Below are 144,179 nucleotides of genomic sequence, written 5' to 3'. Positions count from 1 at the left end.
CTTGATATTTAGTTAACGTGCTATGTGGTCTACATAGGAGACTATTTACTTTAGCCCAGATTGAGATGTTACCTATTAGGGCAACAATTGGTAGATATATGTCTCTCATTCGAAAGCCAAACTTTTCTTTTCAGACTTGGAGGTAGAATTTGTTTGAAATGAACTGTCATAGAATAGAATAGAATACTTTATTGGCCAAGTGTGATTGGACACACAAGGAATTTGTCTTGGTGTAAATACTCTCAGTATACATAAAGGAAAAGATACATTCATCAAGAGTCAAGAATCATAAGGTACAACACTTAATGATAGTCACAGGGTACAATAAGCAATCAAATCATCCTAGGAAACAGTCAATATAAATTGTAAGGATATAAGCGACAAAGTTATAGTCATACAATCACAAGTGGGAGGGGATGGGTGATAAGGAGTGATGGGAAGATTAATAGTAATAGTAGTGCAGATTTTGTAAATAGTTGGACAGTGTTGAGGAAATTATTTGTTTAGCAGAGTGATGGCTTTCGGGGGGGAAAACTGTTCTTGTGTCTAGTTGTTCTGGTGTGCAGTGCTCTATAGCATCGTTTTGAGGGAAGGAGTTGAAATAGTTTATGTCCAGGATGTGAGGGTTCTGTAAATATTTTCACAGCCCTCTTTTTGACTTGTGCAGTATACAGGTCCTCAATAGACGGGAGGTTGGTAGTAATTGTTTTTTCTGCAGTCCTAATTATCCTCTGAAGTCTGTATCTGACCTGTTGGGTTGCAGAACCAAACCAGACAGTTATAGAGGTGCAGATGATAGACTCAATAATTCCTGTGTAGAACTGTATCAGCAGCTCCTTGGGCAGTTTGAGCTTTCTGAGTTGGAGCAGAAAGAACATTCTTTGTTGTGCTTTTTTGATGATGTTTTTGATGTTGGGTGTCCATTTTAGGTCATGTGATATAGTAGAACCTAGAAATGTGAAGGTCTCTACTGTTGATACGGTGTTGTCTAGTATTGTAAGAGGTGGTAGTATGGGAGGGTTTCTCCTAAAGTCTACCACCATTTCTACGGTTTTGAGTGTGTTCATTTCCTGATTGTTCCAGTTACACCACAAGCCAAGTTATATAACCTGTCTGTATGTGGATTAGTCGTCTCAAATGAGACCAATCACTGTTGTGTCATTAGCAAACGTCAGTATTTTAACAGATGAATTGTTTCAGATGCAGTCATTGGTATATAGGGAGAAGAGAAGTGGAGAAACCACACAGCCTTGGGGTGCACCTGTGCTAATTGTACAGGTATCAGATGTGATTCTGCTTAGCTTCACCTACTGCTTTCTGTCTGTTAGGAAGCTTATGATCAACATAAAGTCATATAAAATATCATACCGTATCATCTGCCTGTTGAACACTGAATTGTGATCACACATTTTATTTCCAATTATTAACAGTTCTAATTGCCATTGCATCCAGAAGGCCATTCCCCTTTTCCTGGGTGGTCACTCTTCAGAAACCTCAAAGCTTTTTGACAAATTTTTATCAGTAGTTACAAACCAACTGTTCCTCCCTAATTTTATTTATTTATCCCACCTTTATTATTATAGATCTCAAGATGGTGAACATACCTAATTCTCCTCCTATTTTCCCCACAGCCACAACTTGTGAGGTGGATTGGGCTAAAAGAGAGTTACTGGCCCAAAGTCACCTAGCTGGCTTTCATGCCTAAGGTAGGACTGGAACTCACAAGTTTCCTGGTTTCTGTCCTAGTGCTTTAACCACAATACCACTGACTCTATAAATCACTCATTGTGACAAACATGCCTAATACTTTTTCCTCATCCTATTTTCCACACAACCACAAACTCTCCTAGTTTCTCGCTTGGTGCTTTAACTAGATCAGACTGAATTCCCCAGTTTGCAAATTGGTAACCATTGACTGTTTTAGATTGTTTTTTTGTTTTGTTTTTAAATTCCTTTTTATAATTAACTGTATTGCTAGTCTTTTTCTTGTTTTCAGTCTTAGATGGTAAATAAATTTTGATTGAGTTCTACAACTGTAATAAACATATCTATTTTTTAAAAAAAATAACAGATGAAGGACCTAGTCCTCCTGAACAATTCACTGCAGTCAAGCTGTCAGATACAAGGTAACTTTTCTCTTGGACTTTGAATTACTATAAGATTATCAAATTTAGATTGTACTATCTCTCCCCAGATGGCTTTTTGTAATCATAGTTTAGAAATAATATTTCCCTTTAAGAAATTGATATGTATCAATTTTATGTATGTACACAAGAATTACAGAATCGCTGCATGTATGCATTGAAAAAACACATGAAGGAGATCCTAAAGGTTAGGTTCACCGCTGACACATTTCGATTGTGCAGTTTCCGCACAGATGTAGGATGTATACATAGGGGTCACCCACATGAAAGGAAAAAAAGACTCTATGAACTAGAGCCCCTTCAGACTCTGCAATAGGTGGTTTGATATGTCTTCAGGGAAAGGTTAGACTACATAGCCTCTCTTCTAGCCACATTCCCATATGCTTTTGTACTATCTGGAGAAAACAGCAACACCTTTCCTCATACAGCTTGCATAAAAGAAACATACTTGTATTATTGTCTTATTTTGTATATTCTGTTTCTGCTAGAAATAGGAAAAATGGATTTAATAACTTAGAAAGGTCAATCTAAAAGCAAATCAGGTTGACCATTCTAAGTTCTTAAACCCAGTTCGGATTTGAGAAAACCCAGATTGAAATCCCTACTTAATCATAGTATCTATCTGCTGTCATTCCTTCCTAGCGGAAACTATTTCACTAAGTATTTTTCATGTTGACACAGTGAAAAGAAACAAATGCCACTCATTTAAACTCCCAAAGAAAATCAGGATATAGTCAATATTGTTAACAGTAACAGCAATAATTATATAATGCTACATTAATTGAATTCACCCATTGTGCTAGTCATGGCTTATTTTAATGCCTAGTTTAACAAACTATATGCCTAGTTCACTAAACTATACATTACTTAACTTTTTAAGCCATTACTTACAAACCACAATAAAAGATTTACACATCATGTTAGACCAAAGTCAAGCACATAGCATTGTGGTTAAATGTGGTATATGAACTGCACCATTTCTACTTCTCTGAAGTCCACTCTGAATTTTATAAGTACTTCCATATCCAGAAAAGCCTTTTTTTTTTTTTTCAAAATGTATATTGTGGCTATGAACAAGTTCAATTTCTCTCAATATGACAACTGAGATCCTAAGAACAAATTTTAAACTCCAGACATTCTACTTTTGAATCATATTGTTAGTACAAGTTTTCGATATGATTTTGTATTTTATGTTTTTTTTCTTTCTGGCCTATGACCATCCTACATAACAATATATCACTATACAATATTCTATTATCTTCAGGATACAGAAGTTATAAGTTCAGTATGGCTAACATAGCCCTGTTCTTACTGCCCTTAGTATGCTATCTTTCATCCTTTTAAATGTAAAACCTAATTTTTTGGGAATGTATGAAATTATGAAGAAAGGCAACATGTGAAAAGAAATGTCGTGTTTTTGATTTCTGGCCCTTCAATTGAAGAGATGATCCTTTATAACACAAGTTCATTGGTGACATTTGGATAGTGGGTTCATGCTCTTGGTTGCATAGTGAATGCCTTAGCCAGACATTTAGATGTTCTCTGGGTTTCTTTCTGAACTGCAAGTGTACTCTTAACACTCATCCATCCTTCTACAGCTATTCACAATTTTATTTAAAGAAATGTGTTTATTGTCTTCTCATTGGATCAGGTAGCATTCTAGAACATAATTTGAAAAAATATTAATTCCAGTATTAATCTGATTAATCCCCCAAATAATCTATCTTTCTTTCTTTCTTTCTTTCTTTCTTTCTTTCTTTCTTTCTTTCTTTCTTTCTTTCTTTCTTTCTTTCTTTCTTTCTTTCTTTCTTTCTCTCTCTCTCTCTCTCTCTCTCTCTCTCTTTCAGAATTGCATTGAAATCAGGGTATGGAAAATACCTCGGCATTAATTCAGATGGGCTTGTTATTGGACGTTCTGATGCAATAGGTGCAAGGGAGCAGTGGGAGCCCGTGTTTCAAGAGGCAAGTATTCAAAGTATCACATGTGTCAAATAAAGTCACAGTGATTTGCTCTGAGCCAGACTCTAGTTGTGTAGGTCTTGGAGTTGACTGAGGCATAGTCTAGCAGAGTTATCTGTGAAGGGCTTAAGCCTATGAGTACAGAGGAAGTGAATAAATCCTCAGAATTATAGGCACAGCCACATGGTTATAAAATTCATAGCCTTCCTGTTTCATCAAGGTTCTGGATCTGGGCAAGAATGAATGTGTCCTCCACACCCACCCTCCAGGAAAGTGAAGATCTGCTGATTTTTAAAGAGGCAATGGTCTACCATCTCAAGAAACTCAGAAAATCCAAGTCTGCAGGACAATTTTTGTCCTCAATTTTCCTTTTTTATGGAAAATTGTAGAGAATGTAGTTGGTTTGCAGCTTTAGAAAGCTTTGGAAGAAATGGGTTGTCTAGGTCAGGAATTCTGGGAGTTGAAGTCCATAGGCCATAGATTCTCAGCCCTGAGATATTGGCTGATTACCACCTAGTGCTTCAGGACATAAGGTCAGGCTATTTGCTGGACCCTGTTTATCCCAACCAATGAAATGTACCTGGGCGAGTGTACTCTACATACATTCTAAGCAACAAAGTCCTGGTAATACTCTGTTGCATTCTCTGTTGCAACAGTTTCTCTTTCCAATAGCAATAATTCCTGAGATCTGGACGACCCCAATTTCTGTTGGCTTTCTGTAAGACCTTGAACTCCTGGTTCTTCCCTCAAGATTAGGCAAGAATGTTAGATGGACCGATTTTGTAATACAGTGGTTGGGAAGATGAATATGATTATGAGCTCAGTTTTATTTTCTCTTTTGTGATTTCACACTTCTGGCTGGTTATTTTTTCTTGATTTTAATCCTACTTTAGCTATGCAGATTTGCATTTTGAGTTGGGTGGCTATACAAAAACATGCGAACAATAAATAATTTGGGCAATTCATAGCCTCTTTAGTTACATCAGATCAAATAGCACACGATTAGAAGATTGCCAGAGTGCTGTTCAGGCAGGGAAGATTATAATGGGCTTGATTGTCAGGACAAACCTCTGTCTTCAAGCTAGATATCATGATTTTGTTCTTCAGCAGCCCAGTTACAACATATTTTCCTTTTCCCCAACTCTAGAGAAGAGATATCTGCACAAATTGGCAAAGAAATACTTATATACAAATGATCTTTATTGTAAGTGAATAATGGAAGTTTCCTACCTATCTCTTGACTATTTAGGGATTTGATTGTCTCTATTGAAGAAGTGTGGATTCACCTTGGACTAAATGGATGAGATATCCTGTAATAAGACAACTACTTACGTTACTGAGACCAAAATGACGCTATTGGAACATTTACTGTAACACATTTTTTGAAGGGGCTGTTTCATACTGACACCTGGAGAAGCACGTTATTGAAAATAATTGTTAACTTGTTGAATTTAGGACTTCAATTTAAATTTGTAATAATGTTCTAAAATGCTGTGTTGTAGCACTAATAAAGTGAGGAGAAATGGTTATCCAAAATCCATGAACATGCATATATGTTCAGGATCAAAAATAACATTAATGGGTTTGGGAAAATATTCCTGAAGAAGTAATCATCTTTAAATCTTGTATGTGAACCTTAAGCAAATAATCTACTAATTCAACTTTTTGTTTTTCCGTTGCAGGGAAAAATGGCTCTGTTAGCAGCCAACAGCTGTTTTATTAGTTGTAATGAAGAAGGTGATATAATAGCCAAAAGTAAAACAGCAGACAATGATGAAATGATAAAGGTAACTCTTGTGATTTGTAAATATAGGTACTTCTATAAGCAGTGTTTGAATAACACGAATGCAGAAACCTAAAACTTACCACTTAATTCACAAAGATTTGAATTTTCTTCTTCAGAGGGTGATGGTTACAAAAACTGGTTGATACACATGTACCCTTTCTGGTGTTTTGCCTATAACATGTACCATTTCTGATCATTTATTCTTCAGAAAGCCAGACAAGGAAAACTTCCTTTGTCATCTGGTTCAGGTTGCCCATTTTAACTGGCTTGAACTTCAGTACTTTCTTGAGAGAAAAATGTGATCCTCAGCAATTTTAGATGAAATAGCTTTAGCTAAATGCTTTTTCCTTAATTTAAAGTACAGGTTTATATAGCAGAATTGATAGAATCCGATGCCTTAATGGAATCTCGAAATATTTTAAATATTCAGAAAATATTCAGGCAGTTGCATGGCAAAAGGCACTGTCTGTCCCACCAACAGTGATTAGACTTAATGCTGGAAGAACAGTTGTACAATCATGCATTTAAACTAAATCCTTGTTATCTATATTCCTTGAATCAGTCTTATACAACTTAGTATATCTGTTGCTGAGAGCAATAGGAACCCAATACTCTATCAAGTGGAAAGAAAGCTGCTCTTTTTCTGAGGAATTTATTATGAGATGTTATCAAAGTAGATTCTTCACAGACTGATGCATACTTAGAATTAGTGAACCTGAATAGGAAAACTTGAAGGAAAAATACCAGAAAGGAAGATAAATTTGAAGTTGGACTTTTCAAAAATTGAAATTTTCTCTCCTCATTTAGATCAGAACATGTACAGAAAGAGAAGCCAAACAAAAAGAGGACATTTCTGAAGAAGATAAAGGAAATGTAAAGCAATGTGAGATCAACTATGTGTATGTAACATACATTTCTTCACTCTCCGTAAAAGATAAAAGCAAGTTGTAATTTCACTGATTACACTGAAATACTTCTTATCTGTAATAACATATATTTTTCCTGTGGTGAAAACTTTTCAAGAGATCTGGCCTGAAATTTCTGAATAAATTTTATGCTTTAGCTGCTGCTAGGACCCCAAACTGAACATAGTTTTTAAAGATTTGCTTTTGAAGAACAACTTGTTTTCATAGAATAAGATAAAAAATTTTGCAGCTAAATGCAAAATAGTTATTTTTACCAACTTGTCTTAAGGTTTATCATTGGGGATCAATCCATTAATGGGTGGACTGTTTAAAGCTATTTTACTGTTCAGATGTCTTAAATATGTTTGTTCTACACATATGTGCAGCATTCCTCCCACATCCCTTTTATTAAATCATGAAACTGACCTTCTCTGGCGTATGCTGCTAATGCTCCTAAGTAAGAACTGCAATATATGCTGTAAGACATATTTCCACACTGTTCTGGTTTGGATTTAGTTCTGCCCTTGTACAGGTAGTCCTCGACTTATGATCACAATTGAGCCCAAAATTTATGTTGCTAAGTGAAAGATTTGTTAAGTGAGGTTTTCCCCGTTTAGAGAATTTTCTTGCCACAATTGTTAAGTGAATCATTGCAATTGTTAAGTTAGTAACACGGTTGCTAAGTGAATTTGGTTTCCCCATTGACTTGGCTTATCAGAAAGTCACAAAAGCTAATTACATGAGCCCAGGACCCTGCAATGGTCATAAATATGAACCAGTGGCCAAGCATCTGAATTTTGATCATGTGATCATGGGGATACTGCAGTGGTTGTGAAAAAAATGATCGTGTCACTTTTTTCAGTGCCGTTGTAACTTTGGTCATTAAATGAACTGTTGTAAATCAAGGATTACCTGTATTGTATAATCCATGTAGTCAAGAGGACAAACAAGTCAGTTGACTCTTTACTTGACCCCAGAGTTGACTCCAGTTTCCATTTTTTTCTATGCTAAGTGATACTTTATAGTCTATAGCTCTTGGAAAAGTTAATCTTTACAACACCCTTTATTAAAATATTTCTGTACAATGAGAATTCAACCAATTATTCTGATTTTTTTTCATGCTTTTCAGTGATCTATATTTTGCTTTCCATCTTTCAATAGTCAACGATTAAGAATCACCAGTAGAAAGGAAAAAATACATATCATTCAAATCAAAGGCATTAATCACCTATGTTTTATTTTCTAGGAAGAAGTTTCAGAGTTTTCAAGATAACAAACTCAAAGTAAGCCAAGAAGATAGTAAAATTCTGAAAAAAGCTAGGAAAGAAGGCACTTTCCATGAAGCACTGCTGGACAGGTACTCTTATTTTGTTTATTATTTTTTTCCATATACAACTCAAGGTGCCAAACATACCAATATTCTTTCTACTTCATATTTTGCCCACCTGTGTAGTGAGTTCAACTGAGAGAGAATGACTGGCCCTAAGTCGTCCAGTCACCTTTCATGCCTAAAGTGGAACTAGAACTCATAGTCTACTGGTTTCTAAGCTGGTGTCAAATTATTTAAACCAAACTGATTAACAGTCTCAAAGCAACCATTTTCTTAACTACAGGATAGAGGGTTTCATGCAGCTTTTCCTAAACTAAGTACATATTTGCGCAGCACAAATTTTATATGAAAATATTCTATATACAAATAAAATATTAAATATAATTTTATTTCTGCTTACTTTATATTTATTTATTAAATTTATATCACTATCTTAAATATAATCTCACAATAAAAAATATAAAAAACAATAAAACAATCATGGCTCCTACAAACAAAGCAGCACAAGCCTCTCCCTTTGTGTTTCATATGAAAATTGGAATCAATACTTAGGAAGCATTTAAGATTATTCATTTTCAGTGGCGGGGAGCTTGATATTATGATGAAATTAAAAAGAGAAAGAAAAGCATTGTTCAAAAAGCATTCAGATAGCCCACTCTTATTTTTTCTCTTGGTGCATGCTAAGTTTACTTAAACATTATTTTTAAGCTTAAAAATAAAAATTTATAAAATTGACAGTAGTTACGGACCTTCTATGAAAAAACTAAACAGATGGTAGTTAAACCTTGTTTGGGTGGGAGGAGGAGATCTATTTGTTTTTCCTGTGTATGAGGGTTTCATATTTTATATGAGAGTATAAGGTTAGGATAGGCACCTACATTTTTATAGTCATTTATATAATGAGCTTTTTGCTCTCTCTTTTCCAACATCTCCTTCCAACACTGGCGATTTTGGCTGTTATTTGTATATTGTTTATTCTTGGTGTTCTAAAACTGTGATTCAGAAACCCAGAGTCGTATATGCAGCAGTATCAATTGAATAAATAAATAAGGGGCATCATTCATTTCCAGTCACCCACAAACCCAAACAGAAATTATTTAAAGGACTTCATTGTCCTTTAACAATTTACATAAAATTTCATATCAATTATACCCTTATAACAAACTTTTACATCAATTATATTAAGTTTGCTGCATTTTACGACCTCTCTTGCCACAGTTATTAAGTGAATCACTGCAGTTAAGTGAAGTTGTTAAGTGAATCAGGCTTCCCCACGGATGGATCTCACATGATCTTGGGAAACTGCAACCATCATAAATAAGAGTCAGTTGCCAAGCATCTCAGTTTTGATCACGTGACCATGGAAATGCTGCAACAGACCTAAGTGTGAAAAAGGATCATAAGTCACTTTTAACTTCAAATGGTCACTGAATGAACTATTATAAGTTGAGAACTACCTGTAGTAAAGCAATTTGAAGATTCATTGTGGGAGTTCATATGGGTGGTTTTCTTCTTTCTTCATTAATTTTCAAACAAAAGCATTGACTAACAGGTGTTTCTCTAAAAACAATATATACTATTGTATTTACATTTTCATCTGAAAAATCTAAATAGCTTGCTATGTCAATTTTTAAATTTTTTGATCACAATGTTTCACAAAATACATACTTTTGAGTATAAAGCAGGCTGGTATTTTTGGAAGGATGTCAAGCTCAAACTACTGTCAAAAATCCCACAACAGCCCAGTTTACCTATGAGATGGGACATGTTGCTAGATTTCACACTTGATATATTTCAGAATGGTACATTTTGCACAGTCCTCCTTATATCAGTGATAATGTTGATTTAGTAGAAATTGTTCCCATTGATTCAGCTTAAATCATAACTGCATTATGTCAACCATTTTAATCCATCCTTTTCTTCTTTTTTTAGGAGAGCAAAACTGAAAGCTGATAGATATTGCAAATGATCAGAATTGTGGTGCACTTTTTTTCTTTCCTTATTAACAGCTTTGTGTATGTGTGTGAATTTTTTAAAATAAAACAGATTTGTCAAAGTAAATCTCAATTATTCTAAGATCTTGTTATTTCTTTAGGAAGTCAGTCCTTGTGTTAATATATTTAATATTTTCATATTTATAATTAGCATTACATTATAATGGCTGCAAGATTATCAAAAAATAAGCATAAATATGCACAAAGTTTGCAGATCTTATACATAGTACAACATATGGCTCTGTATGGCTTAAAAAAGAGCCAAAGGGGACAGATAAAATTAAGCCCCATGCCATTAATGTCATTGACACCTTTTATCAGCCAAATAAAATTGTTCTAAAGTCTCCTCCAAATATTATAGGAAAGTAATATTCCCATTTTTATATTAGGTGCAAAAACAGGGTTCTACTACAAAAGAAGAATATGCTGTTGATATTGAACATATGCAGGATGACCCATGAAAGTTGCTCCAATAAGATTGAATTCACAGGTACTCCTTGACTTATAACAGTTCATTTAGTGACCATTGGAAGTAAAAAAAGCACAAAAGTGACTTCTGATCACTTTTCACACTTAACTGTTGTAGCATCCCCACAGTCACATGATAAAACTTTGGATGTTTGGGAGTTAAGTTGGTTCATATTTATGACCATTGCAGTGTCCTGGGGCTATGTGATCACCTATTACGACCTTCTGACAAGCAAAGCCAATGGGGAAGGAAATCACTTATAACCGTGTTATTAACTGCAGTGATACACTTAACTGGGGCAAGAAAAACTGAGCAAAATTCATGTAATTGTCATACGTCAAGGACTACAGCTAATTTAGATATAAGCTATGTAAGCTGACATATATCAAAACTAAAGATTTTGGATTAGGCTTTTTAAAAGGCAAATGGCATTTCAGCAAGAGGATTATACGGCATTCCAAGAACTGGATTGTACTTTGACCATTACCAGAACAGCAGTGATTGAATCAACTCCAGTTTCCAGAATTCTACAAGGGCTGGTCTATTAAGGTATTTAAATTTATATTGCAAATGTTTGATTGCAGTATTTTAGTATTGTTAACCATTGAATCTCAAAACAGTGACAAGTATTAAATAAATAAATAAACATAATATAAAGCAATAGCAAGACTAATATTAATAAATCAAATGTATTATTTCATTCTCTATAGGCTCTCCAAGGGGGCTCAGTGGCTGAGCAGTTAAAGACTCTGAACTGTCAGCTGGAAAAAAACTTGCCCCAGCTCCTGCCCACCTAGCCAAAATGGGACAACTCGCTGCAGACAACCCGTGGGTTAATTAACCATGGGACAATTCAGATTCATTTTAATTATTTAAAATAATTTAAAAATATTATAATTTTTGTCATTCACATTTCATTTTGTCCCTTTTGCACCCTTTCTTTAATCATTTCTTCAATATTAGTGTAACTCTTGACCCATGGTGAGTTGTCCCATGGCGAGTTGGCCTAGACCCCCAACTAGCAATTCCAAAGCATGCAAATACTAGTAGATAAATAGGTACCAATTTAGTGGGGAGGTAACTAACTGTTCCATGAACTTTGGCGTATACTTATGCTAGCCACTTGATTATGGAAGTGTCTTCGGACAATGCTGTCTCCCCAGCTAAGAAACAGATTAGCACCATCCCTAGAGTTGGACAGGGGAAACTTTTACCTTTACCTGGCTCCAAAAGTTTACAAAAAAGTAAAAAAATGTTAGTGAAGTTGATTCCTACCAAAAAGCTTTTCCGTAGTGCAGACATTTCCCAAAGGAAGCAACATCAGCAAGTTTGGTCCCCTTGCTTCACAAAAGTTTTTTTTTTTTTTCAAGAAATGCAGTCTAATTTGGATAAATACAGCCTTTTTGTGTAAGCTATGATGACACTGTGTACATCATGATAATGTCATAATCTCAGGACATGCAATTCTGTCCTGAGAAGAAATACTTCTCTCTTCTCCAGAGCTGCTACTCTGATAACTACATACAGCTTTTTATGTTTGTGCCTTTGATTCATTGTTGACTCTTGTGATTTGTAAGTCCCTGCAGTTTCTTGGCAAAATTTCAGTAACTGTTTGTTATTGACTGCTTCCTATGACTGAAAAAGAGTGACTAACCCAAGGTCACCCAGCCAGCTTTGTGCCTAAAGAGAGAGGGCTCCTGATTTATAGCCTGGTGCCTTTAACTACCACACTAATCTGTGACACACAAATAAGCACATATTTTAGTCCAGTGTTCACTGTCTTTATATTATATTTCTGCTATGTAAAAAACTTACTTATGTGGAAATACATTAGGGGAGTTTTATCACTAGTATTAGTACATGTGATCTGTATTGCATAAAATTCCTATCAAATTTTGCATTATTTTACCAGAAACATTCCGTTCAAACAAATCCTGACATTTTTGTATTTATGCTTTCAAGCTTTACTGTCTTATATTTTCCTACATTTTTAGATTCCTCCCCTTTAGAATTCTAATGTTTCAAAAGATCATACAAAATATGTACAAAATGGTGAAGCTTGTACACTGTGGTACACCTTTCCCAGTAATCCACTGAATACAGAGGTGATTATGGCAGAGTAAAGATAGATTACACCACTGGTAGTCAACCTGGTCCCTACCGCCCACTAGTGGGCGTTCCACCTTTCATGGTGGGCAGTAAGGGTTTTGTCTCCTACTTTATAAATCACCATTACTGTGGAACCGGTGGGCAGTTAGAAAATTTTACTACTAACAGAGATACAAAAGTGGGTGGTAGATATAAAAAGGTTGGCTACCCCTGGACTACACTGTTGTTGATCAGTAAAGTAACATACAAGGAAATTATCTTTCCAAACATGCTAGAGCAGGGGTCGCCAACCTTTTGGACCTCAGGGACCACCAAACTCATAATTTTAGATCCCAGAGACCACTAATCAGTTCTGTAAGCATGGCCTAATTTGTGGGTGTGGCTTGGTGGTCATGTGATTGGCTGGGCATGGCTTGTATGTAAATATATTTATATAAATATTGAATTTTTCATTTAAAAAAAGAGCAACTTTTACCCAAAATCAAGCAAAGCAGGCAGGCAGATTGAATTGCTCACAGAATCACAGATTCATTCAGAGATCTATCTATCTGCCATTGTCACAGCTCAGTCTGTCACATAAAATTTGCTTGCAAGCAAACTCATAAAATTTGCTAGCAAGCAAACTCACAAAATTAACTCACAACACACCATGCATGTAAATATTGAATTTTTTATTTAAAAAAAGAGCAACTTTTATCCAAAATCAGGCAAAGCAGGCAGATTGAGTTGCTCACAGAATCATCCAGTGATCTATCTATCTGCCATCGGCTAGCTCAGTCTCTCAAATTTGCTTGCCATGAGTCTGCACTGAATTTGCTTGCAAGCAAACCTTCAGTCCTAAGGGAGGTTCGGCTGTGCTAAGTCGAATATCTAAAGACTAGCTAGAAAGCAAGACATCCAACCATTTCCTGCTTCCTAGCTAATCTAAATCTCCCTGCACAGCAGAACAGATGATGGTCAGAAAAAGGAAAAATAGCAATTTAGCAGGCAAGTTTACCAGGTAAGGAGTGAGTAGGCAGGGAGGGTTCCCGCAGGCCATGTGGGCTAAGCAGCCTTGTGTTTCTATGCAGCCTGGATTAATTGCTTTGTGGGGTTTCTCTGGGGGTGAGATTTCTCTGCAGCCCACCAAAATTTTCTCACGGCCCACCAGTGGGCCATAGCCCACCGTTTGGGGACGGCTGCCTTAAACACCATCAAACATCCACATCTGCCTAGGTTCTTGGGAAGGACTCGATAGATGGACAAAAATGTCAGTTTAAACATCTGGCTGATTCAGCAAAGAATCATCATAACATCCTGTTTGATCTTATCTCTTTTTAGTCAATGAATACCACCTACATATAGGAGTTGGCTAATGTAGAAAAGGCCATTCACACCCTCCTTTGGTAATCTAAAGGAGTGCCTTCACAGAAAATCCAATTTCTTGTCACTGGATTTTTCACTACATAATACTTATGGAAGAAAGGACAGGTGGAGCAAGGTGGTTTTTATTTTTTAATATATTGTTTTGGTGACCTAGTTTGTCTGTTGGACAAACAATAGTCTTGAATGTACTATATTGGACAGCTTTTTTAACAAATTATGTTTATAATTAAATATGGGAAAGTAACATTAAGGATATTCATTTTTTTCATTTCTGATGTTTTCAGATATACTGATTATGCAAAGTATTTAAGTTCAAAGAAACATAAGTAATATTTGTTTCTTTAACCAAGGGCCATAACAAAATTAAGATATGTATTAAAGAACTGTTTTAATGATACTAGTGCATAGGATAAAATGAAAGAGATCCAAAAGTGCAGCTGATAAATTTTCATGTATCCATGGCCCAAGAATTAGAAAAAGAGAAATGCTAAACAAAGACTTTTTCAATTAGACTGCTAAAATACAATTATTGGCAATTACAAAAAAACTAGTTTAAACCAGCAGTTGCCAAGCAAAAATTGTACTGGGAACATCTTATTTTTCAAGCCGTAAAAAAATTGAAATCAGGAAAGGCAATGAGGAAAAAAAATTCTGGGAATCAGGCCAAGATTGTACCTTAGTATTTTTACATGGCCCACTTAAGAAATTGGACAAGCTGACAGACATGAGAAATAATAATCACCAATGATTATTAATATTAATAATCAATCCATATGAATAATCATCAGTTTTCAATGAGGAAAAATCATCAAATGATTCAAACAGAGGAAACAGTACATCATATACAGGTAGCCTTCAACTTATTACCTTAATACCTACATAGGCTAATAAATTAAGGTAATAAGCCTTAACTTATTACCAATTTATTTGATCCTGGGATTACGGTCATTGCGATGGTTTGGAAAGTTCCCCACTTGATCACTTGCTTAATGGCCACAATACCAGTTTTCCCCTTTATAGTCCTTAAATAGAGGAAGGCGCGTCGGGGTGGAGGAAGCCTTGGATAGCCTAGTGCAAGACTGCACTGCAGCATTTCTCCAGCTCATAACTGACCTGCATCAGGCCTCCTTCCACCCACTGAGGCATCTCTTGCGTTGTTTCGTCTCCCGCTGGGTCCCACACCCTTAGGCTCTTTACTCATCACACCTCACTACACTCACCTCTTTCCAAAAGAGTGGCCAGTTGATGTGTTGTACATTGTCTTCTAGCAGAAGCCACCTCCTGGACATGGGTGACATACAGTGGTGTATTAACCATTAAGCAGACTAAGCACGTGCTTAGGGCACCAGGCCCAAAGGGGACACCACAAAGTTGGGAATATGGTTTTGTTTGTACAATATGTACAAAGGAGGGGGGCACCAAGATTTGTCAGTGTTAGGGGACCAGTAAGCCTTAATCCACCACTGGCGACATTTGAACCATCCCTCAGGAGAGAGAGAGAGAGAGACATTGTGAGAATGGTAGCTGCTTTCTGAATGGTGGGAGGTGGTCTCTTTAAAAGGCAGCTTAATTCTCCTTCCAGAAGACAATCTTTTCAGAAAGAGAAGCAGCAGATGCAGCTTTTTACAGAGGTCACTTCATGCCATCTGGAGGCAAGTGTCATGTGGGTACTGGCCGCAATTCTTGGATGAAGACAACTGTAGCCAGTCCTAAAATGGCACCCACTCTGGGATAATATGGAACGGCCCCTGTATGGACAGGGTGCATGGTGTATGGGCTGTTTCTCTTTCTGAAAGGCGATTTTCAGAAGAGGGAAGTGGAACAAGGCATGATGGAGTGAAGAAGGCCCAAGATGTGGGACTCAGCAGCTTGAGCAACTGACCCAAGACCTTTGGACTCAGCTGGGTGAGAAGTAGGCCGGGGCAGAATGAGAGAAGATATGTGCGTGGGAGCAGTCACAGTGTTGCTGAAATAGATCATAAGTGTGTGTGGATTGCCAAAGACCCAAATTGTAATTACATGACCACAGGGTTGCTTCAGCAGCCACACCTTTGGTCACAGACTGCAAGTGCTTCCATTCAGCATAGAAATAATTTTGAACTGTTACTGAAGAAATGATGGTAAATCAAGGACAACCAGTATTCAGCTCATGCAAGATCACACCAACTGATTATAAATAGCAAGATAACATGGTTGCCAGAATGAATCACTGAAGCACCTGCAAAAATTATCATGTGCCAGTAGCAAAAAATAAGTGGGAATACATTTTGAAAATGAGCAAGTTAAAAGTCTATGGATATTCTCAATCATCCAGATCATGGTTGTCCCAGAGGTGCTTTTTCAAGAGGCAACTGGGCTTTCTTGGTTTTTTTTTTTTTTTGTTTGTTTTTTGAAGACATTTCACTTCTCATCCAAGAAGCTTCTTCAGCTCCCCACCATCCAGCCAGAGCTGAAGAAGCTTCTTGGGTGAGAAGTGAAACATCTTCAAAGAAAAACCAGAAAGTCGAGTAGCCACTTAAAAAAGCATCTTTGGGATGAGCAAGTTAAAATATTGTGGGATTTCAAAATGCAAATCTTGATTCATAACACACCAAATTTAGTTATGGTTCACAAAAAGAAAAGTGTAGATAATTAAAAAGAAAAAAGAAAAGTGTGGATAATTGCTCCTGGTAGCAATACCAGGAGACAATAGAATATAATAAAAAGAATTGGAGATCACAAAGTGTCAAGATCTGAAAATTGAAACTGAAAGATTATGGGCTAAACTGGCCATAATCTGTTGGACAGCATTTAGAAAATTTCCATCTGTCAATTATAAAAGCCCACACTACTTGGATTCACACATATACCATGCTGATACATTACAACAGCCTATGTTCCTGGAAAGAATTTGGTGCATATGAAGACCAAGACTAGCTAAAGAACTGACCACTATGATTTCATATTTTTGTATATATAGTAATAATAATAAATTGAAATTCCACCTGATTCCCAGCAATCCTTTAATATCCTTTATTTTAGAAGTCTTTTTTTAAAAAAAGAAGTGATTGTGTTTAAACAATTTTTTTATTCAAAATTGATTTTCATTCTAGCTCATCATGGGTAAAACTTTGTTTCTGGAATACCCTCATCAAACCAAACTGGACAGCTGCATTATGTGCCTGGATTTATTCAATTATTGTAATGTAAAATAATTTAATGGGGGAGAATGCTACTCAGAGAAATACCATCATTTCATCCCTGCAAAGTATTTCACTTAGGAAAGTGTAATCAAAATGCAGTACAGGAAGGGGAATCATTGCCTTTACTAACACAACTGGTGGAAAGGTTAATGGAACAGAAGTTGATTACAACATGAATATGAATCAGCAATAATAGGCTGAAAAGTAAAACAAAACCTGCATGTTTAGGCTGCATTAATAGAACTATAGCTTTCAATTCATAGGAAGTTGTTGCACTTTATATTGCTTTGATCAAAAAACACAGTTCACCTATTAATGCTTTGGAAAATAGGTTAACCAACCTATCAGAACACACATCATGGAATTAATTATAAGTAAAGACTCTTGTCTGCACAGTTGCCCTAAAATTCTTGAACCACATGCCATCAGGTCTGCAGTTCCTCTTGTGCTACAAAATACAGCAGCATTTGGAACCTATTCCATTTTGGTACACTTTACCAAGCAATTTCATTAAAATCAGACTTCCTCAGCATGATGTCCTTCTGATACATTGGTGAATCCAGGAATGCCTTTAATAATTTTGCACTGATATTAATAAAAGCTAAATGGCAACTATCAAGTAGGCATCATTATTTGGTCTAGCCTAGAACCTATAACTATTTTCATGAAAGTTACATTTAATTCTTGCCAAATTCTAAGAGGAATTACTAAAGAGTTAATATAGACCCAGCAAGATTTTTGATAAAGAATATTCTGCAACCTCTTAGAATTAATTCAGTATCTATCCAGCTGCTGCTCCCCAAATTTCTCCCCCCCAAATTTCCTGACAGAATAATTAATCAATGGAACAACTTTCCTCCAGAAGTTGTGAATGGTCCAACACTGGAGGTTTGTAAAAAGAAATTGAACACCCACCCCTCTCCTAGAAAAATGAAATATCCTGGGAAATATTAAAAAGGCAGAATATTTCCCATAAAAAGAGTAGAAACTCAGAAGCAGAAACTCACCTCAGAAGTAGAAGCTCATCCCCACCTTTGTTAATGGGTGGGCCATTAAGGTCTGGGCCAGAATACTTTACATCAGGGGTGTCCAACCTTGGCAACTTTAAGACTTGTGGACTTCAACTCCCAGAATTCCGCAGCCAGCAAAGCTGGCTGAGGAATTCTGGGAGTTGAAGTCCACAAGTCTTAAAGTTGCCAAGGTTGGACACCCCTGCTTTACATAACAAAAATCTCCAGGTAAAGCTATAGCAATTGCTCAAAAGCCCTTTCAGTGCATCATCATCCAGCAAGGCTCAATCAAGCCTGGAACTCAGGACAGCCTTCAGAGTTGCCCCAGCATGGCCTCATGGGAGTCTGACAACCAATTAGAAACAAGCTTCAATTCAAATCCCAACAATGGTTATAAAACCCAGGCACTCTCAGCACCTCAGCCCTTTTCTTGATCTCTTCCTTCACCTTGAAGCATGTGATCATCCATCTTTTTCACTTTGGAGCTCCAAGCCATGTGGTCCTCCTGTCCACCATTAAACCTTCCAAACAGCCTCCATGTTTCCAGTGTCTTTTTCCCCACTTGGAACTGAACCCAGAAGGATATTTCTTCCAACAGGGCAGTGGTCGCCAACCAGTGAGCTGGGGTCCATTAGTGGTCCACAAGAAAATTTTGGTGGTCTGTAGAGAAATGTCATCCCCAAAGCACACACACCCCCAAAGCAATTAATCCAGGCTGTGTGAGAACACAAGCCAGCACTGCCTACATGACCTGCAGGAGCACAAGAATTGCATCGCTTGCTTTGAGAACAACATGAGGTAGTGAGGGAAGGGGGGAAAGGGTGGAGGGGGGAACTTGCCCCACTCACCACACCTGGCCACTGGGCTGCTTCTTTCCACTTCTTCTTCTGTTTTGGGCTACACACAAGGAAAGCAGTCTGTCTTTCCCCCAAACTCCACCAGAAATGAGTCTTTGGGACCCTGCAAGGCATCCTGCTCCATCCTGCACTGGCAAAGACTCATTTCTGGCAGAGTTTGGGGGAGAGAAAGAAAGACTACTGCTTTCCTTGCATGAAGCCAAAAGTCTCCCTCTCTCTCCCTCCCTCCCTCCCTCCCCTCCCCTCTCCCTGAGAATGGAGCTGGAGAGGGTATCCTGCGATCCCAAATAAAGAATGATCGATTAGTAGGAAAACAGGGTGGGGAATTTTTGTACAGATTTTTGGGGGATTTTCCCAGTCTCTCTCGTCCACGGGATTTAAAATTATGAGTTTGGTGGTCCCTGAAGTCCAAAAGGTTGGCAACTCCTGGTGTAGGATTTTCTACCTGAGCAGGAAATTGGACTAGAAGACTTCAAGGTCCCTTCCAACTCTGTTATTCTGTTTTGTTATTCTCCCACCCTATGGAAAATCATTAGCTGTAGCGATTTAAGCAATCATTCTATTTGGTTTACCAGTTGTGTTTTGATCACTATGAATAAAAGACAATCTAGGGATTTGGGCAGCAAACACAATTGTGCTACAGTACATTGGGAGGGGGGGAGAACAGATAGACTCTGTAGTCATATACAGATCCTCAGTAAATATAAATAATGAAGTGTGTAATCCAGAGGATAACCTTGTTTAGCTATTCTATTAAATCCCCACTTCCATCTCATAATATCAGGGATTGCATTAAAACATTCGGCAGTATAGAACACACACAATCATAATTGTAGCTTTTTTAATGACCATACTAAAAAAATTTCTTCCATTCTTCAGTTCTTTACTTGGCAAAAATAATGGTGACATAATTTACAGAGCCCCAATGTGGTGTCTGGCCTATTAGTGCTATCTTTATAGATTTATGTGGGACAGTTTCAGGGCAGTGATCAGTGAATTTTCCTGTTTTCTTTCTCCTCCCACTCAATGTCACTATTACAGTGTGTTTGTTGGGTAGGGGAACGGAGGTCAGACCACAGGGACTTCAGGTTGCTCCAGGTTCAGTCTGTCCTATTCAACATCTACCTGCAACTTCTGAAAGAGGTCATCTGCCAGTAGAGGATGAAGGATCATCAATATCAGGGGTGTCAAACTCACGTCACCACGGCTGTGTCATGTGATGAATCAGGATTCCCCCCCCCTAAAATGGGTGTGGCTGTGGCCAGCATGTGACGCATCCAGCCCGCAGGCCAGGAGTTTGACAGCCCTGATGTTACCCAGTGATACATCTCCACTTGTAAGACATGATGGAAATCATAACTGGTGTCTGGAAGCTATCAGGGTTTGCATGGGAAAAAACAGGCTCAGACTCAGATCAGATGGAGTAACTGGGTTCTCTGATTTTAAAACTATACTATTTATGACTCTTGATGAGATTGTGCTCCCTGAAAACAGCAGCACTGAAGTTGATCTCTCATGCATTTGTCATCTTTTAATTAAATTACTGCAATTTGTTCTACATGCAACTGCCCTTAAAGATCACCTGGAATCTTTAGCTGGTTGAGATCACAGTGACATGCATGGTTAGTGGTGTAGGGAGGGAGACCACCTACTTCCCAAAAGAAAAATCAGCTGGGGAGCAGTCACCCCAAAATAGGAAGAAGGCTTCTCTGAAATAAAAGGCATTCCCTCTCGTAAAACAGGGAAATCGCCCGAAGAAGCTTTTCACAACAAGCTGAGTGCGTGTGAATGGATGGATATTCAGTATCCGGACAACTCCATTCAAAGTGCTACCAGCTACAACTTTTAAGAGTCTGAAACTGAGCAGATTAAGGATGCAAAACAATGACACTTTATACCCAACCTCAAGGACAGGGCATGACCTCTCAGCCACAGTGGGAGTCAGGTAACAATAATTAGAAGGAAAAAAAAAGATGGGCATATAAATCACAAAGCCCTAGAACCACATAAAAACCCATCCACTTCACCAGACTGTTTTCTCAGCTGTCCCAGAACCAATCCCTGAAATAGTTTCTGATCACCAATAAAAAGAACCTTCTTTTCAAGCAGCTGCCTTCTCTCTCCATTCGGCAGCACCCTTGTTTCTCCCAGAGCCAATTCTTCCTACAGTGGTTACCCATAGTATTGCCATCTTATTGTGCAAGCTGAATATCCTAGTTGGTTTATTCAATGTGCTGGTCATTCCTATAAAGATCTATATGGTTCTGAGTCTGGATATCTATATGGTCAAACCACTGTTTTTACATTTGCTTCCTACAATCCACTTTTGTTCACCATCTTTCTTGATCCTATTTTTTCTTGTTTTACCTCCCAATTCTTAAGTACTGTATACCATCACATGCCAACTTATTTTTATATTTCTCCTCACTTCCAGAAACAACTTAGGTTTGTGGTGTCACTAGGGGATTGGGCATTATTGTGAGCTTTTTTTATTGCCTACCTTTTAATGAGTAGGCAATATTTAAAAATGGCAACACTTTCATGGAATCACATGAGAATACAGACTTAGCTGTCCAATAGTTTAAAAAAAGTCTATTCCTACTTCAGTGAAAATTGTCCTCTTCTATAAAGCTCATAGGTCAACTAAAGACCGTTCCAAATTAACAGCATGCGAAGAAATTTCCAAATTTAATTACATTTCCCTAGTCCATTAAATGAGCCATTACTCATTTTTTAAAAGGTGCTTCAACAGCTAAATGGGGTATAATGCTTTTGGACTGCTAAATAGATGGGGGTCACCTAGAATCAAATGATCTGCTCTTCAGACATGCAGTTTACAGGTCAATGGGCCTAAGTTTCTGTTTGTTTTTTTATTCCACTTCCACTGTCCTGCATCTTTCAGTTTCATAAGTTTTCAGATGTTAGAAACAAGGGGCGAATACTAGATAGATTCTGGGTAGATTAGGAAAATAAATCTCATGTTTTAAAATAAAGCAAATTCCAGTGCCTTTTAATTCCAGAGTACATAGAACCTCTGGTCACGACCATAATTAGTTCCATAACTTTGGTCGCAACCTGATTTGGTGGTGACCTGCATCTAATTTTGGAAATTTGGCACTTACAAAAAAAATGGTGTGGAAGGGGAAATTGGCCGCAAAAAAAATTGTGAATTTTTTTATCAGAACCTGATTTGGTTGTGGTCGGAAACATTCGTGACCAGAGGTTCTACTGTAGTAGGTTCTACTGAACTAAATGGATGCTGGAGACATTTTGTTAGAGAACACACTTCGAATTATAGTACACAGATGCATACATTGGTTCATACTTTGGTCTTTTATTTTTAAACTTGTCATTCTTTTAAGATCTCAAGAAATCAATACGGCTATGAATTCTTTAGTCTTCTTCCCCTCCCTTTGTACCCATTCACTCTACTTTCATATTTTATTTGTCTTAAATTCTCTAACATCAACTCACCTCAACATACTGTACTTACTTCTATGATAGTTCAATTTGTATTCAATCCACATTAATTCATCCCCATTCATTCTTGATTCTATTTTTTTCTTGCTTTACTACTTTTGCTTCTGAAGTATTCCATTTGCATAACTTTCTATTTGATTCTTCTGACACAGCTCTCACTTGGCAAAGACAAAGTGGTCTATACTCTTCTTATACAGAGCGATTTTGCAAACAGTTATTCTTTACAACAGATACAACATATTTCTTACCACTTTTCTATTATACTGTATATAGATTCTTTTGTGAATTTGAAATATTTAAATCTCTTGGGTGGCTTAAAACAAAAAAATGAGCTTTTTTTGCAAGGAAAAATGGTCTTCCATAATCGTTGTAAACCGTTCATGGATCCTTTGGATAGACCACCGGTTTTAAAATACATAAAATAAAGCACAATTTCTCAGGGAATCCTCAGATGAATACCACTTTTCACACAAAATCACCTAGCAGGGAGAAGGACGCAAATTCCACCCCCGCTTTTGGACTGAATGGTACGTTCCGCGTCAAAGTCGCTTCCCTCCCGGCTTGTTTGGTAAACTCCGAGCAAGGAGTCACATGAAGGAGCGGCTGCCACGGGTGGAAATCACGTGTCGGAGCAACTTTTTTTTAACCCGCTGAGCGTCGGCTGGAGCAATTGGGGTTTGATCAGCTGGAAGGATGATGCGCGGTTGGGTGTTCGTAGCGGTGGTGGCCGCGACTTTGCTGGCCGTGCGAGCCCGGGATCCGGTGAGTTGCAAGGAGAGCACCCCTCTTCCCTCTCTGCTTCTCCAGCCCTGGACGGTTCTTCCTTCCTAAAGAGTGAGCAGGGAGCTTAGTCTGTTGCGGTGCTAGAGGGGAAACGGAGGGCGAAGGGGGAAACTCTCGAAAGCGTTGCCGTGTGAATTCGATGGAGGCTAGAGAGAAAGGGGCTGGTATTGGCCCAGCTCGGCCGTCCGGCCCCAGGGTTGAAAGTAAGCGAAAGGTTCTGCGCTGTCAGAGCGTTTCTGTTGTTGGTGGACGCTGTGCATGCTGCAACAGAAATTAAGTCATTTTAGGAGTTGAAGCAAACCTTGGAAGAGTTGTTCTAAGAATAAAAACACAAATACTTTTTTTTTTAAAAAAAAGTCCAGAGATGCTAGATTTGTTCCAGATTTACTCGAACTTCAAAAAGGCCCGGTGAAATCGGCGAGATGCAATTGATTTGCAGTCATTGCTTTCAGAGGGTCTGCTCTGACATTTGGCCTGGTAGAAAAAGTATTTAGTGCGAGCACACTAACACCAGAAGAACCCTCGGCTTTGAATTAGAATGAAAAGTTGGGGAGGGAAAAAAATGGTCTGGGGAAACTTACAGTGTTGTGGCCAGGAAAATAACATTGATCTGCCATAGTCCTAACTTGTGAGGAACTGAAAGTTCAACTGATGCTTTTTCTAGATAGGAAAGTAGGTTATAGTTCACCAAGTAATAGGTTCTTGTGGAAAAATAAGATCCCATTTTATAAGAGAGTTGGAGAAAACAAGCTTATTCCATACATTAGAAACAGACTAGAGCAGCTTGATGGTCCTTAAATAGGGTGTGGTAACAGTGACTATGGCCATTTCTTGTTTTTCCTGGTGAAGGAGTTGTAAGTCAACAAATCTGAAGAATGTCAGAGATGTTGAGAAAGTCTGTACTAAGCAGTCTTTAAAGGTTTATTCAAAAGATGGACCTTATTAATCAGATTGACTTCTTCCTAATTTTCAGTTGATTGGCAAAAAAGGGATTGGGCTGAAGGAGAAACAAGTTTAGGTAACTACAAGCTTAGGTAGACAGTTTGCAGGTAGCTTGTCAGCCTTCAGAAAAATTGAAGTATGAATTTATATAAATGCAAAACACTCTAGTGTCTTCTCAAACACCAAATTAAACTGCCTTTAGTAGTAAAATGCTACCCACCAGCTTGATCAATTTGCTCATTTAGTTCAGTGACTGTCCTCCTAACAATAGATTTCACTTTAAACTTCCTGTTTTACTGAAATATTACTTCTCTGTCTCATTGTATGGTTGCAAGAGAGAATTCCCTTTGCGTGTATTGTATCTTGTTCATAAATACAATATTTACTGGAATTATATGCCATCAGCCAAATTGGAACAGATTAGCTTTCATATCTTTTAAAAAGGTTTATGGCTTTTTCCAATCCATGCTGGCAAAACTCAGTTCAGATTTTCATCTTCTTTTAGCTTTTTGTACCTTTTTTCCTCTGACTTTGTTATTGCATCTTAAGTTATTCAGATAACCAATGCTTGTTCAGACTTCTAATTGCATTTAAGCATTTATTTTTAGCCTACTTTTGTTTCTAAAGTTTTTATGAGCTATTTTGCTTGTAGCCCATGCAAGAACAAAGATATTCTTTATTTGAATATTTTTCTATTTTATTTTTTACATACATAGAAATTATTTCTATTTATTAATTAATTTATTTAATTTATATTACTGCCTTTTCGCCCATGAGGTGGCTTACACAATGTAAAAACATTTTTAAAACAAAAAATAAAAATACAAAACAATAAAAACTAATAAAAAGAACCAAATAAATTAGCAAAGTACAATAGAACAAAATTTGGATTTTTTTTTTAAAAAAAACCCAATTTCCACCTCCCTGCCCCAACGATAGCAGATCACAATAGCCATTTCATGGGCCCCATCCCTCTCTGGGTTCCCCGGGCTCGCTGGCAAAACCAGGTCTTCAGTGCCTTTCGGAAGAGTGCTCGAGTAAGGGCCATTCTAATCTCTGGGGGAATGATATTTCAGAGAGAGGGAGCCACCACAGAGAGGCCCTTCTTCTGGGTCCCGACAGGTGTATTTCCCTCAGAGTGGGACCTGCAACATTCCCTGCCTCCTCACTCTAATGGGTCGGGTAGATGGTGACCGGCAAGAGACGTTTTATGTGAAAGTTCTAACACAGTGGCCCCCAACCTTTTTTGTGCCACAGCCCGGTACTGGCATCAACAAATGATCCGTGGCCCGGTACAGGCATCAGCACGCATGACAAGGCAAGGCGAGCTGAGCGACCAGTCAGCCAGCCGTCCCCCGCTTCTCCCTGCCACCTTCAACTCCTCCTTTGTACCTTTGTCAATGGGCTTCGCTTCGGGATGGCTTCGGGACGGTCACTTGGCTCGCCTTGCCTTGGGTGCTGAAAGAATCCTCGCACCTTAGTTTCGTTCAAAGCCCCCCTTCAATGAAACTAAGGCGCAAGGATTCTTTCAGCACCCAAACGCCACTTTCCAACTGGAAAAGCTCACCTGGAAGCACTTTTTCATCAAACAAGATGACGGCGCCCAGCAAACCGGCGGCCCAGTAGGAAATTTTCCATGGACCGGTACCAGTCCGCGGCCCGGTGGTTGGGGACCCCTGTTCTAACATGTTCAAAGAGAACAATTAAACTTGTGTGGCTTTATGATTCATAAAATTCCTGTTTCTTTTATCTTTCTGGTAATATTATCAGTATGGTTCTGTCAGTAACATTTTGTCTTGAAATATCAACATATTAATGGCCTGTGTAGGGATATATGCTAGTACTCCATGTGCCCATTTTCAGGGATACGCAACTGCAATTTTTCTTGTTTTATTTCCTGTCATATATCCACAAATCAGGTGAATTGGACAGTAGTGTAGTGAAATTTTAATGAGTTTTGTGGATTGTTTGCTTGTACTTAGGAACAGAGGATGATATCTCAGTTCAGGAAGCAAACATATGGTCTTCCCTACACATACCAAAGATATGCCGTCTTAATATTTCACAAAATCAGAATATATAATTAGGAACAGGAAGAATCTGAGTAACTTCAGATTTAATGAGCTTGTATTTTTCTGGATGCATCTTTGATCTTGCTGCATTTCTCACTCTGTATATTTTAGAAATATGAAACTACCTTGATTAATAATTCATTTCCTTGCATGTTCTTATTTGAGATGTCTTCCTTTTATTTTGGCAATAAATACCTTCCAACAGACTTAGAATATTACTTTATCTGCCTGTTGCTTGCTTACCTAGTCTCTTTCTGTTTTATATTCATTAATACTTAATTTTTTGAATAAATATAATACAGAGTTTTGCTTACCTGTAAGGAATGATATATAAAAGATACATGAGCCATATATAAAATGATGTACAATTGGAGATGTCCCTGCTACAAATTGCTTGTCTTTTGGAAAATAGATGCCGAACTCCATTCCATAGATGTAATCTAGTTTTTGGCAGCCCATTATAGTCTCAAGTAAAGTGCCTCCCCTTTTTTTTCCAAGGCCCCTTCTCATTCCTGTTATTTGCTGCAAAATCATGTTTGCAAAAGCTAAAGCCTGCAAACATAGCTCTATCTTGGCCATCATCACATTCCCTGATGGTGGAAGACGTAAGAGTTGACAAATGACAAGAACTGTGTATGCCGATTTTCTGACTGGATCCCTTGTAAGCCATGCGTGCTAGAAATGAGAGGGGAGAAAACAGCTGGAATATTTCTTGACCCAAAATAAATGCTACTTTACAGATGCACAATGTTTTAAGGAAGAATTTACTGTACTATTATTTCCAGTTCTGTATGGAACCCTAACCTTTTAATGTTATTACTCCTGCAATGTTGAAGCAACGACTGCTTTGTACTTTTTAATAAATATGTATGTTATCCTTGCCATATGAGGTGCCCTGTTTGTGCAAAGCTTCTCAACATTGTAAAATTCCCATCCTAATATATTCTTGGGTGCAGCACCAGAAACTAAATTTTTGCATTTCTGCTAATGAATAAGTGGGTTATGGAATGGGAAGATTCCACTACTATTTAACATTGAGTTGCAAGGAAAGTTGTACTTCACTGCCTTTTCAGGTTTGTTTAGCCTACAGAGACAAGATGCCCAGGGCTGATTTTCTTTTCCCACAGAAGATAACATAAGATTATTTCATGGGTATTTGATTTTATTTTGAAATGTTTATTGGGTTGCCTGAAAAAAATCCAAACCTGAACTGTTGTCATCATTGTGTCTGTTTTAGCTGCATGATCTAGTTGAGTGGTACTTTTCAAGGCCTATGATTTTGGCTTTTCCATGGATTTAGAGTACACAAGTTATCAAGAGCAGAATATTTTTGTGAATGTGATCTACATAATACTGCATTAAAAAAAACCTTTTATACTAGTTCGTTCTAATGTCCACTGCCACATTTTTATTTTTTTGTTAATGAATATATTGAATGAATTTAATGTACATTTGAGGGGGACAAATACTCTGACTAAACACAGAAAAAGGAATTTATTTAATATGGGTTTTTGTACAGCTTCAATCATGGAATGTGAATGAAGCTGTACAAAGTCTATGTGGCTTCAGTTGTAGGATCACTTGGCAAACCAAGGAAAAAAAAATACAGTGAGAGCTATGTACTGGTAGGAAAGAAATTATACAAAGTAGAATCCTGGGATAAAAGTAAAAATATGTGTCCAAGGATAATGCCACAGGATCCAATCTGAGACTGTCACCAAGACCAAAGATGTATTCTTCCAAGCTTTCGTGCTGTGCTGGAGGTCCTCAGAGTAGAACCTGTTTCTGTTTAACTGGCAATAATTTAGATATCTTGCCAAACCATGCATAAATTAGTCTTATTCTGTTTATTATAGTATCCTAATTAACATGATGCCTTAATTGCTAGAGATTTTATATCATGGAAATGAAAGAAATCCTTAATAACTTGAAGCCTGGAAAGAACTCGATTACTAGATATGTTTATAGAAATCCTGTATCTAAATACCGTATATACTTGAGTATAAGTCGACCTGAATATAAGACGAGGCACCTAATTTTGCCACAAAAAACTGGGAAAACTTATTGACTCGAGTATAAGCCGAGTTTTTCAGCACATTTTTTGTGCTGAAAAAAACACCCTTAACTTATACTCGAGTGAGATTCCCTCTGAAAGAAAAATGGTGTGGAGCTCCGGAGCTGGGCAGCCGCTTCCCTGCTCCCGTGTTTCCTTTGCAACTTGTAAGCATGGGGGTAATCGGAAGCAGAAAAGTTCTTGCATGAGGATATATTGTTTTTTCTTTATTTAAGGGGAAGACCCACCGTCATGTGAGAATGCTCAGACACGAAATCTATCCGCCTGAAAAGTGTGTGTGTGGGGGGGGATTTTAACAGAGGGAAGACATAGGGAGAAGGCAAAAGCGACGGAAGATCCTTCAGGGGAAACTGAGGGGGAGACTCACCCTTGGTCCAGATGAGCCCCCTTCCCCGCCCCTAGGGAAGCAGAGGCAGCCAGCAAGGGGACTCCGTCCGTCCTCGCACCTACCCACCCAAAGCCACGAAGTCCCCCAATCGCACAGCCCAGAATCGCCCTCCCCTCAGGGGGCTGCAACGATGCCCGGTGTTTCCTGAAACAAGAAGCTCCGCCGTGCAATGAAAGCGCCCTGGCTCTAGGCTCAGAAAACAATGCGAGCCGAGGTGGCTTCGTTTCCTCAGCCCCAGCTGCTTTCAGTCCGCTCGGGGGGAGGAGGAGGTGGTGGCGGCAGCTCGCGTTACACACTTATTTTCAGGCGGATAGATTTCGTGTCTGAGCATTCTCACATGACGGTGGGTCTTTTTCTCCCCCTAAAAACAGTTAAATAAAGAAAAAACAATATATCCTCATGCAAGAACTTTTCTGCTTCCGATTACCCCCATGCTTACAAGTTGCAAAGGAAACACAGAAGCAGGGAAGCGGCTGCCCAGCTCCGGAGCTCCACACCATTTTTTTTTCAGAGGGAATCTCACTCGAGTATAAGCCGAGGAAAACTTTAAGAACTTCAGATGTCTCCAGTGCCTACATTAGTAGTTGTTTCAATGGTGTGTCTGAATTAATCCATCATATCATAACAGTAAAACGTTTCCCAACTTTATAACTTCTAATACAGTATGTGTTACTGTATTTAAAGGCTTATACACCAACAAGGAGCAGTTTTGCAACACAAAGTAAAATACGCTGATGCCTCCATGACTTAATTATTGTACCATGTGTAGGATTGAACCTTCACTTTTTTCCTATTACAACATAAGAAAGTGCTAGGCCTCTGTAAATGTTTTGTATTTCACTTATATAAAAAAACAGTTCTTAAAAAGGCTTTTATTTTATTTCCAGTTTGCTGAAGATTGCAGAGAACATGAATACCCTCCAAATGGACCAACGTATGTGACCTACTAACAACACTTCTGATATTTGCAGATATAAAGAGAACCTGGCTTAATTAGATAGAAATTTTGAACTGTCTCAGAATTATGATAATGCTACAAAGAAAATTAGGATCATCTTGTATTACATAATAAACATACCTGAATCCTTGACTTATGACTAGGTGCTTCGCAATGTTTGATGTTCCAACAGCCCCCCCCATCCCAGCAGATCATGTGATCATGTTTTGGCTTCTTGGGAACTGGCTCATGTTTGTCCTCCATGTACCCACAATTTACAATATTTTTGGCCAGAAACTGGTGTTTATTTTCAGTTTCTGGCAAAAACAATGTCTATTGTGGACAATGGATTCACTTAATTATTGTGTGATTCACTTAGATGCTCCAAAAAAGGGTAAAAAATTGGATGCAATCACATGGTGACCCACTTAACAGCACGACTAATTCTTTATATCTGGAAATCATACGATGGTGGGGTTAGAGAGTAGTTCTTGTTAATTCTCTTTAGAAATAATACAAAATTTTCTCAAGACAGAAAACAACATTTGCCTGTTTCAATAAATATTAGGGAAATCACTCCAAGTTTCACATAAGATTCACCTGTCTTAAATATTGGTGAATTAAAACTAGACAGCTGAAATAATTAGGACAATAGTATAAGAAATAATATATTGGAAATTAGCAGTTTATATGTAACAATTTCATTCATAAATTTATGGAAATTCACTGTTTTTCAGGTATAAAGGAACAATTCCTGAATATGTCATAAACCTTGACCTACCACCAAGTGAGAGATGGGTCCAGGTGGTACGTGACAAAAAAGATGATGTAAGGAACATAGCAGAAAGAATTAAGTATCTTTGTCTTCTCTGAAAAAGTTATGATTTAATTAATTTGAATTACCATTCTAATATCCATAATATTAAAAATGCCCCTCAAAATTAGGGGAAGAGCTCTACAATGTTTCGCACATTGAAGTCAAGCCATTTGATAAATTGGGAATTAGGATCAATCATCTAGAACATCCTTCTCCATTTTGGTCTAGTCAAGAGCCTGTAGGCTAGTGATTCTGGATATTCCCTATACCTGCAGGTCATCCAAGTGGGAACAATTATAAGGGAGTCTGTCTTCCTCAGTTATCCAGAGTAATATTGTAACATATGTAGTTGGAATCCAAATGAATTTTCTGAGTAATTGATTTTCTAGAATGAGAGTCTGCAAGTAGAAATAAATTTCTAAAGTTGGCCTCATCACAAAGTGACAAAAGAGGCATTATGAGTAAGTATGACCAGGTAGCAACAATATGGGTGCTTTCTTACATCAACCCTTGCATCCCTCACTGTCACTTTCCAGGTTGAAATGAGGCAGCGAAGGATGCTCAAGAATGAATAGAATCCCACTTCTAAGCTTTTTTACCTACACAAAATGAAGCAGAGGTGTATTCGGCAAGTTCTGACCAGTTCTGGAGAACCAGTAGTGGAAATTATGAATAGTTCGGAGAACTGGCAAATACCACCTCTGACCGCCCCCACCCCCATCTATTCTCTGCCTCCTGAATCCCAGCTAATCGACTGGGTCTTATTTGTTGCCCTGCACAGGAAAATGAAGCTGGAAAGCAGGTTAGTGGGGTGGGGAGAGAATGGGATTTTGCAGTAGCCTTCCTCCAGGAGTGAGGAAGGAATGGAAATGTTACAGTATCCTTCCCGTGCCACGCCCACCAAGTCACACCCATAGAATCAGTAAAAAAAATTGAATCCCACCACTGAAATGAAGTTTCAATGTGCCTATGTAAGGCTAGATCAGCAGTTTTGTAAATTGTTTTACATTATTTTTTGTACTACTTTATAAAGTTTGATATATTTCCATTTAATTGGATCTTGCATTCCATTCTGCTAACATAGGTTAATCTGTTGTATTTCTTTCACTCTTGTAGTTAAAGGTTGTAATAAAGATTATTAAAGATATTATATTGACATTCATCCATAATGAGAAATTTGTAGCATCTATGGAGTCAAAAATAGTGAGTATATTTTCTATATTTTGGGGAAGAAATTAAACCAGGTGTAACATTCTAGCTACTACTTATGAACAAAAGACTATACCTGTAAATACCAGAGACTTATAAATAATTATATATGTGACCTGTTGTTTAAGAATATAATCTCTACTTTTTCAAGCAGTCTAATGGTTTTTAATCTGCACAGTAGATTTTCCATGCTGTACCAGAGTACAAGTCTCATTAGCACCCCAAATTTGCTAACTCTTGCTTGGAACATAAATGAATAATCCGGTCTGATTATCTATTGGCACATTATACCAACTAACAATAGTGGTACCAGGTTTCATTGTTCATTGGCCCAACTTAAAGTAGCCAGACAGAGTAGTCTGGGCAGGTTCTATACAACAAAGAGGATCTTTTTCTAATTGAGGCACAAAACTGAAGCTTATTTATGGACAATTCCATTGATGAACTGTATATTATGATGCACTCCAAAAAGAGGGGTTTTTCGCAGAGGGAGGAGGAAAATAGATGTAGAAAAATGCAGAAAATATAGAAAATAAATAAAATATCCGAAAACATTTTTTTCATATTCCATAAACTTTATATACCTGAAAATGTTAATATCATTCAGTGTTCCAATATTTTAATATGGGTTATCTTATTGGATTCTCCTGCTTTTATTGGTTTCAGTACAATTTACTCTGGAATTTGAAAGAATTGTCCAATTGCTTCATTTTAAAACATGAGATTTAATTATTTGATGATCTCATCCATTATCACTACTGTACTCCCAGCATGTGCAGTGTTATGAAAGTTAACTAATAACTGGGGTTTTTAAAATAGCAATAGCACTTAGATTTCACAGTGCTTTACAGCAGGAAAGCTGGCTGAGGAATTCTGGGAATTGAAGCCCACAAGTCTTAAAGTTGCCAAGGTTGGAGACCCCTGCTTTACAGAACTCTCTAAGCGGTTACAGACAATCGGCATATATTCCCCCCCGCCCCATGTGGGTCCTTATTTTACTGATCTCGGAAGGATGGAAGGCTTAGTCAACTTTGAGCCGGTCAGGATCGAAGAAATCGAACCCCTGGCAATGTGAGCAGAGTTAACCTGCAATATTGCATTCTAACTACTGTGCCAAGACAATGAAGGAAAACAAAAATGGGAAACATAAACTTAACAAGCCCAGTATGAGTTTTAAACTGCATACTTAAAGTCATTTTGCTCCACGTATTTAGCCATCATAAATCATTCTCTTCCATTTTCCTACTGTGACATTTTCTTTTGAAACAGAGGTGAAGGCTCTTACTAAAGCAGTGCAATATGTTACTTTATCAAATAATACTTTATTGTTGGTTGGAGATGGTCTTCAACTGACTTGCTAGATTCAAAGAAAATGACAGAAGCGTGTAGAATTTAGAACTTTCAGCAGTTTTGGTTTCCTTAGAAGTAAAGTATTTTCATAATTCTTTTAGTTGACTTGTCTTTGAAAGTGCATTACCAAATGACTGCCTTCTTTGTTTTCTTTAGCAGTTTTATTTTTTCCTGTTCTTTATAATCCTTATGTGAACATTTTCCAGAGATTTAGCCATTGTAGTCAATGAAATAACAATAAAAGAAGGATGTATTGGAATTTATAATTTTTCAACAATTTCAGCTATTCTGAAATACAGCAGTGTTAGTCTTTCTCTTTCTATATAATATCTAAAGGAAAGAGAGAGTGGGAGGGAGAGAGGAGAAGGAGAGAATATGAGAGAATATTAGCAGTACTTCTACCAATGAATTAAATTAAATTATATGAGTGGTTGCTTAGACTTTCTTATATTGAATAGGCTATCTTTCCCTGATTGGCAGTTGTGCTTAACTTTCAAAATGACCCAAGAGCTGCAGTAGGCAGGCAGAAGTACATTTGGGGTGGAAGAACATTACAGATATGCCAAAGGATAGCATTTTTTTGTAATGTTTGGTGAGTGGATTGAGAAGGGATCATTGGTTTATATTTGTGTTAAATGTATTTTAGCTTAGAGTACAGTGTTTATATTTCTTGCCTGAACCTGTGAGAAAAGACCTGTGTAATTTTATCAGTGGAACAGCAGCTGCAGGAAAAGATGTTCAGGTGCCTGAGTGAAATAAATTTTATTTTTTAGAGCTTAAAAAAATAACATTAAAGTTTTTTTTAACATACATCGTTATAATTTGCCAAATCTAACTAATTCATGGTTTCCTTTTAGGGTTGGTTATGTTCTACCCTTCCCTATCCTTTCAATGAAGAAATAAAAGGCATTGCTTCTACTATTGATGCTCCTTTAGGTAATTTCCATATTCCTGTAATATTTGACTTTCAAATATATAGGGTCCTTTGTTGCCTCATTTTAGTACTCCAGTAGCTACGGTTCTATGCTGTGGTTCGAGTAAGGGCATGGAACTTCAGTGCCCAGGTGTACAATCTGCATGTACTGGAAAACAGGCATAATACTAGATAATTAATTCAAATGAAGAAATGCTAAATCCATTAATTACTTCCATTAAGCATCAGTCAACAAACACTGAATGGAATGTCAAGTGTGCATTATATTTTCTCTAATTTTCATAAAAGAAGCATAATGTTTAAGCAAGATTTAACTTCATGTATTGGTATATCAGATCTCCTTTGCCCTATAACCTTTTCCCTTGTTTTTCAGAAATTGCGAAATCGGGTATTATACAATTCAGAAAGGCATGCTAGCTCTTGAAAGGCGTGCTGGACAATTTATGAACAAATGCAAATTAGACAAGATCAGATAAGAAAGTTTATAACTTCTTTTTTATAGGCAGCTAAATACCATCTGAGATAGCATCTTATGTAGCTTCTAAAGATTCTCAAAATAAGAGAAAGGAGTAGCACAGATTTCTTGTATGCCTTTTCAACAGTATATAAGTTGTTTTTTACTATTTTGCTACCTGTAATCTAGAGTCACCCGTGATTAGTGCTGTCAGATAATGTTTCTTGCTTTGGTTTGTACACATTTGTCTATATATTTTATTGACAATTCAATAATCCCTGCTTCTGCTGTCCCACTATGTAGGTGATGTTGTTGTGTTCAACATCTTCTATGAGATCTTCACGGTGTGCACGTCCATAATAGCTGAAGACAAAACAGGTAGGCAATGCATACCTATTCTGATTCATTTGAGAATGCAATCCCAAAACATATTTTAATCAATGTATTTTAATATTTATATTTATAAGGAAAATTTGTTTTTAACTTATTTTATAATACTGTTTGCTGCCCCCAGAATTATTTACTGAAATTTTTGGCCATCAAAATTGAATAAATAAATAAAGATTAAACATATTTTCTCTTCAAATGTGTTTTGCTTTGTTTTCCTTTTCAATCAGGAAAGCTATACCATGCTAGAAATCTTGATTTTGGACTGTTTCTTGGGTATGTAATAGCTTCTTTCTGAATGTTAGTATTATTTGTGTCTTCAGCATAGTGATGTTTTCCATTTTTCTTTAAGGCCATGACTACTTGACAATACACATTAAATCTTTCAATTACATATGAATGGAAATTGAGAGTTCCTTTGTGTTTTAGATGCTACATATCACATAGAATTTAACATCTAATAGCAAAAATATCAGTGCAAGTATTTGCACTTTCAAGAATGCTATATAGAAGCAAGGGTTAAATCAGTTTATAAATCTATGTAATGCTAGGTTATAAAACCGGAAAGCCACCATAGTTTTTACAGTATTTCCTGCCTGCATATATACTTTTTGTTTTTTAACCTGTAATGCATTGTTTTTATCTTAATAATTGACAAGGTACTAGAGAGTCCTGATCTTTAAGAGGGCTAGCCAAAGCTTTATGTAATACACAGCATAGAAAAAATTTAAGATTTAGTGCTTGAAGTAAAATTCAGTGGGTGTTAATGAAAAAGAAGACTGAATGGGATGAGGAAGCTGACAATGTGTGCAAACTTTTCCATTAAATACTAAGACAGATGCTACACTTGACTAGTGGAGAAAAGAAAGTGACACATACATGCTGTTCTACATAGTAATTTTTGACAAACTAGATGAGTTGTTGAATATATTATATTGATATAAACCCATTCAAAATATGATGGTTAGATGGTTAGATCAAAGATGATGGTTAGAGTGACATATTAAGACTAAGATATAGATTCAAATCCTAATTCAGGCATGAAGATCATTGGTTATGTAGACCAATCACAATCTCCCAGTTAAACTTTGGATAGCAGAAAATTTTAGAGACCTTGGATCCTCTACCAGTAACTTTGAATGCACTATTTATGAATCAAGGAACTTTAGAAGAAAGATTCTTCTGTGATATTTCCAAATTAAGATTTATAGATCATCCTGTTGTGAAGATTGAAATAGGGTGATATTATATCCCTGGTTCTCATAAAGAAACACGGAGAGAAGCTAGCAAATATTGACTGATCTAGATCTTGAGATTTAGCCTTTGACCAGAGAGAAGAAAACTCCAATTTCCATAGCTTTCACCAATATATTTCTTATGTTTAATTTTCTTTCTCCCCTGTAGGTGGGATGTACAAAATAGTTCCTGGTATACAACGGAGAAGCTGAAGCCATTAATGGTATCATTGGATTTTCAGAAAAACAATAAAACAGTGTTTAAATCTGCAAATTTTGCTGGCTATGTGGGAATGGTATCTGGAGTTAAGCAAGTAAGTGTTTATTGATCTATCGATATATGTAGTTTAAATGGCATTTTGATCTTAATAGTACAGAAAGATCATAATTTATTATTCTCAACCTGAACTTATTTAATCTCAGGTGGGCAGGTGTCCAGATCCTTTTTGTGACTAACAGCCAACACCTGCCACAGAAGTTGCAAAGCATAATGTGTGCAAACTTTCACTATCTGAAAAAAGGGTCTGCTCTTATTTTGCCTGTTTATTTATTGTAACATATATAAAATCAATCATTTTACCTTTCGTGCTTCAGTTCTGCAAATGTAACAGAGTAAATCAGACCAAATATTACATGACTGGAGAGATGAAGAGATTAATTTTGGCCTAAACCTTTCTTGGGTTGCATTTTTTGTTACATTCACGAAGTGTATTTATTTGACAAATAGATTGACTAGGAAATAAAATTTGTATCCTGCAAGTTTCTACAATCCTGGCTACCACTGGAAGTGTTTCATGCACAAGCCTGAGGAGAAAACAAAATAGGCACACTTAACTTTATGTTCTACAAATACTTTATCTTTTGCTTCATCTTGATGTTCTACAGTTTGAGCAGTGAGATGGAAAAATGGTTCAGTTGTTGAATATTCCTCTAAATGTCAGACTTCCTCCAAATTCATTTTTCTTATTGAATCAGAAACACCCTTCCCTGTTCTGAGGGATTATTTACAAGAGTAATTTTGAAAGAAACATGAAAATTTCAATTTCTCTCTTTGCTCTGGTAATCTTGTCTTGTTCAGCTGGTGTACAAATCTCAGGATAATTGACAGTGAGTTAATGGCACAATCATTTTGCAGCCCCTGTGAAGACACTATTAGGCTCAAGTCTGACTGTCCTCTGTCATAAGAATTTCTAACTGGGTTCACCCAATTTATTGCTTTACGTTTATTGATGGTTTGGAATTGGCACTGTGAATTTGTAAACAATGGCTTTGGGTTTTGTGCAAATGAGTAGTTTTAGCTTACTAGTGATCCAGTATTAAACAAGACATGATTGGATTAACACATGTTAAACATGTCAATCCAGTGACACTCTTGCACACAAACATATAATAAAAATGTTCAGGTATAAGTTGTTTATTTAAGCAACTCTCAGTGTCTGAGTTCATGCAGCTTGCTAAATCAAACTGGTTTACAATTCATGGAGGCTGGTGTCATAAACAAGCACCTACAGTATGATTTAATCCATTGTGCGAAAAGCTATGTACACAAGCATAGTGAACTCTGGTTTGTTTTTAATTGTGCCTTACTGCATAATTTATAATTGATTGGGTTTGCACATCATTGCAAGTCAGAACTCATTCCTTATGGTCACAAGAATGCATTCAAAGTTATGCTGTTTCAAAGGATCACACAATCATTTAAAGCGGGTGCCCAACCTTAGCAATTTTTAAATTTGGGGACTTTAACTCCCAGAATTGACTGGCTGGGTAATTCTGAGAGGTGAAGTCCTCATGTCTTAAAGTTACTGAGGTTGCACACCCCTGATTTAAAGTGATTTATTAAAGGAATCATAGTGTATGTAAATAGTGGAGCCCAAAGCTCTGTAGCGGAAAGTCTGCTAGTCATATTGGATTCCTTTATGGAAGAATCTTTATTAGATATGATAATATTAAAAATGAATTTACTTTATTCAAGTAACAGTTGCATTAATTGGCTTCTGTTTTAGGGGATGTTTACATTAACCATGAATGAGAGATTCAGTCTTGATGGAGGTTACATTGGTGAGTATCCCTAATGAACTGTTCTTGTCTAAAGAGAAAATATCAAGAAAGTCATTTTATTAAAAGCTGAATCCTAAATCCCTCAGATTATCAATTATGTCTGATGTCAGGATTGAAGAGAAATAGCATTAAGTTAAGATGAGGTGCAATTGAATAGAATTAATGCACAGAATCTTTTACAGGCGTCTTTGAGTGGCTTATTGGCAAGAGGGATGGTTGGTGGATGAGTTTTCTCACGAGAGCTGTGTTGGAAAACAGCACAAGGTAACATGTCAAATGTTTAAACAGTTCAAGATAATTGTTTTGTAACTGCTGTAAAGTAGACAGAAACCTTTTCTTTTATTTTCCTGCCTGCACTCTTTTCCACTTCTTTTATCGTTCTTTTTAAATTTCATTCTGTATAATTTCATGCTTACTTTGTACTTATGTGAAAATCTTTAATAAAAATTATTCAAAAATCGAATAAGCAGTTAAGCGACAGATCTGACTATATATTGGTGTTGCATCTCATACAGTTTTCTTTACATTTCTGTAAATTTCTTGTTAATCGTGTGGATTTTTATAACCAGTTTTTATAGAAAAATTGGAAAGGCACACAAGATAAGTTGTGAATCCTTTTGCTTATGTAGATAATAGATTATTAACATTTTTTTCTCAACTCCTAGCAACCATATAAATAGATTTTCTCCATGACAGTCTATCTCTAATTTAATTTTTCAGGTTGCATTCATCAGCACTGTAATGAAATCCATCAAGCTTGCTGCTAGTCTTTCTAGAGTTCTCTTTCTTCCTATCTTTTCAAGCATTAGCATTGTCTCCAAAGAGCTAGGTCTTTGTGTTCAAAGTAGGATAATTTGATCGTTCAGTCACTTTGATAACTTTATTTTCAATTCTAAGACTGGTTGTTCTACCTCTTGTCATATAAGATTCTACCTTTACATATAATTTTAGTCCCCTTTTTATTGTGCTTCTTGACTTTTATTGCTAGAGCTTGCAGATTTTTGAATGTTTGACTATCAAGGTTATGTCATCAACATAGCACAAGTTATTAAAATTTGGTCCTCCAATTTTATTCTTCCAATTGAGCTTCCCTTAATATTCATATCCAGTACAGTGCTACCTCAGTACTCACTGTTAATTGGTTCCAGGAGTCATGAAGAGGACCAAAAATGATGGGTACCAAACAATTTTTCCCATAAGGAATAATGAAGTGAGTCACAAGGCATCTGACACTAACAAGTTCTGGCTTTTGTGTTGAGTACCAAGCAACAATGAGTATCAGGACAAATTTTTTTTCGTCAAAATGTGTTGAGTACCAAATTTGATAAGTTTCAAAGACAGTTAAGTACCAGGGTCCCAATATATATAGGTTGGATAAATAGGAGGAAAGTTAAAGATAAGTAAGAGGAAAGTTAAACCCCTATGCCAACTTGGAGCCAGTCTGTTTCATTATGCTTTGCCTGAACTGTGGTTTCCTGACCTAGATATACTCTAAGTTTCTTGTGAGAACAATAAGATGTTCTGGGATTCCCATTTTTCTGAGCACATTCCACAACTTGATGCGAATAACAAAGTAAAAGGCCTTTTTATTATCAATGAAGCACACAGCATCTTCTTTTTCATATTCTTTGTTTATCTCACATGCATCAGCAATGATACCTTGTGTTCTTCAGACTTTCCTAAAGCCAATTTTGACATCTGACACCTCTTTTTCAATGAAGGACTATAAATGGATGATCCTAAGCATTATTTTGTTATCATGTGAATGTAGCTATCTTATACATTGATTTATTTTTGTTATTATGTGAATGTAGCTATCTTATACATTGATTTATTTTTAGGACAATAGTGAATACAGCCGACACAACATGGTTGCCTTGAGTCATATTTTCTGACTTGCAATAATGACGATCTTGTGATCAAACTCTGCTTCTCCTTTTTATTTTTTATTTATTTATTTTTTAAAATTTTATTTGGGTTTTCACAAAAACAAAATACAAATAAAACATCTTTTTTGAAAATAGCATGGTCCCAGGTTATCACTTCTTCATACAGACACAAAACTCAATTTCATGTTCATTTTTATATTCTATACCATATCTTATTACCATTTTATATTTTCTACATAGTTTTTCCCCTCTTCTAATTTTCTCAACTTTGTTTTGATTATCTCAATTCAAATCATTATATTTATACTTTTGTCTGTCCTGTTACAATTTCACATTATCTTATTAAACAAATTTTTCCCTGTAGTTACCAATTAGAGTATGACACCTTTATATCCTTTAATTTTATCCATTCAAGCTCTTATTTAAGCTTCAATGTATAGCTTTAAGATTATAGCGTTCAATATAATACATAACTTCCAATCGAATTCTGCTTGGTACAATCTTAAAATAGACACTATATTCATAAAAAGAAAAAAAATTATATATATATGTAAATAAAACACATTCCATTCCAATTCAATTCTATAATTAATATGCATTAAAATCTTAACATCTTTAACATTTCTTTTCAATTGAATATCATACTTCCTTGGGAACACTTATAAACTTTCCATAGTTAATTCTTTTTTTCCCCATATTTCTCACTTATATTTTTATAAATCATTACTAATAATTAAAAATGTTCCCTTTTAATTCTCTCAATCATTTTAATTTATTTATTAACAAACATCCCACTGCATTACAATAAATATTTTATCCATCATCATATTTTCTAAAGTTATTTCTATTTGTAATATAACAAAGCTATCTTATGTACCTTTGCAGAATCCCTTTTACAATTAAATTTTCACCCATTAACTCTAAACAAACTTATGGTTACAATCCTTATATCTTTTCCCTGTTTCTCCATTTCTTGTTTCTGTCTTTTACAACTTCTTTTCCTTGCCTTCTTCCCCCTCTTCTTCTCCCTCCCCTTTTTACCCCCTCATCTCTCTACTTCTAATTCTCTCATCTGTAATCCCCTTTTCTATTGCTTTCTAATATTATACTTATCTTTCAAATTGTTCTTCTTTTTGGTTGTTTTTTCTAATCTTAAACCTTTCACTCTCTTTCCCCCCTTTTCTTTTTCCCCCCACTTAAAATTATTTGATCATTAAAGATGGCTTCTTCTTTGTCCCAATCTTCTTGTTCTGCAAGCGTTTCTTGTTGCTTCTCATAGTTCCAGATCTCCATTTCTAAGAATTGAAACACGAAGCCAAAAGAACTTCTCCCTTCTTGTGCGTCGTCTTTCCATTTTTTAAGTTCTGTTTTCAGTTCTTCTAAGAGTGATACCATTTTAAAAACTTTTAAACAACCACCCAGTTAATTTTAGTCATCTAGATGCAAAAACCAAAAATCACCAAGTAATCCAAATAATCCAAGGCTGTTTCTACTTGCTTCTTTTTTCCACTTTCTCTTCCCGGGGTTCTATTATTTTGTTACCAAGTTTCCATTAAAATGTATCTTTGAGGAATCTTGTTAAAATTTCACTGTAAGTTGCTTTTAATTACAGTTCCATTCCTTAATTCCAGGCAGTCTCCTCCATTTTTCCAGATCCTGCCCTTTTATTCTTTTTTTTTCTCCTTTCCAGCTTTTAAAAACTTTTAAATGTCCAGAAATCTTTATTTATCCCTTTGACTTTTATTTTCAGCTTAGATGCCTATTAATGTCAAAGTGGATTTTTTTTTCAGTTTCTTGCTTAAGTCTCTTAGCTGTCAGTATAAGGAAGGGAAGAAAAAAAACCTAATCCTTTCCCTTCTCTCTCTCCTTCGCAGCTTCAAAATCTTCTTTGGGAACAGTGTTGTTAAGTTTAAATTCCAGGGTACCTTATTTGTTGCTTTTGCTGTTTGACCCGGTCAACCAAAACGTTCTCTTCTTATCTTCCTCCTGTACATTCTTTTCCGGTGGAGTTCTTCTTTGTGGTGGCCATTTCTGACCACCGCTACAACCGCCTTCGGGAAAGGGAGTAATGGCCAGCTGGGGAGGAGAGATGCGGCTCTCCTCAACCCTGCAGGCAGTCTTCCCACTCTTCACCATGTCTACGGGGTGGCTTAGCCCAGAAACCAGCAGCGAGCACGGATCGAAGCCTCGGAGAGATGAGATTTTGGTCTGTTGCCGAAGAAGCTCAAACCGGAAGTCTGCTTCTCCTTTTTATTCATTGCTGCTTCTGAATAGCAATATAATTGTTTATCATAGACGAAGGGAAGAATAGGAGAAATAATCTTTCCCATTATTTAATTGGCAGCCGCATTGAACCACATTAGAAGTACATTAGGTCATAGGAGCTCTACTAGTAGATGGACTAGAGGAAGCGTTACAAGGAGACTTTATTATTTGTATCCCTTGTGGCTTTCCTAGCATCAGTTGTCATGGTTCTGATCTTTCTTAAATTAGCCTTGCTGTAACTATGTCCTCCAGATACATAAAACTGCCATTCTTAGAACTGACACTGAGAACTGCTAATATTTCTGGGAGATATCAAGTTTGGTAAACCTATTTGAAAGTTTTTCAGTATCTCTTTGCTTCTTGCCTGTTTACTTAGGAATAATATAATGCAACTTGTCTTTCTCCGTTCTTTGTCTTTTGCAGTATGTCTCCATCCATTCATTCATTTATTCTTATATATTACTCTGTATAGTACATTCCCAAACTGGTCAGAGGTTATTAGATCCTTGGGTATAGGCATCTCTTCCCTCCCCACTGCTCCAAATCATGCCACTGAAATTAGTACAAATACTAATGACTTGGTAATCACTGAGATAACCTTTTCCCATTATTTTTTGCTGAGAAAATCAAGAGAAGGCCCATTAAATACCCCCTTTCATAGTCTTATGACTGCTGAAAATAATAGGGTGGAAGGATGGGTAGCACACAACCTCCACAAACACATTTCCTATTCTTGCTGTGTACAGAGCATTTCGAAAGGCCACCTTTTATTTATAATGTGCATGTCACGTCTGCTCCTTGTAATCATTGCATTGCTTCTCTTGTTGAATATAGTTACGAAGATGCGAAGGATAAATTGGCCAACACAAAGCTGCTAGCTCCAGCTTACTTCATACTAGGAGGAAACAAACCAGACGAGGGTTGCATTATTACACGTTCTCGAACCTCTGCTTTAAACATTAAGAAGTAAGTATGGTCACTAAGGAAAATATGGTCACTGTTGCATATAATAGCATGTGTTGAAGGATCCTGTTGATACTTACAATGCAATAAAGGTGATTTTAGCTAGTTTTTTCATTTGTTTACAATCTCATTACATCAGCTGTGCTTTAATAGCTTTAACAGTTTTCTTTTTAAAGAAGAAATGTTTTGAAGATGAGAGATCTGTTTTGGATGCACTTTTTAACAAATAGCTTGAATTTAGTTGCTAATATTTTAGAAATATTGGGTCATAACTTTGGTAGAAAATGCTAAAATTTATGTTTTATTTCAAGTTTGGATGCAAAGAACAACGACTGGTTTGTTGTAGAAACCAATTATGACCCCTGGAAGTCTCCACTTATTATAGATGACCGCAGACACCCTGCAATGAATTGCTTGAATAAAACGGGTCAAGAGGTAATGCAGTGCAATATAAAAGATAGCTATGCAGAGAACTAAAGCTATTAATTTGATTAACTATGCAAACGGGTATCAAGATGGAACTCAGAAGTACCATTAAAAGAACAGCTGAAATTTTTAACAGTTATTCCAAATATAACCCAACATAACCATGGTTGAGATTTCATGTTTGCACTAAATCAAAATATGGCTTTTATTTTACTTACAGATCATAGGTTATAGTCCACAGTTCAATCCCAAGATACAATTATTTTCTTTTGGTTTGTTTTAGGGCAGTAAACTAGTTTTAAACTATAGTTTGTTACCTTATTGACTGGAATTATAGTTTAATGGCAGTGCATGATTTATGAGTTTCTGACATGTTCCTGTGGAATAGCTGAACTTCTGAAACACGCAAGGGTAAAAGGGTTAGAAGGAAAAGGAAGTTTTAAAAAACAACAAATTTAACTATTCATATCTATCACCAGGCATGGCAAGTTCTAGTCTTGATTAATAAATAATGAATTAGCCTCCTCTATGAGTGCAAACAGTGTGGTTAATAGAAGTAATTTTCATTCTAAAATTCAACTAAAATTCTTTGAGTTTAACTGACTCAATAGACTAAAATAATCATAAGCCCTAGAACTGTTTGTTTATTCTACAGCTGGCAAGGTAGCAACATCTCAGAGCAAATTCTTGACTCTGCCTATAATGCCTGTCGTTTAGGACGGAACCCTTGTTGCTGAGACCAGAGATTGGTTCATGGTATTCTGTGCCACAGCTGCTCTAAAGATTAAAACAGAACTTTTAATTTTTGGTTTAAATCTTTACTCTTCTTCCCTACCAGAAAATCACATTATCAGGTTTATACAACGTTCTCTCTACAAAGCCCATCCTCAACAAGGTAACTTTTTTAAATTTTACTTTTATTTATACCTCATCCTTTATATTTTTATTAAACAAGTCCGGGTGAGAAACATATCTAATAGTCCTCTTCCTCCTCCTCCAATTTTCCCCACAACAACCCTGTGAGGTGAGTTGGGCTGAGGGAGAATGATTGGACCAAGTCACCCACACCCTGGCTAAGGGAGGGACTAGAACTCACTGTCTCCCAGTTGCTAGCCAGATGCCTTAACAAAACAAAAAGATTATAAGTTATAAACTTATAACTCCTTGTTTGATGCATCCTAAAAGAATTCCATTCATTCATGTCCATCTGCCTTTGAATTGTTCCATACTCTTAAACTAAATATTGTTTTGAGCATTTTGCTTCTGCTTAACCCGTTATGGTAGAATGGGAGACAACAGAGCTTGTCTTTTAAACTGGGGCAGTAAATTGTTTGCATCTGGAGACACATTTCTTGGGCGAGGGGTGATGGGATGTGCTATAGGCAGGATGTAGTTTCCTGCACTTCTTTGAGAGAGAGGGAGGGAGGGAGAGTTGCAAAATGTTGCAAAACGATATTTTTATATGACACTTTCCCCCTTATTTAGTTGACAGTCTCAACTACACTGCTAGAAGTTTCTGAAGGCCATATAGAGACTTATCTAAGGGATTGTCCAGACCCGTGCAGTCCCTGGTGAGGGCCACGCGGCCTGCAGAATACAACTCATGGAAGAGGATCCCTTGCTGGGTGAACAATGGCTGGTCTTTTCCATTGCCAAGAACCTCTTCGTCTTCAGGGTGTCTCCAGAGAAACCTGGATTTAAGTGCTTGCAATTCAACCAGCAAAATTAAATTAGTCTGCTTTCCAAATATATACTTTTCATTGTATGAACCTTAAACAGGGTTTGGGACTTCTGCTTCTTCCTCCTTAACATCAGTTGATCCTTGGTTAGTGTTACTAGAGAATTTCTTAGGCAAGTATCTTATGGCAATTTGTCCTTTGTATCTTCATTCAGAAGTAATTTGGCATGCAAGGTGTGTTTTAGGCAGGGGTATGGGGGATACAGTTTTAGGAAATGATGACAGTTTGAACTAGTATTGTCCAATCCTTTGAAAGAACTCAAGTGTTCTCAATCTTCTTTGGCTGCAACCTACTTTGGTACATCAATGTGTATCCCCAGCCTGAAATAATGTTCTGGAGTGCTTGCCTCCCTGTGCACCTGCAGGCTTCCACCTACTTCCAGGAGGAGAGCACCATGAGAAAACCCAGCCCTGCATCAAAGGAAAAGCATAGCGCTCCTCTGCAGTTAGTAAACATGCCTGGAGCTTTCCAGCGTGTTACCTCTGACATGCTTCAGAGATTCCCAGTTAGTTCTCCACCTATGACTGTCTTTCATCTTCATCCACAAGTTTTAAAGGAGTGGCATGTCTTTATGAGTGAAGCCATGTTGCTGTTTTTCATAAAACATAATTGGTAAGATGAATAGGAGTTTTTGGGCAATCTGGTGAGGCCAGCCACGCTCCCTCAGCTCTCACTGGAGTGTGCCCTCCAGTTGGATAAGTAGACTAGAAAGAGTGTCACATTGAGGCATATCACAAAGACTTGCCATATTTTTAGTGGTACGCCTTGCTAAAATATAGAGCCACTACCCCAGGATCACAACCAGCTGAATGTTTCAGTTCTGTTAATTGGAATTAAAAATGTAACATTAATATGTCCTTGATAATTTTGCAATTAAAAAAATAAATTACATTGTGTCTTATTGAAAGTGATACAACTTTTCTTTCAATGTTTACTTGTATAACATTTCTCATAAATTAAGCCTAGGATCCAGCTAATACATGGATCAGTTTTATTACTTGACTGCTTAATAAATTAAACTTGGTATCTTCTGATAATTTAAGAAATGGCCCTTTTAAAGCCACCCTTATTCTATTATAGTTTTTAGGAAGTTGAAGGGATGGGTAAGGCAGAATTAGATGCCTTGAAGGCTATGTTGAAAGTTTGGAGATTTCTTGCTCTCCTGAAAGAAAATTTGATGTATTTGACACACTGGTGCTATATTCCCAGGTATGGGAGGTTACCTGAGTGAGTTAAGTAAATGTTGGTACAGAGGAGAGCTTAATGTTTGAGGACTTAATGCCCAATAATCCAAATGATGTGAACTAACATGATGCTATCTCATCTGCAATTTTCATTTATTGCCTTAATAAATAAGAATTTGCTTTCACCCAACAAAGCTTTTCTAAATGTCTGAGATGTATTTCCATAACACGTTTAACTTGCTCCACTTGCTGGTTTAACACATCCCACTCTATTGCATTTTATATCCTACACCTATCATGAGTGTAGGATGTAAAATGAATACTTGTTCCTTTATCTTTTTAAAGATTCATTACATCTCATTAAAGTTGTTAGATCAAGTTTTTCCAGTTGTGGTAAATTATCAAGCAGGTAAACCTTTTAAAATATTTTATTAGGCAAATAATGTTGCGTTCCTAGCTGAGTAAGATATTCAATTTAAGAGCTGTGCTTAGCTCTGGTCAGTGACTGATATAATTCAAGGAACTTGAACTTAGTATCTCTGTAAAGCAATTCTTCCCAGACTGTTAAATTGCAGGTAAGTTTATATCTGCGTTCATTTGCATTCTTAAAACCTTGGGAGTAGACTCTGATGTGCTCCACAGCCATATGTTTGTGAGTTGTGTATACATATCAGAGAAAAAAAAATCAACGTTCATTCAAAAGGAAGCAGACTGGCTATTTCCATGAGCTTATCCCCCCTCCATAAAAAAAATTCACTGATTTATGTTCCTAAAAGTTGTGTTTCCTAAATGAGCTATTTCGTTCTGTACATACTCTGCCCAGTGAATTTGCAAAAATCATTACATTTCATGTGTTTGAATTAAGCACGCCTAAATCATCTGATTTCAACATTTCTCTCACCGCTAGGACCAGTTCTGTTTCAGCTGAATTTCCAGGGCATCTTTACTCTGCAAATTTACAACTGGCTAAAGGGTTTACAGTTTTCAACACAATGCCTAATTATTGGCTTATCCATAATGCTAAATCACTAAAGCTGTCTTAGCTTGCACATTCTGCTATCCATAACCCATGATTTACAACCAAGCATGGTTCCAAACACCTTTCTGGCTTAATGCAATCAGTGATCTCTCCTTCTGGCTAGGGATCTGGCAAGGATCCATATGCCTAGATAATTTAATACTTCCAAGGATATTGTTACAACATGCCAGGACAACTTATATACTTGTTGGCTTATTTCTTGCCTCCCTCTTCACTGAGGTCCTGCTCCATTTCAAAGAATGGAAATCAGAATTATCCCACAAAATTAAAAAGGCTAACTTTTCTAGGCCAGATATACTAGTGAAGATTACCTTATTAATGGGCAGATGCCATTAAAAGGTAGAGATATCACCACCACCACTACTCTTCCACACTAGCTCCAGCTAAATCAATTTCCATTTGACTGCATAAAACAATGGTGTGACTCTTTCCAAATTATAGTCGGCTTAATAGATGACACTCTGTTGGTCTTTCAAGTACATGGTAGATACATTTGAGCTCTAGCCTATGTGGCAGAAGATGATGGCCAGTGTAGTTCAAGGTTCTAGGAAGCTTTCACTGCTAATGGAGCAACCATAGCATAATATTGGTGAGCCACAAACTTCTGGCCCTCAAGTTACACACTGAAAAGGCTCTCCAGTTACACAAACCATTACAGTAAAATAGTGAAGGAAGTAGACAGTCAATTTTTAGGTACAACCATACCAAAACATCATATTATAGTATATTAATAAGCCAAAATTGGTTTGGTTTGCAAAGATCACTGGCTATAGTTAACAAAAGATAATTCCTGGGATAACAGCAGCTGTAATTCATCAGCAAACCTTTATGGCTTTGGAATCTTTGTAATGCTATGGAAGAATTAAAAAATAGTAAACAGAAAATATGTGTTGCTATGAAAATGTACTCCATGTTGTAATGTCAGGGCCCTTGTTTCATTTTGTAGGTAAACAGGTACTATAATATAGAAATACACTTTTTCAATATGGTGACAAGGCATCGTACTTCAAGAGGGGATTTTTTTTCTGCTAGAGCACAGGTGACAAACTTGATCACGTCACAAAACATATTACGATGTATCGTGACATTTTTTGCCTTTGCAAAGCCAAGGGGGGCAGGCCTGTGTGTGACGCATCCAGCCTGCGGCCCGCCAATTTGACAGGCCTGTGCTAGAGTGCCCATTTCTTCTGAAGTGAGGGGAATCAGTTTAGGTAACACCAACTTGTCTCCAAGGCATTAAAAAAAGAGAAAATACAAAGAGCTTTTCTAACCCACAGGCCCAGGGAATGAGAAAAAAGGATGGAAATCTCATTATTGAGCTTTCTTCAGGAAGAAGTCATTACACTATTGATCAAAGACAATTGAGCAATGTAAGCCCAAAGAAACTTCCACCAATACTTATTTAAATTTGAGACTAAATTGAGCTTTTATTCCTTTACAAAAACCAACTGAAGCTGGTTTTCAAAATTAGTCACGTCTGCTGAATGTTCTCTTTAGTCTTTCCAAATGGGGTATGCTAGGTGAGTACGTGTATGCTAGGTAAGTGTATGTACGTACGCCCCTGCTTGCTATAAATTCTTTAAGAGCTCTGCACATATCCTTCTGTGCAGAGACTGGTATTTGACCTCTTAAGTCAAGCATAATTAGACCCTTTAAGAACTTGAACAAAGTAAAATTCCTTTAAGATCTTCTAGTTCAACTTGTACCATTACAGCAAATTCCCAGTCTGGGGCCACCAAATGTTTATTAGTACAACTTTTCCTATCACAACATAGGCCATGAGATTGGTAAGTCAAGGCACACTGTAGGATAACATATGTATCATGCTGATTTGTAGCAATGGTAGGAGGTATTCCACTGACGAATGTTGACCTAGTGGCTAGCCATGCAGTTATGCTAAGCCATAACAAGGATCAAAGCAGCTTTCCAAGCGAATGTATGAGCTGATGCTGTTTCCATCTCTACTGAATTTCAATGCTAATAGCTGGATCTCATTGCTAATTCTCTAGGAATTTGTCACACATTTTCCCTTGATATATAGAGAGACTTCAAAACATAGGCATTCATGTCTTAGTGAGACTTCTAGATAAGTGCATTTTGTAATATTCTACATCTTTGGTTCTGTGTTTATTTTCCAACAATCCCTACAAATCCTATAGGTATTAATGGAGGACCACAGCATTTTTACAAAGTACCCGATTTTGGTTTCTATTGAGTGGAATGTTCTTGTTGCTACTCAAGTTTAAGCAAAAGCAAATACAGTCTTCTCAAAGCAGAAGTTTGTGCATTTGCACTTCTGAGTTGAGAGCTAAGATTAAACAAGAGCACAAGGCAAAATTAAATAATATGTTAATCTTTAAAAGTATTCACTTCCCAATCCCAGGGATGTTTGCAGGCACTACCCTTTTTATCTTACAATGCTTTGATCTACTGTGCACAGTTCACCTGAATAGCGATCTCTCCCTCTGATCATAGTGGGATCAAACTGTGTTTACATTTACTTATAAGACACATGAAAAGGAATATACATTATTTCAATAGTCTATCCAGGTTGGTAAGGCATCACTAGCATTTTCATAGAACAAAATTAGGCATTAGTGAATGTCCTGCACATTCATGTCTAGAAGGAATTTCATATTGTTTTAACAAAAGTAACATCCCCATAATTCCAATTTTGGGAACAGAGGACTCTGGATTTAGATGTATTTTCACACAATTTTTTATCACAAGATGAACAGTTGTATTCAGAAGAAACAGTTTCTAAAGGGTACAAAAAACAATTGGTGAAGAATTCTGAAGTGGTTGAAATAACAATATATTTAATATATTTAACTTTCCTTACATTTTCTTGGCTAGTCCATTTAATCAAAATATTTTGAGAAGGTACTGTATATACAACTGTTTGGAAGAGATGATGTAAGGGAGTAAATTGGTCAGTTCTTACACACAAATACAAAGATGACATTGGCTAGGGATATTGTCCCAAAACTATGTCCACAGGCAATCACCTCAGCCATGTAGCCACTTTTGGGCTAAAGATTTATGATGACCAATGAAATGGTTGAGGGAGCAATCATTAGAGATTTTACATCTGTTATAAAGACAAATATTTATTATTGTGTTATATGTGATTAGAGATTATTATTATAACCACTATTTGGAAAATTATTTTCATTTCATTTCAATCTGATCTTTTTACTATAGTTTTTATTACTCCTCGTTCTCTCTTTGCCCTCTAAATCTCTTTCTAATAAAATAATTATAGATCAGAAAAGCTTACACTGTAGTAAATTTGTCAGTTTTTAAAGGTACCCCAATATGCAGATGTTATTGCAAGAAGAGCAAAACCCTGAAGAGCAGCTTTGGATCAAGCCCGTTATCATATAATGAGAACTCAGTAACACTTTTATAAACAAGCTAGCAACAACAAACTGTTTTTAAAAATCAATACTTTTTTCCTTGACTCTATTATTATTCATGGCTCATCTTAGCTTCATATAGCATTGTTCAAAACACACCTACATACAAGTCAAACTTTATTTAAAACTACATGGCAAAATTACTAAAATCACCATAATAAAAACATAAGAACTGCAGCCAGGTTGAAAGTTTAGCTGTTTGAACTTTTATGAGAAAAAATTAGCAAGCCTATTCTAAAAGGCAGTGTGTGAAAAACTACTTTACATTTTATACAGATTAGAACACATGAAACGTAGTAGTGATTTTCTATTTGCATTTATCAATGAATTAGGCCACAGAAACGTTCCAGAGGTCATTTTCATGCGCTCTGAGCTCCAACAATCTCTGAAAAAAGAAAATAAAGTAACTATTCACCAACTATTCAAAATACACCTTTGTACTGAAAACAGCTCTTGGTAAATTACAGTCAACAAATATATATGATTGGACCACATGAGTTCGTTATTCTCATTGTGAAGATGAGTTTATTGTTCCCCACAATTAATACATATTAAAGTGTATTTCCATCAATGTAAATAGGTAATAATTTTGAGTGCGACAAAAACAGTTTAATGATTCAATAATAGTAGAAAACAAAATAAGATTATCACTGAAAATTTTGTCCATTTAGAGCAGAATGTTCTGGAAATTCTGGAAGTTCCAGTCTCTCTCCTGAATATCCTTGACCCTCCTCCTAAGCAGGTTCTTGGGGGATTCTTCAAAAATTTCCAGAAGTAACTTCTTGTTTCTTATTGCCTTATTCTGGGAAGTTTCTTTCACTTCCCAGCCATGCCTTCAGCTCTGGGGTTTCTTGATGATTTACCACTCAAGTATAACAATCCCCTCTTACTTTTTTAGTGTAAAGTCACCAAACTATTATATAGAGATACGCATATTATTTCAGTTAACAAGCAAAAATGTTTAAAGTCTGAATGCAGAACAAATCTAAAAATGTTTATCCAACTTTTCCTAATTCTAAAGTCTACAATCTGCATCAAATAAACTAATTGTATCAGCATGACTAGGATAACAATAACTTAAAGTAATCGAAGATTCTCACCAGGTTCCTTCAACATTTGAGGATCTCCGACTAATTCCTCACCCTGCCTTTCTGCTTCAGCTAGAATTTCTTCAGTGATACTATTTGTCTGAGATTCTACCATCATTTTTTTCATTAGTTCTTCCTGAAAATGGATCAAAAGAGTAATTCTCACAATTTACTAGTCTTGTCCACTTGTTCTATAAAAATAATCTTTTGCTTTGTACATTTCTTAGCATAACATTTACCTCTGAGTAGACTGCAAGTTTAAGTGGTATGTCTTCAAGTTTTACAAAGTCATCTTCATCAGATTTCTGACTCACATTTCCAGAACCAGCTTCCTATAAAGAGAGTATTTTTAATTTAATTATTTATCTATAAAATGTATAACTTGACTTCCTTTCAAGGCTCAAGATCGTCCAAACATTCTTCAGTTTTATAATTATTTCATTAAAATAATTACTTACTGACTACTTCTTGTTATGAACAGATATAATCTTTCAGTAGAACCCATGTAACTAAACTAAAACTAAACAATAAAACCAAAGTCCAAAAGAAGCATTGTAGATAGACAATTCTCCAACCATGGATTCTTGAGGCTCATATCAGATTATATTTAAAAGACAAAAGCACTACATACATATTCATTAACCAATACAGGAGATTCTGTATCAGGACTGCCAACTACAGAGCTTTCAGGTGTTCCCGATGATGATTTTGAGTCTTCACATATTGCGTCTACAGCTTGGTTTTCATTTTCTGCTAATGGAGAGTTTGTTTTTTCTGTAGCTAATATAATGCTGGCATTAAAATCTTCAGCAACTCTAACAACTAAGGACTGTTTTTCTTCTGTAAGATTAAGATACTGAGGTACAATAGCAGGCATATTTTGATCATCTGAAAAACAAACAATATTTGATTATGTTGCTTGCAAGGACTGGGATTTTATAACAGTTTACACACACATACACAAAAACACCAGTTAGTGAATATGGAAACATTTCAAAAGATTACATTAAAAGATATATTTTATATAAATGATCATATTGAATAATTTAAAACTGATCTGCTAAAAGTAACTCACAACTTCAATATGCTGACTTCAGTTAGACATATTAACTGTTAAGATGGTCCAAGAAAATAATACTTAATGTAATAATCCTTAAGAGGCTGAAAAAAATAAAATATTGTGCCATTTGTAATTAGTTTATATTCTGAATCCAGACTGCACCAAGAGTTCATGCTACAAATATATTACAAAATAACAGACTTTGAACAATAAGCAAAAAATAATAATTGAACAATTTATACAGAAACAGCAAGATGTTAATATGAAGCGTTCTAAGCAAAAACATAATATAAAATCAACTTGTTTTGTCCATCTTTCTCTTGTTCTCCTTCTGCTGTTTAATTTTCTTTTACCTATTTTACTAATTTTAACAAAGCCAAAATAAATGTAGATCTTGTTAATGTTACTTATCTTTTCAAGTCTAAAACGTGAAATCTTAAACTCTGAAAAAGCAGGATACACTTAATAAGCTCTGAAGAGCTTCTGTCACGCTATAGAATCCTTTGTGTTCTGTTTAGTAAGTACAGAGTATTCATAAAATACTGATGAGTAAATACCTAGCTTTTATTTAACTTCCATATAATTAACATAAGAAAAAGCAATTGTTTTTATGAGTGTATTCCTCTATTTCATTAGGATATATCTTTCTAATCATCAAAACACTTGTGAATTAATTCTACCCCAGACCAAACCAAGCATCATCCAATTACACAAAAGTTTCAGATTATTTATCTGAACAAAAAAAATGCCTTGTAAATAAGTTTTTCTATATTCATTTTACCTTTAGTGTTTACAGATTCTTGTTCAGAAGAAAATGTTTGACACACATTTGGATTTTCTGATATGGACTGTAAAACCTGTGACAAAATAAATTTATTATTTTGACTCATTTAAATATTAATTACTTAAAGCTCCAATCTTATCATGAAACTTATTAAGAATCTCAAATTCAGTGTTAATATTAATGTTCTGCTTCAACTAATTTAGCAAGCAGGAGAATATTCATTCATTTAAATCCATGGTTTCTAGTATATTACATTATTACCGATTAAAAATCTCCATCAAACCTCCAGTATTCTAGTTTGAAAAGCTATTGTATTCTTACTTAGCAAATTTAAATTTTACAGTTTTACCACCAGTGCGTAGTTCTAGATTTTCTAAATAATTATGTTAATAAATCTTTCCAAAGAATGAAAACCTATCTAGCATTGAGACATAAACTCATTCTCTCAATACCTGTTCTTCGTTTTCAGCTGTAGTTTCATTATTTGCCTGGAGGGAGGTTTGAACATCTACAGGTCCTTCTTCAAATTCATCTATTTCTTCATCTTCATTTTCATCTTCTCCACTTCCATAATTAGTGAGAGCCTGAGTTTCTGCTTTAGACAAGCCTAGAATGTGTGAAATATACTCCAAACATGAAATAGACCACAATAAGAAATTAAGAAATACAAATCAAAGACTACTTTGAAGCATAGAACTAGCTATTTGAGTCTTTAGATTCTAGACTTGACTCTACGAATGTAATTATGTAAAAAAATTTAGACACTGAATAGTGAGTAAGGATAAAGCTGTGCATCAGAGAAGGATATCTAATGGCATAATTTTATGTTTAGGCCCAAGTACAGACTGGATGGAAGTCTAAGCCTATTATATAAAGAAGCTACAAATGTTCAGCAATAATGGTATGTGCAGTACAATATTAAATATGAGTGTATTTCATTTCCTACTGGAGACAGAGGAGTGAAAGAATGCAGTGGGAACAGTTCCTTTCATACATGTAATCAACTTTAGAATGTAAGTATAACTCTGTTAAACCAGGCTCAAGGGCCAAGCTAGTCATCATAACTTTAGTTTAGACTAGCAACTATTGCATTTCATATTCAGGTTCAATAGGTGTAATAATCTACTTAATACATTTAACAACTGGATTGGCAAAAATGTGAATACATTTAACTATATTTATTTAGCATACAGCAATTTATCTATAACAAACTAGTAACAGAAGAAGACAGAATTAGTGATCTTTCATTCCACTAATGTATATGCTTAATTACATGAAATTATAATCAAAGCCATTAAAAGTTGCTTACTTATGGAGACAGGACAATTTTCACTCTCTTCTTCCTGATCAGAAGGATCTGATCTTGTACTGATTGGAATTTCTCTGCTGAATATTGCAGGTTCATGAACTTGCTTAACAGTTTCAGTTTCATCTTTGTCCTAGAAATAAACAAATTTATTGTTATATAGAATAAAAGAGTTTTAATTGTTTAAGTTTTATTTTTAGTGGCAAAAATAAGGATGAATCCTATAATGTCTATTCTACAAAACATTTTACAATTCTGCTCAAATTTTATCATTTCTTCAGTTACTACTTAAAAACAGTTCGAAGGAGGGAGGAATCTTGGAGTAAGGAATATGAAAATTCTTTAGTGTGGAAGAACCTATTCAGCAACTACTGCCCTTGCTTATGAACCTCGAAGGAATATCTAGTTTGGACTGCTGCTCAAAAAGAATTTAGTTTAAACAGTCTCACTATTAAAAAATCATCACTAAAAGCCCCAGCATCACTCCAAGTTAGAACAACCTCCTAAGCACATTTCTATATGAGTGTATGAGTATGTGTGTTTGTGTATATAGAATTAATAACTTCTCTGAACTTTTGAGCTAAACATAAAAAAGTTCATTATCTTTAAAAATTAATATAGTATTCATCAGAAATGATATTCAACTACAAAATCTGCAAAAATAGAGGACATATTCTCCATTGCTTAAAAAAAATCTCTTACGAAAAACTGATGAACAAGTTAGAACAATTTGGAGTCGTTGCAGGATAAAAATTAATAGAAAGAAAACGAAGTGATTAAAAATCTAACAGGAAAACAGAAGTTAGAATTAGAAAAGGTCATGGGATTTCAAGTGATAAAGTTAAATACTTAGGAATATGGCTGACAGCACATTGCAAAACACTAAAGGAAAATAATTACGACAAACTATTGCAACAGGTAAAGAAGGATTTAGAAACATGGGGTAAACTGCAACTTTCACTATTAGGCAGGATTGCAACGATTAAAATGTATATTCTTCCAAAATTTCAGATACCAATTAAAGTACACAAAAAATATTTTGAAGAACTTAATAAAATAATCGCAAAATTCATTTGGCAAAGGAAAAAAACGAGGATAAATTTAAAGGCAATGCAAGATATGAAGAGCAGGGGAGGGATGGCCCTTCCAACTTGGGAGCTGTACTATAGTGCGGCCTCCTTAGTATGGTTGAAGGAATGGATGAACTTAACAAACAAGAGAATATTAGTTTTAGAAAGCCACGACCTACAGAGGGGGTGGCATGCTTTTCTATGGGATATCCGGAAAACCACCCAGAAATACTTTCAGAGACACTTAATTAGAGATGCATTATTGACTAACTGGAAGAAAATAAGGAGAAAACATTATTTAAAAATACCAATCTGGATTTCAACAATGGAAGCAATGATCCATCCAAATAATTTGGATATTATTAAGAGGATTAAATACAAGGACTTATTGGATGCGCAAGGAAATTTGAAATTGTGGCAAGATCTTCAGGACCAGGGAGTACAAATCGATAGATGGGCATATCTTCAAGTACAGAGTAGATACAAACAGGATAAGAAAGAATTTGGAATCAATAATAAACTTCAGCAACTAGACAAAACTCTATTAGGCCCAGACAAAAAAAATATAACAAAATTTTATAATTACCTACTAGAGGCAGAATTAGAGGAAGAAATTGTCAAAGGAAATATGATAGCCTGGAGTAGGAATAAAGGACCTAGTATCACTTTAATAGAATGGGAGAAGGTCTGGAGTAGAAATAATAAACTCACAAAATTGGCAGCCTACAAGGAAAATGACTATAAGATGTTTTACAGATGGCACTTTCCCCCCTCGAAATTAGCGAAAATGCAACATGTCCGAATTGCTGGAAATGTAAAAAAAAGGAGGGAACTTTCTTCCATATGTGGTGGTCTTGTATCGAGGTTCAAAAATATTGGCAGAAAATTAGAAAATGGTTGGAGGAAATGACAATAGAACAGATCGAATTTAAACCAGAACTCTTTCTATTAGGGATCTTTAATAAACAAATCTCAAAAAAAGTGAAGTATACAACAATACATATTTTGACAGCAGCCAGACTGACCTTTGCACAATGTTGGAATTAAATTCATATTCCATCAGAGGAATTGATTATTCAAAAAATAGCAAATTGTGCAGAGATAGACATATTAATTTTGGCATTAAAAGGAAAAGACACATCAATGTCCTATGACAGCTGGAAGTGCTGGTACGAATGGATAGAACAAAGATCGATTAAACAATAAAGGGCAAAAGAAGATATGCTATAATTGTAGTAGTGAATACACACACACACACACACACACCCCGTGTTTCTCCAACAATACTTCCCAGTAGGAAGACCCAGCATGTTTTCTAGGGATAAAATGAAATTAAGCCCCTTCCCCAAATTTAGACCTATTTTAAAACATACAAAATTGGGGGAAAGGCAGGGGGAACTTGCCATTAGGAGCGCCCCACGGGCAGCTAAGCCTCGCCATCAGCCACTCCTAACAGCCAATCATGGCAGAGCGTGGAGGGCTCCCTACCACCCAAGCGCCTTTGCTGCAGACCCGAGTCAGGAGGGCGGCGTCAGCATAGATGTCTGCTGGCAGCGTTTCAGCCGCTTCTCAGGCCTCCGTAGCTTCCACAGTTCCCACCGGTGCTGGCACCTCTATCACCATCACTGTCTTCCACAACAGTGTCTGAGTCGCTCCCGCTTTTCCCCCTCCCCGTAACAACAGGAAAAAAAACATTTTGAGGTACCTGGGAGCACCGCACACTGCATTTTGGTTTAATCCTGAGCGGCTGGGTGGGCGTGAGAAGAGCTGAGCGAGCGCCTCTGCTGCTGCTACCCTTGGTGCTCCAGCCACGGGTTCTGCAAGTTTCCAAAAGTCCCGGTGTGCATTCCAAGAGCACCCAAGCCAAGCTGCAGCTGTCCCTCTCGCCAGCGCCGTCTCCAACAACAGCGGCAGCAGCGGTGGGAACCCTTGGAAGTTGTGAAGGCGGCTCTCCCACCCAAGAAGCGACTGAAACGCTTCCACGGTTCCCACCACTGCTGCCACTGTTTTTGGAGACGGCACTGGCGAAAGAGGGACTGCTGCAGCTTGGCCTGGGCGCACTTGGATATATTCGCACAAGGCTCAATTGTATAGAGGGTTTAAGATAAGGTTGAAAATAAGGTCCCACAAACTGTCGAGGACGAAAGTGTTTTTAACTGTTTTCTGATCTTTTTTCTACTTTTCTTTTTTTGTTCTTTTTTCTTTTTCACATTTATGTACATGTTGTTGGTCTGTTTTAATTGTAAAATTAATAAAGTTTATTTTTTAAAAAAATCTTACTTTGTCTTCATCAATATCTTCAGTAGATGAACATACTCCTTCTTCAAGTGATTTCTTTACCTAATAAATAGAAATTTGAAAGAATATTGGCTTCTGTTCAAACTAAATACCAACAACTAGATGATGGAAATTATAGGAGATATATAAATGAATTCTGAGCCATATATTCATGCTGCTGTGATTTTCTTTTCGGTTGGTAACAATTAAAATATTACAATATTGTTTAACTAGGTATTTTTGTTTTTTGCAGCTTGCTCTATTAGAACTGGTTATTAGATTGGCTGAACAATTTCTCTGAAGGCTCTGGATTGGTATGACAGAGATATAGTTGAGTGGTTAAGTTTCGTTACAACTTAAAATATAAAAGTCAAATGATTAAAATTCTATTGTAATGCTAGTATTTTCAACTCCTGTCCAAGACAAAGGCAGAGTGAAACCTTAATTAACAATAATAAATTAAAAAACTAAGGAACAAAGAACCATTCTATTCTTCTACTGTTCTCCAAATAATATACTAAACTGAAGAATTTATAAAGTATAAAGAACTCAATCATAAATAACAGGATGTGGTCCTGTTATAGCAAGCTAAAATAAACCTTCATGGTAAGACTCTGATGTTGTTTGATATTAGAATAGAATTTTTTGGCGTCCTTTGACATCTGCAGTCTTACTAGTGACAAATAAAATAAAGCAAAATATACAACCTTCCTCAAATTCATGAAATTCATGAACACTAATTTCCAAAATATGCCTGTTTGTTTTCAGTATTGCATAAAGAATGAAAAATGTCACTTATTAAGGATGTAAAACCTGGTTTAATTTTGAAGCTGAATTATTTTCTAAGCTGAACAGAAATTCTCAAATAGAAGCCCTTAATAAATTCTTATTTATTATCAGATCAGCCCCCGTCAGTTCCAGTCATTATGTCTGGTGCTTGGAAGCAATGGGAGCTACAAATGAAAATATCTGAGACCAACAATTGGGAAAAATTGATTAGTTCATAACTGAATATCATTTGATCTCAGGAAGAATATTGACAGAAAGAGAATGCATAGTAAAATATCAAAATTAAAATTTAACAGAATTTGAAATATATTAACAAAAGTAATATATTTACATTATATGAAACAAAATTTTATATTGACCTCTTTAATATAAGATTGTGCCATTCCTCCTACTTCTATTTTTGGTTTACATTTTTGCTTTGCTGTCAGACTGCTATTATCCAAGTCTTGCATGAGTTTAAAAAAGGCTAATTCATTGAATAAGACTTCAGAAATCTCCACAAGAAGGTCCTCCCCACAATCCTTTAACTTTTTACCAGCAAATTTTGCCAGTGAATCCTGTCCAAAAAAGAAAAATGGTTTAATGTATATATTATGTTTAACTTTCATCCTTTCCCACCTCCTGATTATATTCAAGGTGGCTGATACAGCATTATTCAACTTTACTTCATAAATTAACATATTAGCTCGAAGGCTTACCTAAGATCATTGAATGAGTTATGGGTAAGCAAGGTTCTAAGGAATATAGCATTTTATTCTAAAGCAAAACAGACAAGAATTTGGATTAAGTTCTCCGCTATGTTTCTACTGTGATAGATACTACTTTTTCCAGATATTTTCTGATTGTATATTCTTCGTTTGATTAATTAATCAATTAATCAATATGACAATTTCTAAAGCAAAAATAGAAGGCATGAATGACAAGTGTTCCAGGAGAAGCTCTGTCAAAAGAAATGAGTTAAAAAGCAATCCTTCTGACAGACTTTTCTCCTTAAATTATAAAAATATAAAATATAAAAAGGACTTGGATAATTCTCATTTTTAACTACTGAAGTAACATTTCAAATGATTTATCAAAAGTTTCATTAAAATATTCATTTTTCATGATGTAAAGATGAGTAGATTTTAAGTGTCAGCATTTACAAATCAGACAAATGCTATGGATTGCACTTTCCATACTTATACTTGAGTTGCCAGATTATTTAAGATCTCTTTCATATTAACTTTTCAAGAAATTATAAAGTGCTTAGCTTTAATTCAGTACTTTAGGTGCTATATAGACAGATTTACTGAAGTGATTAAAAACAACTGCCATCATTGGCAGAAACATTCACTTCAGAATCAAGGTAAAATAATCTTTCCAAAGCTTTGCCAGCACCATAGTGATTCTGAAAAATAATATCTTTTTTTTTACAAAGCTCACAAATTGTATACTTGCCTGCAAAATGCTACCAAGTTGCTTATGAAATATCTTGACAAATTCTTTGCTTTCATCATTTTGTTGAGTAAGGGTTAAGACCATACGTTTTACAGCAGTCAAGAGTTGGGAAGTACATATTTCATCCATGTGTTCCTAGAAAGAGTTGAGATTAAATTTTATTTAAACTAAGGATGTATGTATGTATGAAAAAAGTTATTTAGTTTACATAACTTGATTATAATCTGCATATAGATATAAGAAAAAGATAAGAGCTCAATCAGGTGCTTCTTTGGAAAATACAGAGGAAATATCCTAATTTTGGTAAGAAACGCTTTTTACTTTGAATAAATGAAGCACCACCTTCTCTATAGAAGGAATCAGCTGCTTCTTAAGAAAAATCTAGCTACAAGTTTCTGTTAGAGCAAATTCTTATTTTCTGTCACTTATAGAAATCAGCATTATAATACCTTCAGAAAGGGGATAACTTCTTTCATAATTGCTTTAATTTGTCGATCCAGCTGCTGAGTATCTATTCGGGGGCAAGGAATAGAAGATACTTCAGTAGTCTGTGGTGCAGCATGGCTTTCAACTGCATCTGAACCTTTAAAAAAAGTATGTTAATATTAATACTTTTTCCCCTCACAAAAAAAAAATTCAATATAAGTAAAAAAATTCTGGATCTTGGATTACATAAATGATAAGTAAGCATACTGAAGAGTAAAAAAGTTCAATATAACAAGTGTATAGTCACTGTCTTTTTTACATAAATTATGTATAGTAAATACCAAAACATTTACATTCAAAATCAATGCTAATAGAGCAGATAATACCCTGCAATATGCAATAAATTAATACCTTCCAATTTAGAAGAAGGAGCAGTCTGGAGATTACTACAGCAACCATCCTCGGATTCAAGGTTACCCTCTGCAGCTATTTTCATCCGTTCATATTCTCTCATTCTAGCCAATGCTTGGTCTAAATGAATCACAGTGTTGCCTATATGTTGGCAAGAAAATCATGTAAAACAGATCTTTTGACACTGAAAATCAAATATTACCAGGTACAAATTAAACATAAAACTGGGGGGAAAAAAGGACCAAGATTATTCTTAAGTGTACCTGCCATTGATAACCCACAATTAGAGTAATTGGAACTTAATGACTAAATACATGAAGGAGTTGACTACTCTGGAGATTTATAATACTTTGAAGGTAATGCCTAACAGGAGGAAAAATATTTTGCTCTATATATTAACAGTATTATGTTCCTTTAATCTGTAACAATGGGTACAAACTCCAACTCACTCCAATAGATATAAAATGTTTTTTTCATAAAGCTGTGGCATTGTTCTATATCCAAAGCCAAACTGCTTTGGATAATTCTTTCTTTATTATTTGAGAAATAGAATGTGATGGCAATCACAGTTCTTTCTTTTTTGAATGCTAAGACTTAAAGAGATATTCAAGTTTGAAAAAGGGACAACCTGCACCAAAATGGATGTTAATGTGACTGATCATTCTCTAGTTGACATCTAGGAAATTGTTCTGGTCATGAAACTAACAGGTGGTTCTCCTTTAACAACCACTTATTCTTCAGCTGTTCAAAGTTGCAACATCACTCAAGTTCTGGCTGGTTCTGTGCCCTTGTTGTCAAGTGATCACAATCAGGCACTTGGCAACTGGCCCAAATTTCTAATTATTGCAGCATTATACAGTCACATCAGCACAACTTGTGACTTTCCTTGTCAGCATCCTATAAGTAAAGTCAATGGGAAGCTGGCAGGAAGTAAGAAGTCATAATCAAGTGAGGTCATTGCTTAATGATCTGCACAGTCCTTACCTATCAGAACAGTACTAGCAACGGAAGCTGCTGAAACCGCCATCATGTGACACTGCACTTTGTGCCGCATGCCTAGTGATGGAAATTCTTATCCTAGTTACAATTAATTGAGGACTATGTGTATTCCAATGTCAATGATTGCAAACTGCAATTCTCAGGTTGGTGCTTACCAAGATCATCAGTAGCAAATGGTTCAAAATTTGAAGATGTAGATCTAGTACTGCCATTGTCTCTATCATTTTGTTCAGATTCTCTGCAAGCACCTTGGTCAAAATTCTTTGCAAATGTCTCCTTAAAAAAGACATAATACAAAAATTTGGCAACGCTTTCCCATAATCAATCATGTTTTTGCAATTTTATACTATTCCAGAATTTTAAGATAATTTTAGAAGACTCAGATCTGATTCTTTGCATGCGTTCAACAAGATCAAGCCTCCAACTACCAGCATAAACTGAACAGAAACATACATGGAAGGTACAGCTAGAAAGGGAAGAGCAGTATACTCCCTCCTACTGAAAAAACTGCTAGTAAAGAACGAGTCTATAACTGCTCCAGGCTATGATCTTCCAGGGATGATTCAACATCATAAACCCTCTGAACTGGAAACTTTTTTGTTCCCAAACAAATCTGCTTATTTGGAATGCCATGCTATATCTGCAATATCTTGAACTGTTTCTGGTTTAAACATTTACTTCTGGAAAGCATAAAACTCTCCTGAGGATGGTGCACAAGAGGCCTAGCATGGTTTGAAACAGGACAGAATATTCTCAAATTGTCCAAAGCTTTCATTTCCCAAATCAATGACTTCTGCACATTCCTAGGACACCTGACAAACATCTAGCTATTTCTGTATCAAGCACAATTTTGTTTCTATGAATTTTCACTTTAAAGAGAATTCTTAAGTATTGGACAAGTAAATTCAAGTAAGTAATAATGTCAAAGCAAAATACTAAATCCATTTAGAAAGGAATCAGTATGTAATTTTAAAAAAGCTATGGCAGTCTACATCATCCTGTTATCTTTTTTTTAAAAAAAGATAGATCTCTTAAAAGAATTAAGATCAAATGTTACAATAGGGACAAAAGATGTTATGAGAGTTAAGAAAAGAATTAGATGACATAGTAATTCAAACTTAACAATTCAAGCTGGTTTTAAAGATCTTCACAGTTCAAGTTTTATAGGGGATTTTATCTATATTTTACAGAAATGTTTAAGAGTATAACTCGACCTTTGCACTTATACAATATGTAACACAGAAAAGTGGACCATCTCAAATTAATTCAGTGAGTTTTATGCTAAAATCTAAAACAAAAAATACATTTTTATTAAGTAAGAAATCAAACTTGATCTTAAAATATCCCAAGATTTAGATAACTTACATCATCAGTGGTTGCAAGGCTTTCACTGGGAGTAAGCTCCGAGTTTGATCCTGTCCAGGCATTTGGGTTCAGTTGCTTTGGACATTCTACTCTTGTATTATCTTCAGGTGCATGTCTGGTCACTATGTCCTGTATAAAGCAATAGTTTTTGATAGAAATTTATTTTTCAGAAATTAAAAAAAGGGCAACCTCAAATCACAATTTTCCAAGTACCTGTAAAGCATATAGTGCTCTTTGCCTCAAATAATCTGTATTTAGCATCTGGAGTTCATGGAAAAGTTCAATTAGAAAATGAGGGCGAGATTCATTTTGAGATATCAAAGTAGCTACTTCAGAATAAATGGTGTCTCGTAAAGCTTCAAACATAGAAAGGTCACTGCCTGTTTCTGCAGAAAGATAGAAAGAAAGACATAAATACCCTCATTATGTTCTCTTAATATTATTTTTTTATTAGAACAAAAGTTTTGTGGAGAATATACAACACAGTTGTGATATGGTCACATCTTCTAGGAAGAAGGAAAATTCTTCAGCTCGTGTTTGAAAGGAAATAAAATATTCCTGTTTAGTGGTTAATTCCTTGCAGAATACTACCCTAGAGTTCCCTGATCTTGGTGAGGCAGTTGCTAAAAATATGAAAAGTCCTTACGTGTGGAGGGAATATACAGCATGCCAAATATGATTCAAGTTATTTTGTACTTAATTTACATTTCTAAAACAAATCAATTTCCTCACATCTCTCTTTGCAGAACTAAACTTTCCAGAAAAAGTCACACCACAGACCCCGACACATAGATACTAATGATTAACCTCAATTAGATACATTCTCCCATTCACGTGTGAATCCTATTTTAAACACTTAATTAAGTTCAGTAAGAATCCCCCAATTTAATACTGAGATCCCAACTTCATGCAGATATGTATTTTAACATACCACATTACCACAGAGTGGATTTGTGATAAGGAATGAGAGCCAAATTATTCCTGACATTTATGGACCTAATCAGTTTCTTTACTTTATGTCTGTGACATGGCTCTGAAGAAGTAGGCATCTATCTATATTTTATGCTATATATTTTTATTCAAGATCTGAAATTGTCAAGATCTCAAATTGTTGATTTTATTTGCCCTTGAATTCTGCTAAGTTCAATTTTACAGTCCTTCATTTTTAAATGATAAAAGTCTTAACTCTATTCTATTTGACCCACAAGCTGTATTTCCTTGCAGCTAAGACTTACTGTGTTTCCCCGCAAATAAGACCCAGTTTTATTTTCGTTTGGGTCCTGAAATAAGCATTCTGTCTTATTCTGGGGGGAAGTCTTATTTTTTTGACGTGCAAGAGGCGGTGAGTGTGGGGGCCAATGAGAGCGGGAGCGCAGTTACCACTGGCCCTGCCCTCTCCATATCACTGTCTGCTTGCCAGCAGCCACAATAGGCCAAGCTCTTGGCACACCCCAGCCTCCACTCGGCCTGCCTGCTGGCCCAGCTGCTTCTGGGACACTTTCTGGCCATGGTGGTCACCATGCTGGCCAAGTGGCTGCCCATGCTGTTGCTTGCGGGAGCTCTTCTCCCTCCTGGCAGGGCATGCCGAAAGATTGACCCTGATTGAGGCTCCCTGAGGCAGAACCTCCAGCCCGGCACTTGCAAAGGTCTCAGGGGGGAAAGCCCCTTTACACAACCCAGCCTCTCTTTCAAGTGGACAAGGAGCCCCCTCCCACCATGTAATCAGCTGGTTGAGAATCTGGCGGTTGTAGGAACCGCTGCCCAGCTGGACACAGAACTCCAGCTGGAAGTGGGCTCCTTTGGCTACTGAGCACTGGGTTGCATGCCTATTCAATGCTGCAGGCACTGGGGTACAGCTACGCTGAGCTTGGTGCTCTTCAGGCCCTGGACCTGATGAGCGCTAAAGCTCTCGTGCCAGCTATGAGTAGGGGAGCTCCAGCAGGAGGTAGTGGAGGCTGCTGGATAGCAGCTGGGGCTTGGCAGAAGGCGAGGCAGCTGCAGAGCCACCACAGGCAACCAGGGGCAGCCCCATGCCTAGTGCACACAGCTGGCATGAGAGATGCAGCGTCCAACAGGGCCAAGCACCTGCAGCACCAAGTAGGTGTGCAGCCCGGTGCTCAGAAGCCCAAACACTTTCACAATGTATGGTGGTGCCTATGGAGCACCCAAACACTTTTCGCCCAGAGGGAGGCGAAGTTTCCTCGGTGAAGTGAAAAGTTCATGGCAGAGGCAGAAACTATCCCAACATGCTGCCCATCTTCCAGCTTACCGGGAGAAGCAACGCGCAGCCTCTCCCCAGTAAAGAGAATTAACGCTGTCCCTTTCAAGTGATCAAATATCTCTCTCTCTCTTTCTGCATATTTGGGGAAACAGCAGGGGGAACTGGGTAAGGGGACTGAGCTTCCCCCACCTAGAAGCAACATGCAGCCTCTCCTAGTAATGAGAATTGCAGGCAACACTGTTTGAAAGGGACAATTGGGCACCAACTCACATTTGCCAGCAGGCACATCACTAACAGCATATTAAGATCTATGCTAACATTATGCTATGTTGCATAATGTTTGGATTTTCAAAAGGTCACATAATTAGATGGTCTTAAGGTATGAATAGCTTATAATAATAAACTATCACTATTTACTACTATAGCTTATATTTTTTTTGGAAGTTAGTAGCTACTCATGGCTGATGATTCAATCACAATTCAAGGAAAAATAGAAAAAAATAATTACATGAGGACTATCTCAAGAAACAGCTACATTTGCCAGATTTACTGGTATTTCTAATATAAAAGATACTTATACCCTGCCATAAAAACCTTTCATATCTGCAGTATCTGCCCCGTGATCTTTTAGTAATACTTATTCAAGTGAGTAAGTAGATAAAAACCTTTCAGTAGTATGTAGAAGTCATCTGAAGTAATGAAAGGCATATTCAGCAATTAGATAAGCAAATAAAAAATAGAAAAGTTTTAAAAATGAAGGCAAGTAAGCTAAGCAGCTAGTGCATTACCTGGTGCTTGTATGCATGCATTTCTGTTAGACTGCTGCAGTATTCTCCTAGCATGTGCTGCAGGAAAGGTGCGGGTGGGAAGGACAGACAGTGATAAACACAAAATGTGTATCAGAAATAAAGGCAAGGCCTAGTGAAATAATGGGAGAATATCTACTTAGTAATAGAATTTTTTTAAAAAACATCCCTTGGTAACCTTCTCATTCCAGGAAAGGGAAAAAAGTATCAGATTCAAAAAGCATTTTTGAAAAACACATGACTTTGCAATGGTGCCCATACACAATTCTAGTTGAAACCAGAATTTACAACAAAATTTGTTGTCAAATAAAGTAAAAATAAATACATTGCATTTAAATGTAATTTCAACACTAGAATTATCTCCCATAATTTCAAAAAAGAAGAAACAGATAAACATTTCTTCCTTATTGGTAAAAAGAAAAACTGGCCCTAAACCATAGTTTGTACTATAGGTGTGAGCCAATCTCTATCCCCCTGGGTCACATACTTGTTTTCTCTCCTCTTCCATGGTAGCTATAAAATTAGATGCTTTTGCTTTGGATTTACAAGTTTTTAATGAATTATGCAAGCTATAAATTACAGTAAAGATAAAAATCATTTGGTGGGGGGGGAGCCTTCATAAATGATACTTTACTGTCACTAGAACTAAGACATGTCTCTGTTTCAGCCAAATCCTGAACAACATAGGAAGTTAATCTAATCTAAATATGTGGCTGAATAAAAAAGCAACTGTAAAGCTACAAAATGATCTAATGTTTTCCAATGCAAGAGATTCTACTTTTTCTATTACTTCATAAATTGAGAAAAGGCAATAAGGAAAGAAGCAATCTAGTGACTAGTCTACTTTGCAATTAATGGGACAATACATTCAAAAACTTATACAGTAGTACCTTGCTACTCAACTGCTTCGAAACTCATTGAATTTCATACTCAATCCATTTGGACATGAAAATTTTGTCCTGGTACTCATTGTTTGTTTGGTGTTCAACACACAATCCAGAACTTATTGATGTTGACTACCTTGTGACTCACTATATTATTCCTTAAGGGAAAAATGTGTTTGGTACTCATCATTTTTGGTACTCACCGTACCTTTTGCAACCAATTAACAATGAGTACTGAGGTATCACTGTATTGCTTGAAGAGAACCAATAGCCACTTGAAGAGGTCTCTCAGGAAAGAGGATACAGATTCATTACTCCCGAGGTAAGACAAGAATGAATGGGCGGAAGCTTTATAAAGAAAGATCCAAGCTTGAAGTTAGGAAGAATTTTCTGATGGTGGGAATTATTAAGCAGTGGAACACTGCCCTCTGGACTTCTGAGTGTTCCATCATTGGAGTTTTCAAGCAAATGTTATAGACAGCCATTTTCCTGGGTAGGTTTGAGTTATCCCTCTGGAACTGAGAAAGAGTGCAGTGGAAAGTCTTGATTCTATCATAACTCTGTAATGTATCTGTAAATGTAATTCCATTCTATTTCAAATGGGTTTTAGTATTTTTTTCCCTAATTGAAGAATATATTTTCCTAAAGCAGCAAACTAGACACTAAGTCAATTTCTGTGACCTGTTCAAGTTCATGGTTCCATTTTCTTTGGATGCAAACAATGCAGCAACTGAAGCAAATCAAAAACAAAAGCAATGGGCTCTGAGGTATGTGACCAAAGAAAGAAGACTGAGCTCACTATTATAATGTTAAACTATGGTTTTGTTGTACGGATATACAACTTCAGATTCCAGAGGTGAATGCAGTTCCTCAAATCCCTTAGAGTCCCTCCAAAGCTGCCAATAAACCTTACTTTTTTAAACAGTAGAAAGCATATTAACTAAATTTAATTAATCTAACTTGAATGAAATTTGAACTGAAGCCATATCAAACACATCTAAATTTTGTCCGAGCCTCAGATACCTTTTGAGAGTATGTGACTCCAAAAATGCAGGCGCTATTCTGAACGCTCCCAGTTTATTGTTCAGTCTGAATATGCCCTCTCACACATTATGCATGTATACCAAATATGTTTAGAACTACAACTAAATGCTCTTCAAATGGAAGCTATTATATATAGAGAAAATATGCCCTATTATTGGGTTTGAGTCCCAGTTAAGAACAAAACAATATAGAACTTTGACTGTGTCCATCTAATCCTTGAAAATACTTCACAAAAGATTAGAAGACGCTGCTAAATGTTCACTGAGAGGAGTGATCTCTGAAAAATGAGCAAAATCATTATCCAAGTCCTTCTTCCTGATTTTGAGATGTCCCCTTCAGGACAGGCTAGTCTATTCATCAAAATCCCCCAATCCTTGGTGAAGTATTTTTACAAGAGAAATTAGATCTTTCAATCCTATTCCACATTCTTAAATGCAGATGTAACACAGAAACACACACGCACATGCCTGCATACTGGATATATATAATGCACATTTTCAAATATGTGTCTGTGTATATATACATACATATCTGAACAGTGTACTTTTTCATTGTATGTGTGTGTGTGTAGTGAAAAAGTGCATTGTTGTATAATTATTAATCCGGAATAATTTGATTTTGGAAATTGTTGCTAACTATTTACTTGCTTTAAACATCATTTATTAAACAATTGGTAAATGTAGCAATTAAACATAGATTATTAACATAATAATATAATCAATCATGAGCCTCAGTGGTGCAGTGGTTAGAGTGCAGTACTGCAAACTACTTCTGCTGACAGCCAGCTGCCTGCAATTTGGCAGATTGAATCCCCCCAGGCTCAAGGTTGACTCATCCTTCCGAGGTGGGTAAAACGAGGATTCAGATTGTTGGGGGCAATATGCTGACTCTGTAAACCGCTTACAGAGGGCTGTAAAGCACTATAAAGCGGTATATAAATAAGTACTATTGCTATAACCCATTTACAAATTATTTTAGTTTTAATTTTAAATATGGTTATTTGAATCCATTTGTTATACTTAAAAAAGATTTTAATAGAAATGAATTTAGTACTGGAATAAATAATTCCATCCATATTTTCACAACAGTATTTTTTTTATCTTAGGTACTCTGTACTATGTTCTGTGACTATTCTGCTAAACAGTTAGCAGTATTTGTATTATGTAACAAAAGTTTTAAAACTCAATTCCTTTTATGCAGACATGAAGAACATATGGATCCATTTATTTCAGAAGTATATCATTTAAATATTTTGAAATAAGTACCTGAAGACATTTCTGATGACCTACTATATTTAATTATTTTCTCCAATTGTTCCCGATTCCTTTTGCTGAACACTTTTGCCTGAATAAGTTCTTCTTTCCGAGTTGAAGGTCGACCATTGTTGCTCTTGTAAGGCTCACATGTACTAGAAACACTGGCACTTTCAAAACCTTTAAATAGATTTTAGTGTTACAACTTATTCTAATTCTACAAAGCTGTAACATTTTAAAATGTCAACCATGTCCATCTATTAAGCAAAATAGCTTAATAGAGTCTGAATAAATTAAATCAATCAATTTAAACAATTTAATCAATTTAAATAAATGTTGAGTCAAATACCAGAAATCATACCAACTAATTAAACCACATGTTACAAGACAGCACTATTTCTGAACGTTAAACACTAAAAAAGAAATCTATAAGCATTAGCTATAAATTTTTTACAATGGAAATGTACAGTGCGTGAGAAGGCATTCATTCATATGGGCTTGTCCCATTATCTTTATATTATGTTTTAATATCACAAAGTATATTAATAAATATAATTTATATGATAAGAATATTATTTTGAATAATATAGCAGAAATATTATTTATTAGCATTAGGCAGAAAAAAAAGATTAGCCTTCAATATTGAAAAGTATAATCCTAGTTTTTATCATCACAGACCACTCTGCATTTAATTTGTTCACTAATTCCATAAATCCTTGACGGTCACTCCTCAAATTATCTGGCCACAAAAATCTCAATATTATTGTAGGAAAATGATTTTAAACTATTGGCCTAATGTCTGGTTCTTTTCTTTGTGACTACTTCCAATAACAACCAATGTCTACCTCTTAAACTGGAACAATGTCATAAAGCAAAAAGTAACGACTTGTGGGTAAATAATCAAAATCTCTATAAACCTTGGGCAATGACCATGTGAAACATATACTGAAACATAATGACATCAAATTTCATGAAGAAACAAATACAGTCACAGATAGTTTGGCAAATGGCCAATTATCTCTCTTCACTGACATCTCCTAAATGAAACAAAACTTGGGCAAGCATAATATTTTGCAAACGGATGTAAAATATATATTCTAGATTATTTGAGTTAAGAGGGCAAAAAAAAGAAAAAAATGCTAATATAGAGAGCAACCCAAGCACAAAACAAACCCAACTTTATATATACAGTTGTCATACCATTAGCTCTAGGTCGTTTTTTAAACTGGGAACTACTCCTCCTCTTATTCTTGGACTTTGGTGTTTTGTCTTTTGAAGCCAGGCTGGCCTGTGCAGATGCTTTCCTCGGTTTAAATGTTTTTGTCACAGTAGTTGGATCCACCGGATCAGGCATGCTACTAAAGCTTTCCAGAGATTCTTCATCAAATTCCCTTCGTCTACTCATCTCAGGTTGATTTTTGTGATTGCTACATGCTGCATTTTGCACTGGGACTGCAAATCCAGTCCTGAGAAATGGCTGTTTCTCTTTTCTTCCTTCCTGATACTCATTTAACCAAGGTGATCTATTTTCCATCTCTTCTTCAGGCTGTCTCTGAGTTCTTAACAAAGCAGAAACGTTCAGTCATAGTAGTAAAGCCAAACGTTTTCCAAGAAAAGTTAATAAGAAAAGTGAACACATAATTTAGCATTATTTTCCATTGCGACTCTGCATAAATCTCTTAACAACAGCCTTCTTTACAATGGTTCAGCATTCAATATAATCAGTGTTAACAGCCTTCAGCACATAACCTTGGAAAAACACATACTGGGTTCCCAAAAAGAGGCTGAATGTGTCTTCAAGCAATACAAAGGTATGGTAAAAGATAGGTTCCTGCCCCCACATTGTTTTATTTGAATCACTGATATTTTCAAAAACTTGCTATTGTCTAACAGTTAAATAGATATTTAGAATAATATGGTACTTGTAGCAAGAGAAACCAAAACTAAAATTATTCTATAATTTATTTTTTCAAATACAGTTTGATCTACATATTAGATCAATTGCTGCTAAACCCAAATGGAATCAAACTGATACTCAGTACCTTTGAGTAAAGGAAATTCCTAATTTCAACAAATACTGCATCTTGAATATATCACTTATAAGTACCCCTTTCATTATCAACCTCACTGAGTTTTTAAAAGAAAAGAATACCCAAATGCTTTCTTTTCACAAGCAGAATATCAAGTGTGAATTATAATGCAATGCTGCTCGCCAAGCACTAGAAGCAGATACGCCATATTAGGTTTCAGATACCTTTGGTTCTCTGCTCCAGAGGTAGAATTACTTTCAAATGGCTTTGGGAATGCCATATAGTCAGCTTTTCCAGTACTGTTATGGTTTAAGGTTGGCCGATATTCACTGTTTTGAGCATTACAATTATGTGAAAAGTCCCCAGATGGGAACATCTGGCCAAGATTGATGCCTATAAAAATAAATGAGATCAGAAATAGATTAAATACATAATTCAAGTATTTTTAATCACCAGAATAGAAGTAAAGTAAATAAACGCTAAGATATTATTGGGTTTTCAAATTATGTTGCTATTTTTCTTCAGGATACTCACAATAGTTCAGATGAAATTATTCCATTTATAACCAAGCTATGTTGCCTGGCTGGAAGAGTGATTTGAATCCCCGTATATGAGATTTCTATTATAATTTATAAATTTACAAGGAAAAAAATAAACTTGAAATCAATTGTGAAGAATATATATATATATATATATATATATATATATATATATATATATATATATATATATATATATATATATATATATATATATATATATTGAGGAGCAAATAGCACAATCAATCTGTACATTAAGTGCTACTTTCTCTGGCTGCAAATAAGCTTTATGTTCAACTGAGAATGTTCTCTTACAGATGAACAAATGCTGCAGGGAATGTATTTCACTTGTAGTTGATTCTAGGGTGCAGTAGGAAAGTTCAGCCTTAATCCTTTATTCTCGTATATAAAATTTGCTAACATGTGAATCAAAAGAAAAACAGCTTTAGTTTTGTTTAGAAAACTGAATTATTCAAATAAACATTATTAAACAAATATCATCATTTAAATTCCTTTTAGTTTTTAACAATTTCTCTTAATTCTTGATTACTGCAAGGCATGCAAACATGTGCTATCTTGTTCTTAATCTTTGCAAATATTAATGCTTTTGAATAACAGTACATTATTTTTTAATCTTAATAGTACTGAAGAAAAATATTTAGATGGAAGCAATAAATTAAAATTGCAATCTAAGATGTCATATACTTTATTTTGCTATTAAAGAGGCAATTCTATACAACATTAACATATTTCATTCGTTAGAAGATACTTAAGAGCCAAGAATTTGCTTTGAAGAAAGAATGATATGCAACTAGGCAGTGCTTTCTGGCCATTTGTTTGCAACAAGAAAATCAGTATCATTGCTACTCCAAAATTCTGAAAATGCCTACCTGGTGGGAAAGAAGGGAAATTTGTAAATCCAGGCATATTAAATAAGTTCATTGCTTGGGAAGGGAAATTAAAGGGACAAAACACAGTTGGTGATGGATGTGGTGGTGCTCTGTTGTCTTTCTCCTCTTCGGGTGTTCTGGCCTGCTGCTTTTCTTGTTGACGCATGAGATTATTTAACATTTGCTTCAACCTGTTAAGTAGTTATTTATCAACAGAGAGCAATATAAGTTTGGGGCAAAATATTCGTTTTAGGAAAAAAATTAAATTACATGTAATTATTGAACTTGGTCAGAATTGTGCAAACCTGTTGGCAAACACTAGTAAGCAAAAGAAAAGCAAATAACGAATACCAGTTTGCCATAAATAGCTATAAGAAAGAATAACACCAATATGTTTGTATTTAATATGTGGCTTAACCTCTATATGTATATCTTTTTAAAACTAAATAAGGCTATTATAATTGTTTCATTTTTGCTCTAGTCCCAGAAGTGCTTAATATTTTCAAATGTACATTACCGCACTACTGTAATAGTAGTTTATTAATTGATTACAATCTTACCCAAAAAAAAAAAAAATACAGGTTCTAATTATAGATGAAAGAAAATACAGTAATAAAGTACGTATATAGTAAATATAGTAAATAGAAGGAAATCAGCGTTTAGATAAAGGATATCTCATCTGTTTAATAAAGGGTTCTTATCTCAACCTCCTTAATTATAAAACTAACAGTTCTGATCATAATATATACATTACAGCTCAGAAGGAAATAGGACAATCTACAACTCAGATCCCAGCAGGCTATCTTTCAAGTAGGGATGTTAAACATCTATGCCTATATAGTTGACTTCTTCAAGTGAGATAGCTGTTGTAAAGCCTCACATTTAGGACTATTTTTTCCCTGAATATTTTCAAAATAGGGGTCAAAGTACCTGGGCAATTATAATTAAATAATTATATAATCTTTTTAGCACCTTTACCAAGCTTCTTTTAAAATGATTTATCCACAAACTTATATAGGCAATTCCCTATTTACTATTCCCAAATAGTAAAAATTCACGTTCACAAAATTCTCCATTTATCTGACAGTCATATTTCATGCTTTTTGCTAAATACCATCACTTTAAATTTGGTTTTATTGATGTTTAAAAAATTAAGAACATGGAAGGTATTTAACTTTCACAAGAGTCTTCAAGGGCCTACTTATTACTGTGTCATTAGAAACAATGTCATTATATAAAAGGATATTAATAAATTTATCATGGATCTTCAGCATATAAGTGACTGAAAAGTACAGGAATTCTAGAATATCAGAGACATAGAGTGAAAATCATTGGGGCTAAAATATAAACCTGTCTAACATAACTAGGGTAGGTATGCTTAGAGAACCACCACCACCACCACCACCCCGTACAAACTTTCAAATGGGTGTTTGAGTAGAGCCTTAACCACGAATTAGTGTGGATTCCATGTCGAAATTGGCAAATTTCTTCTACAAAATGTTTCTCTTTATAAAATCAAAAGGTGCAGAGATCTATAAAGGTGATAAACAGTTTCTTGCTATTAGTTGTTTTGTTATGAGATGGTGCAAAATGAAATAATTGTCTATTATGGGCACTCTGATCTAAATCCAGCTTGTTTCCTCCACTAAGAAATATCTTTCCATTCCCCATCTTCTATTTTACCCCAAAGATATTTTGCATGCACAACTTCAATAAGGCTTATCAGTCTATAATTTTTGGGTCACCCTTGTGTCCCTTTTTATATATGGGAACTATAATTCCCACTGGCTGGGATGACTTTATGTAGAAGAACAGTCCTGCTAAAAATGGATCGACCAATTAATGTGTGTCTTAGAGACTTCCGGAAGTAGAAAATCTTCTCCAGGCATCTTATTAGATTTCAAAGATTGAATGAATTTAATTTCTGATACTGATACTGGAAGCCAGGGAGGAAAGTTACAAAGGCTAGACCGGGGTCGCCAACCTTTTGGACCTCAGGGACCACCAAACTCATAATTTTAGATCCCAGGGACCACTAACCAGTTCTGTGGGCATGGCCTAATTTGTGGGTGTAGCTTGGTGGTCATGTGACTGGCTGGGCATGGCTTGTATGTAAATATTATAAATATTTATATAAATGTTGAATTTTTTATAAAAAAGAGCAACTTTTACCCCAAATCAGGCAAGGCAGGCAGATTGAGTTGCTCACAGAATCATTCAGTGATCTATCTATTTGCCATCTCTCAAATTTGCTTGCCGTGAGTCTACACTGAATTTGCTTGCAAGCAAACCTTCTAAGGGTCGCCTGTGCTGAGCCGAAGATCTAAAGACTAGCTAGAAAGCAAGAAATAAAAACCATTTCCTGCTTCCTAGCTAATCTAAATCTCCCAGCACAGCAGAACAGATGATGGTCAGAAAAAGGAAAAATAGCAATTTAGCAGGCAAGTTTACCGGGTAAGGAGTGAGTGGGCAGGGAGGGTTCTTGCGGGCCATGTAGGCGGCGCAGCCTTGTGTTTCTGCGCAGCCTGGATTAATTGCTTTGTGGGGGTGCTCTGGGGGTGAGATTTCTCTGTGACCCACCAAAACTTTCTCATAGCCCACCAGTGGGCCGCGGTCCACCGGTTGGCGATTGCTGGGCTAGAGTATCAGTAATTTGCTTAGTCAGAAGCCCCTAAGAATTAGTAAACATAAAACTTTTCTTAAAGCTGTAACAGGAACATAGAATTGAATTTTAAGTTCGTTCAATAAATTGATACAATATTCCAGAAGAAAAGTGAATTTCTTTCTTTTGCTAAAAACTTCAGATCTGACCATATTTTAGTAGTTCAGGAAGCTTTTTTTAGGTTATCAGTTTCTTTTAATCATGCTTAATTTTTAACATTTTAATACAGTCTTTTATGGCAGGACATTCCTGGCCCTGGCGCACTGCTGTCTTCAGTAACTTACTGGTAACATGAATAGAATCAAATTTGAACATATTACTGGTTATAGTTTCTAGTTTCTAGTAGGAAGTTCATCTGTTAACAATTTCCAAGACAGTGGCGTATTGGATCAGGATTTTATCTGGATCTTAGATATAGGAGGAAATGGAGTTTCTCGAAATTTAGGTTGTTTTGAATTCAGAAAGGTGGATATTGCCTAGTATCCAGCTTGGTTCAATTGAGTTTCTATTCTATTGCATTTCAAAAATAGTTACTACTATTACTATTGCTAGAATGCACCTCAGTAAAGTATATTTTTGCACTGTTCCCAAAGTTTTTGTACTTTCTTTTTCAGTAGTTTTCACATACAGAAATTTAATGAGTCAAGAATTTTCTTAGGTTCCTCAAAAATAACTAAATGCACATATTTGTGTTAGCTGCTATTTCTGAAAGGGTGTAAAGTTAAAGTGGATACCTTTGAACATTATTTTGTTGCCAGGTCAGCTGTGCATAGCACTGATTTAATTGATGCATTATAAGGTGTACTTGTGGTGAAGCAACATTACCAGGCATCACACTATAAGGGCCAGTAAGCAAGGTCTGCAGTAAACAAGAGAGCATCTGCAAAGAAAAATGTAGAGTATTTTTAAATCTTTTTTAAAGAATGCAGTAGGTGTGATATATATCGGCCACTATCATAATTATTTTTCCAGGAGCAGAATCTTAATCCAAAAGTTCTCCCACACTACATGAAGTCTGGCAGAAAATCTCTCAATTAATCTTATTGCTCAGAGCTCCATAATGTCTGGATTTGCTTTCAGCTTATTAAATCTTAATCAATTCTAGCTCCTGATTAAAACTGAGCAAGAAAAATCCAAACAGTTCAGAAATTATTTAAGGTATATTACTGAAATCCTAACCATCCCAAAAATCTTTTGGCATAATTTTGCAAAATCTTTTGGCATAATTTTCAGAAAGGTGTTTTAAAATGGATAAAATAAAATACCACATAATAGCTCTCCAAAGGGAGACAAGTGCTGTTTGCTACAATACTCATTTACAGATTCCTATTTTAAGATCTTGTGGAGAAAGACAAGAAACACAACTGAATTAAAAAAAAAAAACACTCTCATATAGATGAGCAGAAATAGATTGGATCTACACTGAAACATTCTAGGACTCTCTGTCAAAATAAGCCAAATTCACAATCTGGATTTTTTTTTTTTTTTATCCATACTGTAGAAAGCTCTTTTAAAAATATTTTTACAATATACCTGTTGGTCCTGCATTAAAGTCTGACAAACACTGACACTGAATTCAAGATGCTTCTTTAATTGGTTAATTTGCTCCTGCCATTGTTCTTTCTCTTCCACATAAGAAAGTTCAGACATCCAGCGATGATTTTCCTGTCGTCGCATGCTGATGTTCTGTTGCTGCCTTGCTTTAGCTAGAGGACGGTAGTTTCCATCTGCTGAAAGAGGACGAGGATTCTTCCAGCTAAGAATGTTACAAAAAGGCATTATTATTCTAGAAAATAATCTCCTGGTATAATCAATTCATCAAATAAAAATGCAACAGATTTAAAAATTCAGAGACCTCATTTGGAGAATAACACATTTCCTCTTTCATACTGTTTTACAAGTGTGGTATCTTCATCCCATGTGTATAACCAGTACCCCTTTTTTTTCTTAGGGGAGGAATTGCTTATCTTTGGACATATATTGGTAAATATCTTGTGCAAACTGAACTTGTGCAAACTGAACTGAAACATCCCAAAATACATTTATTTTATTCTTAGAAGTTACTGGGTTTTAGTAGCTGAAAAACTGAATAGCTGAATGATAAACTGGTAAAGGAAATACTGAGGTCCTTGGTGTGCTCTGAGTTGGTTGTTTTCCTGCAGATGTTTCATTACCACAGAAAGTTGTTGTAGACCCCAAGGCAGCATACATACCTAATGCTCCTGCCTCCTATTTGTGCACAACAACCTGTGAAGTGGATTGGGATGAAGAAGTCATTCAACTAACCTCTCTTTAACTTCTTTTGCACAATATGAGATTTGATCTACATTATTGGAACACATGGGCATTTCACTGGAACTACAATCTTGTTCTTCCTCTTCCTCTTCTGCTTGAGCCAGCCCTTCAGAAAGGTATACTTCATCACCTTCATCTTCATCAAGTGCACACTGTGTAGATCCTCCCCATGTTGCCATTGTCCTAGCATTAGGAATTTTAAAAGTTATGCTAAAGTATAATAAAAGTGAAATTAAGTCATACAGAGCTAAAACATAACTTGACTTCCGGTTTGTTCCTTACTGGAGCGAAATCCATGATCGTGCGCCGTTTCACCCGAACTCACTTGCTGGAGGGTCCCTATCGGGACCAGAACCACCCTTCACCCTGGTGAAGAAGGGGGTAATCGCCTGGTGGGTCAAGGGGAGTCGCAACACCCCTCCCGGACAGGAAAATCCCTCCCAAAGGCAAGCTGCAGTGGTGGTCCTAAAATGACCACCACGAAGACAAAGAACACTTCGGGAAACTAAGTTTTGTGCTGGAGCAGAGAAGTAGCGAGCTGAGTGTGAACCAGGGCTTTTGAGGTACCCCAGTATTGAAATAAAGGGCTATCTTGGAGGGAAGTGTGTGGAAGCAGCAACCAGAGAAAATGAGAAAGAAACTGGATCTTATAAAACTTGGATTGGATTAATTTGGAGGAGAAAATTTAAAGGAAAATACTTTAACACAACAAACGTTTAGAAGTTAAACTGGATAACTACTGAATTATGGGCACTTAAAAAGCATAATTAAATGCTGAAATTGAATGTGCTGAAAAAAAAAGAAATAATAGCTAATGATTGAAATTAGCGAACTTAATAAAAGTATTATATTCAATAAAGAAAGGTAAAGGTAAAAAGACTCAAGAGCGCCAAAAACTTCAGTATGTTTTTAAAAATGCCTGGTCTTCTCAAGAGTTTGGATTTTGGAACTTAAAAGAAAATAAAAGAAACTTTTATTATTGTTATAGAACCATCCGAACAAAGACTCAAGAGTATGGATTGTTGAAAATAAATTCAAAAGATATTGGCTGAAATAATATACTGGACTCTGGGATTGAATATATCTATTAAAGAGGAGATTTTAACTATTAAGGAAGAGGAAAGAAAAGGAAAAAAGGAGACGATATAATGGAGAAACTATTTGTTGATATAATATTGAACTTACAAGAGTCAAGATTGGATTTGCAAGATATAAGGGACATAATAAAAATTAAACTTGAAATATGCAATTATGTACTACAGAAATTAGAAATGGTGACTCAGCATACACAAGAACAAAATAAACCAGAGGTGGAGTTCTATAAAGAAGAAGCCAACATTGAAGAACAAAACATACAACTATTATTTAAGCAGGGGGGGAAAGGGATTAGAATTAAAAATGTGTGTGGTCTGATGGGATGATAAAAGGGAGAATGGTTCTGAAAATGGATAAAGGGAAAGGGAAAAAGCAGAAAAAGGAAGGGCAAAAGAAACATCAAAAGAGGGAGAGGGAAAAGTTTAATAACTGGAATGAGAAATGGAGGGGAATAAGAATGGGAAAAAAGGGAATTAAGAGAAAGGACCAGAAAACAAAGAGGAATAGGAAACAAACAAGAATGAAAAGAAAGTACATTGTCCAAAGAGAGATAATGGGTAAAAAAAAACAACGGATAACGAAGGAGATTCCGCAAGGTAATATGCTGTGATGTATAAGAATATATTGAAAATAGTATTTTGTAATGTATAGATAATTCATAAGGTGTTTGATAAAATATAATGCAAAATCTGAGAAAAATATACATATTTGTGTTATATGCTAGATAGGGAGATTGAAATTAAGGTAGAATGAAGGTGGTTAGCTCTAATTATTAACCAGAGGGGACAATTATATTTACCGGTAAGGACTGATAAAATGACAAATGTGACAGAAAAAAGTAATATGAGAAATGACAATAGAAATGAGATGAGAATTTTAGATAACACTGTAAAATAAGATATGAGAATGTATTAATATAACATGAGTTGGAATTGGATAAGCTTAATATTTAACAATAAGGATGATGCAATATTAAACTAAACAAATATAATGAACAGGTTAACGATGGTCATGTTTGTATTGAAGAATTCTATGAATCCCAAATAGTATCTAAAGGATAAATATACATTTTACTGATATACTCCCTTTTGATGGATTTATTTTCTGTTAATGCAGAGAACTACAAAATTGATCTTTGAGAAATTGTTCAAAAACATTTAGTAAACCATGATCTGAGTCTATGACAGGAGGATTCCATTAGAAATAAAATCAGTTTAGCTCTGCCTTAACTATGCTGAGTATATGAAGGGAGAGAAAATGCTATCTGACTTTCAAAATTCTGTTATGTATTATTGTGGAATGTGTTTCATGACCTGGCTTAATTTAAAGGGCTAATAGTATCTATAAAAGAACAAATGATTTTTTTTAAAAAAAGTGAATTATAACGTAAGGTAACAGTTGCTGCTCATATGTTTATACCAAGCTATAAACCTGACTAGTAGTATTCTGGCCAATCATAATAATAATTAAAACGATTGAGAGGATGAAAGTTTGGAGACATTTGAATCCTAGAAACTTTCATGAAAAGACAAAAATAGAGTCACCTTGTAGGAAATATGGGTAGAATAAAAATTTAATAAGTAAAAAATAAACATTTTTATATAACTGCTACTGTAGCTACCTGCTAGGCAACCATTTTAACTACAGGGCTCATGAAACAGAGCACAAAGAGGAAGCAACAATATCCCAGCCTTGTTAGCGATTAGAATAAATTGTAGAGAAAAGGATTCACTTCTCCTCAGTTAATGCTGTAATTTTAACTATCTAAATGGATCCTAAATCTTTAGGGGAAAAATACTCTACAGCATATTTTTCACAACAGATGAATATAATTTAATCTTACTTTTCTGTTCTGCTTTGTTGGGGAGTACACTGAGTCTCTGATTCATTACTTTTAACAGATCCAGGTGCAGTAGGTGAAGCATCTGCTAATTTTTGTCTTCTCTGAAGCTCAGCCATTAAGGCTTCTAGTTGTTTTCTTCTTTGTCGCAATTCTTCTCTTAAAATCTCATGTTTACGCACTTGAGACCAGGTCTGTTTAAAAATTAATATTTATAGAACACTCATGAGGGTTAAATCAAAGTATGTTAATACAAAATTATATACATTTTTTTTGTTAGAACATTGAAACTATGAATATTTTGGAATGCCTTGAATTAAAGTAGTATAGAGAAAAATTCCATATCAGGCAACCCTAACAGTAATGACATTAAAGAAGAAAAAGAACACAAGAAAGAAAAAAATATTTTTTCAAGCAATTGAAAAAGAACACAAGAAAAAAACATTCTTTTTTCAAGCCATAATGTATGCTTTCATTGACAAAAAGAGGGAGCAAATGATGTAATCAAAGAGGAAACAAGTTAGAAAATACAAAAAGTTCTTTGTCATTTCTCCTTTAGTTACTTGTAGCTTTCCTAAATGTTTATTATCAAACATTATCAGAGTCTTTAAGACAGTTTGTATATTCCATTTTGCTGTTTTGTTTTTTGAAAGTCCACAAGTTCCTTTTTCAGTTACTATGTTGCTACATCAGTTTCTCCAAGAGAAAAATATAGGAACATTATTAAAGAAGTACACACAGTACCTCACTATCTACCGCCAATTCTTCTGATTGAATCGGAGACTTGTTCACTGTGCTGATTTCATTAGCAGCTGCTGTGGAAGTATTCCCTGCACAATTATCCAGACTAGATGTCAGCTAAAAAAAAGAAATAAATATTAAAATTGTAATTGAAACACTCTCAAAAAAACTCAAAATCAAAAGAATGATATACTGTATTTTTTATATTTTTTAAATTAATTCAACTGACTCCAGTAGAGTGAAGAATACTTGATTAGTTTTTGGATATTGCACCTAACTCTTTAATGATATCTCTTTTAAGCAACTAATATATCTTTCTTCAATTTATTCAAAGCTGCATTTCTAAAGTTTTTTGGGATCAGGACTAAAACACTCTCTTCCCCTTTTTAAAAATACTAAAATTAATCTTCTTGCTAGTGAGTCACAAATAATATTGCCTGTGAGACCGTCCTTCCCCTACTTGTTAGAAATTCAAAGGAACTGTACATACTTGAAGATCTGGGCAAACCTTCTGCAGGACCTGAATTTTTTCTTGAATATTTATAAGCTTCTTTCTTTCTTCTTGAAGATGTTTAAGTTCTCTCTTTTGTTGCTGAAGTTTAGCTTCATAAAATTTCTCCCTAAAAATAACAAATTTTGTGTTGTTACTTTCTGGATGAAAAAATTACAAAAACATACAACAAATAGTAGCCTTGTAACTTAACAGGCAATTTCTTGCCTTTCTTTTATATCAAATTAATTCATAGGAACATAGTTGGATGTCCAATTTGAAAGCCTGATATATTCATTTTAACATTGAGAATTGGACTGCACCTGCCTAGACGACTGTGAAGAGATTGGCCAAATCCTCCTAAACTGTGTACGCTTTCTGGTATAAAGATAAAGATCTTTATACTTTCCAGTATGAAAATCAAAGACTCATACTTTTCCGTATGAGTCTTTGATCTTTATGTGAGTTTTAATTCAAATGTGTATCTTCCTCAAATGCACTAATGAATCTGAAGCTTAATTTTACAACATTCCTTAATGAAAAAGATCATACCTTGCTTTTTCATTCAGTCCAACACTTTTCTGTGATTTGTTTGCACTGTTTTGAATGTTGTTTGGTTGTTGCTGTCCTTTTTCTTCTTCAGCCAGAAAGAATTGTTCCACATTACTCTGTCCTGCTGCTTCCGGCTCCATCTCGTCATCCTAAAAGCAATAGCAGTATCTTCAGCAATGGTTTCCTTAAAGTTCCACTTATTGCCATTTTCAACATTTTATGTCATTTGAATGAGCTCTCAGTCTTCAGCAATATATGAAAGGGTATGTATTGCCTTTCTTTGGTTATTAGTGTACAATATGTCAATGTACAAAGAACATGTAAGAAATATTTATGGGAGAAAGTCTAATTATTTAATGGAAACTGTGAGCTTCAATTACTTAAGATCCACAGAAAATGATGAGTTTCAGCCCAACTCCTAATGTAATCCAGTGTTAATTTTGATAGCAAACTATTACTATTCTCCAGAATCATTTCGCACACCAGTGTTATGTAACATTCAGAGGATGGGTGGGAAGCTACTGTTTAAAGAAAAGAGGGGAAATGATTTTTAGAATAAAAAAACACTTGACTAAGGTATGCTGAATACAAATGAGAACTATCAACAAAATTAGAAATGAAATTTATTAATCACTACATAAAAGAGTGCTTATAATTCAGGACTGTTAAAATTTTTACCTTTGATAACAGAATAAACAATGGCTTCTTGACTCAGCTATGTGCAGAACTATCACACAATGCAACTCTCCTAGCAACATACTTCTTCCCATGCACAAAACAGTAAACAAATTCTTAACACACCAATTATCCACATATGTGAAATTTAGTACGTAATAAAGTATTTCACTTTCATGGAAGAAAATAAATATACATATTTCTAGCAATTCAGGGCAGCTGAGTTTAATTTTGATGATGCCAGTCATAATTAATGTCATATTAAATTTACTTTAAAAAGGATGAGTAATTTAGGAAAAAGAATTGAAGTTGTAATTTATTTAGTTGTAAATAAATATCCAAATTACAAACTATCATGAACAGAGGGCAAGAATTCCAGCCATAAGATGATAATATATGTACCATGTATACATCTGCATATGTTCAATAATACATTTGCATACTGAGCTGTCAATTTAAATGCCAGTAGGTGGTATGCTACCGGTTCGGCCCAGTTCTGCTGAGCCGGTAGCGGCGATGAGTAGCGGAGACCGAACCGGTTCTCTCCGCTGCTCTGCTGTTGGACCCACCCACCTGCCCGGGCTCCCATAGGCACTTTATCTTCTGCTACTGAACTGCAGGCTGTTTTGTGCGGCACAGCAATTGTGGAGTGCCGCACAGCAATTGCTGAAGCGACTGGGAGAGTGCAGGCTTGCAGGTGGTGAGTTGGAATGCCTCTGCGCCTGCGCAAAGTGTGTGTTTAGCGCACGTGCATGCAAAGCATGCCCACCAAGCCACTCCCACCGGTGGTAAAAGTTTTTGAATTCCACCACTGCAGTAGACTCAATGAACGTGAAAAAAAATACAAATGGAATTCTTCAATTCGGTAGAATTATCACTTAAATGTCATGTATTTCTGTACTAATGAGATTATGTTACATTAGAATGCTATAGGAAAGCGAAAATGTAACTATAATTTTTAACAAGACTTCAACATAAAGATCACTTTTCAGTATTTCACCATTTAAAAACTTCTAAAACTGAAGCCATTACTGAACAAACCAGACTACATAACACTCTTAAAATTTATCCTATTACTACTGACATGGAAAAATTAGGAAAATGTACCTGGACCATAGCCACAAGATTTTGCAGCTGTTTCAGTTTTTGCTTTGCTGCTATAAGTCTGTTAATCTTTTGCTCAAACTCAGCATCTATAGCACCCTCATCAGCTATGCTACTTCTTCGACTGGATAATGAAGTTTTGCTGATTCTATCAGCTTCAGCATCAATATCCTCATCATCATCTTGTGGGACAATCACAGCATCTTCTTTCCTATTATAGTGACAATCTGAAAGGACAATAAACTAAATAAAGGAATGAAGATTTACAGTATTTAATAACCTATTTAAAAATAATTAGCAAAACCCAAAATTAGTGCATTATTAAATATCCACTCATAATACAAATATTTACAAAATGACAGATAACAAGCACCATCTTAGAGCAGGTACATCCTCCTAGGGAAGCTGTTATAGTCTCTTGGTCATCTTAGCTCCTGTCTTCCGAAATTTCTCTAGTTTTGTAATATCTTCTGCAGATTTACCAGAACTTCACACAATATTCCAGGTATGGTCCAACCATTGTTTTTTTTATAAGGACATTATAATATTAGCATTTATGTTCAATAACATTTATTATCCCTAATATGCAGTTAGCCTTTACAGCAGATGCATACTACATCAACACCTGCATTGAGCTGTCCATCTTTAGTCCAAGACCAATCACGGCTAGCACTGGTCTTATTTGTTTCAACAAGTCGTTACAAGTTTTATCACTAATGTGTATCATCTTAACAACACTTGAGTGACTGCTAAAAAATTAAAATGTTACTGATTAATTAATGTTGCAGTAAGAGTCAATATATTACAGAATATATATCCAATAAGATATTGAAGCATACCTAAAGTTGAAGGCATATTTGGTATCCTTACATTAGCAGATTGATTATTTATTTCACAGGATGTATTAAGATGTCTTCCATTTCGGTTATTAGTTCCACACTGCAAATTGCTGTTATAGTTAGTTTCATCCCAGTTACTGATTCCTTGGGGATTCCTGTTTTGAAAAAATCCAGTAAATCAGTATCTTTAATTTTTCACAAGTTGTATACTATTACCACAATAACAATTTCATACACATACTGTATATACTAAAATATTTACTTACTCAAATATCCCTCTTCCCCTACTACAAATTACCTAATGGACTTTATCAGAGCAACAACCAATCTTACACAAAGCACTCTATGTGTGTGTTAATGTCAAACTTAAATAATTATTTTCATATTGACTTGTACAAAATAACCTTCAAATTCTCACGTTTGTTTCATGCTTTTAAGTAAACAAGAGTCTTGAAATGCAACCATATAATTGTTCCTTTAGGAGAGACATTAGGTTGAATTCAGACAGAGGTAATCTTACAGTCATTCAAATCAAAAGATTTAAAATTTAGTAAATAATCTAAATAGGATTTAACTTGATCAGCTTTACGTATGCCTAAGTCTGAAGATCAAGCCTCAATGATTAAACCAGAAAATGCAAGAAAATATTCTAATCTTGAAATCTCAAACGGAAATAGTTCCTCAAATATCTAAATCCAAACCCAGTTTTGTCTTATTTCTTGTTTGTTAAAAAAAAGGAACAGATGCATCTTGGTTCATAAACGACCTGCTCAAGGACATAAAAGTAAAACTTAACACATCTAAGAAAGGTCTTAGATTACTTATGTTGATCAGACATCAAAGCTCTAAAAAGCCATCTTCAAATAGTGTAGCAATAGCAAACAAAATTTGATTACGCATGAAATGTGTACAACATACAAATGAAAGACGTAAATCACTGTTGGTCAAGCAGTAGATTATGATACTAAGTTACAATTAGTATCAACATACACTATTAGCGTAACAAGTAAAATAAAAAATATTGTGGGCAATAGTCTTCCTGAAGCCCTGAAAAAAAATGGCAGCACGATCAGGAAAGCTTACAATTGTCCCACCGTGCATTATTGCACACACAAAGATAAAATAGATACATTCACTTTAATTTCACTATTATAAGCATATTATATTATAAACATATTACATGTTCAAGATTGGACAGGAACAAATTCCATTAATACAATTATATTTTGATTACACATTACTTATTTATTAACTTATGTGCAAGTAACTAACCTAATATTTGTAACAGGTTGTGGATTCTCATGTTCAGATTCACAGTCTGACTCTCCAGTCTCTTCTTCCTCCTTAGTATTTTCATTTACAGCATCTGTCATCATATCAGAAGTTTGCTCATAATAGTGGACCAGTTCACGCAATTCATTCAATCTCTTACGAACTTCATTCAGCTTCCTAGAAAAAATAAATCAATAGTTTACTTGTAGATATCAAATGGTTGGGATGAGCTCCTTGCTTTCTCTACATATAGATTTTATATATAGATTTAGATTCTGGCTAATGTATGTACTATTATTAGTTGAATAATTTTGTAAACTATCTTAGAAAACAGATTATTAGACAAAGACCAGAACTTGTTGGTATCTTGTTCTGTATTAGTCAATGTTATGATAAAGTATTAGAAAAACCTTTGCGCCAAACATTTGTGTAATTTCTTTGAAATCTTGAATACTTAAAATTCAATTAGTGTACAATTTATTTCATGCTGTATTGTGAAGTAACAGAAAAGGTAAGTTAATGTTATTTCTATATTTACAGTGGCATTAAGTCCCATTATTCAAGAGACTTCTTTATTTCTATTTTTGTGTGCCCGGTTAAATGCAGGTAGAATGGGTCCATGTCCCTTCAATTAAATGTTCCATATCATGCAACTCAGAAAGTATGTTCTTTTATCAGCTTCTAGAACAGTGATGACTAACCTTTTCCACATTGTGTGCCAACGAATTTATGTATGCTGTAAGTTACTTCCAGTAAAAATACATATATACCTATTTCAAAAATCCTTATATGCATATTTAATATTCACAATCAAGCTGTATGTTAGCATTAAGAATGAAAATCTACCTTTTCCCACAATCACTGTTTGTATAAACTGAATTCTTTGTAGCATGGTATTACAACCACGAAAAAATAGTTATGACTATGGATTTATATGAAGCCAGTCTCATTACAAATTGCTTTTTTAAAACCAATAAACTACAGTACTTAATAAGCCAACATAATGTAATAATGGATTACTGAAGCTTTTCTGTTGGATTTAAGTTGTCCTCTTCACTGTCATTCTGTGAGGTCACAGAATCTGGATGATATGCAGCTGAGGATGCTAAGCTGTTTGGTTCTTCATTGACAGTTATTGTAGGCCCTACAGGTGCAGAAGCAATTGAAGCTGTGCTCCTTTGATCGATACTCCTTTGAGGAGATCCTGCAGCTGGCAGAACTGCAAAGTGAAAGACAATTCTGTTTAATCCTGTATTATGTTTTTTAAAAAAGACGCATCTGTTGAAAACTGAAGCAATGAATTTCTGAGCAAAGATTAAGTCATATGCTAAAGGTAATTTAACAAAGGTAGTTTTCACTCCATTAAATATATACTCTTTCTAAAACAATAAACTGCAATCATTAGTGGAAAGCACTCCATGTCCTGGGAATCTGGACTACATTGCATCACAAATCACTTATCGTAAAATCAGCATTTACTCATTCTTTTCTCACAAATATTCTCATAGCTTTCTTTAAAGAGTCATTCTCTTTACTGTGGAGAGGCTGGTACTTGGAAATATGTAAAATAGATAAGACCACATACTTATTTACATAATGCTTGAGGATAGGAATCTCACCCAACATTTATATTATAATTTATCCCTTCACTACTTGCTTATGATATGAGAGGAAAAATAACTAAGAATTTCTGAGAAAGCAGTATTTAGAGAAACTTGACACCTAAATATTAGCAATCTTATCTCAAAATGCAACAGAATTGACATGATTTCCATTTTCAATAATTAAGTCACGCTATCTCTATCTCTTAATCTCTAAAAGTCTAATTTACACTTCAGGGTACCATCTACTTACATGATGTTGAGTTATTAAGATGCTGGTCACGAAGTGTATGCAGTGCTCCTAGCAGTTTATCCATCTTTTGCTTTTTATCCTGCAATGCCACCATCTTACTAAATAGTTGTGCTTTTTTATCAGAAAGTTGCTCAGACCTAGAAGAATTCCTGCTCTGAGAAACTTCTCTGGCAAGAGAGAGACTCTCTGCTTGCCTTCTATTATCAGGCACAGGTTGAATCTAAAATCAAGCATATATATATTTTATTTTTAAGCGCTGGAATGTTTAGCAGTGAAATATTTTAAAGTACAGTTAATATGCACACTCCTCTGAGAATAAGCCTCAATTTGAGGTAATTTACTTTTGAACAAATATATGCAAGACTTTATAGCAATATCTTAGTATTTTTGAAAACTTTACATTAGTTCTCTGTAAGTGTGGATTGTCAGGAATTTCAAAAAAAAAACAAACCTGAAGTACTGACAAATCACTTTTATAAGATAGAAGCAAAGGCTGGCTATGATTTTTTTCTATCACAATTGCAATTATTTCTCTCTCACTGCAAATATCGTATTTTTCGGACTATAAGATGCTCTTAAGTATAACACACACCTAGCTTTTGGGGAGAAAAACAAGGGAGGGGGGGAATGCCTCTGCCTCCCAGCAATTTGCCTCCTTGCAGCAAACAGCAAACAGCCTGGTCAGCTTCAGCACAGCCTGATTAGCACAAGCAGCTGACTGTCAATTGGATCAGCCTCCCGACGACCAGCTGTTTCAGGCTGCAGGGATTGCCATCATCTGTTACCACCTCTGTGCGCCCCATTTTCAGCCTCCGCACACCCCATTTTTGGCCCATTCCAGGTGGTGGGATCGGAACGGGCAGAAAATAGGATGCAAAGGCCAAAAATGCTAGGTGGAGGCGGCAATAGGCAATGGTAATCCCTGCAGCCTGAAATAGCTGATTGTAGGAGGCCGATCCGACAATCAGCTGCTTGTGTTAATCAGGATGTTTGCTGCAAAGAGGCAAACTGCTGGGAGGCAGAGGCCGAAGAATGGGAGCCAATGGGTGGGTGGAGCTTCAGCAACATTCACTGTATAAGAGGCACAGACATTTCCACTCATTTTGGGGAAGAGAGTACGTCTTATATACCAAAAAATACAGTACTTTTTTATCATTTGAGGTGAACTGGATTTTTTTTAACTTCCAGCTAAAATCAGGAAAAAATCCCCTTCTATATTGGGCTAGAGCTACAAAAAAGCATATCTCATTTTATAAAACTGAAATATATCTTTATCTTTCAACCTTCTATACATTTCTTTCCTCCAACTTTTTGTTTTGCCCCCAAATTTAAAACTTCAATGTTATGAAAAAGATAGCTATGTCTTGTTTTGCCCGAAAAATGTGGAAATACCCTTCTGTCATTGTTTAGGTCTTTAATCAGAATCAATATAGTCTGAAACAAAAAGAAAACATCTATTTCTGAAGAAGATCTATATACTACAAAACTCTGATTTTTGATCAGGTGACCGGGGATACTGCAAAGGTTGTAAGTGTGAAAAACTTTCACGTTGCTTTTTTCAATGCCAACGCAACTTCAAATTGTCATTAAATGAACTGTTACATAAGTTGAGGACTACCTGTATAAGGAGAATGATGGAAATGAAAGCTGCTTATAAAAACCAATGGAGAAAATAAGTATTTAACTGAATTAAGATTAAATATAGCATGTCTATAAGGAAGGGAAAAAATGCAACAATGAAACCTGAGCATTAATTAATGGACACAGAATGCTGACTGAACTAGGGAGGAAAGCAAAAAAATATGAAACCTTTCACAAAACTTCCCCTAATGCATTTTATTGTGATGCTAAACATGTCAAGTTGCATACTGCTGATTTTCATCAGCAAACTAGTCATAAGATCATTTGTACACTCACTAAAAAGTTTACCTGAGAATCGTGAAGCTGGTTATGAAAACGCTGAATTAAATCATTTAATTCTTCATTCAACTCGGATGTTAGACTCACTCCAGAAACGCTACCAGTTGTTTCTGTTACAACTAAAAGGAGGAGGGAAAAAAGAACATTCCCACTCGGATATCAATGTACAAGCTAATTAAAAATTTAAAAAACAGAAATTCAATTGCATCAAAAATATTTATAAATATTATTTTTCTTTGGAAATATGAAAAGCATGAGCTGTTAATTACACACAAATTTCTGGTATTATACTACATAATGTAGTATAATACATTCATTATTGTTTACTTTCTAAATATTTCTTGCTTTTCATCTCATGCATACTAGACATTTTAACTAGACATTTTCAATTTGATATACATATACTTCCAGAACTGAACTGAAAGCCAAGCTGAATGCAGCATCAGCATCTTTCATTTTTTAAAAAAGCTGCAGATACATTTCTCATCAATGCTGCTAAAAAAGAATCTAAATTCTAATTTAAATTCTCAATGAACATATTTTTCAAGTGCCTGAGTAATGTGGCCCATAAAACTTTTGTCCGTTTAGAAGTGCTTTTTTTAATATATTAAAGTTCAACATACCAGAATCATCCATGACAGCGATAGCTTGTTCTGCTTTATGATGAAGAGCAAGCAAGGCAGCTTGCCTCCCCTTCAGAGCCTTTAACTGTTCCTGCTGTTGTAGCATTCTTTTCAGTAAGTCATGCTGCTTCTTTAGGTTTGCAAGTTCTTCCGTAGCTTCTTGCTGAGGATCTCTAGCCTGAAAAATAATCATTATTTATATTGGACCAGAAATAATTTCATTACTTTTTGCAATTACAATTTGCAAAATACTTCTGTGATAAAGGAATTAAATCTTAATTTAATATTAAGCATAATATTATACTAAAAGGATGAGCCAGTTTTTTAATAACAGTGAAGAAGGTTGACACTATTATTTCAAGTAAATAGCAAGAGTTTATGCTTAGCAGATTAAATGTGCTTAACTATCACACTAATCATTTTTTCCCCTAAAAGTTTGGGTTGAGAATGGGTTGAGAATAATTTAACTATAATATTTAAGAACCAGTCAGTAACAGAAGAAAACTCAACAGAACAAACCTTATTTCAATGGAAGGAAATGAAATCTACATCTTCCACTAAAGTAAACCTATTCAGAATAAAACTGTGATTATGTAATACTATGTTAGAGTAAAAGTGGGGGCAGGGGGAGGACCCTAACAGAAGTAAAGGACAAAACACAATTTTTACTCAGTTCAAATTCCTTCTTGAAATTATCCAAGCCAAAAAACAAAGAACAACTCTTTTAATATCTAATGTCTAATTTAATGCTTGAGGGGAATTTTTAAGATTTTTCTTTTTTTAAAAAAAAAGAAAAGTATGGGATTAATCTAAGCAAAATAGAAACAGATCCAAGTCATGCAACAAATAACTTCTCAAACTTTTAACAGCTGTACAGGTAGTTCTCGATTTATGACAGTTCATTTAGAGTCCACTTGAAGTTACAATGGCACTGAAAAAAAACAACATGACCATTTTTCACACTTATAACTATTGTAGTATCCTTATGATCATTTGATCAAAATTCGGATATTTTGCAACTGATTCCTATTTATAATGGTTGCAATGTCCTGAGGTCATGTAATCACCTTCTGAGAAGCAAAGTCAATCAGGAAGCCAGTCACTTAGCATTCATGTTACTAACTTAACAACTGCAGTGATTCATTTAACAACTGTGGTAAGAAAGATAGTAAAATGGGGCAAAATTCACTTAATGTCTTATTTAGCAACAGAGATTTTGCGCTCAATTGTGATCCTAAGTCGAGCACTACCTGTATAGACATATAGAAGACAAAGAAACCACATTAACCCATTTCTGCCTACAGAACTACCCAATTCACAAAGTGGGAATCTCTGCTAGAATTTATTCATTTTTTAAAAAGCTGGTCAGAATCCAAATCCCATTAAAAATGCCATTTTAGGAAACAATAGGCAACTTTTAAAGTAATTATCCGATCAACAACTTAGAATTTTGAGAGAAAAGTCCAAGAGATACTGTAGTCAATTATGCCAATGCAAATCAATGAACTTGAAGATTAGTAGCATCATAGAAAAGATTCCATATGGAAGCCCTCAACTTATTGGCTTTTAAAGAATACCTTCTACAAATAAACAGTATTTTCCTGGAATAAATAATAATTAAGAAACACTATAAAATGTATTAATTCAAACATTAATTCTAAGAGACATTACCAAAAAGAATGAAGAAATCATTGAAACAAAATAAATACTGATTGGATTTTAAAGAAAAAGGGAAGGCTTAAAAGATTAAGACCTTTTACTGAAAGATTCCCAAGGCAATATTTAGTAGTACCTTCGAGAGCAATCCAGGTTCTTGGCTATTTATCCTACTAGACCAGATTTCCCTGCCATTCAGGGCAGTTGTGTCTCTTTTCCCTTTTGGAGCTGCTGTAACATCCATGTCTGAAACCTGTCCTTGAGTAGCTGAATTCCCTAGTTTGTCCTCAATGCAGGGCCGAGTTTTCAGACTAAAAGATACCTCCTTTATCAAATAATTTAGTAAGTCAGACTGTGAGCATATATTTCAGTGAAGCATAATTTTTCAAATTATGGCCTATTGATTTGTCAATACAATACGTCTATACTTAGTTCATTGCAATTTTATTTGTCTCAACATATCAAAAACTATGATCTAGAGGACATACAGGAATTTCACTCTCCTTTAGGTAGTTTTTTCCATTAAATATTTTAATTACCATTTAAATTTCAAAAGGTAAGAAAGAAAACAGTTCAAAAGTATGGAGACAATTATTCTAATCAGGGAAACACTGTTGCCTCATGGATCCATGGATTATGACTAGTATAAATTCAGTAATTATTTCAACTGGATATAGGTCAAGCCTTGAAATCCACTATGTAATATTAAGCCTACAACATATATTATTAATGGTCAAAGGTTCTCAAATTCAAAATTCAATTTGAGACAACCCATATCAAGCACACAACAGCTATTATGCATTAAAAGGGATTGCTCCAAATTCATCATGTTTTGATATTAACAAATGTTTTTTTGAGGTTGAGAAACATTTCACGCATTTTGGTAAGTTCAGAATGGCCCTAAAATATTTCCAGTGAGATTTTGTTTTGTTTTGAGCTTAAAATGTGTTATACATCACTATAATCTCACATGCATAAGTAAAGTTCTCATATGTGCTACAGAAGATTACTGTTCATGGAAGAGAATGATAGATTAGTGTTTTGTTAAACTCATCTATCTCAAGCGTCTACTTTTTTTTAACATTTAATACTGGTCACTTGTTAAACTTTCAAGATTATTGCACTTAGCTTTGTTCCTACAGTAATACTCCCAATTTTTTTTTAAAAAATGAACTTTTTGGCAAGTTTTTCAAAGGAATATGCTAACACAAGCCAGTTATTCTCATCATTTATTAAGAAGAATTGTTGCTTTTGAGTAAAAAGGTAAACTTGTTACACTCATCCATGTCCTAAATGAATATTTAGGTTTGTCCAAAATATTTGGTTTGCCCAAAATTATCAATCAGAATATTTCTGACTGAGGGCTGGCTGCAATCAAATATAAAATACAAAGTAATTTCTCAGAATCCCACAAAGCCAATTATAAACTTATCAATATATTATTTTTGGAAAAAGTGAGGTAGGACAGTTTCTTCTAAAGTAATAAAATTCAGTAATAATGTGTTTTATTACAGATTTTATAATACTTAGCACTGTAAATAATGAAAAATTGATGTTTCAAATAAATTCTAATCTTAAATTATCTCAAAAATTGTCTTCACTTGTAGTACCTTAATTACTAAAAAATAGCTTACCGTTGTATCTGAAACTTCAGACTGCACATCTAAGTTTAGTGATGTGCTCTCAGCTACAGAACCAGATCCCACAGCTGAATCTATAGTCCGACCATCCTCCTCATTTTCTCTAGCCTGAAATATTTTTGTGGTATAAATAAAAAACTAATAAATGAAATAATAAAATGAATGTTATGGAGATAGTGCTATATAACAAACTCAGCCCCCATTTGATTTTATGACTTTTTTCAGTAAATTTCAATTGTCTTTCAAACTTACTAGCATTTTCTGCAAAAATTTCAGGTAAGATTTCTCTTGTTCTTTCAGATGATCTATGAGATGTGATAAGCGTTCAACATTAGCAGATCTCTCATTTTTCTCAACAAGGTCTTCTCTCATGGAACTAGCTTTTGCAATGTAGTCACGAATTTGAACTAATCTGCTCACAATCTGAAAAAGTCACAAAAGTAATAATTAGGTTGACCTGACGTACTGGATTTAAAGCACTATCATAAAACAAGTAAATTTCAAGACCTGTTGCCTATTAATATGGGATAAACTAACGGATCAAAATACAAAGCTAATTAGCAAGGCAGTGGAATCCTTTACATGGATTTATGATTACTTATAAACTACACATATTTACAGTTCTTAAACAGGTGGTTAGAATTCTCAAAGGAATTATGAACCACTTACAAGAGGATCACATTTTAAAATGGTCTACAGGAACATTTTGCACATCATTTGTGCAAAACTACTATCCATTGAAAATATAAGTCAAGAAAACTAAAATGATACCTAGAAGCAAGTCATGCCAAAAGTTCTCTTTGTTACAAAAATGAATATGAATATGTTTATTTTTTTCCCAACGCTAATCTCAAAAAACCCATTAACTTTATTTCGGGGGTGGGGTGGGGTGGGGGGAAGTATTATGCAAACCCTTTTATCATTTTAGGGGGAAGTGATAAAGTTGGAGAACTGGAGGATGAATTAATTACCCACCAGCGCTTTTTACAAGATGAGGTTATATAAAGTTTTTAATGCATTTTCAAAGCACTGTTAGAAAATCACACATAGTAGTGCATAACAAAAATATATTTTAGCTCTTAGCATCACTTTAAAGTTGAATCATTTTCAACATTAAAATTTTCTAGAAAACATCAGCAAAAAATGCACAAAAGCATTACTCTTTAAGATGAAACCCTAGGTGGGGAGGACTGGTGACACAATGCAAGCTAACTCTGCCTACAGCCTGGATCTCAACCCTGACAGGATCAAGGCTGATTTAGCCTTTCATCCTTTTGAGGTTGGTAAAAATGTGGACCTAGATTGTTGCAATATGCTGACATTGAAACAGCCCAGAGAGTGCTATAAAGCACTATGGGGCAGTATATACGTCTTATTGCTATTGCTATGAAATACAAACAGCACCTGGCTACTGTCCACCGCAGGTTCACCTCTACCATCTTCTTCAATTGAGACTGGACAATTCTGCAACAAATCTTTATTCAAAGCAGCAGTAAATAAGTCTTTATATTTTGAAGATGCACCAGTTTCTTGTATTTGAGAAGTCATTGCAGCATCTTTGCCCTTATTAGTATTAATCTGTAGTGATAGGAAGTTGAATGGTTTTTTGTTTTCATTAAGCTGGCGTTTGTTGTTAGCAGCTGTTGCTCTGCCTTGAGAATCACTTCCAATACTTCTCTATGTAAGAGTGAAACATCAACACATTATTCATGTTTCCAATAATCATGTACTACTTATATGTAATCTTATGGGGTATATTATCCATGCACTGAATAAGCAAATATTATTTTCTATATCATGTCTTCAAAATCAATAAAGTCTGTAGTTGTTAAGTATCAAGCAAAAACATAAACAGGGATTTTTTTATTTGTAGACGTAAAAAAATGATTATAGTAACAACTTCAATCTAAAAAAAAATGAATATTATTGTTGCTCAGAGCTACCAAAACTAGGCAACTGATTCTGTTAACTATTCTTCCCAAAATAATGAACAGCAAGTATCTGGACAGACACAAGCATTCTCAGACTGAAACAAAGCACCAAAAAGCAAAGCACATTCTGGCAGTTGCTAACTTTTACATTTCTTTCTTTGATCCTTCGACAGCAAAAAATCTTAATGAAACATAATAATCATTTGTTATGCTAAAAAATTAAAACTTTCAGAAGTTGACATTAGTATGATTCAAGAATTACTATAAAAATAACAAAGCTAGGTATCACACAGATGATCTTGGATGATCCCTAACGAAGAAACAGGACTGTACCTGTTTAGTATTTGAATGAGACACCACCAGGAAGTCCCAGACATGTAGACTTAACTGACAACTTCAACAAAAAAACCCAAAAGCCCTGGAAAACAATAATGTCAAGCTATTTCCACGTGGTCCCAAAAACATGGACACGTTTATTGGTGTATCTTTAACTTAGTTTCAATTTTATATAACAGCGTTACATTTTGAAACAAGAAAAAAAAGCTTCTTTCTTTTCTTCTCATAGGAAGAAAAGTAATTGGATATTCTACATTCGAACTTAAGTAGAATGATGAATAAATTAAATCACTTGAAGGCAATTCGTATTTTCTTTACCACAGTATGAGCAGCTGTATTAAAGCCAGCAATACCAGGAAAAATATTTAATGTGACTCCTGACAAAATTCCTTATCTTACATTTCCACACTGAAATAGTGATTTTATAGAGAAATCCAGACACTTTGTCCTTTCTTACAAATAGCACAACTTCAATTATGCCTAACCAACATAACTTGCAATGGTAAAAGTAGGTGGCATGTGTCTTGAAGTGAAACATCTCAGGTTTGCATGAACATGGACATACTATACTTTCCTCAGTACAGAATTATGTCAACTCACCTCAACATTAAACTATAATGTGCAATGAATAAGATTTACTCCATGTTTTTCATACACACACACACAAATTTTGTTTAGTAAAGATAGAACACAAACCTGGTCTAAATCACTGAAATTTATTCTTTGTTTAAGCTTTTCCAGTTCTGTCTGTTCTGGAACAGACATTTGGGTTATATATCTGGTACGAGGGAAAGTATGTGGAGTCTTTGACTTCCTTCGTCCAACTTCTGGGGTAGATTCTGGAGAAATATCATTGGTAAATCTTGTTTCACTTTCAGCAGAAACTTTTTTTTGGTTTTTTTCTGAAGATCTATTTGGCCTCTTTGGCTGACTTCCCCAACTCTAAAATAAATTATACACAGCACAAAATCACAAAGGAAAGGTTTAAAATTAAAGATACTGATGTTTAAAATGGCAAAGAGGAAAAAAAACCTACAAGAATATTTTAATTAAAATTTACTTCCTGCTGAAGATATGTTACAATCTACATGTTTTCTCAATTCTGCAAAATTGATTTCAAGCTTATACTTTCAACATTTTTTATATTGTTGCTTTTCTTCTAACAGCACATTACGTCTTCAATTATTAAACTTTGTAATTTTATAAACTTCATAATTCATTTCAAGAAGTTAGAAGAACATTAATGCATGATCCCCATTTCATACGAATATACCGAAGAAACTGTAGCAATACCGTATTGTTCAATCGATCATCAAGGCTTTCATGGCTCCAGCTTGGTAAGTCATGGTCGTCTATTCCTTCTTCAAAAGGACTTCCTCCTGTAGCCATTGTGGTGATGATCAGCTATTGGAAAAATAAATAGCTGCAGAATAGAAATATATTTTAGCATGCTATCTTTTAATTTATACATAATTAAGATATTGCATCAAATGTAATGAGAATATACTGAACAAGACCAGTCACAATTATAATTTCTATCATATTTGAATTAGTTCTTAAAACACTGAAGATCTACCCACTAGTGCATCAATTAATGATTCTTTTTAATAGTATATTTAAAAGCCTTTCACAGTTTTTAATTATTTTTAAACATATGTTGGTTCTAAATCAAATCTGACACAATTTTCTACAACAGTTGCGGAATTTCCAGAACTAAGCTTAATTTTACTGTATGTACAAAAATGCTGTAATACAGTTGAGATCATACAGTAAAACATATCTATTCAGCACTATCCTATTTCTGTATTCAAGTATTTTTAAATTTTTATTCAAAGATAAACATGTTTAAGATGCAGCATAATCACTTAAGAGATGTTTACAGTACTAAATCCTGTAAATGCAGTAAATCCTGCAAAAAGTCCTCAAAAAGTTATAAAGCAATAAATTTAGGATACGAAGCATCTACGAATAAGAAACTTAGTTCTTATATTGCTTTTGTAGAAATTATAAAAAAATAGGTCTGCACAATGGCCCAGTTTAATGACGTTGAAACAACCCCTTCTCTCCCCCCCCCCCCCCAAGTTAAAGTTGGCTTTGCCCAGAGGTGGTATTCAGCAGGTGCTGACCAGTTCTGGAGAAGCAGTAGTGGAAATTTTGAGTTGTTTGGAGAACCTGCAAATCCCACCTCTGGACTGGAGATTGTACAGTATCCTTCCCCTGCCACACCAACCAAGCGACACCCACAGAACGGTAGTAAAATATAACTGAATCCCACCACTGGTTTTGCCTATATGCCCTTCTGTTATTCTTCTGTTCCTCAATTACATTTTAAGAAAGCAACCCAGTAGGGGGAGACTGAATTTTATAAACTATCTTTCAACAATCCAACAGACTTCCAGCCATGGCTGACACTCATCTCCTGTTAAGACGCTTAATAATTCTAAGTATCTTTTGAGCAACTGCCTTGTTGCATAAAATGTTTCCTATACTTCTATCTGTAAGTCAATATCGATTGGAAAGGGAGCTCAGGTGACCATGACAAATTTATTACAGAAAGATCAAAAACTCAAACTGTCCAGGATCCATTACAAATAAAAATAGAGCAACGAATCCTACAGGGTTCAACCCATCCTATATTACTACCCGTCTCCTACGACGGCAACCCATTCTCGGGGCGGGGTGGAGGCAGGTTAATCTAGCCTACCTATTTGGGACGCAGCTGTCCCGATCCTGGAGACCAGCCGTACCCGAAGCGCTTCAACGTATCTTTTAAAAGCTCCCCAGCCGCAGCTTCCCTCTTTCCTGGCAGCCAAGGTGCTACGCTACTCCCGCTGAAGGGAATGAAGAGGAGCAGAGGGTAAAAAGACGGTTACGGGGCGGAGTCCCAGGGCCCGCTTTTTCCTCTCAAATAGGCGGCAATGGCGAAGTCGCCAGGGAAAGGAGACGGAGCGAAGCAGATGGCTCGGCGCCAGATTGCTAACTAGGGAAGCGAACGCGCTGTCCCCCCTAGCAACAAGGAACCACTACCTTTCTTCCACCCACTCAAGGTAGAGGGGAGGAGCCTGGCTGGAGCGCGCGCTGCAAGGGAGGGGGCGGGGAGATGGGCACGCCCCCTCCCCGTCCTCCCACGGAAGGAGTCGAGGAGCGCGAGCACCCCGAGGCCCAGAGTTATTCCCCCCGCCCGCAACTGCTTCCCGCTTTGAGGGATACACACATATATATTCCTTGGGAGGTATATAGCGCTTGCCGCCTCTAGCCCCTCCCACTCATTGTGTCCGAGTGAGTAAGTTCGCGCTTCTTCGTACCGTGATCTACGGAGAGACCCGCTTAAGGAATCCTCTCACGCACCACTTCCAACCGCTATCCCGGACGCCATCTTGGTCTTTTTAGAGAAAAGAAAGGCGGCGGCGGCGGACGGATACACACCGTTACTTAGTAACGTCTTCCCGGGAAATGGGGATGCTCTTCCGCGCCGCGCGTCCCAGCTTCTCCTCTTCAGCCCGCTGAGCCTGCGTCACGTGATCACAGCGCCAATGCCCCGCCCCCTGCCGAGCGACAGTGTTCCGTTCCTGATTGGCGAACATGCTTCGAATGAACTCGCGCGGGAGTTGCCGAAATAAACGGAGCCAAAACTATGTTTCCCAGAATGCAGGCCGTGCGGTTTCCCACAAATGAATGGAGTTCGCCTAAAGGAATCTGGGAGCTGTAGTTTACTTTTTCTTCCGACCCTCTGTTCTTACTATTCCTAGGTAAGGTTGTTCTTGGGAAGAAGTTGTTTAGACAACTGTTGCAATGCAGAGAGAAGGGTGCATCCGTCATTTTTGAATTTCGGAATTGAGGTTTCGGAATTAAGCATTAAGCCTGCATCAGTGCAGTCATGAGGGGGAAAGGAAGTGATTAAAAGGGAACAAACTGCATCCCCAACTAGTTGTACAGCAAAATGTTGTTGATTTTCATCATTGTAACCAGCAACCACTAGCAGTGGTCCAAGGACAGCTGTAGAATTAAAATGAGACAAACAAAATGACACTCCCGGCCACCAAAGTAATAAAAACTGCAAGAAATCAAAGCAATATAGTGTATGAAACACTATGTTGACAGAGGCAGTGGAAAACTTATAATGCAGCCAAAAGTAATAGAACCAGCAACATACAACTTGTATAATCTGGTTCTTTCCATTTTAAACTGATTTCTACAAGACTTGGGCTACCTTCTCTCAGTCGGATCTTGTAGACAATTTTCTAATATGACAATTGTCCAGATTAAACCCTCAATTAGTGATGCAAAAGAACGAGAGATTGATACATTTTATTTCATGTCCAATAGCCATATGATACATCTACATTTTCAAGAGAATATAAGGAATTGCTTTGAATCTCATTGATAGAAAAATAGAGAAATGTGGAATGGAATCTAGTGAGATGAATGTAAAAACAGACTAACCAAAAGCAAACTATCCTGTCCAAGGCCAATGCCCACAAACACACACAAAAGATGGTTGTACATTTTACTTTTGGTATTGTTAAACAACAAGAGTAGGGAGGGCATTTTTTGGCAAAAGGATTTGCCAGTGATATCACTGCTGCCAGGGGATGCCCAGTTGGGGGCTCTTTTTGTGTCTCCTTGAAGATGCCCACCAAAGTGGTACCCATTAATCTACTCGCAATTACTTGCTTTCGAACTGCTGGGTTGGTGGGAGCTGGAGCATGTGACAGGAGCTCATCCCACCCCATGGCAGCAACAGGTCTCAAATGAAAGCTTGTCAATTGTCAGTCCAGCATGCTAACCAGTGGTGGGATTCAAAAAACTTTACTACTGGTTCTGTGGGCATGGTTTGGTGGGCGTGGTGTGGCTTGGTGGGTGTAGCTTGGTGGGCATGGCAGAGGAAGGATAGTGTAAAATCTCCATTCCCTTCCCACTCTAGGAGGTTACTGCAAAATCCCATTCCCTCCCCACTCCACTAACCTGCTTTCCAGCTCTATTCTCCTCTGCAGGACAACAAAAGAAGACCCAGCCAATCAGCTGGGACTCGGGAGGCAGAAAAAAGATGAGGGTGGAACCAGTCAGAGGTGGGGATTTGCTGGTTCTCCAAACTACTCAAAATTTCTGCTACTGGTTCTCCAGAACTGGTCAGAAACTGCTGAATACCACCTCTGAGTCTAACCTTGTAAGCCACTACACTCCCTTAGAAAGGGCATTTTATTTATTTTTATTTAGCACATGGTATTTACAGGAGTCATGCAATCACTAATATACAAATTTAGTTTAAATAAAGCATTAGTAAATATAAGAGAGAGAGAGAGAGAGAGAGAGAAGAAAAAAAGAAAGAATACAATAAAGGAAATAATAAATTAAGATAAAAACCATAATAAAATCACCATTATATGGAGCCATAGAATTGCAATGGGATCATTCCAGGTGACTTGAAATTTCCTGAGGAGACATTCTAGAACTATATATAAGAGGTGGTATTCAGCAGGTTTTGACCAGTTCTGGAGAACCAGTAGCAGAAATTTTGAGTAGTTCAGAGAACCGGTAGTGGAAATTTTGAGTAGTTCACAATACCACCTCTGTCTGGCCCCATCCCCATCTATTCTCTGCCTCCTGAGTCCCAGCTGATTGGCTGGGTCTTCTTCTGTTGCCCTGCACTGGAGAACGGAGCTGCAAAGCAGGTTAGTGGGATGGGGAGGAAATGGGATTTTGCAGTAACCTTCTCCTGGAGTGGGGTGAGAGTGGAGATTTTACAGTATCCTTCCCCTGCCATGCCCACCAAGCCATGCCCACAGAACCAGTAGTAAAAAAATTTGAATCCCACCACTGCTATATATGCAGTATTTTGTTCCAGTGCACCACAGATACTGAAGGCTCTCAACTATTCCCCACTTAAAGAGTTTGCCTTAGCTCTGGCATGTCCTGTCCTGATTCTATTCAGGGGTCTCTATATTTTGGGGGGCAACTGCATTCCTGGAAGAGGTTTTGTTGGATCTATGTGATCTGTTTGATTGTGATTAATGTAAGTCATCTATCTTAATCACCATTCTTCATGTAGATTATAAAACTATGCTATGTTATTCCAAATTAGTTTTCTATATTTAAACCTGGTAAGAGGTAGAGAATCTAATATTTTATGTATTGGAAGATCTCTAGGAGTCAATGGTATATTAATCTTATCCCACTCTCAAACTTTCTGTTGTTATCTCCTGAGATCAGTAGGGGCAATATTAGAAAGAACATGGAGCCCTAAGCCCTATGTCCGTTTAAGGGTTCCAGATATTATTCTCTTTGTGTCATTAAGGTGAACATCAATCTTGTTGCTATGACAACTTCTTCCCTGGGCAATATTTGGCAACAGAATATAACAGGGAGAGCATGAGAATAATGCACGCACAAATAAGAAAGAAGTCCCAAAACCAAGCAAGCATGCCTTACTAGAGTTCCAAATCCAAAGCAACCAGTGCAAGAGAAGTCAATGAAGTCCAAGGAACAGAAGCTTCATCAATTGGTCTTGCAGTCAAAATCATGGGATTTGAAGTCAATATTCAAAACACACAGAATCTGGATTAGCAAATGGTTGTTACCAACTAAGATGCTTATAGTATTTAAAGTAGTTATAATGCCTGCCTTTCCAAATTACACCAGTATGTAAAATTGATCTGTCCAGCAGATGGCAGACATACATAAGAAAAAATACATTAAGTGTTTGGTGCAAAGACCAATACTATTTACTAAAAGCTGAAAATGTGTAATAAGAAATCCTATTAAAAGTTCCCAGCTTTTAGTAAATAGTATTCGTCCTTGGATAGGATGATGCAGTAAGATACATTGTAAGTGAACTAAGAAATTATACTTCTCTAAAGTCACTAATGAGCTTACTTTAGGCTAGATATGTTTAATTACATAGAAATATATAGTGTGTGATGTAGCTGTCATTATCATTATGAGAAGAAAAGAGATTATACAATTAATATCAGAAGAAAGGTTCCAGTTAATTTTTTCACACAAGTCAGGGACTTCCGACTTTTAAAGCTGAGCTCATATTGACTTTTAAGATTATGGAAGTGTTACGAAGTGCTTCTACAGGATGATTGGGAATGAGCTTGTCTAAAATGACCATTTCTCACTGAGATAGTTCTTCACTATCAACATTAGTATCCGAAGATGCTTTACAGCTTGTAGGTTTATCAGAGTAAGTACACACTGGGGTGCAATCTTCTATTTTTTCTTAGACTGCCCTTGAGATATAGTCAGGAACAGAAGCATTGTTGAAAAAAGTGTTGGGTTTAGTATTTTACACCACCTCCCATTTTATTTTTTTTCTTTAAAAATAAAATCAGATGGTTTTTAAAGAAAATCAGATCATATTCTCTTTAAAATAAACTCAGAAGAATAAAAAAATAACAATTGCCTCCTTGCTTTAAGTTAAATGAATAGTGAATGAATTTAGATGAATTCTAGATGAGTGCATTCTGGAATAGGTTCCTAAAGTTATCAATTTAACATCAAATATAAGTCTCAATATTCTCAGCAATTTGTTAAATTGTTTCTTGGAAACACACCAGGATCACCCATTTGATTGAGACCACATATTTGTTTGTTCGTTTGTTTCATCAATTTATAGTAGCCACCCATTTCAGCAAATGATTCTGGGTGGTGAACAATATCTAGAGGCAACAAAAACCATTGTAACTATAATTATAAAAGCTGAGATACATAGCACCAGAGAAAATATAGCAGTTACTAATAGAACCAGGAGGTGGACACAAAACCAGGTCTTTAGGACCTTATGAAAGGCCAGCAGGATCAGGTCCAACCTAATTTCTGGATGGAGAATGTTTCATAAGGCAGGTGCGACATCAAAAAAGGTTTACAACATTCAACTTCCTCAGCCAACAGGACCAGAGATTGACCTTCCTGCTGGAGCAGATAGGACAGGTATAACAAGATGAGGCAGTCTCTTAAATTAAATTATGTGAAGCCAGACCATGATCAGATTGCTATTCTGCACAAAGCTTAACTGGATGCTGATGTAGATTAGTTTAATGTAACTATTGTTCAAACCTAGACTACTGATTAGCTTAAGGCAAAGTAGTCCTCCAAAAATGATGCAGTGTGTGATAAGGTTTCTATTGCTCTTCTCCTTTCATATCTTCTTACAGGTACATGGGAAATTTAAGTTGGAAAACACAGGGACTGAATGAAAAAGGAGCCTCTTTCCATTCCACATGCAAGAGTTGACCTCAGATGGGCCACTGCAAGCTTTTTATTGGAGACAGAGTTTGAAAAAATAAAGATATATTTGGTTCTTCCATTCATTTGTTGACTTTGAAATTTTTTTGTTATTTTTCTGTTCCCTATTAAAGTTATATTAGAGATTTCAAATCATGCTTCATAAGTGATGGTGTAGGCCTTGCAAAGTAAATTTATCATCATTTTGAAAATACCTTATTTTGAATAAATTTAATTGAAGACATTTAAAAGAATTAAGGAAAGAATATGTGGGGTTGCAAACAACTTTGAAAATTGGTAGAGGATAAAATAGTTATATAATGTTTAAGCTTTTGTACAATTACATTCACAGGATGTGTCCTAATAAAGATTTCTGGGTTGCTTTTGTTATGGATACAAAACATAGGGACAAAAGATTAGGAGCAGGAATAGTTCCTTTGAGTTTGACAGAATCATATAAAGTAGAAAAGTAAACCTGGCTCCTATAATACTTGTCAGATCAGAATTCTCATCTCATTTCAAAATACTTTCTAATATACAAGCTTATGATTACTGTACATACAATCCAATTAGGCATTCCTAGGGGGAAATTGTATCAAATTCTGAGATGCCATTCCTATAAACAAAATATTTCAGGGACAATATGCTTCAACAACTGAAATGTTAAAAATTGTATCTGATTCTTCTCTATTTAGAAAACCTTCTACCACTAAACTATCTTCTCCTCTGACCATTAATCTAGTTGAATGTGTTTAATGAGTGTGTTTAATATACATTAATTTTGTTTGGTATATGTAGGAATTTATAATGTATCAACTATGGCACTGACTTCCAAGAATAATTTTCTAACCATTTTTGGTTTTGTAATACAAATTGTTTTTCATTAGATTCTGATAGAAGGTTTGTTCATGTTGACATAGCCTCTAAGGTGAAATGTTAATCTATTCCTTTTATGCCCTGGATTGATAATTTGGACTACAATGGATTCTGCCAACAGAATTGTGTTTCGCTGAATGTCTTAGCTGATATGAGGCTGTAAGAGGGGGAGGAAATACACAGAGAGGCCAACAAGAGCTCCAGTATATTGACAGAGAATGTGGAATCAGAGAGCTATGAGATTCTTTGGAAGAATTAATCCTAACAAATAGACTGCAGTTTAGAGATGGTATTCAGCAGGTTCTGACCAATTCTGGAGAACCAGTAGTAGAAATTTTGAGTAGTTTGGAGAACTGGCAAATGCCACCTCTGACTGGCCCCACCCCCATCTATTCTCTGCCTCCCGAGCCCCTGCTGATTGGCTGGGTCTTCTTTTGTTGCCCTGCAGAGGAGAGGAGAGCTGGAAAGCAGGTTAGTGAGGTGAGGAGGGAATGGGATTTTGCAGTAACCTTCCCCTGCCACATCCACCAAGCCACGCCCACCAAGCCACGTCCACAGAACTGGTAGTAAAAAAATTTCAATCCCACCACTGCTGCAGTTGTAGATTAATAGCTTTCATTTCTACAACTACTTATTAGAATATCTATCCATCAATAGAAAATGCCTCAATCAGTTGTAATTTTTAAAAATAAAATATATATATATAAGTGTTATTTTACAGCATGATATTCTCCTCACATGTTGGTCTTTAACTCCCAAATGGGGTCACAATAACCAAAGATCCACCAGCAGATCATGGGCAGTCTTACATGGTCTTCTTGGAATACTTTTAAGCTCTGCTCAGTTCTAAAAATAATAATTTGCCTTTCACATCCCAGAGTTAGGGGCCAAAGGGAAAATGTAAACCAAATAACATGCAAAAATTGATTTAGGCAATGACTGAGCAACTCTTTTTGTATGAATGTTGACCTCTGCATTTTGCACAATAGCTTCTGACAATTTCAAATTTTCTGACCAGAACTAAACCTATGAAAAAAATAAGTAAAATTTTAAAGTGTTATTTAATAAAAACAAGAAAATGTTCTAGTCTGGTCTGTGGAACTCTGAAGGGCAGATATGTAACATTAGCTTGCAAACACAGAATATTTACCAAATCTTGGAATGCTGCCAAATGCAATACTAAAGCAAGACCAGCACAGTCTTAAAAACAAATTACGTAAGAAAGAATTCTGATGAAGAAAATATTTCACTGGAAATGGCCAAATAAATTTGGAATGATTTGTTTATCTTTAGTAGCTCTTGAAAGTAATGTTATGTGCTAAGAAGCAATTAAAAACAGATTGTATATGAACAGAGAAACCACTTTTTACTTCTTTACTGAAAACATTTCTAAGAGATAAATAACACAATCCTATAAATACTTTCTGAGAAGTCCAGTTGTGTATACAGTAGGAATGGGCAACTTTTTGCGACTAGTTATTGTATTCTTGTATAAGGTTTCAGCCTCTAGATAATGTAGGAAAAAAGCCAAAAGCAGCTTTCCCCCACTACTTCCTCAGGTATGCACATTCAGTATCATGAATGCACACTAAAAAGTTGTCCTATAATTGCTGATCACCAAAGAAAGTTTACAAAATCAGGTTGACAAATGGAGTACCTCAGCCCCATTAACAGTAGCATATAGAAACTATAATGAACTGGACTGGCAGTTGAAGTTTAGGCTACTGATAAGAATGTGTCACCACCATTCTTGAGAACAGCTGGGATTCACATCACACAGCATACTACAGTAGAACCAAACCACATTTTGGTGTAGTTTAGTAGCAACAGATCCATTTCAGTTGCAACTTTATCAAATTCTTTTTTTTTTAAACAATTTTATTGGTTTTTTAAAAACAAACAAAAAAAACATAAAAACATCAGCTCTCTTCCGTACATATATACAAACAGTGTGTCAGTTGGTTCATCAGTTTTGTGCATTCATTTCGTAGTCTCAATTATGGTTATGTTACATAATAACTCTTATTATCAATCCAAACTTGTATGTCCTCATATCATTATTAAAAAATCATTTGACTATAATTTTATTCATTCATACTTTATGAGTTAACTATAATTTAGGTAATTTATTCTATAACAAATCATATAATCATACCAAATATATCCTAAAAAACACTTTATAGATGTGATGTCAAATAACAAAAGAAAAAGAAAAAACAAAGATATTCCTTATTATCTAACATTCTAAATATTCTATTATTGTATTTTATCATCCAACCATTGATAGAAAAGGTCCCAAATTTTATAAAATTGTTTATCTTCTTGCTCTCTAATTTCAAATGTCAATCTACTCATCTCAGCACATTCCAATATTTTCTTAATAATTTCTTCAACTTTATCAAATTCTTTTGCTCGACGGCCAATAAGGAAACCTTCCCATTCTTCCTTTTTCCGAAATTCCTAGCCTGCAATGAGATCGATGCCCAACCAAATTCTGTCCAAAATTCTCTTATGAAAAAGAAATTGATCCTTTTAAAAAAATGTATACACAAACACACATTTCTAAATGGCTGAAGATGATTCTCTTAGCATTGTCTTTATAACTGTCAAGCCCAGCTCCTCCAAACATTCCTCGCTCCTGACTCATTATAGTTTGAACAGTTCACAAATTAAGGCAAAAAAAGATTCTGGAGAAAATGGATCAGCTCTGAAGATACTAACTTTCCAGTTTTCAGAGGTAAAACAAGCTGTTTTTTTCAAGTAGAAGTTATGTATTTTTACTAGTTGGCAAGGATGAAGATGGGGGAAGGAAGGAAGGAAGGTAGGTTGCAATTCTAAAGTATATTTCCTAAAACTTTTTAAATAAGTAAGTTCAGAAGAAATCTCAAATAAATGTACATTTAATGACTGCATTGATAGCACTGCATCTTGCTCTTGAAGCAAGCACTGGAGACTTTCTTACAAAGAATGTGAATGCATTTTCATATCCAACAATAGCAGATGGTTTTGGGGTTTTTTTTGCCCATCACTGTGTGAGCACTAATCTATTATGTGGCCTTCAAGGCACATAATTTGACTTGAAGGCCATATAATAGAGAAGAGGCAATTCTCTTACCAAAAACAAAACAAAATGAAACAAGATCCTTGTTTGTCACTAATACAACTGACAGGAAGCTGAATAAGATACGTTTTCACTATATATGTTGGAATTGCCCAGTCTTGGGAATTACCCAATATTTTTCAATGAGATATTTAAATGTATAGTTATTTGATATCGCTGGATTAAAATGATACTTTTGATATAATATAAGCATGATCTTGGCAGAAACTGTAAAAAGTGCATAGCAACTAAATTGTTCCATCTATATCTATCAGATTAATTATACAGGTATCTAAAATTAAAAGAGACAATATGCTTTTTGAAATATTATTTGTGTCTTGTTCAGAATGATAAATATTAAAATTGTATCTATATTTATATATCCTTCAGCATGGGTTTGTTTGTGTTTTAGTTTGAAGTGGCTATTTTCTATATATATTTGTTTTTTAATAAAAATACCTCATCAGAAGAAGAGAAATGGTTATAACATTGACTAGAATATAATATGAATGTAAGCTCAATGATAAATGTATACAAATATTATTATGTGCACAAGATATATGTACCAGACGATATACTGTATAACTGAAAGAGAGTTTTTATTTGTTGTTTTTGTTGTAAAAAAAATTTCAAAAAAAGAAGAAAAATGGTTGTTGCTGTTGACTTAACACATTCTTGGATGCATTTTAAAAAGATTTTGAAATGTGATTTATTCAATGTAGCAGACTAATTGTTGGAAACGTGCTGAACAGATAATCACCATGATAGGAAAACTCTTTTTCTCTAAATTCTATTAGTAAAGCTAGACGGTTGGTAAGCTTATGTTGAATATTGTATTGTAAAATATTTTCACTGTAACTATAAATATGTTATGATTTACATTGCTTGCGTTCCTTTTAAGTAATTTTAACCACAATTTAATTTTAAATCAGAAGGAATCTATTAACAACTTTTCTAACTATGGAATTTCGAATGCTCATTCCCCTTTCCTGTTTATTTAGCATCTTCATATATCATCAGATGATTCTTGCTACAGAGTTCTACCATGAGCCAAATGGGAGATATACCGGTAGTAGGAGTCCTGAGTGTAGGATGGGGAGGAACAGCCTCAGACTAAAGCCAAACAAAATGGAATGGTGGCTAATTCAGAAACCAAATGATTCCAGGACTGTATCAACATTAACCACGGGGGGGTTGTGCTTCCCCTGAAAGAGTAAGGTCACAACATAGCGGCAAGTAGAGGCTCTACCCAGAGGAGTTTTGCCCCATTATGGCTGATGTGCCACTTGTAGTCTTTCCTGGAGTGGGAGGTACTGAGATCAGCTACTCACAGCCATATCACATCTCAGTTAGATTACTGCAATTCATTCTCTTCATTCTCTTAAAAATCCTCTACAGACATCAAGTGTATGTTTACCAGTCAAGCATGTTATTATCTGATACCAGGACCAATGAGTTTCTGAGTGAAGTAGAATCTCCCTATCTATTGCACACAAGCAGAGTGCCTGCTATGGATTCCCCTACCTGGGATGTTCAACAATAGGAGCCTCAAAATAGGCATTCCCACAATGGGCTCCTCATCTCCACAACATCTTGTCTCCAGAAATAAGACTGCCTCCTTTCCCAATGGTATTCTATTATTGAACCCTGCTTGTTCTGGAAAGCCTGGGAAGAGGACATTATTTAGAGAAACCAGGGTCATGAATGAGGGTTGATGAAAGATATTGTTATATTATCTTTATTATTTTTGTCCTATTATGTTTGTATTTTATATTGTTGATTTTATCATACATATCACTGTGAACTGCTTAGATATAAACTAGATGTTCCTATTGCTGTACAAATGCTTCCGTTTATCATAGGTGCCATTGTTTCCTCATCATGGAAAACAGTGTATGAATCTCTTAATAAAAAGAACTTGGGTAGAGATATTTTTATATGATATTTCCAGATCAGTTTTATCTGGAATTCAATAACCTCCAGAAATGGCAGTTTGAACACAACTTTAATACCTATTTCTGAGTTGCAATCCGACATAGCATGTATTATAATAGCCTAATAGCAGTATAATAAATATGGTTATAATCAGTTCCATTGTGTCTATATAGAAGAAAGTGCTAAGATGGAAGATTATTATTTGATGCTATGTATACTATATAACAAATTCTCACTATATTTGATATTATGTAAGATTATTTAGCTTTTCTTGCAACTGATATTTTCTTTTGCAAATCTCAATACATAACAAAATACCACCAACCCTAGTAAATACATGTAGAGCTGTAGCTGTGTTTTTCAGATTAATCTGGCAACTTAATGAGGCACTATAGATTGTTTGTTGCTCCATTTAGCTAATTATAGACTTTGATACCATTTGGTTTATTGTTTTGCTATCACCTATAAGAATGAATCTCATTAGCAAACAAATAAATATGCAAATCAGTATTTAGCCAGCACAATTTAAATGTGTATTTTAACATCTTTAGTTTGAACACTGGAACTTCCCCAAATAGCTGTGTGCCTATAATTTATCCACAGTGAAAAATTTGTTGGATTGTAACTGAGAACATTTTGGGATCTGAGAAAATGTACATAAAGATGCATAATAATCTTCTCAAGTAGAAAAGTCATCATCATATTAACTTTCTAAGATAAACTGATTGGACTATCTGAAGAACCATGTCTCCCTAATTAGACTAAACCACCCCACTTGCACCAAAGGAAGATACCTGCTACAGATCCTGTTGGGCAGGTTCAAAGAAAATATTCTTTTCCACTGTGACCATTCTACCACAGAAGGTGAAACTGCCCCTACCTTCTGGTCTTCTGGAAGGGTACTAAAACTTGGATTTGCTGGTTGGCCCAGGACCCAAGGGGAGGTGATCACTACTGGAGGTGGCAGACCTCATCTCTATCCCATCCATCTCTTAGTTCTGATTTCATTATAGATCTAAATTTTTAACCTGTGTAACTTTAATGTTTTAATATTTTAATTATTTTTCTACTTGTTTCATAACCTGTAAGCTTCCCAGAGTCTTCTTATAGGGGAGATGGTGGCATAAAAATGTAATTAACAAATAAAGTGATATAGCAAATGGGTACCAGACAAAGATAATGCAATACGCAATCTAATCCATTAAAAGAAAAAACAAGAAAAGTCAAATTGATACTCCTGTAAAAATCTAATTGCCAATATTTCACACCCATATCAGAACTTGATTATCACCCTACCCCCAGATCTTTACAGCCTTCAAGAAAGCCAGACAGGTTGGGCCATCCATATTTCCAGGAGAAAGCTGCTTCATAAGGCAGACACTAATGACCAAGAAGGCATGTTCATTTTTATGCTATTTTCTAGTCTAAGGTACAACCAAAAATAATATATTCTCTATTTCAAAGACAAATATGGTGATAAGACCTATTCCAAAAATAAGCCCTAGCATAGTTTACACATGCACCTAATATAAGCCCTATCTCCAAAATAAGTCCTACTGAAGGGCCTGGGCAGCCATCTGATTAATTGTGATGCCACAGCTGTGTGGCGAGGCAGGAGGGCTGGAGCTGCCCCACACCACTGGTTAGGCTTAACTCAGGGCCTCTACAGCCAGGCCATCCACAACCCAACACCTGCCTTACAGTGGCAGCACCAACAGCCATGTGAAGCAGGAGCCCATGTGGCTGCCAGCCAACTTCTTCTGCTTACTTGTGGTCACAATGGATCATGAGGCTGAATGGTGTAGTGGTGCCATGGCTGCATGGTGAGGCAAGTGTTGGGACATGGATGGCGGGGACCCTGAGATAAGCCAATGTGGGGCATGTAGGGCAGCTCTGCCCCCCTCACCTCATGGCCATGGCACTGGCATATCACTCAGCCTCCTGCTCTGTTTCCATGAGCAAGCAGAAGTGACCAGTGGCTATGCTGGGTCCTGCTGGACAAGTGTCAGGGCATGGGTGGCCTGGCAGCATGGGCCCTAGACAACTAGCCCACCATGGGGCCTCCTGCCCCGCCGTGAGCAAGCAGAAAAAGTGGGCCTCACATATATAGAAAAAAACGTTCCCCCCCCCAAAAAAAATAAGTCCTAGTGCTTATTTTAGAGTCCAAAAGAAAACAGGTCTCAGTCTTATTTTCAGGGAAACATGTTACTATGACCAAAGCACTGGATGTAGGTGTAGTTATACTGTACATTAAGTTAAGCCATTGAAATCAAAGGGAGATCAGTTGTTACTTTATTCTTATACTTTAAATTAAACCAATCCGGGATCAGGAGACAATAATGTACTACAATACTAAAGAAAACTGGGATCACAAATTATGTCACATAATTCATTGGATTTGATTCAGCAAGTAGTGTGAATTCAGCCTCTATGCTGTATAAATCATGATTTATATAGCATAATGTAGGAGCCCAACCAATTGTGATGTATTCATCAATGAGTTATTCAAGACGTACAGTTCAAATCTTTAAAGACCAAACCTATATATTTAAATGCGAAATACCACTCACGCATCATCACAAAATCTCCAGAACCATAAAGCCTACAAACTTGAAATTTGGCACATATGTTCCTCTTGGCTTCTAGGTGTTCACCAAGAAATGACCATCAGAGCATTAGTATTTCATATATTATTATTAACATGCTCTGATGCTAAGGAGTTCTACTCCCCCTTCCCACCTGAAAAGAAATCTGTTCCAAATGCAAAACACAAGCAGAGGAGTTTCAGTTTTTGTTTTTACAGTACCAAACAGATTTACTACAGAACATTGAGCTAAGCCACGCCCAGGCTCCTTGCTATCTCCTTCTTGCTCACACAGCAAATACTGTTTCAGTCTCCAAACAGCCTCAACTCCCTCACACTCTGACAGGATGCTACCAGATCAATACCAATGGATGCTGGTGGGCAGAGGCAGATTTTTTTTCTTATTTTCATCTCCAAAAACTAAGCCTGACAGTATAGTTTTGTAGCAAAGCATGGGTATTGAGCTAGTCAGTTAATAGTTAAAATGTAGATCCACTGATAAAGAAGTCATAAAATGCTATCTCATCTACCACAGGTAGGTCCCAATACACTTTAGGGCTGTAGCATTGATTTAAAAAAACCCTATAATTTATTTTTCCAAGATGATTCTTTGTTAAGAAACATTTTTAACCTTAAATTTGTCTTAAGATATGCTTTTTTCCCTATCTTGCTTGAAAATTGCCTGGAACTTTGAAGTAATCTGATTTCTATCACTATATATCTCCACCCTACCAAGACAATGAAGAGCCAATGAGAAAATAAACAACCAATCCCTAATGGCTCCAACACATGCCAAGTGATGAGAACTTATACTTGCATTTCAGCTGACAAACAATGCTGGTTTTCTTTGCAGGTTCATCAAAATGGAAAAGTGGAGTTTATTTTACTTACTACTTCTACACATAACAATCATATGCTCCCTTGATTCGGTAAGTTTTACTCTTTGCAAGAAAGTTTCTGTTTATTTTTTAAAAGGGAGGAGCAAAGTGAAAAAGGCATCCTCATTCACAAAGAGGATATGGTGATGAAGAAATGAGCTGCAAAGAACAGTTTCTCCTAAATAATAAAAACTTTGACTTTTAAAAGCAACTGGTAGGGAAGGGAACAAAACCTGAATTTGCAGGTTTTATCTGACTTGATAAGCATCTCTGTGAGCCTCGAAGATTGAGCAACTTCTAAGTTTTAGTATATTTTTGCAACTTTGGTTAAATGCTAAAGGTAAAGTGGAACTTTTAGCTTTGCCTCTGTAGTTCGCATTAGCTTTTTCACAAATGGGACCTTAACAAAATATGGTTGAGTTTAACTTCTTCCTTCATCTCTTGCTCATAAGTAGTCATGCCAGCAGAGGGCAGATGCTTCCTGCCAGTTCAAAACATTCTTCCTCTCCTTTCTTGTTTTGCTTTCCACATTCCCACTTTGTTACCATACCTAAGTCTGGGTGTTATACAGTATGTTTCTAAGCTAGCTCTGTATCCCATTCCAAACTAGTTTCCTTCACTCCATTACATTTCCTGTGACTACGTTGCCTGACTTTTAAGTTGGGGGTTAGTTAAACCATAACCATCATCAGCATAACTCAAGAGGAATTTTTTTCCTATCCCTACCCAAAATCTGGAGGTTGGTTTACTTATTTCTCAGATTTAAAAAGTCCTATTTCCTATGTTTTGCATACTAGCTATTAAGCTTTCAACTTTAATTTTTCCCATCTTCCTTGCAAATCAGTAGATTGCATCAGTATAAATTAGCTATATAAAAATGTAATTTAATGTAGCATTCTAATATCAAAAGGGGAACTACCAACAAAATCATGTTACATGTGATTTATAATCTTTTTCATTGTTTTTGTGATACCTTATTAGGAATAAAACTATTAAGTTTGGTTGCTAATAATTACTCAGCTATAATGATTGCAGAACATGCTGGTGGTGTTCCTTCACTATGTTAGTAAAAGCTTACCTCAAGCAACCATCTGAAGTAACTGCTTTGTCGCTGAATAGTGTAACTAGATTTTACTATTACCACCTTGGTGGTCAATGAACATAGGGTTAGAATTAAAATGTAAGAGGTGTAGATATGGTTTGAGACACAAGGGAGATATCTTTGTTGTTTGTAATTGTGACTCTGGATGCATAATTCCAAATGCATCATTCCTAATTATCAGCATTTGTTATGGGGCTCACATGTGAAAAAGAACACTTTTTGTAAAAGGTTGTATATTGGATATAATAACTGGCCATGTAAGTTATAAAATAAAAGCATGTATATCAGTCCTAGTAGCTGGGACAAACATGCAGTTATATGCCTGGAAACCAAAAAGTTTGACAACAGCTGTTTAATATCTGGCTTTGAATTTAGTGTTGTTTTTTTAAAAAAAATGTATTCAGTAAAGCAGGCTGAGTCAGTTACAATCTGTTTCCAATTAGTGATCTAGCCACAACCTAAATAACATCCAGCCCAATAATCATGTTTTTGTTTTGCATTTTAATGGATTTTAAGGGTCTATCCTAATCACTTTAAATTTTAGAATTCTGTAGTGTTCCAGGTGAGTGGCTTTGATTCCACTTACTTATAAAATATAGTTATAGAATAAAAGATAGAATTTTTGTTCTATTTTTTTGGGTGCATAGAATTAGCAGCAGATTTCTGTAATGGTATTTGTAAACGTGCAGAAAATGTCTTTTTCCAAAAGAAGCAGATGTAGCATGCTCAACTCAAGAAGTCTGGTGTTGTCCTTAAGTTACTTGTTTAAAGATCAAAAAGGAGGCAGGCAGGAAGCTGGCGATTACTTGTGATTTATTTATTCAGATAGGTATTTGATCCACTCCCTTTCCAATGGTTGGAGACTTTGGGATTTGGTAAATTGTTCAGAAAAAGTCCCAAAATTTTATTTAGCATTTTTATATCAATAGTAAAAGCCCTAGTATCTAAGAATATAAATGCAAAACTTCCACTTCAAATATGCTACCAATGATAGAGACTCAGCTAAAACTTTCTTTTTCTTTGGGGGAGAAGAAAATGATCCTTCCTTCCTTCCTTCCTTCCTTCCTTCCTTCCTTCCTTCCTTCCTTCCTTCCTTCCTTCCTTCCTTCCTTCCTTCCTTCCATCCATCCACCCATCCACTATAAAACTGAGAGTGGGATGAGAAACTCAGGAATGTGATTTTATTTAAGTTTGTTATTGCCAAATATGCATTTCACGGCAAATTGAAGACTGAGGCTGACATAACATGATAAGTTGTACTTTCTAATTTGTCTCTAGCAATTTACTTCCACGGAGCACATCAAACTATTTTACCAGCCAATCTTATTTCCTGAATCACAAGTGAGCAAGGAGAAAAGTGACTGAGGATAGACAGTGTGGGGAGGAAGTGATATGATAACTTTCATGTAAAAACTGGATATTCCACCTCTTGTTTCAGGTGGAAATTACTTGCAGTTAAAAAAAAAATCATCACTATCTTTTCAATCTTCAGTTGCATTCTAAGAAAAAGATTTTTAATGTGTTAAGCTCATATTTAAGAACGAAAGATCAAAATGCTCCTGCTTCCTTGGATATTTTACAGTTGGACAGTCAATGTAGGGAGCATGTGTGTTTTTAAAAATCCCACTAAGCAACATTTAAAGGCTAGACCCATAATCAGCTAGCAACTACAGAGGGATGCTGAGCTGGGGAATTCTAGGAATTGACGTTCACAAGTCTTAAAAGTTGCTAAGATTGGACAACCCTGACTTAGACCAACTAATATATTAGTCTATATGTGTATACTGTTTTGGAAGAATTATCCTTCTGGATTCAGTTCCAAATGGGGAAAAAGACACTGGAAACATGGAGGCTACTTGGAAAGATGGTTTAATGGTGGACAGGGCCACATGGCTTGAAGCTCCAAAGAAGGATGATCACATGGTCCAAGGTGAAGGAAAAGAGAAGGAAAAAAGGGCTAATATGTTGAGAGTGCCTGGGTTTTATAACCTTTGTTGGGATTTGAATTGGAGCTTGTATTCTGATTGGTTGTCAGATTCCCATGGGGCCATGCAGAGGCAACTCTGAAGGCTGTCCTGAGTTCCAGGTTTGGTTGAGCCTTGCTGGATAATGATGCACTGAAAAGGGCTTTTGGCAATTGCTATAGCTTTAACTGGAGATCTTTGTTATGTAAAGTATTCTGGCCCAGGCCTTAATGGCCCACCCATTAACAAAGGTGGAGGTGAGCTTCTGCTTCTGAGGTGTTTCTTCTCTTGAGTTTCTACTCTTTTTAGGGAAACATTCTGCCTTTTTAATATTTCCGAGGATATTTCAATTTTCTAGGAGAGGGTTGAGTGCTAACTTCCTACAATTGTGTGTGTGTGTGTGTGTGTGTGTGTGTGTGTGTATGTTTGTGAGGTTACTGTTATAATGCTGGTGATGTATTAAGAGTTTTAATTTGGTATTTTTATTGTTTATCTGTTTGCTAGCCATATAGGATTATTTTATGTAACAGATATGATCATATAAAATTTTCAAATGCGTAACAGAACAATCATAGATCAGTCCCAAAATTCATTTCCTGGGAATTTTCTTTCAATTTTGGCATTCTTATCCCAGACTTGAGAATTGAAGAGATCTATTTTCTGTTTAAAATAGTTCTTTCTGGCACGAAGCTCATGGGTTCCCAACCTGTCGTTAAATAGGAAAAAGTCAATTTCCTGTTTCATTAGACTAGGAATGCTTTCAGATAAGTATTTATTGACTTTCATTTTTAGGGGCTGCATGCTTGCCTATTTTCTCGAAGCTGTCTCCATCTTTTTCTCTAGTGACAAAAGTACATTAAGAGATGGAAGAATGACACTTTTACCAGGGGTGGGATTCAAAAATTTTAACAACCAGTTCTGTGGGAGTGGCTTAGGTGGTGGACATGGCTTGGTGGTCATGTTATTGGCTGGGCGTGGCCAACTCAATATCACTCACAACAAGGTATGTATCTCCTCGCCTGGCCTCTCATGACTGTCGGGATGCTGCAACAGTCGTAAGTATGAAAAATGGTCAAAAGTCACTTTTTTCAGTGCCATTGTAACTTTGAATGGTCACTCCACACAAGCAAAGTACCAGCAAAGAAAGGGAAAAAAACTCCAGAGAAGTTCCTGAGACAGGAAGTCCTGCCAAGAATGTAATAAGGGTTAATGGAGAGGCAGTTTCTGTAAGCAACACCAGAATGTTTCCTTCCTGCCTTCCTTACAGGATTAGGCCAGTAATTTCTTCTAACAACCAGTTCTCCAAACTGCTTAGAATGTTAACAACCAGTTCTAACGAATAGGTGCGAACTGGTAGAATCCCACCCTGACTTTTACCACAGGGTATTCCTCTCTCTGCATTTTCTCCTCCATCACAAAAAAACTTGTTCCAGCAACACAGTTAGCCACAGGAAAACTGCCTTTTATACTGATTATTAGAGCATTAGCGAAGCTCCTTTAGACTGTCATTGTGCCCGTCCCTCCAGGATGCTTTTCTGACTAGCTGCCTAATCTCAGCACATATTTTCTACCACTGTAGATTGGATTGCACTGAACAGCAGGAATTAAATGAAAAACAAAAAAATCTAAAATGCAACCCAAATATTTAAACAGTGAATATGCACTCCATTTTGATCCAGAGTCAATATGCCTTGAGCTACAAATGCTTATTTAACACAGCCTAGAAATGAACACCAAAGATGAGAAGAACTTGGTTTAAAAATAATGACTTAATTTTCTTGTTACCAGTCTTACATATTCACCCACCGCTGCCTTTCCATCTAGTTCATTTCCGGCTGTTAGTCAACAACCCTGAATTATGTCTCGTAGAATGCAAAAAAAGGAGGAAAAAAGCCTAGCCCCAGATTAATCCTCTCTTTTACCACAAATAATAGTATGTATATAATAGTAGTATGGCTGTGGTAATTACCTACCTTTAAGTCCACACCAAACTTAATTAAGTTGAATGATGGGAAGGCTTATGTTTTAAACTGACGAATGTCAAATGCAGTTATAAGAAAATAATTTCTGCTGTTGTCATATTAATAGAAAGGGAACATTAACAGACTAATGTGATTTTGAACATGATAAATATATACAGTATTTGCATAAATTAAAGCAAAGCACCTTTGGCATAGTATGTCATTTTTTTCAATTTCCAGAATTTCCAGTGCAGATGTTGGAACTGAAAAATAATAATGTAAGCCAGAGTCTGGTGTTTTTGGTCCTGTGGGCATATTTGGAATTTTTAGAGAATATTGAGGCATGCTCCATAACTGGTATGGTCAGTTCCTAAATTAGCAAGAGGCAGACTAGTTAGGTTATTGGAAATACAGATGACGCATGAGGCTTTTGTTGTGTAGTATTCTAGTTTCCCCCTTTTAAAATCAATATTTTCAAAATGTAGTGCAGGGATCCTGGAGAAAACTAGAATATGACTTGGGAATGCTGGCAGTGATCCAATAGTACTAACTGTTAAGCAACTTACAACTTACTAGCCATAATTGGGGAAGAGGGTTAGATTTACTCTATGTCTGTATCCATATTGCCCTGATACAAGAGCACACCAGTGTTTCCAAAGGACATGTCCTCAGATTAACACCTTTATCTTACTGTCAGTTCACAGCTGAGGCTGATCAGAAGTGAATTGAGATCCCCCATTCTGTAAGACATGTTTCCTTTTTATATAACTGTCTAGTTGTAAGAATCTCTGTGGCATGTGGGAGAAAAAAAATAAGATGATATGGTTGGAGGTGCAGTGTTGGTCGCAATTGGTCCTGCTTAGGAAGCTTTTTCTATCCTGTATGCTAGACTCAGCACCTTTACTTGGCTATGAGAGAGATCGGAACCCCAGCTTCATAGCCACTTTTTTCCTCTTTTTTAAATGGGAAGGTTGACATGTCATTTTGGTTGACCTACTCCCTGGCTAAGTGCACGCAAATGAAACTATAGTTCTAATAAAAAAGATCCATTCTTGTGCTTTTATGACTTTTGTGGTAGGACATTCCCTTCACAATGCCTGCACTTCGCAACTCCCACACCGATCCTTACAGGAAACCTGCATACTCAATGTGGCTCCAGCAGCTGCATTTCAGAACTCAAATGACCACTGAATGGTGGCCTAGATATATAAAACATTGATTGCTGCTACCTTATAAAGGTTCTTTTTTTAAAGGTTCTGTTAATGGGTAATCACTGGAGAAAATAATTACTGCGTATAAAGAACAGTTGCAAGGTTGTACATAGCAATTAGAGGAGGCTTTTCATATGGTAGATGGTGTTGAAGGGTCTTTGGAATATTGTGTGTTGAAGTTGAATGGATACTAATGCAGCAGACACCCATTTCAGGAGTCTGTGTGAATAGGATTTGGAGTGGCATGATTTCCTGATGGCCTTGGATTGGGAATACAGCTGCGTGGATGTGCCTTCATCTCTTCTCTTTCTTCTCTTTGTCTCGACTTGTCTAATTGCTAATCTCATGTCATTCCTTTCTGCCTTTCTTTCCAGGCACAGACAACATTATTTTTGACCTTCCATCTGGTAGAATGTAGGTCCTAGGATTGGTTTATCCATATGAAGAATTTCCCATAAATAAATATTTTTTTCTATACTTAGGAAATCTGCTTAATTAAGTATTATTCAGATCAGGTTCTGATATTAGGCACTCCAATATGCACACATAATGATTCATACCTCATTCCTCAATTGTCTTCAAAGCATGTCTATGAAATTCCTTACAATGCCCATTTTAGTGATAACAATCCACCAGTTATTCACAAATGCCTTTTATTTGGTGCCAAAAATTTCTCTATCTCCAGAATATACTCTAATTATGTTCTGAATCAGCATCAATTAAATGTGAGAAAAACAGCACAGAGCAAACATGACAATTGGAGAATGTATGTCATTTATCAACATTTTTATTTAGAATAACAAAAATAAGGGGATGTTGTACACCCTGGTTATTTTATTATTTTACTTGATATCGATTGAACCCTTTTGAAATTCTTTTGACACTTTTTAAAAACAGAGTCAAGAGAGGGCTTTCTACGACATATTATTCTATATATCTTGAAAATCCCGCAGGTATTTTCGCTCTATATTTGTTTCATAGGCACCAAAGCAAATCTGTCCCATTCAGTTTTCCTAAATGACTAGGAGCCATAAACAAAAACTTAAAAAACACATTCCATATTATCTGAATGTAATAGGATTTTGTAGGAACTGATTATGAACTGACATTGCAGTACTTAGCAACTCACTGATGAGCCCCATGTCTTTCCTCTTCTTCCTGAAGACTGTAGGAAGTTGTTTCCAAGAGCAGCTGAGACTCCAGGCCCAAGTGAGACTTCTGGAACACAGTGTGAAGCAACAACAGGCAAGAATTGTGAACCTCTTAATAGAGAGAGATATACAGAGCAGAGATAAAGAAGGGGAAAACACTGTTATCAATCTGGGAGAAGAAACTAACTACAAAGGTTAGAAATAAATGTCATCTTTGTTCTTCAGGTGGGCTCAAATCATTCATTTTACAAACCTGAGGGATGATCAAAATTTAGAATCCATTCCATGCCTTCAACTTCTAAACTTTACATAGAACCACCAGCTTTGAATTGTTTGCTTGCTGTCATTTCAACTTTTCAACTATATACAGTGAATACTGTATGTATGTATGTATGTATGTATGTACGTATGTATGGGCGGGCATAGGTAAAAATAAAGGTTTCCCCTTTCCAGTGTGTCTGATTCTAGGGGGCAGTGCTTATCTTTGTTTCTTAGCTGAAGACATTTCCATGGTTCTGTTGCCAGCCTGACTGTATGCTGAGGCACATGAAACACTGTTTCCAACTAACTGCTAAGCCATTGTGCATGCATACACACAAACACACATTGCTGTCCATGTAGTCATCAACCCATATCATAATAAACTTCATATCATGGTTTCTCATGTAATATTCCATCAGACATTATTTCTCAGTTTGGATGTTGCATCAACTGTAGTAAAACATAACAGGTTGGCATAACGATCAAAATTAATTAACACATTAATTAATTAAGTGCACTTACTGAGGAGTATTTTCATGTAATTTAGTAAATGTGATTCACATTGTGCTGTACATCGGTATTTGGTTATTAGAATTTTCTTCATGCTAAATTCTGGCATATACTGAAACTTGGATTTCAAGTTTGAAACTCTGTTGAAAACCATGTAGCATGGTACAACCTTAAGAAACTGAAGAATATTAATATTAAGTTTGACTAGGGAAGTGGCATATAAAGAGTGAAGTAGATTTTTGACATGTTTGCCATCAATCATTGACTGAAACAAAAGTGAGCTGGTAATAACTGTAAAAAATATTTGCAGGATGTGTATTTTTGCAGGTCTGTTTTACATTACTTATTTAAATGTTAAATTATATATCTTGAATTTTTCCAGTAGCTTTCAAAAACCAATGGTTCAGCCAAGGCAGAACATTGAACAAGATTAACCAAGACAGTTAATGAAGGCTGGCTAAGCATTATAGTATGGACTAACTCAAACTTTAGTTCTATATTTGAATTGAATGCAGTTTCAGCAAGTAACTAGTAGTCATTCTAGCCAATTTGCATAAGTTTTGTGTTCTATCATTGAATGGTTCAGTGAAGAAGCAACTAGGTTCTATTAAAATCATTGCTTCTGACTGTTCGATGCTAGAACAGTCTCTGATAAGTATTTCCTTAGTTCTGCCTTATGATCCTTTTGCTATCAGGCCATGATGGGATAGCTCACCCTTTGTCTGATGGAAAAGGTCAGCATTTATTAACATTTTATGTCTATTTTGTTCCCTATTTCTCCCAACACTAATTCATCTTCCACTCCTTATGGTAAAAGTATGCAAAGTTATCCAATCTACTCACATACAGAATCAATATCATTGGTTATAATTTACTTTTGAAGATTAACTATGACCAATATTAAGCCAAAGAGATATGGATTTGCCAACTATACCATTTTAGAAGACACTTAGCAATTCTTTAGATCAGGCACGATCAATTTTTTCTAAGCTAATGGAAGTGCAATCCCATTTTGTTTTGTTTTGCTGCCTCTTATTGCTGTTATTTTTTTAATCAAACACTTTAAAGATTTTACTGTTGAACATAAAAATAATCCAGGGGGTTGGGAAGGACAAAAATACATATATGTATGCATATGTGACCTCAAGAAGACTATTTTAAACATATTCAATATTTTTTTCCAAATTTTTTTTTTCATAAATCCAAATACATGTGATATGTATTTATAAATGGTGACTAGAATTAAATAAATACATCCTTCATTGTATGGATTTCCTTTATTGTTCAATGTTTAATATTATGTAACAAAAAAGGCACAGAAAAAGAATAAATAGGACACTTTGGAATATGATATATGAATGGCATTTTCCTCATTAAATTAAAAGTTGTATAGGTATATTATGTAATATTTTATAGAAGGAGGATATGACTGAACTGTATTATTTAAACCCATTGATGTTGTACCATGATTCAGATTGTGCTGAGATCTATCATGCTGGTCATACACAAAATGGATTTTACAAGATAAAACCTCTGAAGAGCCCCAGTGGATTCTTTGCCTACTGTGATATGACAGAAGGAGGTGGGTGGACAATCTTTCAGAGACGGTCAGATGGGAGTCAAAATTTTAATAGGTAAGAAGAGAATATTTGTAGTTCAAGGGTTGAACTATGAAGTCCTTGGTGCTCTCTAAACCTGGTTGCTTTTTTGAAGACATTTCATTACCAAACTAGATAACATCATCAGTGCTACTAGGGAGTGCAGCTTGGTCTTATTTTTATATACCAATGGCTTGCTCTATCAGTGTTGGTGGGAGTGATAAGATTTTCATTAAATAAAATATAATAGGTAAGATGTAATAGGTAAAGTTTTGGTTAAACAGATTAAAATCCCTAGATTCATCTCACAGGCTTGTTATTTTTGAAACAAAATTAATTTAGAATGTCCAATTCTTATGGATAAAAATGAAAACGTATCTTTTGTAAAAAAAATGTATGCTCAGACTAATATAGCTCAGTCCAACTTTTAAAATGGTTGTTAGTTAAGATATAGTTTACTGTAGAATCAAGACTTGATAGTTTTTTTTAATTAAATGCACAAAAAAATTGCATGGACACAAAGAGCTAGGCCTGAAATTCCCCCAAATACCAAAAATATCCAGGTGCCCTTGCTGAATCTTAGATAACTAATTTATTTCCAGATAAAGACTGTAAACTCATGCGATAAATTCCTTTTGGTGGTTTGCTGAGTAAGACACTGTTACACTGAGGAGGAAAAAGTATAGGAAGATAGAAACCAGTGGTCTTCTCTTTTATTCACACTGATTTAATGAATTTTTATTTAAAATTTATTTCTTTATTATGTTAATACAGCTGCCCATTTCATGGAAAGTGACTCTGAGCAGTGTACAACAATCCACTAAACAGAAAGACTATAAAGTAATAATTTCCTAAAACCATTATATAGTGATTATTTTAAAAGCTTCAAAAACCATAAAAGCGGTATTTATTAATCAGATCTATATTTCTTGTTATTTTAAACAGAAGTAGCATAATGATTTTGCTTTGAGAGTATAATAAAGTTTATTGATTGTTATTGTTGGAGGACCTGAAATTGCAATCAAATCCTTGTAGTCATTGATCATAATAGAAAGTAAATCTATAAAATGAATTGAATTTCCTTTGCTTTTTTGCCTAGAAACCAAATATATGTTTGTAATTTGTAATTGTTACAGAACTGCACAAACTGTTTTAAAGCCACTTGTGATTTATACAGATCAGAGATTTTAATCTTTTTTCCAGAAATTGGACTGAATATGAGCAGGGTTTTGGAGATTTTACTTCAGGAAATGGAGAATACTGGCTTGGGAATAAAAACCTTCATTATCTGACTTCCCAGGGTAAGAAAAACACAATAGTTTATTAGAAACAAACCAAAACCAATAATAAGGGATTTATTGATTTTGCAACAATGAGCAGGAAGGCCAGTACTCAATAGGATTTCTTCACAATTAGTACAAAATAAGGTGTCTCTGAGTGTGATTTATTGCTGAGTTTGTTAACAGTCTTAGAAACATTCTGATATAGTGATATCTCAGGGAATACATTTATATAATTCATTCGATTTAGATGCCACCCAACTCCAGATGACTATGGGCAGCTCACAATGTAATAGACAAAAAATTACAATATGAATAAGAAAAAGGAAGACAACAGACACAAGATAAATAAATAAAAAAGCTACAAATAAAACACCAGGATGATAAATCCAGCCAACTCAAAAAGACATATATAAAGAAATCCAGCAAGGAGCCAGCCCACCCTGGGAGAACATCTAGGCCTCAAGAATGCCTTCAGCCAGTGGTGGGATCAACCGACAAGGAGCTGCAGCAGAGGGCTGAAAGAGCCGCATGTGGCTCCAGAGCCACAGGTTGCAGACTCCTGATCTAGATGATGGGATTGTGGTCCAGCAGAATTAGAGGACAGACCTAATAAAAGCTACTTTAGGTAAAGTGGTTATTTTGTTTTTAAAAATACCCCACAAATCTCCAGCATTTTATTCATATATTTGCTGGTTCTTATAGAATAATCTCAGTTGTGATTATTACAATTTGCATATTTTAAAATATCTGTTCTGGACACCGAACAATTTGATACAGAAAAGAGAAACAACACTTACTGGCAAGTGGAAATCACAGCCACATCTACAAACTCTTATCAGTCTAGAATTATAGTGAAGGAAAGCTTCCCACTGTTTTCTCCTACGCAGACAAGAGAGAATTTCTCAAAATACTGGGCATTTCAGTTGTAAATGGTGTTTAGTCTGATAATCCAAGAGCTAATTTCAAGCCTGGGATGTGTAAACACAGGACATAAGTGGGGGTGGGGGTGGAGGTGAGGAGGTTCTTTGATCTGACTGTGTCTGTGTATATGTATAGTTCTTTGCTTGTTCTGATTGTGAGGTCTGAATAGCTTGCCCCACAGTCAGAACAAAGCAAAGCACCACACACTCTTAATATAATTCAGGTGTTAAATACATGGTTAGGTATCACTAGTGCATTATACCAAAATGCTGAGTTCCCAAGTGTAAAGGGCAAGATCTCTGATTACAATTATGTAATAAATTTATTTTTAATAATGGATAATAAATTTTCAACGAAATTCCACATTAACCTGCCATGATTAATCAAAGTATTATCAATATCATGCTAAGCAACAGGAAGCTCAAGCTGCTAAAAAAAAAAGAGCAGTTAGCCACTGTATCTGAATTCTCTCAATGCCTGCTGTGAATTGAATGGAAGTTCTCCCTTCTTCTCTTCTGAATATTGCACCTTCATTTGTTCTTTTCAATTCAGAGAATTATACCTTGAGGATCGATTTGTCTGACTTTATGGATGAACAGCGTTTTGCACAGTATGAAAAGTTTCGAGTTGCAGATGAGCAGGTAGTAGAAGTAGCTTCATTAGAACTTGGAATTCCAAATACACAGCATAAGAAAGTCAGTATTTTTACAAATGTTGTATCATTCTGGGTGTGTATGAGTGTGTGTGTGTTGTATGTGTGTGTGTGTGTTTTAGTGTGTTAGGCTAAGTGATCTCCATTCAGCTGTGAACATCATTAATTGTGGGCAGTCAAGAATGTATAACAAGAGGGTTCGTAAGATCTCTGAAGGAAAACATTCTCTTATCTAACCAATTTCACAGAGTCCCCATGAGAAAATGATCTTCATTCATATTATGTTAAGAAACAGAGGAGTAAATACTATTTTTAATTAGCATTTCAATTTCAAAGGCAGTAAGCTTTCAAACTTTTGGCAATCACAGATAACAAAATCAACCTCAGAAAATAGATTACCCACCCAATTAACTAAAAACACACTATACCCCTCCCAATTTTCAAATTTAAAATCATGGGAATTCACGATATGCAAAATTCTTTAATTGTTGACTCCAGCATTAAAAAAAATCAATACAGAATAATATGCTCAACTCCCTTGTAGGCACAAATCCTTAAAACTGGGAAATCCCCTATGCTATACATGTATCTAATCTTGGTTGTTAAATGAAACCATATGAATGAAGCCTTTGCATTTTCAATTGTTTTTTTTTGTGGACAAAGTTTCTTATTCATCTTTTTGAAGATATCTCTTAAATGCTAGACAGGAATTCCAATTATACAATTCTCTAACTCCTTTTCTCATCTTCTTTGCTAGAATTCCTACAAGATGAATTGTGGTCAATATTCTGGAACAGCTGGTGACTCTCTCACTGGGGGGTTTCACCCTGAAGTTAAATGGTGGGCAAATCATCAAGGGATGAAATTCAGTACCAAAGACAGAGATAATGACAATTATGAAAGGAATTGTGCTGAAGAAGATCAAGCTGGCTGGTGGTTTAACAGGTTGGCTCTCTTTTCATGTTATTTTGACTTAGAACTATTCCCCCCCACCCCCTAAACTCATGTAAAATAACACAAAAGTTCTGGATCTGAGTAGCTTTGTAAAGCCAAGGTAAGTGCTAATGCTTATTTTGCCATTATAAATTTCAAATAAGTCTCAATTAGTGCAGTCAATGAATTTCATAAAATAGTCATATTATTTGAATTTGCACTGTTCGCTATTCAAAGTGATACTTCAATGGGAAAAAAACAAGCCTTTTCTATTAAAAACTTGTACTATTTTTCTCTGACAAAATCTTCCCTTTTTCCCATTTGCATAAACAAACATTAGCACCATCTAAAACCCCAACCTCAAGTGTGCATGCCTTATCCTCAATTATGCATGCAGTAACCTCACATTAACTGAATTTTGGATCACATTAAATATGACCTTGATATCAGTCTCCACACTAAATTAAATTAAAAATTATGGGTAGTCCTCAACTTATAACCGCAACTGAGCCCAACATTTCTGTTGCTAAGTATGACAGTTGTTAAGTGAATTTTGTCCCATTTTATGACCTTTCTTGCCACATTTGTTAAGAGAATCACTGCAGTTGTTAAGTTAGTAACCGGTTATTAAGTGAATCTGGCTTCCCCATTGAAATTTGCTTATCAGAAGGTCACATGATACCCAGATGCTGCAACCATCATAAATATGAGTCAGTTGCCAAACATCTGAATTTTCATTGTGTGACCATGGGGATGCTGCAATGGTCATAAGTATGAAAAATGGTCATAAGTCACTTTTTCAGTGCAGTTGTAATTTTGAATGGTCACTAAAAAAACGGTTGTAGGTTGAGGACAGGGGTGGGTTTCTACCGGTTCTGTCCACCTCTGTAGAACCGGTAGCTCTGAAGAGCAGCATAGAACCGGTTCTATGTCTGCTGATGTTTTTGCCTACCTGCCAGCCCAGGCTCTTACCTTACCTTTATTTCCTGCTTTTTCAACTTCCGCTGCTGTGAGAGGCACAGCTGCAGTTTAAAAAGCAGGCAAAAAATACTTTTTCAAAGGCTGCTTCTCAGCACGCAGCGCTGCTCAGTTGTCCAGGCACCAGGCCGATGACGATTTACAGGCGCGCGCTCAGCATGCAGGGAAGCACATCGTAAATCACTGAACCTCATAAATCATCGAACCGGTAGTTAACCCTGTTGGATCCCACCCCTGGTTTAGGATTACCTATATTTGAACTCCCGCTATTCATGAACTAATATTTTCCATGTTAAGCTGCAAATTGATGCTCACTAAATTGAACATGTTGCCCTATTGTAAGAATATTATTTCTCAATCCACATGTACAGGATTGTGCTGCACACAAAGTTACTTGTTCTTATTATATTGGCCACAAAGCAAACTTTAGTAAAGTGTAATATCATATACATTTCTTGCTATATTTTCTTGTCTTTCAGGGCTTCATACATATTGAATTGTCAAGATCTTTTTTTGACCACCAAGCACAGCAAAATAGTTACCAGTCTTATTCTCCCTCCTTTAACAGAGATCTCAGATGTGACTCTGGAAGAGTAGTTAAACTGCTTAATCACTACTGCTCTTTGCTGCAAAATAGCAGGATCTCACCTAAGTCATCAAAGTAGAATTCTGTCAATTTATATTTTAAAATTTTCAGCAGTATTCAGCAATAGCAAACATAAATTTACATTTATTGATTCATGCTTATCTTCCTAAGGGTGTCACATAGTTTAACATGACTGGGAAGATTTTCTAATTTTATTTTTACAATATTTGCATTTAATATATTCATTGTTTTAAAATTATATTTAACTTTGCACGTTGGCCATAATAATAATAACAACTAATTTTTTGTCATGATCATTAGTGTGCTGAGCGCTATCGGCAAATATATTTTAAAAACCCTAACACTGAAGAAAACTAGTCCTTCATAAGAAATAGTATTTAAAAAAATCAAGGAACATTCATATATATTTGAAATAAATTGGGATAAAATGCCATCTCTGGTTTGACCATCACTCAGATGAGTTGTAACACTTGCAAGGACTTGCAGGTTTGCCATGAGTTAAGAAACATTGTTTCCACACACCTGTTCCTTTCTACAGTATTCTGCATGGCATTAATCACATAGAACAAAATAATCAAAAATGACTTTTAAATGGTTTTAAATGGTACTTTAAAGCGTACCCAATGCATTTGCAAGTCTAAGGGAACTTTGACACTGCCAAAAGAATGATTGTCAACACTGAATCTAAAAGGTTGCAAAATATAGCAAGGAAGTATATTTACATAGCCAGTCTAACAATATGCATAATTCTCTAACAATATGCATAATTCTCAGGGAACATATTGGCTCTTATGATTTGAGAGCTATCAGTTATACTTGAAAGCAGCTTAAATGTTCTTTCTTTTCTTTTGTTCTGAATTGTTCTGGTTTGGCTCTGTCTTTCCGGTTGTTATCGAAATCTTGCCAATTATTGCAAGCATTTTTCAATTCAGTTTGAAGCCAAGTTTACTGTGTGAAACAATATGTTTCAGCTTTCATCAATGCTAAGTCGATAAGGAGGAGGAAGTGAAATAATGTTTAAATCCTGTTTTCAGTGAAGTAAAAGCTTCCACTGACTTCAGATGGGAGTTTGTCACTGCTGAAAATAAGAGTCACATTTGTTTCTGGTGAATCATTATGGAATATATTGCACGGCAATTATTCTGAGTCAAAGAATAATAATTATAAATTCATTTTATCCGGTTCTCATTATGTAATAGATTTTTATTGCTAGTTTCAAAAAAAATCAATTCTATCTTAGCAATCATTCTGTAAACCTATCATAATAGCCCTTTTCCTTCTACCCTACTTGGGGTTGGGTTTTCCTTAGCAATAATGAAATTAGAATTTCTGATAGGAGATCTTGGCGAATGACATGCAGCTCAAAAACCACGTCATACATGATTTGGTACATAAAAAGGAAGATTGAAAGAAAAGTACAGCTTAGTGCTAATGAATTTATTAGGGCTTTCTTCCACCTAGAAGAGTATATCGGATTGCAGCCTAGTTCAGACTTTTATTTTTATGGATTTATTATGAATGGGTTCTCACATAATTGGTCTATGGATAAATTATGCAGAAGGATGGAAAGATGAAGTATTAGGCTATGGGTACTTTGCAAGCAAATGCAGTCTGCTGAAGTACTGCCTAACAGGTTTTATATATGGAAAATGTGCATATCCTATATATCTCAGAAATATGCTTCTTTCACAAAAGGAAGGAAATGGCTATATATCTGTTGCTGAGAGACTGAAATAATAGTCTTGTATTTAACTCCAGACATACTGTATGTGCTGAACTACGAAGCATTTTAACTATGGAATTGACTATAATTGGATTATCATTCAGTTTGATTTTGATAGCATAACGATTCACAATTTCAAATGCTACAAAAGGTAGACCCCTTGTTTAAGGAAGCCAAATAATCCAGAGAAGTTTAAATCCAATGAGATGTCATGAGCACAACAGTACTGTCCAAAAATGGTGCTTCTTGACCATTCTTAACAATAAAGACATTCGCATTAAGAATGTTTCTCTCAGGACAAATGTTTTCTTCCACCAGTTGACACTGTGCAGCAAAGTAGATAAAAACATCCAAATGTAGTTACATAATAATATAAACTCTGGCCATGAAAAAATATTCTGCAAAGGACTGCTTTTTCTTTTTTCTTTTCTTTTTACAACTTTCTCCTAGGCCTTAAACTCTTTTCCTTGCAAACTGGTCAAGAAGAGGGTGGAAAAATCAATAACACTGCAGAGGATTCTAATTGAAATTGATTATTAGATCCTTTTTAGTCAGGACTAGTTAAGGAATGGAAACAATACTGAATGTTCTAGTTGGTTATCTCTCCTAGGACCTTGATATGGGACAACATATCCCTTTTGATCTTATTAGATGTCTTTATCATGTCCACTAACATCAACTATAATATCCCCCTAAGCTACCTGCAGGAAAAAGGGAGTTGGTAGTATTGTTTCATGGTGTTTCTGCTTCCACCTTAGTGGATACTTCAAATGAGTCATGCAATCATATCCTAATACCTTGTGATTAAGTCCTTAAAGTATGAAGTTCCTCTAGATTTCCCTCCAAATTATTTAATCTGTACATGAATGAAGTGAGTCATTCTGTGGTTCAAGCTAACATGGTTCGAGATGATGTTATTATTACTATGCTGTGCCAAGAAGTTTCTGACGTTCTGAATTGGTATCCAAAGACTGTGACAGCATAGATAGTAAAACAAGTCCAGATTAAACCATTCCTTGACAAAGCAGCTTGTCAATAGATATCAGCAGCATTAATAATAATTCTGGATGGAAGTCACACTCCCCCAAAGAAGCTAATTTGTAACTTGTGACTTCTTCTGGATTCTCAGGTCCTGTTTAAAAAGAATATGGAAGCTGTGACCAGGGTTCCTCTGGCAAACATTGGCTTATATGACTGCCTGTCTCACACAATGACTCTAAGTGGCTCACAGCAATCAGTAAAAACAATAAAAACAAAACTACTCTTCCCACTGGGCATCTGACCAATTAGCCTCCTGACACAATCCCCTTTCTAGACCAACACTTGGGGAAAAAGCCAGGGCTTCACAGCTATCTAAAAAGGTAAGGTTCCCTTGAATCTCAAGAGGTCTGGGGCAACATAGACAGGTACATCTCTAAAGTCCCCAAAGTTGCCAGCATTTAAAGGAGGGGACTTGGATTATACCCACCCTATCTGACCCAGAACAGTAGATATAATTAGAAAGAGGCAGCTTAGCAAACAACCTGGTCTTGTGCCATTAGGGCTGTTATTACAAGCATCTTGAATTGTTCCTGGAGAGCACCTGGAAGCCAGCACAGCTCATGTAACAATGGGATAACAAGAGAAGCTACAGCTACTCAGCTACAGAAAATGTAGTAGCAAGACTCCTGACAGGACAACCCCATCAAGTCTGAATAACACTAATGTTCAGTTCAATACTGCATTGTTTACTATTTCAGTAAGCTAGTACTATTTCAGTGAAATGTGCTATCACTTATAAAGTCCCTATTGGTACAGCACATAAATACAGAAGGCAACACTGAACCAAAATTAATCTGGTCTGGTCCTAACAGAAGGTCTGTGTAGGCCTTCCTCCTTGAGAAACAGGTGGGATCTGGACCTGGCCTTCTCAGTAGGAGAATTCTTTCCTACAGTATTCCCCCTTGCTCAAAGGTACAGTTATTTCCTGCCCATTGAAGTTTCATAAAACTATCCAAAGCACAGCTGTTTCAGTGATCATTTGGCTTTTCAGTTATAAGATTATTCTTATTTATGTTTTTTAAGCATTGGAAATGTTTCATACTACTTGTTTGTGTTTAACATTGGGATAGGCTATAAATATTAACATAATAATATAATTAATAATCTAACCAGTAGTTGCTCATATTTTTCAAGATAAAATGTTTTTATAATATGCACATTTTTCAATTCAATACAATAGACCATATTGCCTATGAGATGTATAGAGCTTAATATTAGTCCAGTATTTAACATAATTTGCACAAACCTATTCTCATCTCATAGCAATTAGGTTGGTATTGTTATAAAAATTTGAGCAGATGCAATGAGGACATAACTTCCACAATTCCCAAATTTTCCTAACTTAACTATTGTAAACCCATAATGACAAAATATGCACAATCAGAAGTTTTGTATTATACTGTGGAGATCTGGTATCTCTTTAAGAGCCAATGGCACGATTATTTAATGTGGAGATTGTGCCATGCAGCTATGCTCGCAAGAATGACAGTTGTCCAATTCTCCAGTTCTTTTCTGTTGTTTTTTTTTAAACATGCTTTTTGTTGTGAACAATGGAGCAGTGTTTGTGTGGAAACAAAACCAGCAAGCACAGACAAGGAAAAGCACTGATCACAGGCCATCATCACATATGCATAAGGAAAGACAATGGAGTTCCCTGGGTTGCTTTGTCAAAGATGCCTACCTGTTAAAAAATCAGATCACTGGATAATAGTCTTTTTTCAGAGTTTTAAAAACAGAGAAATAGAAAACATAACAATAAAGCCTAGCTAGATTAAGGCTTGTGAGGTTTAATGTGTGCCGAGGGCACAAGTTGTCCTAAGTGGTAATGCGATTTGTTAGGCTTTGGTTTAGCATTGTGGTTACAACAAACTATAAATTTGTGTATTGTAAACCCAGTCAGTCACTGAGTTTGCACACTGTACAAAACCAAACAAGTTGTATTATGACTATTGCAGAGATGGGCAACCTGAGGCTCTAGAGACTTATACATAGTCTGTCACCCACATTTTTGTGATAGTCAGAGACATTGTTGACTTCAGTTGCAAAACTAGTGTTTATTTGTAATGGCAACAGTATGTTATTTTTGTAATTTATTTTTAACATTACTTCCTGTTTGAGTCATGCTTGACTTCTGGTGACTATGTAGTTTTGTCCATGTCCAACAATACAAAACTGGTTTACAACTGTTTCTTCCCAAGATGTCTTCTTTCCAGTCTAGCTTAGAGCTTTAGTATTTCCTAATGATTTCTCATCCAACTACTAATTAAATCCAACCCTGTTTTGTTCTTGAGACACATCTACTTCTGCTAGTAACTTGTAAATAGAATCATGGCATCATAGAAAATCTGTTCCTCATTACAGATTTAGAACTTATCTGACAGGTGACCATTCAGCCTCTGTCTGAAAATCTCTTTAAAAAGAGCACATCACTTTCTATGAGAATATTCTGTGAGAAAAAATGGGGATGTTCCTCTTAATGACTAGCCTGAATTCCATTCCTTGTGGATTCTATCCCTGTTGCTTTTTAACTTTAATACCCAAAACTGGGTAGAGTATTCTCAATGGAAGCTACCCAGGGAAGAGTGGAGTGGAGCAAATAAGGCCTATGATTTGGTCTCTTTGCTTGTGTTAACACACTTCAAAAGTGTGAGATGGTCTATGTTTTTTTTAAAAAAATACATCACATTATTTGTATTTAGCTTGTTGTTAATATAGCCCTTTTCATAGCCAATATAGTTATGTTGTCTGAATTGATAAAATTGTGCTGGTGACATAAAGCATAATTAAGCATATTGGTTTTGTAAAGTTTGGCTATTTTTATTGCCAGTTGTTTCAGGAAATGATTTTTTTCTCTTCAGATTAAGTTGATTAGCAGGCAAAAAAATATGAAAACAATTAGTGCTGTATCAAACAACAAAGAAAGAAAATGCTTTGTTTTTTTCTTGCTACATTTCTGCTATATTGCAAAGAATATTCAGGAAGCAAAAAGAGGAATGATAAAATGGAAACTTGACTGGAAAAAATATCTGCACAACTAAATAGGTACTTATCTTTTTTAAAGGGGCTCTGATAAAGGAATAAAATTAAGTGTCCCTGAAATCTTTGTGTGAATCTGAGGAGAAAAAAGAAGTGAGGATACAGTACAAAATGATATTGTAAATATATTTAAATTTAGAATTCATGTTTTTAAATCTTGCAGCTCCCACATAACTTAATCTGGATTTTGATATCTAACCTACAATAGATTTTATTTTACCTTTCTTCCTCTCCTCCCTTCCTTCCTTTCCCTTCCTTTTCTTTTCTTCTCTTCTCTTTTTCACATGCTGATGGAAGAATGCTTTGTCTATCTTCAATATTTTGAGGGAGAGTTATATAACTTTTATTAAAAAAGAACTTTAAAAAGTTTAAAAACCACAGCAAACCTAAAGTGAGAAAGAAAAAAGAAAATAGAAAATGAGAAACAGAGACAAAGAAAAAGAAAAATTTCTAGAAGCAACTTTCCATCTTCTGTAACAGCAGTTACTGGCATAATTATTACTATTTCCATCCTCCCAAATTATTATTTGGTTCCGTCCTTTCATGAGCAACCCTTTTAAATCAGTAACTTCAATATTTTGATTTAGTATTATGAGGTTTTCCCTTATTTTTGTAAACATCCAAATAAACATAACCCACATATTCCACTTATTTTTGGTTAATTGGCCGGAGGCAGGGAGATACATTTTTTTATTCAGTGGTTTGCCACAGACACTAAATGATGTAATCCCTAAGAAACTCCTGCAGTTTCTCCAGAAAAGATTATAGGGTTTGATGAATCTATTCAAAGGACAACTAAAATGATGCTCATGCCGTCTCTGGATAATGCCAGACAAGATTGTTGAATTCTTATGTTCAGATATAAACTGAAATATTGCCCCAACCATTTCATATAATGTAGGACGGAAGAAAATAAAACTACATTTGTAGTTCTAACACTTTTTCAGGATTTCTTTTTTTTTTCCCTTCCAACCAAAAAAAGAAATTATTGAAGAGATAAAGATGGAATAGCAACATAAGCCACTATTTTGGTTATAATCAGAACCCTCCATCCAGAGATATCAGAAAACTTGTTTGAGATATTTATCATTCTTGGTATTAAACTAGTTGTACTTCATGAAAAAAACCCACAATATTTGACAATATTTTAAAATGATTGATGCACTAGATCATTTTGGGTGCTTTGTATGGTCTTGTATCTATTATTGTTTTACAACACGAGCACACACATGCAGTGGGCTGCTTACTTAACTTATGGGCCATTTCTTCATCAAGCTGATCACTGAGGAGATCAAGACAATCATGGGGTGGATTTTAGGTACCATCAAAAATATAGCAAATCACTAGTTTTGTTAGGAAATAAGTTAGGGAATAAGCAGGGTTTCTTGGGATATTGGGATATTTGAGGGAAATGAAATAACTTTCAGAATTTGTCTGAAAATCAATGGAACTTTCCTTACATGAAGTAAAATATATCATAAGGATGATATTGTCAGTATAGTATATCTCTGTATAATCAGATTGATTTAGACCTTGAGTCTCATAATATATTAGACTGGAGAGGCTTGCTGGTGACATTTCTATTAGGTCTGTTGCAGGGGTGGGATTCCATTTTTATTAACAACCGGTTCTGTGGGCATGGCTTAGTTGTTTGGTGTGGCTTGGTGGTCATGTGACTAGGTGGGCGTGGCCAACTTGACATCACTCATGTCAAGGGGTGCTTCTCCTCGCCTGGCCTCTCATGACAGTGGGGATGCTGCAATGGTCATAAGTGTGAAAACAGTCAAAAGTCACTTTTTAGTGCCATTGTAACTTTGAATGGTCACTAAATGAACTGTTATAAATCAAGGATTACCTGTACAAAAATACAAAAAGCTTCTTTGCTTTCAAAAAGCTACTCTAAATACCAATCATTAGATTAAAAATACCTGCAAGCCAGAGTTACAAATCAGGCAGGGTGCCAGAGCACCTTGAGGAATTAAAGTAGTTAAAATACAATAACTATCAGCAGCCAACTCTTGCTCATAAAGTGACACCCTTTGGCAGAGAGGTCATGTAAGCTCTCCAGAAAAAGCGCACCTAGGAAAAGCAATCCTTAGATCCATTTGCACCACTTAAAGACACCAGCTGGTATCACTCACCTCACAAGATATCCTAAGTAAATCATCCAGATTTAAGGAAAGGTCACATGCCCCCCAGAAAGGCAGTAAAAAGAATCAGTGTCAAGCTTGCATCCTGCCTCTTGGAAGTACACGCCAAAAGGACAGTGCCAGATGCCACTAAAGCAGTGAAGGAACAGCCCCTCCCCAGACAGAAAAAGAAACCATGGGGCAGGAAAAAATTCAAACATAATACAAATAATTAAATCACAACAGTACTGTTGCTTGTTGTGGCTGAACAGGAAAAATTATCCTATCAATAAACACAGGATTAAATATCACCAAGCACAGAATTAACCTTCACCAAAAATCAGTTTTAGACCAAAACTCAGAAAGGGATGTAAATTCACATTTGAATGTCAATCTTCCTAGCTAGCCAAGAAGCCTTGCTGAATCTCACTCATCTTGGTTCCGTCATTAAAAGCTTCTTTCTGACAGCGCTGCTTCATTATTCAATTATTTCTTCAAAGTGCTGATTGTCCAGAGAAGTATTTCCTCCCAAAAATCTTAAAACAACCCCTCCCCTTTAAGAAAGTCAAGCCCCAGAAGCTCCAGAGACAGGAAGTCTAGGCGTACTGGCAAGAATATAATAAGGGTGGAAAAAAACAAAAGGAGATTGCTTCTAACTACCAGTTCTCCAAACTGCTTAGAAAGTTAACAAGGGGTTCTATAGAACCGGTCAGGATCAGTAGAATCCCATCTCTGGTCTGTTACTAGATAGTCCTTTGACAATGAGTAAGTGGTGATTCTCTTCAGATCCAGGATCCATGCAAGTAGCAAACGGTTAGAGGTAGCTGCATCCCCCAAAGCAAAAACAGGTGGAGATAGAGAAATTGTGGCCCCCTTTTAGTCCTAGATATTACTCAGGCTTCAAGGACTAAGATGCAGTATGTAGGAAAAAAATAGGACACAGTTTCTACTTGCAAACAGTCTGAGGAAGCTATGATTTTGTTTGAAACTAATAGATGTCTTCTATTTCTTTTCTTTTTTTCTATTTCACTAGATGCCATACTGCCAACCTGAATGGCCTGTACTATAACGGACCCTATTCAGCAAGGACAGACAATGGAATTGTGTGGTACACATGGCGTGGCTGGTGGTATTCTTTGAAGTCTGTTGTCATGAAAGTCAGGCCATCAAACTTCAGTCCTAATGTAGCTTAGGGTTTCTTCTTCTTAATCAAATCAATCACACCTGCACTGTGGCATTTACTTATTTAACTTAGATAAAGAAACCATTGAGTCTTTGTATAGATTTAAGTTCACCCTTTTCATTCAGTATAACTGTTTGTTCCTTTTTGTATATTATAGGATAAGAAAATGCTTCAATAGTCGATAGCCAGACTGGAATTTTCAAATAACATTGTCTTTTAATCTTCTCCCAGTTTAAAAGAACTTATGAGAAGAAGAGAACTCTACTGAGATTTTTTGAAATCAACCAAGGCTAGCCAAATGCTGCAACCCCCTAACCAGGTTTCATTTTTTTAATCTAAAATTTTATTTTAATGAGTTCCATTTCTGGTCATTTCATGGGCATATTCGTGCACTATTTACCTTTCAGTAAAGCCAGAATCCAAACTAGGATAACTATATTTATCCCACTGATTTCAAAAGCTTAAATGTGCTTCATGCTTTTATGTATTTTTATTGATAAAAAAACAAATGGCATGGAAATACTGTATAAACAACTTAAGGTCTTTAATTCCACAGTCATTTGTTAAAAAAGATATTTCAGGTCCTATTCCATAATAGCAGATTATAGAAGATTTAATAGAAGATTTAAGGTTTCATTTATATTTAAGAGCATTAATTCTACCATGTTTTTAACTTGCCCCCTTCTTCACAAGTAGAATATAATCTAAAATATACACTGGATGAAGTTAAGTCTTTGAGATATGCCACTACATGTAGTTAGTCATGCTGCTCTAACATGGACAGAAGACTGAGGAAGATTGAATTTCAGAAGAAATGAAGAGTAAATACCCAGGGTGGATAGAATTAAGTGGCTAAATTTCACATCTAATTAGGAGAATCCAATGCAATATTGTTTTAGCCTGCAATTTATTTTTGATGTGACTTGTAATCATTGAAAAAGAAGGACATTGCAGTGAGGATATTTTTCTAAATAAAGCTTGATAAAGCATTGCTTTTCCAATCTACAACATCACAAAAACTGCTGCAAATGAACTCAGAATAATATATACTTTCTATTATTTCAATATGGCACACTTATTAATTGACTGATACTCATGATGTCAGGGTTCCGACCGATGCCTTAATTAAATCATGAGCCTTGGGGCAAGCTTCAAAAGAAACCCAGTTATTTATTAGGAGCGTCATGTCAGCATGGACCAAGTGAAGCCAACTCTGATCTCACTTAATTTGCGCTTTGGCTCTGACCCTGTTTCCCCCTCCCCCCAAGATGTGCCATCAGTCACATTCCCCAATGAAGCAATTTCACGGGTTGTAGAAGTCACTCCCTCTGGTCACTGTGGGTCTCTGTGGAGATGACCTTGACGTTGCCGTCTGGAATGTGCTTTGTTTTGACTGAAATGCAAGTTCTTCGATGCAGCTGCGAGGCTCAATTCCCCATCCCCCTTGCCTATTGCAACTCGAGAGCAGGTCAGGAATGCTTCACGAGTTGACACATGACATCATTAGTGATGGATCACAATTTATTTGCTATTCCTGTCCGTTTTTAAAAAAACCAAATTGCTTAGGAATTAATGACAACTAAAGAAGATCATGAAAAAAATACAGGCCCCTAAGAAAAAAGACAGTGTAGTTGTAATAAGAAAAATCCTATTTTGGAGTAGTATATTCACTGTTAAATTATCATGTCAGTATGATTCTAGACCTATTTAAAGTTTAATTTCAAATATGTATTTTTAATATTTTAAAAAGCAGCACAGAAAACTTTTTTTGAAAACAATGCCATAATAGAAATGAAATGGAAAAATATAGAAAAGCAGTAACCATTTTTTTATTTTTCATCTTTTTCTTGTTTCATATCATTGAAATAAAGATTACTTTATTTTAGGTCCATTCTATTATACTGTATGATATATTGGCTGGGTATTGACTTTGTAGATAAATAAAGTCATAGCATTCATATAACATTACTTTAGAGACCAAAGTGACTTGTGTCTTAAAATCCTTATAATAGCCCCATAAGGGAAAAGCAATGTTGTCATCCTTATATTACAGGTACAGTAATACAACGGATAAGCAGTATCTGTAGTATGCAATGATGAAGTCGATAAGATATTGATTAGTCAATTAACCACATCAAAGCATGAGCATCATACATTAAAATATAATAAAATTAGACAAGATAAAGAAGTGAAATAAAAGAGCTATAGTAAGATTAAATAGAATAAAATATAGCAGGTAAGATAGAGATAAATGAGTCAGACAAAATAAAAGAAGGCAAGAAGAGGAGGAAGAGGAAGAGGAGGAAGACTTTATGAAGTCGATTAACTGTATCAAATAAATAAAACTGATACAAAAATACAAATAGATACAAAGAAAAAAATTCATAGATCATTACCCTTAAATTTAATCTCAATCTGATCAAGGTATTCTGTCCTTTTTGAGATGGCATTTGAAATGAAAAGTGAAATCTTATTGATGATATGGAGTTTTGTTTCATTAAATAATTTTGAGTGTTTCAATATTTTTTTACTTTTTAAACAAAGGCTAAGTAAGCAAGCCTTTCTAGAGATAGAATTTGCAGTCAACAAGAATGTGTTTCTTGTCTTCAGTGCTGAGGCTCCACCAATCCACAGTCTTTCTTCAATTGATATTTCATGAAATCTCTCATATCTTATCATGGAGTCCAGTTGTTTGAATTGTGTTCTAAAAAAGTCTACTGAGATGTCAATGCATGTAAGTTGTTAAAGTTTGATTTCATTTTTATGAAATCAAAATGATGATACATGCATCATTACATCACTGAGCAAATGGTTTAATTATATAATGACATCATGATATCCAATTCAAATATATAAACAGCATCATTGGCATGCTGATCAGTGGTGGGTTTCAAAAAATTTCCCTACCAGTTTGGTGTGAGCGCGCAACTCACCTTCTTCTGCAAGCCATGTGTGTAAAACAGCTGATGTGCAGCAATCTGCCGTGCCATGTGCTGAGCTTGAAAAACAGGAAATAAAGGTAAGAATAGAGCCAGGATGGGTGGGCGGGCCCAGCAGCTGATCATCAGAGTGAACCGATTCACTCACAGATGATCCTTGGAGCTACTGGTTTGGCTGAACTGGGCCAAACTAGTAGAATACCACCACTGATGCTGACATCATCACTCACATACATTGATTTGATCCCCTCTTGGCTCCTCCCCATTTGCCTATGCAGCTGGTAGAATAATGGCCTCTGTCCATACTAAACAAACATGTGACCAGCTATAGTTGACAGTTCTAGCCACAATGCCACTCTATTTGTTAAATTCTGAATTTCTAGTTGTTACTTAAAAATAGGTGCAGCTGAGTTTTAAGGAGTTGTTCTCAATTAAATTTTTATGAAGGTGTTGTTTCTGTTAGTTTTGTAACTGAGAAAATTAAAGTCTTCATGAAATAGTAAAAGAAGGGCAGGTTTAGCAATTAGGTGGTAGCATTTATTGCTTTCCTGCCAAAGTCCAGATATTTTCTGCAAATGTTTAATGGACTTCTTGAACGATGACAGAATAATGATCAGCATATATATTACTCCTGTAATAACTCAGGTTTTCCTTGATTTGATGATAAAAGTAAATACAGAATACAATAGATGAGCTCCTATGGATTTCTTTACATATTCAGAAATACAAAAATACCACTAGCCAGCAACAAAAATGAATCTGGAAATATATTTGTGCCTCCAAGTCTCCCCCAGTCAGAACTCTGGATCTGTGAAGACTTTAGATTTATGGTCTTTTCTGAAGCTGGAGCTAAAAAGGCAGAGCAGATGGACTATCAACCTGAAGAGCTGGGGGGAGAATCATCTGAGGTGGCTGCCATAGGAATAAACATGGCCATTTGGGGTTGACTCAGATCATGAGGGGACTAATCCTGACAGAGTGCCTGGTCCTGTAGCTCAAGAATATGCCAGAGAAGAGGCTTTCAGCTTTTCTTCAGAAGAGATGACAGCAACTCCCTCATTAAGCCATGTCAGCCCCCGAGGCTGCACAAAAGCAAACTTGGAGCCTTTTTTTTATTGTTGGAAACACCTTTCTTATCTCCAAACATGCTTCAGTTTCTTGTATTACCCTGCAACTTGAGCTTCAGCTGCAACCTGGACTATACTCTTCAGCCTGCTAGTTCTAGATCCATGGATTTCTTTGCTTTGACCTGTATTTGTGTTTTTCAATTATATGATCTAACTAAAAAGAAAGAACTGATCTTCTCCAAATATCTCCTAGCTCTCTATTTACAATCTCTCCCAGCAAGCATTATCCCTGCCTTTCAAATAAATTTATTTTTAAAAAATACTTTATTATCTTGACAAATAACTCAAAGCAGTGAGCATATCCAACACATCATCTCCTATTTTCCCTACAACAACCCTGTGAAATGACAGCCAGAATTCTTCAACCGCTAGGAATAGTAATAGCCCACAAACCCATAGCTACACTCCACCAGGAATTATCCAGAACCAAAGACAAGATATCGAAGGATGAAAGAAACAATAATATACAAAATCAATTGCAATCATTGCAGCCAATTCTACATGGGACAAACATCACATCAATTAAAAACTAGAATCCATAAATACTGGCTGACAGTCATATGTGACAGTCCCAAATCCTTAATCTCTACCCACACTGACACCAAACAGCATCAGTTCGACTGGAGCAATACAAAAATCGTCAGCCACACTGTCAACCACCACACTCATTAGTTTATCAAAACCTGACACTCCACAAGCAAATCTATCAACAGATACATTGACCTATAACCAGTCTATGACCCCTCAGAATCCAAATCAACTGCACAGCCAACCAGAGAAAGAATCAATCCTCAACCAACCTATGAAACTCCCCCCAGCACTTTTTATCCCAATAAACCTCATCTGATGCAACCTCATCATCACACCTGACCCATCCCAAGACTCAACCAAAAGACCCTCGACAAATCT

General features: G+C 35.8%; 4 protein-coding genes across 40 annotated transcripts in view; 3 read left to right on the top strand and 1 right to left on the bottom strand.

Annotated features, from left to right (window-relative positions):
* FRG1 (FSHD region gene 1) overlaps nucleotides 1–12,432 on the top strand; it is a 15,802-nt gene extending 3,370 nt beyond the window's left edge. Inside the window, exons 4-9 of one of the 2 annotated variants that reach the window (XM_087936264.1) lie at nucleotides 2,072–2,126; nucleotides 3,992–4,106; nucleotides 5,786–5,890; nucleotides 6,697–6,788; nucleotides 8,041–8,151; nucleotides 11,298–12,432. In XM_087936264.1, the coding sequence (XP_087792390.1) occupies nucleotides 2,072–2,126; nucleotides 3,992–4,106; nucleotides 5,786–5,890; nucleotides 6,697–6,788; nucleotides 8,041–8,151; nucleotides 11,298–11,331 (512 nt within the window). In that variant the 3' untranslated portion in view covers nucleotides 11,332–12,432. Of the gene's footprint in view, nucleotides 1–2,071; nucleotides 2,127–3,991; nucleotides 4,107–5,785; nucleotides 5,891–6,696; nucleotides 6,789–8,040; nucleotides 8,152–10,056; nucleotides 10,192–11,297 lie in introns of those variants that run through there. The other variant, XM_026697919.2, reaches the window with a different exon arrangement.
* A 10,711-nt stretch (nucleotides 12,433–23,143) lies between these two features.
* Nucleotides 23,144–46,893, top strand: ASAH1 (N-acylsphingosine amidohydrolase 1). Its single transcript, XM_026697931.2, has 14 exons — nucleotides 23,144–23,352; nucleotides 29,737–29,783; nucleotides 30,524–30,614; nucleotides 31,720–31,806; nucleotides 34,020–34,098; nucleotides 34,854–34,928; nucleotides 35,168–35,213; nucleotides 36,342–36,486; nucleotides 38,179–38,233; nucleotides 38,416–38,497; nucleotides 43,222–43,353; nucleotides 43,662–43,785; nucleotides 44,615–44,671; nucleotides 45,262–46,893. Exons 1-14 carry the CDS (start codon nucleotides 23,284–23,286, stop codon nucleotides 45,349–45,351), a joined length of 1,179 nt encoding a protein of 392 aa, XP_026553716.1. The 5' UTR covers nucleotides 23,144–23,283; the 3' UTR covers nucleotides 45,352–46,893.
* Nucleotides 46,894–50,537: 3,644 nt separating this feature from the next.
* Nucleotides 50,538–100,881, bottom strand: PCM1 (pericentriolar material 1). 35 transcript variants are annotated; one of them, XM_026697920.2, is made up of 42 exons: nucleotides 100,667–100,881; nucleotides 100,066–100,192; nucleotides 98,655–98,784; nucleotides 98,058–98,303; nucleotides 96,499–96,771; nucleotides 95,347–95,517; nucleotides 95,089–95,202; nucleotides 93,591–93,779; nucleotides 91,799–91,976; nucleotides 91,185–91,294; nucleotides 89,256–89,475; nucleotides 88,422–88,620; nucleotides 87,402–87,578; nucleotides 86,130–86,284; nucleotides 85,294–85,517; nucleotides 83,512–83,660; nucleotides 82,960–83,089; nucleotides 82,473–82,586; nucleotides 81,732–81,922; nucleotides 78,785–78,976; nucleotides 78,032–78,254; nucleotides 77,233–77,378; nucleotides 73,837–74,027; nucleotides 72,632–72,800; nucleotides 71,578–71,936; nucleotides 70,390–70,557; nucleotides 67,179–67,235; nucleotides 64,383–64,555; nucleotides 64,170–64,298; nucleotides 62,960–63,080; nucleotides 61,806–61,946; nucleotides 61,418–61,551; nucleotides 60,969–61,103; nucleotides 59,891–60,088; nucleotides 58,746–58,805; nucleotides 55,399–55,528; nucleotides 54,542–54,696; nucleotides 54,087–54,162; nucleotides 52,877–53,133; nucleotides 52,485–52,577; nucleotides 52,258–52,381; nucleotides 50,538–51,542 (listed from the first exon to the last, which is right to left on the bottom strand). In XM_026697920.2, exons 3-42 carry the CDS (start codon nucleotides 98,748–98,750, stop codon nucleotides 51,517–51,519), a joined length of 6,393 nt encoding a protein of 2,130 aa, XP_026553705.1. In that variant the 5' UTR covers nucleotides 98,751–98,784; nucleotides 100,066–100,192; nucleotides 100,667–100,881; the 3' UTR covers nucleotides 50,538–51,516. The 35 variants fall into 35 exon arrangements, with proteins under 35 accessions (XP_026553705.1, XP_087792354.1, XP_087792357.1 ...); XM_087936228.1 differs by having other exon boundaries at nucleotides 100,788–100,881; XM_087936231.1 differs by having other exon boundaries at nucleotides 98,655–98,765; nucleotides 100,788–100,881.
* Nucleotides 100,882–109,079: 8,198 nt separating this feature from the next.
* Nucleotides 109,080–140,223, top strand: FGL1 (fibrinogen like 1). Of its 2 annotated transcripts, none has more exons than XM_026697800.2 (8): nucleotides 109,080–109,200; nucleotides 114,936–115,011; nucleotides 122,363–122,543; nucleotides 124,595–124,754; nucleotides 125,922–126,019; nucleotides 127,475–127,563; nucleotides 128,332–128,519; nucleotides 139,055–140,223. In XM_026697800.2, exons 2-8 carry the CDS (start codon nucleotides 114,946–114,948, stop codon nucleotides 139,212–139,214), a joined length of 942 nt encoding a protein of 313 aa, XP_026553585.1. In that variant the 5' UTR covers nucleotides 109,080–109,200; nucleotides 114,936–114,945; the 3' UTR covers nucleotides 139,215–140,223. The 2 variants fall into 2 exon arrangements, with proteins under 2 accessions (XP_026553585.1, XP_087792353.1); XM_087936227.1 differs by lacking the exon at nucleotides 139,055–140,223 and adding an exon at nucleotides 129,965–131,479.
* The last annotated feature ends 3,956 nt before the right edge of the window (nucleotides 140,224–144,179 follow it).

Source organism: Pseudonaja textilis, chromosome 6, assembly GCF_049901715.1.
Source record: "Pseudonaja textilis isolate UNSWEBS1 chromosome 6, rPseTex1.2, whole genome shotgun sequence".
In the NCBI taxonomy this organism is placed as follows: Eukaryota; Metazoa; Chordata; class Lepidosauria; order Squamata; family Elapidae; genus Pseudonaja; species Pseudonaja textilis.
Note: the sequence above shows the minus strand (reverse complement) of the source record. Positions and strands in the feature narration are given on the sequence as shown.

Coding starts and splice junctions, on each gene's coding strand:
- ASAH1 (XM_026697931.2), top strand. CDS start 23,284: ATGATGCGCGGTTGGGTGTTCGTAGCGGTGGTGGCCGCGACTTTGCTG. Junction 23,353..29,736: donor CCGTGCGAGCCCGGGATCCG/GTGAGTTGCAAG, acceptor TTTTATTTCCAG/TTTGCTGAAGATTGCAGAGA. Junction 38,498..43,221: donor GTGTTGGAAAACAGCACAAG/GTAACATGTCAA, acceptor TGTTGAATATAG/TTACGAAGATGCGAAGGATA.
- PCM1 (XM_026697920.2), bottom strand. CDS start 98,750: ATGGCTACAGGAGGAAGTCCTTTTGAAGAAGGAATAGACGACCATGAC. Junction 87,579..88,421: donor AATCCAACAGAAAAGCTTCA/GTAATCCATTAT, acceptor TATTTTTTCTAG/GAAGCTGAATGAAGTTCGTA. Junction 72,801..73,836: donor TTTCCCTTCTTTCCCACCAG/GTAGGCATTTTC, acceptor TTATTTTTATAG/GCATCAATCTTGGCCAGATG.
- FGL1 (XM_026697800.2), top strand. CDS start 114,946: ATGGAAAAGTGGAGTTTATTTTACTTACTACTTCTACACATAACAATC. Junction 115,012..122,362: donor TCATATGCTCCCTTGATTCG/GTAAGTTTTACT, acceptor TTCTTCCTGAAG/ACTGTAGGAAGTTGTTTCCA. Junction 122,544..124,594: donor AGAAGAAACTAACTACAAAG/GTTAGAAATAAA, acceptor ACCATGATTCAG/ATTGTGCTGAGATCTATCAT.